General features: G+C 43.6%; 1 protein-coding gene and 1 long non-coding RNA gene across 3 annotated transcripts; one reads left to right on the forward strand and one right to left on the reverse strand.

Moving 5' to 3' along the window:
- Window positions 1-37356: 37356 nt before the first annotated feature.
- On the reverse strand, window positions 37357-53954 carry LOC143843018 (uncharacterized). The gene is made up of 3 exons (XR_013233430.1): window positions 53857-53954; window positions 40042-40250; window positions 37357-38200 (listed from the first exon to the last, which is right to left on the reverse strand). It is a non-coding gene; the product is annotated as an uncharacterized LOC143843018 (long non-coding RNA).
- On the forward strand, window positions 42612-104145 carry BCHE (butyrylcholinesterase). Of its 2 annotated transcripts, none has more exons than XM_077348504.1 (4): window positions 42612-42847; window positions 51295-52819; window positions 86142-86308; window positions 94977-104145. In XM_077348504.1, the coding sequence occupies exons 2-4, from the start codon at window positions 51300-51302 to the stop codon at window positions 95099-95101; spliced, it is 1812 nt and encodes a 603-aa protein (XP_077204619.1). In that variant the 5' UTR covers window positions 42612-42847; window positions 51295-51299; the 3' UTR covers window positions 95102-104145. The 2 variants fall into 2 exon arrangements, with proteins under 2 accessions (XP_077204619.1, XP_077204620.1); XM_077348505.1 differs by lacking the exon at window positions 42612-42847 and adding an exon at window positions 42885-43564.
- The last annotated feature ends 36162 nt before the right edge of the window (window positions 104146-140307 follow it).

Below are 140307 nucleotides of genomic sequence, written 5' to 3' on the forward strand. Positions count from 1 at the left end.
TGAGGATTCTAGCAGCTGCATTCTGTACCAGCTGGAGTTTCCAGGTCAAGGACAAGGGCAGACTGGTATAGCGTGAGTTACAGAAATCTAATCTAGAGGTGGCCGTTGCATGGATCACAGTAGCCAAGCAATCTGGGGGGAGGGGAGGGCACTAGTAGCCTCACCTGGTGCAGATGGAAAAATGCCATGTGGGCTATTCCCATGACATGGGCTTCCACTGATAAAGAGGCATCCGGAATCACACCCGAATTCCTTGCCAAGATGTTAAGCTATCCCCCAGCTAAGGCGGGGAAGCACGCTTCCTGTCCTGTCATCTTCCTGCACAGTCACAGGACCTCTGTCTTGGAGGGGTTGAGCATCACAGCTGTGTTGCAGCATGATGACATCACTTCCTGTGTAACACCAGCAACATGTCCTGGACCTTCCTCTTTCTCCTAGTAAGTCCTTTCATCTTCCACCGGTTGCCAGGAGGGACCTGGAAACTCTAGGCCTTGCTTTGTGGGCTCCCACCATCTTCAGTTAACATGGAATATCCTGGAAAAGGGTGTTCTTAGATGTGGCATCAACATTTTGGTATTCCCTTCCCAGGGAGAGCCTGATTCCTCCTATCATCAGCTGGTGGATGGAGATTATTGGCCTTCCTCGCTGATTTGTATGCGTTTGTGTATGTATATGTTCTAATGAATTCTTTTATATATCGTTATTTCAAATACTGTTTTAATGTTGAAATGTTTTGATGTTCGTTTCCCTTGGGATCCCATTTTGTTGGGGAAATGGTCTAGAAACGCTTTACATAAATCAAATCACCAATAGGAACAATCTTAATGGGTGGGAACATTTGCAATTGAACGGCATCCCTGTCATGCATGTACTGCTGGTGCTGTAATTTCCTTCCCCAGACTTACCCCAGTCCTTCCCACCTCCTCTAAAATGGCAGCATATCGGTTAGAGGAGGACAGCTTAGTTTAGCAGTTAAGACCAGCAAATTTAAATCTGGAGAGCCAGGTTTCATTCCCTGTTCTCTATATGCAGCCAGCTAAATGACCTTGGACCAATTACAGTTATGTTAGAGCTGTTCTCACAGAGCAGTTCTGTCAGAACTCTCTCAGCACCAACCCTATCAGAGTGGGGAGAAGAAGGGAAAACAATTGGGTAGTGAAAAACGGGGTATAAATCACAAAACGCGGCTGACACTTACCTTGGCTGCTTCTTGATGCCCGCGGTGGGCTGGTTGAAGGCAGACACGACTGTCCCAGTGGCCTGCAACAGCATGTGCTGTGTGTGTGCAGCGTGCATGGTGTCGGGGAAAGGGGGGACCTATGACACCTATAAAGGTGCCATCTGTGTGGGTCCCAGATCTCTTTGCCCAGGATGCCACGGAATGCACTTTCCCTCCCACCCACTCTGTGTTATTGTGAAAACAACCTTATTCAGTCTATGAGGTGGATGTTTCATGGTTAATAATTTGTCACAGTTGCAGGTTTGCATGGGATGGAGCCTATTGTCAGGGAGTCCGGTGGCTGTTCGGACTCTCTGGGGTTCGGGGCCTCCCTAAGAGGTGGCACGTACACGAGCACAGCTGACCCTGCTGGACAACCAGCAGCTTGTTTGCCAGGTGGCCCACAGGCAGCCTAATGAGGTGGATGCCCATTGACTCCCCCACAAAGGTTGCTTCCCATCGGGAAGTCAACTTTTCTTCTTCTACAACAACTGCAGGAAGTATATAAACTGCCAGCATAACTCCATCAGTGCTTCCTTGTCAGAAATAATTGTGATAAGATTAGGAGCCTTTATAATATTTCCGGATGTGGCATGGTTTGTAGGGATGCTTGAACACCAACTGGTTCAACTCGCCTTGTTTGCTGATTGCATGCAGAGAGATGATTTTTTTCGACAATTGATTTCATAGTTCACTGATATATTTGTGAGTGCTTGTAGGTGGTTTGACTGCAATCCTTTCTAACCATGCAGTACAGCTCAGTTGGCTTTCCATGCATATGAATTCTCACATGGCTCAATTAAGGTTCTGTTCCCATCCCCCAATCTGATGCTGAGCAGTCAATTATTTCAATAGACAATCAAAATCAAATAATTCATAAATCATGAAAGTACTGTATTTCAGTTAAATGCTACCTTGTGGTGTTCATCTAAGTCAAGGCTCCCCTACCTTTTTGTGTCTGTGGACACTGCTGGAATTTTGACAAAGGGTGGTGGGCACATGACAAAATGGCTACCTCAGGGCCTGGAGCCAATCACAAAATGGCTGCTGTTGCATGAGTAGAACTGGTGCTTGGGAAATGTGATGCAAGCAGATTTGTCATGCATTCATAGTTGTCACACAAACCAAGCAGATCAAGCAATCATCTCACATCTGATTACCACTTTCAAACATGTTCAGTGTGACAGTCTTGTTCACAGAGAAATTCAGAGCCACTGTAATTATTTGACTTGGATCCTCATTGGTAAGTTTTTAACCACACGTCCCTGGTGATTAATAATTGGAGAGAATTGGCAGAGCTGTTTACCCTTTAAGCAACATCATTCTGTTGGATTTTATATGATTTTAGTTTATTATGTAACTTTAAAACTAGCTAGATGGATTCATGCTCAGAAGCAAAGAGTTATATATGTGGCTTTTCTTATAAGTTTAATAGAAGCATCGATACCCTGGAAAAAAATGCAGTGCAAAAAACAAGTAATAAGGAAGATGCTAAAATCAATGTACCATCTAAGAATCAGAAAGCATTCAAAGCTCTTTCTCTCAAACAATCATGAGCAATTTCCTTACGCTTACATAGGTTAGCATAACAACAGTATAAGGTATCAGCAGGCTTCAGTAAGGAAGAAGTACAGTGAAGCGAAGCGATTTTATTTATTTTGTGTATTTAGGTATTTATGGCCCAGACCCGAAGTATCTTACAGAATTATTCTCCCCTCTTTCCTATTTCCCTTACAGCCACCACCTTGGGAAATAGGTTAGCCTTCCTCAGAATAGTGAGGATTCTAACCACTGCACCAGACAGCCTTCTTCAGAGGGAACTTTCATCCTAGCATCACCAGCATAGCGGCCACCTTCTTGTAGCCTCCCTTTAAAAGCTGGCACCATGTAGATGAAGGAAGTAAGAATCAGATTATAATCAGGGAATCCTGGACTGAAAATTCCACTCTGACACAAAGTTCACTCTGGTTGCACAGTCTATAGCAGGGGTAGTCAAACTGCGGCCCTCCAGATGTCCAAGGACTACAATTCCCAGGAGCCCCCTGCCAGCGAATGCTGGCAGGGGGCTCCTGGGAATTGTAGTCCATGGACATCTGGAGGGCCGCAGTTTGACTACCCCTGGTCTATAGGCACATGTCCTTTGGATATGGGTCAGTGAGGCTGGCTCACCCACTCCATCCACGGGAATTCCATGGACTCTGATTGGCTGACAATGACTTGGATTTGCATGAGGTCAAAAGTATAAGGATTGGTTCAGAGCCCTGGAGGAAAAGCAGGATTTTAAAGGATGATTGCTATTGGCATCCACAAAAGTTATAAGGATGCCGGACACAGGAGCAAGTTTAGAAGCAATATGGAGTTACAGAGAGAAAGGAAAAGGCAATAAAGTTTATTGAAGGGGATAATATAAATATATGAGCTAAGAAATTAGCAAACTCAGAACAGTCAAAATAAATGATACCACCCGCCATTGAAAATCTCATTAAAAGAGTCAGTGGCTCCAAGTATCCAAATGCTGTACAAGTTACTTTACTTGAGAGGGGAGGCAAGAGGTAGGGTTAACAGTTCCTCTGGTGGGCGTAGGAGTCCCCTGTTGACAGACCCTACCCACAGCTGCTGATCAGGACTTACCAGGAGAAGCTTAGGCCTTGTTACTAGTATCGTACAGGAAGTACCGACACCAGTAACATCCTGTTGACACTCTGGTATTTAGGTAACAACTCTATGATAGATACCATTGAGTTTTTGCCCAGATACTATACTGTTGTCCACTGGTGTGTCACTGGTGTGATGAAGTCACTTCTTGTGAGACACTAGCAACAAGGCCTAAATCTTTCACTTTGTTAGTTCCCCCAACCCCCTTCAGTTGCTGGTAGGGACCTGGCAACCTAGTGAGAGATAATAAGAAAATTACTTTTATTTGGTGTGGAGCACTGGCTTTGTACTTAGGGGGTCCAATTTTTTAAAACAAAATGAGCAGGTAGTAGGTGATATGTGTGGTGAGTGGAATAGTTCTGGAACTCATGTTACTCTACCTTTAAGGACTATTTCTTGTTATCTTTGGGTGAAGCAAATAAGTTAAATGTGAAAGACTCAGTCAGAGTAGACAGTAATGACTCTGATAAACCAATGGTCTAACTTAATATAAGGCAGTTTCATATTTGTGAGAGTCAGACATATTTGGTCTAGGCAAAGGCCCAAATCCACTGGGGTAGCAAATAATCCAAAGGCAAAGATAAGCTGGATCAGTGACATGAGTCAACAGGCACTCTGCCAATCCCAAAAGAATTAATCCTAGCAGGCAGAAGCTCCTTTTTCTAGTCCCATTTATAAGGTCAGCAGCTGAGAGTTAGATATCATCTGCCTACTCTGGATGGACAATCCCTTGCTGGTCCATCTTCTCTTTCACCCAAGCCAAAGGGAGGGGGACAGGAATGACATTGTTCAATGTATCAGCATCATGTCCACCTGAAAACCAGGATGTGATGGCAGAGCCTCAGCCAACACTCCAGAATATCCCCTAAAATGTCATAGAGTTTGGCGGGAGTGCAGCACATCAGCAGATGACACATCCTGGTTCTTACCTGGACATGATGTCTGTGCATCACATGACATCATCTCTGGCCCTTACCCTACCATGAAAGCTCCTGGCAAACTTAAGCTGAGTTCATTCACATTTTTAAAAATTCCCCCTCATCCCAGGCTGGGAAAGAAGGAAGGGGGTGAGGTTAGGCAATCAGGTTATAAACAGATTAGTTGAAAGGAAGGAATGGATGGGTCAGATATGATAAGAGGGGAGCTACCCAGGTGGCAACAGCATGCATCTGCATCTGACCAGAGTATTTGAGTGCTCAGTGCCAATAAATTAGATAAGTCTGTAGCTTTTGGGGAGAAAATTATGAGGGACAATCTTTTCTTGGCAATGTTAGTGTGGCAGGTTCTTTCTAAATTTCCAGTGCCCACCTTTGTGAAGGTAAGGATGGGATAGAAAGAAGCTTCCATTCTTCAAGGGCCAAACAACTTTCTTTTGAAGCCAGGAAAATGAGTCACAAAGATGGCTATTATTTCAATTAAAATAAATCCATGTTTTAAATAGTAAAATAAAAATGGAGCAAGATCTACCCCTGAGCCTTTGCAGGAGCCGGGCTGCTTGGTTATATATTGCTGAAGGCCTTAGTGCGGGGGTAGTCAAACTGCGGCCCTCCAGATGTGCAAGGACTACAATTCCCATGAATTCACTGACAGGGGCTCATGGGAATCGTAGTCCATGGACATCTGGAGGGCTGCAGTTTGACTACCCCTGCCTTAGTGGAAGCCTTTGTTTTTATTCCTTTTAAGCAGATAGCATCTCTCTTTCTTTCTTTTTTTACTGTGAAAAAGGGGGAAAAAATATCTTTCTGCATCAAGTTTTGCATCACTTTCAGCTCAATGTTGAAGGGTAGGTTAAAAATTGGAAATACAACCATGTTTTCGAAATGTCTTTCCATAAAAGTATTATTTCCCCTCATCCATGACAAAGTTTAATTTGTTTCCCTTTCCCGCATTTGCATTTCTAAAATCTCAGAAGGCATCATTTGTCTTTAGCACGGTGATAGATCTTGCAAGCCAAAAAGGGGATCTCATTGTCTTCAAACCAATAATAATGCTACTCATGGCTGCGGAATTACTGATGCCTGCTGCTGTTCTTTCCAGTTCTTTCCAGTCCTGTAGTTTCATTAACAGAACATGGACAGGATATTGGTTAATGGTTCATCTCAGTAAACTAATTGAGAATCCTTCAGACCTCGTTCTGGAACAGAGAAGTCACGACAAAGTGCAGCTCTAGCGGCCTTGATGCTCCTTTTATCAGGGATGATACTCATCTTGGAAGGGGTGCTGGAATCACTATGATCACATGCTTCAGATCCTTTCTGGGTGAGCAGGGAGGGATATGGCTGAGAGTTCCCCAAGTCAATCCCTGGCAACTCCAGCTAAAATGGTCAGGGAGTTGGTGATATGGAAGACCTCGACCTAAGACCCTGAAATCTGTTGCCATCCCTTGTTTGTTTCCAAGCTCTGCCTAATTTCAGCAATGAACTGGGCAACTGTGCAGTGAGTATCATGGATAGGCTTCATTTATTCATGTCTTGGGCCTGCTTTTATACAATAAAGGAAAACAGTTTTCCAGCATCATGGCTGGAATTGGTCATAATAATGCACAGAACCTTTTTACCCTGCCTTTGCTCTAGAGCACACTTTCTCAACCAGGGTTTTGTGAAACCCGGTTGTTTCTTAATGGCCCTGGAAGGGTTTCCTGAATGGGAGAGAGTTAATTATTTTTTTTAATTAAAAAAATTGTTAAACATTTAGAAGAAGAAGAGTTGGTTCTAATATGTTGCTTTTCTCTACCCAAAACAGTCTCAAACAGTCTCTTACAATCACCTTCCCTTTCCTCTCCCCACAACAGACACCCTGTGAGGTAAGTGAGGCTGAGAGAGCCCTGATCTCACTGCTTGGTCAGAACAGCTTTATCAGGGCTGTTGCAAGCCCAAGGTCACCCAGCTGGCTGCAAGTGAAGGAGCGTAGAATCAAATTCGTCTTGCCAGATTAGAAGTCCATGCTACTAACCACTACACCAAGCTGACTGGGTCATTTGACCATATATGGTCATCTCAACCTGCTCAGTCCCCCTCAAAATGGCCAATGATGGGCCTGAGGAGGGTGGGAAAGGGAATGGCTTCAAGTAGGCATGTAAATACCTTCCCAACCGTATTCTGCATGACGTGCCACTTTTGACTGAATCTCTCCCACTGAAGCAGGTAGGTGGCGGATAAAGAAAAGCAAAGTGGGTAGCATCTATGGCAAGCTTTCTCAAGGGTTTTCTTGAAACCCTGGAGTTTCTTGATGGCCCTGGAAGGGTTTCCTGCATGGGTGGAAGTTTGTTACCTTTTAAAAAATATTTTTAAAAGGTATCAAACATTTATTGAACGATAGGACCATATGTAGTCATACTGATCTCCCCCCACCCACCCAAAAAGGCTAATCATGGGCCTGGAGGGGGTGGGACAGCGAGGGGCCCTGGGTAAGCATATATGCATTGGGAGCTTTGCCTCCCAATCATATCCTGCACAATCACACCACTTCTGGGGTTCCTTGAAGCCTGAAGAATGTTTCCGGGGGTTCTCAATGGTAAAAAGGTTGAGAAAGGCTGATCTATGGCCTTGCTTTGTGCTTTGTTACACCAGCAGCAGCGTATGGATGAGGAGTGGACATGCATAGCCTATAGCAGGGGTAGTCAAACTGCGGCCCTCCAGATGTCCATGGACTACAATTCCCAGGAGCCCCCTGCCAGCGAGTGCTGGCAGGTGGCTCCTGGGAATTGTAGTCCATGGACATCTGGAGGGCCGCAGTTTGACTACCCCTGGCCTATAGGAAAGAACTCTTCCTTCCCTGATGTCTCTTTTGACCTCATAGCATCTGAAAAATGTTTAACCAAAGTGGGGGACTGTAACTAGTAAAGTTAAAGCAAGCTCAACATTGCTTGCCGTTTGCTGAACGGCAATATGTTTAAACATATCTGATAGCCTCCATGCAGCAATTTATGCTACGGCGCAGAAAGCGCTTTGGTATCCAATTTAAAAACATGAATGTTCTTGTATTTACCCTAGAGCTTAGAGACAATTTGCAGAAGTAGGCCAGTGTGAAGTATTGCCACAATAAACTGTTGTTTTACTTCCGTTTGATAGTAAAATAATAATAATGATGAAAAAAATAGGGGTGCCCTGCAAGTCCTGTCAAGCCTTAGAATATGTTTACAATGGAAAATAAATAAAATTCACAGGGTTTATTTAATTTCAGCACTATCCATCATTATGCAAAGGCTCCCTTAAATCTTTCATGGCTTCATATATGTTTTCTTTAAGACAATGAATGTGTACTTTTTGCTATACATTTTAGACTCTTTAAGTGTGCAGAAATGGATGGTCCTCGGAAGGCTACTTTCGGCAGGGGTTGGGGTGGCAACTTTTACATTTTGCTGTAAAACAGAAGTCTTGGTTGCAGAAGTCTTAGTTCATTCTAGAAGCGCTGCTGCTGCCCTCAGCATGCGACCGCCATTGCGGGAGCGGAAAAGCCTGGAGCATGTGGCTTCCGCAGTGGGCAAGCAGCAGGAAAACTTAGTGACTCGCTGGATAAGTGCTCACTATGGGGTGTGGCTAAGGCACCGCAGCAAGAACTTAAAGAGACCAGAGCCTTCCTGTGTCTCTTCCTGCCCGCTGCTGTGGCTGCAGGTCTTCCTACTTGGTGGCATTTTGTTTGGGGGCGGATCCTCTTGGGCGCAACCTTTGCCCATGGGTAGGGCTGTCGCCTGGTATTGGAAGCTTCCTTATGAAACTGCAGGTGAGAGCAGGAACCACTTCTGGCCAGGAGGGGGACTGCCTCACATAGCGGGGTTGCTAGTATGGCTCCAAGAAAGGTTGTTGTCCGTGGGGCCGTTCTGTGCTTACCTTTCTAAGGGTCAGCAAGCCTGATGGTTAGGGAGAGTTTGACCGGTGGGTCCCTCATTCCCGCGGGTGGGCTTGCTGGTGGTTTTCCATCCCTGTGGGGCTGCCGTCTGCTGAGCACAGCGGAGGAGTGGTGTATTTAGATCTTCCCCCTCACCTTCGGTGTGCCTACGCTCATGTTATGTTACAATAAAGGTGTGGCCCTGTTTAGCCAAAAACATATTGGGTATTGTGTTCTTTGTGCGCCAGAAACTGCCTTCCTGCCCTGCAATGAACTGGCCACAAATGGGATCACTCTTGTTGCCACAGTGTCATGAACGCCGGTTCCTGATCTGTGTTTCATAGATACTCTCCCGGTGACTCCCAGGCTGTTGGCCCTCTTGCTCTCTTAGGAGCCATAAACTCATAAACCCCCCTGTTGACTTTCCGCCTCCCTTTGCATTCCAAAGCATTTCTCTGCCAGCTTAGCCTTATCGCTTCCTGATCTTGCCAGGCTCTGTGAAGTCTCAACATCTGCAAATTTTAGATCAAAGTGTGTTCCAGGTTGCTCCCTTGAGAACCTTTGCATTTTCCCACCTAGTGAACCCATCGTCTTCCTTCCCCCTCCCCAGGTATAAAACCCCCAAGGGGGAAATTGATCCTTTGTCTAAGCCAAGGAGTTTGCTCATCAAACTGTTCCTATTGATGCCTATTTGTTCTAGTCTACTGAATAAATATTCCTTTTGGATTTCACTACAGTCGTGGTCATAAAGGCATCAGTCCCTAATTCCCCCCATCCCCCATTCCCTATTTTGTTCTGTGCTGGTCCCTAATGAAATTTCAGCTTTCTACCACCCAGTCCACATCTGATTCTGCTGTTTGTGAAACTTCAGGCTCTCTCTAGTTTCGGTCCCTTGTATTAGTAGGGCAGCTTGTTATTTAGAGTCCTGTACAGTCAACTATAACCCCATGAAATCAATACAGCACATATATCAACAGAAATCACTTACTGAGTGTCCTTACTTTTAGACAGAAACTGTAAATTCCCTTTCAACTGATGTTCACCTTCCTTTCACTACCTTGCATGCTTATCACGTTTCTATAGCCTTTTAGCTCATAAAATTTATTTATTGCTCTTAAAACTTGTAGATTTTAAGGCAGACCTCAAGCATACTTCTTTATCATCAGGTGCTTTGCTTTCAAAATGATTAATCCCCATAGCTAGAATACTTTTGTCATATATCAGTGTTATTAGAGCACTTGTGTATCATTGGCCACAGGTAACCTATTTGATTCTCTGTATAAATATTACCTATCCATCTACCTGTGGCCACCATTTTCCTACTTTCAGTAGCTCATGGAAGACGGTCGGCTATGTGAATGGGTGGGAGTGGGGACGTTCTGCAGATCGAGTTTTTACAGTCGTCTGGACCATTGTATATATTGTTTTTGTGTGGTATTTTTAAAAAAAGATTTTAATGTAAACCACCACAAGCCGGCTAGTATCAGGAGTAGGGGTCAACAAGTAAGCAAACAAACAAACAAACAAACAAACAAACAAACAAACAAATCAATCAATCGATCAATCTGACCTAATGGATGAGAGGCTGTAATGTTCCACAATAAGCCTTTTATACCAACATTCCCCACCCAGTTTTTTTTGCAAGGATGCATTTCCTAGAAAGAAGAAGAAGAAGTGGTTCTTATATGCCGCTTTTCCCTACCCGAAGGAGGCTCAAAGCGGCTTACAGTCGCCTTCCCTTTCCTCTCTGTAGTGACAGAGGTACAGGGTGATTTCCTCTATCTTAATTAATTTTTCATTCAGAAAGAAGGTTTCCCCCCTCATGGACTTATTCAAAGAGCAAAGAAAAACAAAATTTCTTGAAGTGAATTGCAGGGAGGACATTCCATCACTAGTTTCTGGATCCTGTGCTTGGGTAGGCTGACAATGGTGTGCTTCTGTCCACAGATGTATCTGGATTATGACAGAAAGTAGTTTAAACCCATATCATTTTACACACTGAGGGTCCCTGAATTGTGCAAGGGTATGGACTAGATGACCCTGGAGGTCCCTTCCAACTCTATGAATCTATGAATGTAACCAGTGTAGTATAGTCGTTAAGAGCCAAGGGCTCTAATTAGGATTCTAATTGGGAAAACCGGGTTTGATTCTCCACCTGCAGGCAGATGGGTAATCTTGGGCCAGACACAGTTCTCTCAGAACTCTTTCTGCCCTACTTACCTTACAAGGTGACTATGGTAGGGAGAGGAAGTAAAGGTGATTGTAAGCTGCTTTGAGACTCCTTTGGGTAGGGAGAAGCAGAATATAAAAGCCTACTACTCTTCTGCACTGAGGAATATAAAATCCACACAAGGTTACCTTATACTGAGTCAGACCAGGGTCTCAGGTAGAGACCTCTAACATCTACTACGTGATCCTTTTAACTGTAGATGCCTAATACTGAACATGGGACGTCTATCACAAAATGCAGAAGCTCTGTACGTGAGCAGAGCTGTAACATCTAGTAGCCTCATAAAGGAATCCATTCTGTACATTTTAACACTGCTTTCACATATCGTTATTCTTTTTTTTAGTCCATTGCAGCACAACCCAAATTATTTATTGTGATGCTTTTTCTTGTGCCATAAATGTTTGTGGAGTTATACCCCAGTAAGAATGGAAGATGTCCCAATGCTCCATTTTGTCTTTTATCTTCTTTGTGATGGTCCAATAGCAACATGGAAAATCATTTTAAAATCTGCTGTCCATCTAAGAATCAAAATGATCTCACCACACTCCGCTGACTTAAAAAATAAAATAAAACAAGAAACAGAATTAGTATTTTGCTTTAAAGTTGCCAATAAATCAGCTTATCTTTCTGGTCAGCCACGGAGCTAACACTGGACTTACCTGTTTTCTTGCCCTGCTGTACATTTGATTACTTTGTGCCAGGTAAGAACAAAGGCTGCTGACAATGCTGCCTTGGAGTCTGTTCTGTTTACAGAAAAGAAATGGTTTCATGGCCAGCTTAGAAGTTCAGAGAAAGAGGTTGGCACTTGTCCTACTTCTTAATGAACTGCATTTGTAAAACAAGAGTTATGGTAAGTAGTCAGGGCAAGAGAGGCCATTCTGTTTAAAAGAGACAGGGAAAGTGGTCTTGCTCAGGAACTGGTGAGCCAGAACCCTAGTAAGAGACAGGGACTATGGGGAAGACTGCTGTGTAATTCTGCTATCCCAGTTAAATGGTCTTGATTAGCCATACTTAGATTCGCTCTACCTTTAACTATGTTAGTTTGCTGGACAGAAATCACAGAGGGACTTGGATTTTCATGGGGAATCAATCTTTGTATAAAAGAACCAACCGGGTCAGGGAGCCTAATAATCAGAAGGTATGTCATGTACATAGGTAGATGTGCCCTTCTGCATCTCTAATGTGTGCTCCATCATTGAACTTCAACCTTTATTTTTTCCCTCTCACATGTGCCATCATTCTAAACTAAACAGGTAAAGTTGCTTGGCCTCCAGATGGGAAATGGACATCTCTCAGAATGACAGCTGCTCTCCAGAGTTCAGAGATCAGTTTCCCTGGGAGAAGGGCTGTTTTGGAGGATGGACTTCATAACATTATACCCTACTAAGATATCAAAACCTGCCTTCCCCATGCGCCACCCTCCAATCTCCAGGAATTTCCCAGTCCAGATTTGGCAACCATAAGTGGCCAGACAGATTTGGAAATCCAGCTCCTTGAATCCAGAGAGTTATCGTTCATCTTGAAAGATGTTCTGCTTTCATTTCACATTCTCAGGACAATCTCACCTGTGGTTTTCCTTACATTTTCAAACGGATGGAAAATCAACAACATTCATTCTCCCAAATTTACAATGAATCCATTTATTGATTTTTACTTCCTCTTACAACGTGCAGACATATTCAGTGGTCTGGAAAAGCTTTGGTCCCTTCATTAGCACGGTGAGATTATTTTTGTTTAACATGTACATATAATTATGCGCCTCTTAAGAGCCTCTTGTGGCGCAGAGTGGTAAGGCAGCCGCCTGAAAGCTTTGCCCATGAGGTTGGGAGTTCAATCCCAGCAGCCGGCTCAAGGTTGACTCAGCCTTCCATCCTTCCGAGGTCGGTAAAATGAGGACCCAGCTTGCTGGGGGGTAAACGGTAATGACTGGGGAAGGCACTGGCAAACCACCCCGTATTGAGTCTGCCATGAAAACGCTAGAGGGCGTCACCCCAAGGGTCAGGCATGACTCGGTGCTTGCACAGGGGATACCTTTACCCTTTACCTTATAATTATGCGCAGGTTCTGGAATACTGGAACTTCTCTTATTGTGATTCCCAGTGCAAAATAGCTCTTCTTCTGAAATAGCAACCTCAGATTGGCCTCTGGACTATGTAAGCACATCAAATCCAGAAATTGTTTTCTCTCTAGAAAAGAGCTCAGATAAACAAGTATTAAATTATGGATGCCATTCTCCAGATGGGACCTGGCATTATAACTCATCTCCAGACTATAGAGATTACTTCCCTGGAGAAAATGGCTGCTTCAGAGGATGGACTCCATAGCATTAAACTCCACTGAGGTCCCGCCCCAAAATCCTGCGCACTACAGGCTCCTCCTTCAAAGTCTCCAGGTATTTCCAAACCCAGAGCTGGCAACTGAGTATGCTAAAAAAAACATGTTAAAAGTTCAGGCCAAGAGGCATTTGACTATCTGTGACAATGCTGTGTTCCTTTAATGCCTTTCTCCTTTATTGCCCTTGGTCACGGTACAGATAATTCAGTCTCCTAACTTATTTTCTGTCTATCTCTTTGCATCTGAGATCCTCAACTTCGCAGGAACAAAGTCAAGTGAGGAAGCAGGTGGTATTCGTTTTGGAGATAGCTAATTTGTTTTGGAGATGGGAGATAGAAAGAAAGTGGTGTTATCATTAAAGATTTTGGATTGCTTGGGAAGAAAGTCGAGTGATAAAGGATCTCTGTAACATTTGTCTCCGTAACATTTCTGGACTGGTAAAAGGCTATCAGCATGAGGGATGGCTTAAACCAATTGTAATATGAAGAGTGACTAAAACATCTTGTATATGTTGGGATATGCAAGATCTGCAGTGTGCATGATTCAACAGCATATGAAGAATATCCAACGGTGGGGGGGGGGGCGTCAGGTTTATCCTACTAGGGGGCATATTTAGAATAGGACGTTTTTGATACAGTGGCTACACAAGTTTGAGAGTGGGGGAGTGGCCAGAATGGCAGTGGGCAGCATCTGTGGCAGAGCCACAAAAGGAGGCTCCATGAGTTTTGGATGGAAGGATTAGGGGGATTTTCCCTACTTTCTTGAGCCCCTGAAGTGTGGGGAGAGGTGCCTAAGCTGGGGGTCCTCAGGTTCCAGCAGGAGTTTGGCATCCCCAACACAGGACCCTGTCCTACCCAGGCTCCGTCCCCAAATTCCAGGAGTTTCCCAGCCTGGATCTAGCATCTCTATCCTCCCACACCCCATAATTAGCGAGGGGAATCCAAGTTGTGGCTCAATGGAAAAGCCTCAGCGTTGTATGTAGAAGGCTTTGGGTTCAATTTCTACCACTCCAGTTAAAGGTCAGCTTGCTGAGATGAGCCAAGTTCCACATCAAGCCGGAGGTAGTCATCCACGATTAATCAATAGGTGTTACATGCTTTGATATAGCCCCTGGATCCCCCCAGAAGGATAATGTGATGCACAGGCTTGATTTGAAAAGGTCACAACTTTATTAAAATATTCCGGCGTGGCTAAGCTGAACTTCTGGCCTGCTGCTGAAACACGAGGACAGGAGACCGTCTCTACCGGGTTGTTAGAACAAATAGCCCTAACAGTGTTGAGGCCCATGGGGAAAAGTTTGAGCCCAGTAGCATTTGAAAGACCCCCAAAGTTGCAAGAATCAAATAGTACGATGTCTGTGAAAACATCAAACATTAAAGCTGATTTCTTTTTCCTTAACAAAATTTTATTGCATCAAGTTTTCATCAAGTTTTCAGTTTGCGGTTAAGCAGACACAATAGGTTTATGACAGGGGTAGTCAAACTGCGGCCCTCCAGATGTCCATGGACTACAATTCCCAGGAGCCCCTGCCAGCGTTCGCTACCCCTGGCTTATGATAATTAAAGTACAAGACATACACTCAGGATTCAAAAGCCTCTCGTCGTCTTTGGAGCACAGCGTCGAACCATTTGTTATGCATTGTTCTATCAATCTTTTTATTTTTAAAGAATCCAGTTTTTATGGCAAATTGTTTTGTGGAAAATTGAAGCTCTTGATGAGGCTGTTTGTTTTTAAAAGTCCGAAATCATCCAAAAAATAATGGAGAGATTGCGATACAACCTGGGAGCATTATGCTTGCAGCTAGGGTGGTGCGCTTCGGCCACCGAAGTAGCCGTTCCAACCTGAAGCAGCCAGCACCGCGGTGCTGGCTGAATGGATGCTTCGGATGTCAAAGCGCACAACCCTACGCAGCCCGTGACCATACCGTATGGAATATGGTTCACTAATGAAGTGCATACCTCATGGCATGGCAGGGGTTCGTGGGAATTGTGGTCCATGCACATCTGGAGAGCCATGGTTTGGCCAGATCCCTGTACACCAGGGATCAGTTTGATTTGAATGATTTAAATGTCCCGATACTCCTAGAACATTGCTGCAACATAGCGTTCCTTCTTTCTATGTGGCTCTGGAAAAGACCTCATTTGACCCACATTTGTGGGAAAGCATTTTCCTCGGTTAAACAGACCAAGAATAGGAAAGGGGATTCAGTCAGTTCGAAAAAATGAATATTAAACACCATGCAAGTGACTGAAGCGGACAAATTATAATCTGAAATACATGAAGATCCTTCCATTACCTCAGAACTACTTTCTCCCTTGCGTGTGTGCGTATAGATATACTGTGGCAGACCAGGGCCATTACTGATCTTCGGGGCATTTCTCTATTAACCTCTTGCCATGCGGAGAATTTGCCATTTGTTCTCACTGCTCCTTCCTATACACTTTTAATACTTTTTAAATCCATGACTGAAGTTTACCTTTCACCCAGTGGTTCTCAAGCTCCTGCTAATAATCCTTTGTTATGGCTTCTATCATAAGCCTGTTAAAAAAGTCTAAGTAATTCCCTCCAATTCCACTTTATGTCCTGCAGCATTACCTCTTGTCCTGAAGGCCAACTAGTTAGGCACAGCTTTATATTTCTAAAATTGTCCAGGGCTGACAAATCCCTCCTTGCACTCACCATCATCTCAGAAGGCTGATAGGGAGGATGTCGTGATATAGGAGTGAGAGGAGCTCCCCCACACACCCTGTTTTCTCTTGCATCAGGCCAGGCTACTGTACCTTGGAGAGCCTGCTTGGTGTAGTGGTGAAGTGGTTAAGAGCAGTGGCTTCTAATTCCCCGCTCCTTCTCCACATGCAGCCAGCTGGGTGACCTTGGGCTCGCCACAGCACTGATAAAGCTGTTCTGACCGAGCAGTGATATCAGGGCTCTCTCAGCCTCATCTACCTCACAGATCTTTTAGATGCAACCCAATGGTGAAAAAAGTATGAGTTTGAATTGCATAAGTGAGAAGAAAAATCAAAACAGGGTTTTTTAATTGGGGGAGGGAGTTGTAATAGGCAGGGTGAGACATGCAAAATCGCGACTGTTCTGAATGTGCTCCTGCACATATCTTACCTTCCTCCCTTCCGAACATGTATAGCGGTGTGGAGATGAAGAGCGGCAGCTTCTAATCTGATAAACCAGGTTTGATTCCGTGCTCCTCGTCATTCAGTCGGTTGGGTGACCTTGGGCTTGTCATAGTCCATATAGTGCTGTTCTGACCAGGCAGTCCTGTCAGAAGCTCTCTCAGCCTCACACCTACCTCACAGAATGTCTGTTGTGGGGAGAGGAAAGGAAGGCGATTGTAAACCGCTTTGAGACTCCTTCAGCTAGTGAAAAGTGGGTATAAAAACCAACTCTTCCTCTTCTTCGTCTACCAGCTTGCTGGTAATCCCTGGCCTCAAGATGTCTGCCTGGCCTCAACCAGATTCAGGGCCTTTTCAGCCTTGGCTCTGGCCTGATGGAACGAACTGATAGCTGAGATCTGAGCTCTGATGGAAATGTACTCTTCCACCAGGCCTGTGGTTCAGGCCATTGCGGTCTAAATATTAAGTGCCCCCCCTTGTCCTCCCCATGTTTCCCTCCATTTCTTCTTTTCCTTATGGGGACATATATTGGTGAGCCAGAGTGGTGCTGCTGATGGGAATGGAGGGGAATTTTTTTTTTCTGGATTTCATGATGTTTTAATGTGTTTATTGATTTTTTAAAAAAAATATTATGATGTTTTACAGCTTATTATGTAAACTTCCCCGAGCCCCAAACCACTTGCTGGAAGGGGTAGTACAAAAGCCAAATTATTATTATAAATAAATAAAATAGGACCCTATTATCCTTAGTTCTTTTCATGCATATGTCTGAGACCCGTAGTAAAGCTTCCATTTTTTAAAAATGCATTAGACCAAATGGGAATATTAAAACCATCACACTTCCTCAGAGACCTCTCCGGTAAGTCCTTTGTGGTCAGCAAACTAAATAAATAAAGCAGCCCTTATTTAATTTCCATATTGGCCTTCACAGGGATGAGTGAGTGTGAAAACCCACTCAAAACTATTTGTAAGCCTCTTTTGCACTTTTTGTACTCCGTCAAACTCCAATTTAAAATGGAGCATTCACACGAGATAGAATCTGTTTTCACACTTGTAGTAATGCGTGCATGTGAAAACACCCAGAATCTTCCTGGCCAAAGCATTGAGTAGGCAATTTCCTAGGGGGAGAAAAAAAAATGTTTTCCGAGGATGCTGGCAGCAACAACAGCCCTGCCCTGCAAAATTAATTTGCATCCCTCTATGGTTCAGGTTTTATTTTTATTTTATTTCTTTATTTGATTTGATTTCTATACCGCCCTTCCAGATCCCAGTCAAACACTCTCTCAGATGAAGTCTTCGACTGGTGTACCGTAGGTCTGAATTTTGTCACCAATAAACCTTGCCGGCGATTCGCATCAGATCCAGAGAATTACGGTGCAGCGACGAAAGCAAAAACGAACCTGGAAAGTCTGGTTCTGCTTCCTGTTTTTGTGCTCGGATTCGGAAGCGTCTGCCAAGTGGATAATATCTCCATCAGCAGAGCGTAGGAACATTGTTCCGTCACAGTATGTACAGTGCACAAGTGCAACAGCACAACCTGGTGGTATCTGATTATCATGTATCAATCAGGAAAACCCCAGCCGTTCCCTTCTTTCCCGGCCATTTGCAGGAGGAGACAACAGCTTTTAATTAACTCAGTTGCAAGACTTGGGTTTACATCTAGTTTGCCTGAGAGAACAGGTATTCTGCAATTGCTTAGACAGGAAAAGTCTCTCTCTCTCTCTCTCTCTCTCTCTCTCTCTCTCTCTCTCCCTCACTCAGGTAGATTGCTCGGAGAGCAAGGCAGAGTTTGATTGAAAAGAGTGTTTTCCATCTTAAATGTTTCATGGATCCGTAAGCCTGTAGGTGTAGCAGCAGCCAACTGCTTACTGTATTCTGGGAGACTGGATGTGTTTGGAACTCAGCTTTGTTCCAAACATTTTGCCGGAGGCAGCTAGCTAGGATGGAAAAATCTGCAGCAAGTTACAAAATGCACTATAGGGGGGAGAGAGGGGTAAAGGGCGCCACAAGAACAAAAGCGAGCACAAAACTTAACTTTCTCTCACTAGATCGCTTTTTGTTAGAAGGAAGAGCAGCCAAACCGTTGCGGGTTTGACCAGGCCATGTATTCAGATAAGACTGAATGTTTATTGAGTTTTGTCCGCCTCTTCAGGGCATTTGCTGTGTTTTGGACTCTGGTTTGGAAGGGGAAGAAATTGGGTTCGGAAGAGACTTTCTAAAGCAATTCGTTACGATTCCCCCCCCCCCTTCCATGTTTCGCTTGCTGAAGGAGAAGGTTTTTTGTTCCCAGGAATGCACCTGCAAGCCACGTGGTTGTTCACTGAAATATCTGCCAGCTGTTTTAGACTGCAAGTCACCTCCAAGGGCTTCTGGCACTGCTGAGCAGAGGGCTCTGCAAATCCACAAGCTGTGCTGGAAGCTTCCGAAAGGAGGAAGGCAGGCTGCGTTTGAGTTCTCCGGACATTCCCCCTAGCGCTTGCTCCATAGAGGGTATGAGATCACGTCTGAAGTGTGTGATTATTACATGGAGATGCGTTCAGTCAGCAGTCACTGGGTTATCTCATAAGCAATTCTTGGTCTGCAGAGGAAATATGGAATGCACGTCTCCTGAGGAACGGCATTTCTGGCACTCAATAAGGGACTGCAATTTTTATCCTTCAGCTATTTAACGGGAGAACAACCCCCAAAGTCGCTATTAATTTCTCTTCAGTCAAAATAGACACTGCAGCCCTCCCAGCTAGAAACTTCCAGCTGCTGACGTGGTTAGGGACTTGGAAATTCTCCTGGGTCTCCAAACAGCTTTTATTTTACCAAAATCTGCCAAATGAAGCATGAGACAAAATGACCTGGGCTCAGCTGGGTTTGGATAAATGGCTCGTCTTCAGCATCAGACTATTGGTGGCAGCTAAGAGGGTGAGTTGGAACCTAGGCCAGATATTGGTAACCAGCATCTGGGCAACTTCACCTTGGCTCCAGATTTGGCCAGTGTTATAGTCAGCTTTCTTTATTGTAGGTGCATATGAACGGTGCCCAAAAGTGCCAGATCCCATCTCTTTCCCCCAACATGTTGCGTGGATGACTAAGGATTTGATGCAGCTTTGGGCCAAGACTCTGAGGAAATGGGTATTTTATTTTATTTTTTTACAAATGACAAGCCCTCTCTGTCTGCAGCTGTTTAACGCTTTGGCAATAAAGAACAGCACACAGTGTTGTTGTGAGTGCAAAGTGGAGAAAAGTAGAATGATGTCAGCCTTTGGCTGCTCGGGAGAAAGGTGGGGTATAAAAGTTGTCAGTAAACAAAATAAAATGGGGAAAGATGCAATTGGAAAACAACAAATTACAAAGGATGCTGGTGAAGCTCAAATTAGACAGCATATTACCCAACTCAGTAAGTGCAGTTTTAGGAGAGACACTAAACTTCAGGCTTGCCCTGCTTGGTTTCCTCTCCAATCGCAGTCCCCTCAGTCTCCTATATCTAAGGTTGCCAGGCAGGTCCCCTGTGCCAAGTCCCACCTCCTGCCAACGGTCACCTAGCAAGTGTGGGAACTTACCAGGAACAGGAGGGAGGCCTAGACTACGTTGCTATTTCACCATATACTAGAAGTGGTATCACCTAGTTGGTGATGCTTTGGAATTTGGGCAAAACTTCTATGGCAGAAACCCTTTTTTACTATAGAGTTTTTGCCTTAATACCATAGTGTTACAGCAAAAGTGAAGGGGATTGTCCATTAGGGCTGCCAGCTCCGGGTTGGGAAATACTTGGGAGATGATTGAGGTACAACCTGGGAAATAGCATTAGCAGGGTACAATGTCATAGAGTCTACCCTTTGAAGCTGCCATTTTCTCCAGGGGAACTGATTTCTATCACTGGAGAGAAGTTATAATACCAGGAACATCCCAGGCACCATCCCAGCAGTCCACATAGAAAATCCATTCATGCACTATGTCCCATTCCTAATTTTTGAGGGGCAGGAGTTGTGTAAAATGGATCTTCTCATGAAACAGGGTCTTTTTTTAATCCACAGTGGCCCTCAGTGCTTAATCTGCATATAGTTGAAGCCAAGCCAATCCCCCCCCCACACACAAAGCCTATCAATTCTGCACTATGCTCATCCCTCCCCCTTGTCTTCTACCTGTACCAGCCTGTCGTTTTTTCTAGTCCTTTCCATCATCCTGCACAAAGCATCATGGGAAAACATGTCTATGGCTGCTTTTAAGAGAGAACTGGGAGAAATGGCTGGCTTACCTGTCAATAAAACAGCAATCCGCAATTACTGTTTCTGTGGTAGAGTCCCAAGACAAATCAGCAGTACTTCAGTAATATGACTGAAAAGGGGCCTTTTTGAATAAGTGCAGTCTTTTCTCTAAACATTTGTTTTGAGAAGACACTTAGTTTTGCTTTATATTTTAATGGGTTGACAATATTGTCGAAGCCACTGAGGGCGGGGTTGTTTTCCTCCTCTTGACAGGGATGCGTGTCAGCAACAGAATGATCACAGCTATAAAAACTGAAATGTTACCCTCTTTTGCCTGCCAAACACTATCCACATTTTACCCAAACCGCAGTCATATAATTGCAAATGTATTTCATTGTAACACACGGACATCAGAGAAGCCAAAGCTGAACATACGAATGACATTGTGTTCAAAAAGACCAGCTTCTCACAGGGAAATGTTTCAGAATGAAATTTGAATATATAGTACCTTTCAGCTCTTGAATAAAGATGTACAATTTTTGGACATATTTAAATCACATTTAAAAAAAAAACTGGAGCATGTACAATACACTACACTTTAAAATTAAACTGAAACTTACTTTGCGATTTTAAAACATGAAATAAGTTATAAATAAAACTGGTTTGCTATAGTTATATAACTTAGAAGTGCCACAATGCAATCCTAAGCAGAGTTATACCTTGCTAAACCTATTGACATAAATGGATTTAGAAGGGTAAAACAGCTTAGGAGGGTAATGCAAATATTTTTGTCGCAAACAGAGCCAGAACTCAGAGAGTACTGCAAGCAATTTAAGATAACTCAGCGGATCTATCCCCCCCCACCCAACCCAAGTTGGAAAAGGAGAAGAGGGAAATAAACAGAAGTTGGAAACAAGCAAACAAATCCCATTAACATTGTAGTAAATGAAGGGAGGTGCTACTATTTGGAATTGGAAAGCATGGATTGGGACCGCAAATTTATGTCCCACTCATGGAAGCCACTTCCACAAGGGCAAATGAGTATTTCCCATCTCCCTATTCCTGGAAAACTCCTCTGGCCTCTTCCAAATGCTGCTTCTATGAGTCAGAGAACTGAGTGGGAGTGAAGTAAAACAGCAGGGGGAAATCAACAGCAACCACCTTGTCAACTAGCGGACAATTTGGATCCAACCAGTATGTAGAAATCATATGATTATACAGCAATAAAGGGATGTTTGTTAAAGAAAAAAATGTTCCAGGAAAAAGCATCCCTATTAAGGACATGAGAGAGCAAAGGTGGCATGGTATAGCCCAGTCTTTTATTTATTAATAATATTTTTAATTTCAATTATGAAGGGACAGTGAATGGAAAAAGAAAAGGGTAAAAGCATAACACACTGATAAACTTCACCATTCTACAGTTTCAGACATTTTCTTATTGAATACATATCAGAGACCAACTTATTTATATAGTCCCTGTAGAAATGCCAGGGGTCTTGAAATTCTTCAACAGGTCTTCTATTTGCCACATTTTACACAATTCTCCAGTTTTATCCAGCCAGTCATTCATAGTGGGTAAGTTCTGGGCTTTCAAGCATTTAGCATTTAATAAGCCTGCAGCTATTGTAGCATGGGAAAAAATTCCCTTGTTTCACGGGTATTCCTTCTGGGAGCACCCTCAATAACATATAATCAGAATACACTGGAAATTTAGCCCAGTCTTGTGTCTATATCTATATCTATATCTATATCTATATCTATATAGCAATATTTTTCCTATTTTAAATGATAATATAAATACAGAAAGAAATCATTATAAGTAGACCATATATAAAAAGATAAAGGTAAAGGTATCCCCTGTGCAAGCACCGAGTGATGTCTGACCCTTGGGGTGATGCCCTCTAGCGTTTTCATGGCAGACTCAATACGGGGTGGTTTGCCAGTGCCTTCCCCAGTCATTACCCTTTTCCCCCCAGCAAGCTGGGTCCTCATTTTACCGACCTCAGAAGGATGGAAGGCTGAGTCAACCTTGAGCTGGCTGCTGGGATTGAACTCATTTCTGCTGCCTTACCACCCTGCACCACAAGAGGCTCTTAGACCATATATAGTAGACAGTATAAATGTTGATCATATTACTATCAACTTTTCATAGAATCATAGAGTTGGAAGGGGCCATACAGGCCATCTAGTCCAACCCCCTGTTCAATGCAGGATCAGCCCAAAGCATCCTATAATTTTCAAATTATACAGAATATCTCCTCCCAGCGTTTTCTTCATTATAAACTCCACTTCAAATAGCCCTGATAACTAAAAGAGTAGTTTGTTATTATGTAACAGCCTTGGCAATAAAGGATATAAAAGGAAAAATAACTTTACTTATCCATAAATTCTAAGAAAAAATCCCAGCGGTCACTTGTATATTTTTTCTGATGTTCATCTTATTTTACTTTCTTTTGTTTTTATAATGATGTTATGGTCTATGGCTACAAAACCTAATGAACAAACAGTCTGGTTAGATCTCAGAAGTCCAGCAGGATCAGTACTTGCAATGGAAACCCCCATGGAAGATTCTGCAGAGGGAGGTAATACCGAACCAGCCCTTCTCACTTACCCCCTATGGGGATTAGAATCATAGAATCATAGAGTTGGAAGGGGCCATACAGGCCATCTAGTCCAACCCCCTGCTCAACGCAGGATCAGCCCAAAGCATCCTCAAGCATCCAAGATTGCTGTAAATGGGATGCAACATGCAGGCAATTTACACACACACAAATGTAGATTTCTAGAGTTGGAAGGGGCCATACAGGCCATCTAGTCCAACTCCCTGCTCAACGCAGGACCAGCCCTAAGCATCCTCAAGCATCCAAGATTGCTGTAAATGGGATGCAACATTCAGGCAATTTACACACACACAAATATAGATTTCTAGAGTTGGAAGGGGCCATACAGGCCATTTAGTCCAACCCTCTGCTCCAAGATAAATATCTGTCCAGCTGCTGCTTGAAGATTGACAGTGAGGGGGAACTCTCCACCTCCTTAGGCAGCCAATTCCACTGCTGAAGTACTGTGACTGTGAATTTTCTCCCCGCCCCGATATCTACATGTAATTTAAACCCATTACTGTGGATCCTATCCTCTGCTGCCAACAGGAGAGCAATCATGTCCTCTCACAACCTTTTCTTCTCCAGGCTGAACATTCCAAAGTCCTTCAGCTTTTCCTCATAGGGCTTGATCCCCAGGCCCCGGATCATTCTTATCGCTGTCCTCTGCACCCTTTCAATTTTTTCAACATCCTTTTTGAAGTGAGGCCTCCAGAACTGCACACCTTCCCCCAGGTGAGTTCTGACATATTAACGACATGAGCAGATGTTCATTCAGGCTTGAATTGGTGTCACTTTGTTCATCCAAAACTTTGTTCAGATGCTATAATAATGTCATGATAAAAGGTGTTTGGATTTCTCAAAGCCCAGTTTATAAAAGCAGTTCATGGATCATTCTTAAAGACAAAATATTTCATAAGAAACCTTCCCACCATTTCCATGTGTTCCACTTTAGCTCTAAAACAAAACTAACAACAAAATATGCTGACTTCTTTTCTGGATTTCTCATTCCTTCAACCTCCACGCTTTTTTTTCATCTTTGTGACGGATGGATGAATAGAGCGAAAATTGGTTCAGTCTGTAGAATGTCAAATTTGACCAGATCCATGTCTGTTTGTTTTTTGTATCCTGTGTTAACTGTTTTAATTATCCTCTTCCATACCTGTTAGCACCAAAGAGCTTTGCCTTCTGCTTTTAGAATATCAGCAGAGACAATGTTAATTATAAACTTGACAAGGATAACGTCTGTCAGGGTTAAGCCACTGAGTCAACATACACTCTCAGCTGTTAAATTTCCTCCAGAATCTGGAGGAGGATGGACGACGTTATGGCAAACACACTAAATCCTATACCCTGCATCGCCTCCTAATTCTTGACACCATTTGGCATTGTAGCATTGTGCAATATGAATTATGCAGTGACAGTGTGACATACCAACTGCAGGCATCTGTCAAGCTGGGCAGGCACAGATCTCCACGTGGGCGTATCATGCTGGAAAGCAGTAATTGTGTGAAACTGGACACCATGTCAGTGTGCAGAATGCATACAGTTCAGTATATCCCTCAATATTCTCCACCGCATTCTCCTGCATGTGAGAACCGGGCATGGACTACAAATTAGGAAATTCCCTAGGCTGAATTGAAGCTCTGCTTGGAATTTACTGAGGGGCAATGGGCAAGATATCTTGTCTCAGACTCATACCTTCATCTGTGATGTAATTATGTTGTATGGCTTCTCCGTGCCCACTACCATGTTGATTATGGGCTATGTGGGGCATTATTAGTGGTAGTAAGGCAATTGTTATGTTGGGCAGGATGTTTGATGAATGCACTATTCCAGTGTGCAGGGGAGATGGTCTGAGAGTGGGATTTTTCAAAGATGGCCAGGATTTGACAAGATTCTCACTGCCTATCTAACCTTTGGAGTATCCCAAGAAGTGATGATGCAAGGACCACTGCATCTCCCATATCTGCTGCAATAATGCTCAGAAGAAATGAGCAGTGAGTCATCCCCTGCCACCTGTTAGTCTTCAAGGCTCCACTGGACTCTTGCTCTTTTCTACTGTGCAGTCCATATGTGGCTGCACACAATATGTACAAGCTGTTTGGATTAGGAACCTCAGAGTCCCAAACATGCAGCTGTGATGATTATCACTTGAGTCAAATGAAGACTGATTGAGCATCCCTCATATCGAGCAGCCTTCATCCCCTCCTTTTGTGGGACCAGGAGGGACAAGCAGAGAGATGGACTTCTAGTTAAGGGCTTGACCCGCAATACATTGACGTTCTGTTCAACTGACCACCACAATAAATAACCATTCAGCTTTAGACATGAATTCTCAACATGCTGAAATATGTCCTCCAAAAGCATTTCCAAGACAAGCAGCTAAAGCTCTGTTGGGAAGAGGCTCTTGGATAGGTGTTCAGTTTACAACATAAGGCTTACAACATAATCAGGATCCCAGTGCTATGTCGCGCCTGACTCATGCCATGTCTTTCTTGACCAAACTCCCAGAACTCCCTTCAAGGCTCTGACTTGGCCTTCTCCCCCTGCCCCCTTCCTTGTTTCACAGGCTCATGAGCCATCTGGAACCTTATCGTCCTTTGGGTGTTATGACTGTGTCTTCTTGCCTTCAGGTGTCTACATAAACTGTGCTACCTTTGATGATAAGGGGATGTGTTATGTGGGCACAAATGGCACCAAGGTGGGGAGGCAGTTTTACCCTATATCTATCCTGTGTTGAGCAGGGGGTTGGACTAGATGGCCTGTATGGCCCCTTCCAACTCTATGATTCTATGATTCTATCCTAAACTTTTGCCTAGCCCTAGCCTCAGTGACAAAGAGTCTTGTGTACCCATTTGCAGTCTCCTAAATAAACTTCCAAGTCTTTTGCTCTGAACTTTGAGTTTGTCTTTCCTGGGAGATATGCCATGGAATCCGACACCCAGGGCTGTAACAACTCCTTGCAGGCTAATCTAATTCAGAGGACACCAGTGTTTTAGATCTCACCATAAATGTTAGAATTCTACCAGGTGGCCCATTGGTCAAAAAAATGGAATGTAACCTGAGATCAGTTACTGGTTGAGAAGAAAAACAAAAATGGAGTCCAGTAGGAGCTTTAAGACCAACAAAGATTTATTCAAGGTGCGAGCTTTTGAGTGCATGCACTCTCCCTCAGACAAAATGGAACAAGGATCATAAGAGTACAGATATAAGGCAAATGTAAATTAGTGGCAAATTAGTTAGCATGTCATAATATCCAAATTATGCAGTCTGGTGATTCTTTGCTAAAACTGTTAATCAGCCCTTTAAGTTCAGTTGTAGTTCACAAAATCTAGTTTGCCCATTATTTCCTTTCACAACTGGGAAAGTGCCTACCATTAATTTCTAACCTTGACTTTTTAATTTCTCCAGTGTTTATGTTAAGGTGCTTTCATATGGGACACATCTTCAACGTTAGGGATACACAAAGTTAAAAATGGACTCGGCCACTTTTGTATCCAATTAGGACCCTCAAGGCAGTGAATATAAAAAAGAGAGAAAATAAATTTTGCCAATTAGAGCCTGACTCAGTGCCACATATTTTACTCTATTGCCCATCACATTCTATGCTCAGACAATGACTTGTTGTCCCTATCACAATGGACCTTTCTGGCCCTATGGACAGAATAACCAGACATTTGTTAGCTGATAGGTCCCTAGAAATAACTGGTGGCCGAATTCTTGGCTACTGTGATACAAAGGGACAGTCAGCTAGGCAAGAATCAGGTCTAGACCAGGGGCACCTACAATTGGTGGAAATTGCTGATTGCTGGGCATTCTGGAGGAATCTACTGTTGGTTACTGCTTATTTTATTTTATTTTGTTTTTCTAGACTATGTAATTTTTATCAATTAATTATAATTATGAATTAACCTTGTTCTCATGATGTTTTATATGCCATTAAAGGTTTTTTGAATTTGAGAAAATACTAATCATTTTTAAAAACGGTACATATGTAGGAAACTTACAATTAAAATTTTGGATTATAATGTTCATTTGGACAATTAAATCCATTGCATCAAAGCTGTAACTCCTGGTTTTAAAAAACCTGAGCACTGCATTTCTCATTATCAAAAATGAATTTTATTTTCTTGTATTAGTTAATGGATCTATTATGGCCCCTTGGAGCCAGTGCTGAGTGAAAAATAAAATCCCCTTCTTGCTACCTGATGGTTCCGAATGAATCTCTTTGGCATATGCTTGGATTCTTTAGTTGCTTATGAATTTTGGATGGATGTAGATTATGTCCCTCATTGTCAGTGTTGAGAGTGGAGGAACTTTCCTACAGATCTTGAGGCCAAGGTTGTCTACAAAACAATATTTTTATCGCTTTTAAACATATGGTGGCAATTGTATTGAATAGCACACCAAATAAACCCATGGAAGGCATCCCTTCTCTCCTTTTTCCCCCTCTTCTCATTCCACTGCTGGCACATACTACCAACCCTGCAAGCCAGATGGAAGCTGGCTAGGGGAGGGGGGGCTTTGTAGGTTGCTGATAGTTAACTGTTAATTTTAGTAATTTTATGCAGTTTTAATAGTCTTATTGATTGTTGAAGAAGAAGAAGAAGAAGAAGAAGAAGAAGAAGAAGAAGAAGAAGAAGAAGAAGAAGAAGAAGAAGAAGAGATGGTTTCTTATACCCTGCTTTTTACTGCCCGAAGGAATCTCAAAGCGACTTACAATTGCCTTACCTTCCTCTCCCCACAACAGACACCTGGTGAGAGAGGTGAAGCTGAGACAGGACTGCTCTGTGAGAACAGATTTGTCAGTGCTGAGGTGAGCCCAAGGTCATCCAGCTGGCTGCATGTGGAGGAACGGAGAATCCAACCCGGCTCGCCAGATTAGAAGCCGCTGCTCTTAATCACTACACCAAGCTGGCTCTCCTAATGTTGTGAACCATCCTGAGCCTGGTCATGGAGAGGGATGGTATACAAGCAGAAATATCATTTCTCTAGCTCTGGGAGAATAAACATCAGCTTATTGGGCTGAGCGACACCTGTCCAACGTTCTGCGAGGAATGAGATTGGACTTCCCTTTAGCTCGAGAAAGGAAAGAGAAGGGAAAGAAAGCCACTGTCCCTCTAGTCTACTCTTCCTCAACAGAATCGCCACAACCTGCATTCTGTCCATCAGTGCTACAGCTAAGCCCGCTGTCCCCATGCCCTGTTGCTCATTGTTTTTACATAATAACTATTTCCTAGACACCGGTACAAAAGTGACTAATAGGGAGCATGGCTTAATTAGAGGTTACCTAATAGCATGCCTTGTTCCAGCACAGAGTATCACTTCAAAGACCTATTGGATTGCTTGGTCAGCATGGGAATGACAGTATGTCCCGTTATCAGGTGACATGTGAAGATGCCGTTAAAAGGTTTTTCTGTCAAAGGCAGATGTGTTAATAGCTCAATAGCTCACCTCGGCACAGGTCTTCATGACAAACAGCTCCAAAGGCCCGCTTGCTAATGGCTCTGGTGATTACTGACATGATATGCAATGTCAGAAATCCACCCGTGAGCGGCTTCAGTCTGTTCACTGATAAAATGACAGAGGCGCATATAATGTCAAGCGTCTAAGGAAGATGAGCTGAGGTGACTAGAATCCCATTTCATAGATTATTCCAGAAAATCTATATTACCATGACACTATTGGGCTGCCATGCCTGCCCATGTTGTATAATCGGGGTGTGTGGGGGGGGTGATTTTCCTTAAAGTGAAAGCAAAAGCCAGCTTGCCTACATTTATTCCTCAACCACTGAAATTGCTCAGTCGCAGAGGTGTACAAGAAAAGTGGCATACAAATATAAAACGGCGTACACAGCACAGTCCTACTCAAAGTTGTGCCCTTTTTAGCTCCACCAAAATGAGTGAGCTAAGAAGGGCATACTTCGGTCAAAGATCCCCCCATTAGCAGGTTTGTGATTTCATTTTTAGCCACACAATGGCCGTTTATGCACTGGGAACTTCACTGCCCCAGCTCCCATTCAGGAGCAAAAATTGGGGGCAGATGAGGTGGACCAGGCCAAATGCTTCCCTGTGTGGGTGCAGGAAGGGGTGGGGCAACCTGCCACGACCAAAACTCCAGCCTGCAGCTTGGCATGGAACCTCCAGTGCATAAACGGTCAATGTGAGAACACGGAACCAGACTTTGAAAAGTTACGTCTTTATGTCCTCGCTAAATGTATTTGTGCTTGTTTTCCCTATGCAATTTCTAAGTATTTTAAATGTCATATTCTACATCTGTTGCCCCGTCATCACTGTGCAAAAAGAAATGTCTTATGAAGCATAAAGCCGTCTTCTCCAAGAGATTAAACAACATCACAAAAGCAATTTCAGACCAGAGGAATAAAGTACAAGGCACCCAGTGAAACAGGAAATACCTCCCATAATATATACACCATGGCACACAGAGATGGTCTTCCTTAATATGGCCATAAAGTCTATAATTGCTTAACTGCAAAGTACCCAATTAGATTCTAAGGCTCCCCTCCCAACTCAAAAATTGATTGGCTACTTCAGGACTCCCCAGTGTGTTTCATGAAAGCACCACAACACCTGGTGGTACCTTTTCTGCTGCCCATCATGTGTTTTTAAGAAGGGGGTGGGACAAGTAGGACTTTTTCTCAGCAAGGTTTCAGATTGACAATTGGAGATCTGCTTGGTTATGTGGAATTTTTTAAGTGTTGCTTTGGCAGCACAATACAATGATCTACACACTCTGTGACTGAAGTTAAGCTGTGGCAATCAAGATATTTCTGCAGGTCCACAGAACTGCAAAGTTTGAGGGAGTTTGGTCTGTTTAGCCTGGAGAGAAAATGACAAAGAGGTGATTTGATGAGCATCTTCAAGTACTCGAGGGGCTGTCATATAGAGGAAGGAACAGAGTTGTTTTCTGTTGCCCCAGAGGGTCAGACCAGAACTAATAGGCTTAAATCAATTCACAAGAATTCTCAGCTAAAGATCCAAAAGAAGTTCCTGACAGAGTGGTACCTTAGACCAGGGGTAGTCAAACTGTGGCCCTCCAGATGTCCATGGACTACAATTCCCAGGAGCCCTTGCCAGCATTCGCCAGCGAATGCTGGCAAGGGCTCCTGGGAATTGTAGTCCATGGACATCTGGAGGGCCGCAGTTTGACTATCCCTGCCTTAGACGAACAGGCTTCCTCAGGAGTTGGTGGGTCCTCTTTCCTTGAGAGTTTTTAAGCAGAGGCCAGGGCCCATTCTGCACACATTGGATAATGCACTTTCACTTTAGAAATGCTTTCATTCTTGACCCTTTTCCAAAGTATGCTCATTGAATACAGCTCCTAAGTTAATAGAAGTGGAATTGTGATTTCCCTCCCCACTGCCCTGTCATGGTTGCCAACAGTTTCTGCTTTCCTCATCACTGCATTCCACTGCCCACTTTCACCCTTTCCCCTCTACCTCTCTGTACCTTGCCTCGTTTTGTTTTGAATGCTCATATAAACCATGAGAAGTAGCATACCCCTCCCAAACTGTGATGTGTATAGCTGTGTATACATGACTTTCCCAGGTTTTCATGGGGTGTTACGCATGGCAGGATCCCTGCCTTATGCCTTGGCACACTGTCTTCTATAACCAATGGCACTCCACAATAGTCTAGGCTTAAGCTAAAGCCATGACACTGCTAGGGTCAGCCAGGCCAGGCCAGACTCCATCTTAGAAATCTTGCTCTCTGCCTCAGGTTTCGAAATCCAGGTGCCTCCATGCCCTACTCTCGACCCCCCCCCCCATTGTATTTCTAAGTGAGTGGACTGGCTTCCTCCTGTTTGCCTAAGGGCTCCTAGGAAAATCCTTTGTCTTGCAACATTTTTCACACTTGGCCCCTCTGCCAGGGGATATTTCCCCCACATCCTGCCAGCGAGACCTGATGGCTCTCTTCCTCAGAGCCATTAATACCTTTATCCAAATCCATTTACGGCCATCACCCCCCACTTGGCCAGGTATTGTCCTAATCTCTGGGGACCCTGGAAACTTCCAGCACATGCTTACCTGAGCCTTGTCACATAGCCCCCTTCCCAAAATCCTATAAAAACTGTGGCTTCACACAGCCACTCTGAGTGTCTTCCAACCCGGGACCTCCCACGCTGGTTCGTGCTCCTTCCTCTGACCCACCACTCCTCGGACAGGTAACTATCAAGCCTTCCACTCTTCCTCCCCCTTCTCTATATGACTGCTTGTATGTGTGTTAGCTATTTGTGTGTACTTTTGTTATTTTCCTTTCAATAAAAGCTTATATTACTATTTTACCATTTAAATCTGTGTTTGCCTTGAGTTCCTACAGGTGCTCGACCCTCGTATACAAAGGTAACGATCCGATAACGCTAAGTTACCCCCCTCTCGCAGCATTTTGGGCTAATATTCCCCACAAGCTCAAAGATACGTGTTTTTAGGACACGTGTCCACGCAATTTGGGTAACAGGGGGTGGGGTTGCCCCTGAGTCAAGTTTGAATTAAACTGGATCAAGAATTAGAATGCCACAGTCCTCTAAACCAGGTGCCCCTCGCTACTTTCCTAGCCCCCCAACGAAGCAGCCAGTGAGAAAGAATTTGCAGCTCATCTTCAAAGGTGATTGGCTGGGGGTGCTCTGTCCTCTTTCCATTTGATTGGAAAAAGAAATGTCATTGCCTATGAAATAATTGAAATCAAAGGAAAAGTTGAGATATGCTGTTTTCCTGGTAAGTACCCAAACAAAACAGTAATAACAACCACCACCTCAAAAAGGTGGGCTTTGGACCGGGGTTCCATTATACCACTGGATTTGTATCACCGTTCTAGGAAATCACTGCACTGTCCCAATACCAGACCTGAATAGCTCGGGGAAGCCTGAACCTTTCAGATCTTGGAAGCTAAGCAGGGCCAACTAGCATTTGGATAGGAGACCTCCAAGGATTTAGGTGGCAATTTGTCCAAGGAGCACGAGTGGACATGATGCAGAGGCAGGAAATGGCAAACCACCTCCAAACATCCCTTGCCTACCTGCTAGGGAGTCCTCGGAGCTCTTGGCTACATTACACACTCCATACCATAAATAAATAAATATTGCACTGACCTGAGGGATCCATTTTGGGCAAATTTTCAGGTGGCAGTTTTGTTATGCCCACCCTGAGGAAACTCCACCGAACCTGGTGGGACTTTCTCATCAACCCTCATGGGATCCGGCTTCATATCTTTTGAGCAGATGGTCTCATGGTGTGTTACCCAGCATGTAGGAATGGTATCATTTTCCTGGAGATTTGGCACAGATGTTTATAATAAGATCGTCATGATCACATCACACTTGTGGAGTCACAAAATTACACAGCCTTCTGTTCAAAAAAGAACAGTCTGCACTGTGAAGCTGCTCCTATTTTGCAATATTCGTTTTTTAAAAAAAATGTGCAGGCAATACCCAAATAATTCCTATATTTATGGAAGGCTATAAAATAACTGTAAATAAATACACGAGAGGAATAATTATATTCTTAAAATGTGGTTTAACAAGTCTTTCTTTTATAGTCTTTCCCTCGTATTTTTGTAAAGTAGCAACTTATAATTTCACCAATGAAGAAAAAAAATATAACCTATAATTAGAGTAATAATGAGGGAAGTACTTCTATGTATGATTGTATGAATAATTAAAAAAAATAAATCTAGCAGTGGTTATACAATTGGAGATTTTTCCACTTAGCAAATGAAGGTAATTTTAGCTATTGTTTTAACACTGGAAAGCTACTTTAGCTGTGTGTGTGTGTGTGTTTAATCCCTAATGTATGACACGTTATTCTGAGATAATTATTCATTTAGGGAATTTTTATGTTGCTTCTCTAAGAGCCTCTTGTGGTGCAGAGTGGTAAGGCAGTGACATGCTGTCTGAAGCTGTCTGCCCATGAGGTTGGGAGTTCGATCCCAGCAGCCGGTTCAAGGTTGACTCAGCCTTCCATCCTTCCAAGGTCGGTAAAATGAGTACCCAGCTTGCTGGGGGGTAAACGGTCATGACTGGGGAAGGCACTGGCAAACCACCCCGTATTGAGTCTGCCATGAAAATGCTGGAGGGCGTCTCCCCAAGGGTCAGATATGACCCGGTGCTTGCACAGGGGATACCTTTACCTTTACCTTATGTTGCTTCTCCAGAATCCTTCTTACAGTGGCTCCATGAATGTCTGCAACTAAAAAAAAATGTATGTGGGGAAAGCAACCCTGCATGACAATGGGAACCAAAAGAAAAAGAAAGTACAATGTAAGTATGCATGTAGTACAAATGTACAAAAAATATCAGTACATAATTGAGGTCAGCTGATTCTTTTCTAGATTCAAGTGGGTAGCTGTGTTGGTCTGAAATATTACAACAAATATTGAGTCCAATAGCAACTTTAAGACCAACAATCTCATTGAGTGGGTACTTTAATTCCAAGGTTTGTTGTACATGGTACAAGATTTTGGTTTTGACCTCCAAGGCCCTTCGAGGTCTGGGACCCACATACCTGAGGGACTGCCTGTTGCCCTATGTCCCCTGCAAAGCTTTATATCAACTTGCTGGTCATTCATGGTCACAGGGAAGCATGCCTACCCTCAACCTGGTGGAATGAGCTCCTGGTCAAGCTACGGGCCCTGCGGGAACTCTTGGCATTTTGCAGGGCCTCTAAAATGGAGCTCTTCCACCAGGTCTATGGTTGAGGCCAGAGTGTTGAAGAAGATCTGACTGCCCCCCCCTGCCTGGGCAGCGTTGGGCCATGTGTCTTCAATGGCCACCTCTCCCTACTCCCTTATTTAGATATGTGTTTGGGGGGATCAGAGAATTGAATGTTTTTGTTCTGTTTTTGGTTTTATTGTATGACTTTTTATGCTGTAGTCTGCAGTGTCATTTCATGGCTTGTATTCCTGAACTTACATTATATTCATCTGTTTGCAGTAGATTTGTGTGTTAACTAGGTTTGTCAGCTCCAGGTAAGGAAATAGCTGATGATTTTAGGGGTGGAGGTTGGTGTCTGGGGAAGTGAGAGCTGCAATGTGACATAGGGCCATAGTGTCCATTCCAAGGCATCCATTTTCTCCAGGTGAGTCAATCTGAAGATCAGTTGTAAAAGTGGGATATCTCCAGCCACCACGTAGAAGTTGATAACCCTTGTGCTAACTGTTCTCTGAAAACTCCTTCATCCTTGAATTTAAGTCTATGGTATATAGAGTGTGTGTCATAAACACATCAGTGATATGGACTGAACTGTGAGCTGGAAGTTCTCCAGTTGTGTTCAGTGCTCAGCAATAAACTCATTGTTTGGCCTGAGTCTTATGCTGGTGCTTGCCCTTCTCCCATATCTACAAATGATATTTGCTTAATGATGTTGGCTGAATGATTTCCCCTGATTGTGGGAAGGATTACTGATACCAAGATGTGAAGTGCTTTGAGCTCACAGGAGACTTACTGAGTACTATTATGCATTATTGAGCATTCTCTATGACAGGTTTTGAATATAAAATATATAAATATAAAATATAGGTTTGAATATACAATCAGCCCCACTACTGTGACACATATGGGATCTGTTTTTTGCCCAAAGTAGCATATGCATTTTGATGAGGAATCCTACAAACTTTGCGGTGAACACATCTGACAGGCAAACCTCTTATGTCTGAAAGCCACAATCATGCATTTTCAACCCGTGGCCCTCCAGATGTTCATGGACTACAATTCCCATGAGCCCCTGCCAGCAAATGCTGGCAGGGACTCATGGGAATTGTAGTCGATGAACATCTGGAGGACCACAGGTTGACTACCCCTGCATTAGATCACCTAGCTGCACTGCTTGATGCTCCTGCACAGTTTTGTAACTGGGTACCAGCTCAGGTGTTGGTCTCATTTCCTTCCGCCTTACAAACCATTTGCACATCTATGGAACAGGTGAAATTGTTTCCCCTCAGGGTCATGGATGGTTGGTTCAGATAATTAAATAATTGTGTGTGATTAGTACAGTTCCACAATTATTCAGATAATTAAATAATTGTGTGTGAGTAGTACAGTTCCAAAAGAGCCTCTTGTGGCGCAGAGTGGTAAGGCAGCCGTCTGAAAGCTTTGCCCATAAGGCTGGGAGTTCAATCCCAGCAGCCGGCTCAAGGTTGACTCAGCCTTCCATCCTTCCGAGGTTGGTAAAATGAGTACCCAGCATGCTGGGGGGTAAACGGTCATGACTAGGGAAGGCACTGGCAAACCACCCCGTATTGAGTCTGCCATGAAAACGCTAGAGGGCGTCACCCCAAGGGTCAGACATGACTCAGTGCTTGCACAGGGGATACCTTTACCTTTACCTTTTAGTACAGTTCCTCTTAGGATGTTTGAAATCATTGCCATTGTATGCCATCAAGGCACAACGGACTCATGGTAGAGTTGCCCACTGTGGGTTGGGAAATACCTGGAGATGTTGGTAGTGGAGCTGGGAGTGGGTGGGATTTGGGTCAGGGAGAGACCTCAGTTGAGTATAATGCTATGAAGTCAACCCTCCAGAGCATCCATTTTTCTACATGGGAACTGCTCTCTTGAGCTTGGAGATGAGCTATAATTTCAGGGGTTCCCCAGGTCCGACATAGAGACTAGCATCCCTAACTCATGGTGACCTGAGGTTTATGGGATATTCAAGGTAAGAGACAAGCAAAGGTGGTTTGCCATTGCCTTCCTCTGCATAGCAGCCCTGTTAATTTGGCGGTCTCCCATCCACGTACCGACCCTCCTACTTTTCCAAGCTCTGACAAGATCAGACTAGTCAGGGCTCTTTATACATATGTGAAATAACCTCCATGTGCATTTAGTCAACACCCAATGGTATGACTGTAAAAAAGTTATAACCCCCTGCTGACCAATTTTTTTGTTTAGTGTTTATTTTTATGGAGGGCTGCTGAATGGTGAGTAAGTAGCACCAATAGGTGCAATAGGCTTGTGGGGGAGAAGGGAAAATGGGCCTCCGCATGGTGTACGTGAGAAATCCTTTGAATACTGCTGCTGAGTGCAGTGTTCTATGCATGACGGTCTGATTACAGGCAAAGTAACCCAACCAACAGGTTCCAGCTGCTTGTGAACAGTCTACCAGCTTGGGAACATAGAAGCTTCCACTTTGCAAAACCCAAGCAGAACATGAGCAGAAGTGGTGGGGGTTTAAGCAGCTTTAAGTGTAAGAACGATCTGAATATTTTTCTTTGTCATCTCCGTTCAATTCCAGTCTTTAAACTAAAACGACAGAGATGCGAACAAGTCCTTGACTATGTATGTTTTCTTCACAATACGGTTTTTATCCTGCCTTTGTCCACAAAGGGCTCAAAGTGGAAGTAAAAGAAGCCATCAGGAAAGATACTTTGTTGTACTAGGAGCAGCCAGCTTTTGAGCAACAATTCCATTTTAAATATGGGGAATAGATTGAATACAGCTCAGGGAATCTAAAACCAAGCCCTGAAAAAGATACCAGGAAAGCTGGCCACAAGCAGACCACATTTTCCATTTAATAAGTTTCATTCAAACCCATTTTTTAAAGCAATAAATTATAGTATTTTGATTTTTTTAATGTGTATTATGAACCTCAGGAAGCATTCATGGCTGGGAAGCTTCTGCTTTACAGCGGGATGCATCTTAGGAGAGCGTTTCCCTCCTCAGAGAGTGGAGGGAGCTATTACTGTTCCTAATGGACACCTGTCTTGTTCACTTCTTTCTTTTAAATAATAATATTCAATGTAACGTTAAAAAAATGTGTTGAGCTGGTGTAACTTTTTTCTTGAAAGTATTTTGTTATAACAACATGTCGCCCAAACTCTGCAACCCCTCTTGACTCCTGGCATTTCACTGATGCACTTCTTAGTCCTTCTCCAACCTAGGGTTGGGGTGGGATGGGGTGAAAGGACAGTTCTGATCCTGCAAAACCACACATTGGTAGAAGAGTTCGGTTCGTTTCTACTACCCATTCTATGGCCCTGGACTGAATTGGTGTCCCTTATGGTAGTACTCTCCATTTTGAAACTCTGGAAAGATCTGGTCTTCCTGTATCCCAACTGGCTTGACCCTGAATCACTTCCTGTAAACTACACGGGGGTGATTTCTTACTTGTAGTTGCTATACGCTCGAATTTCAACATTCTCAGCATTACCAGGCTCAAAGGAATAAGTAATAATCACAACAATAATTGCAACAGAGTCCCAACTGAGGGTTCCAATCTCCCTTTCCAAGCATTTAAATTTACTACTTTATTCAGGTAAACCGTTATCTGCAGTGTCATTTGCATTCACGGGAGCGTGGAAGTGTTAAACTGCTCATTGGAGAGTTTTTAAACGCACTAAAGATGCATTGAGAGCAGCAAAGAAAAATAGTTAAAGACTCGGCTACAGGCAAAAAAGAAAGCATTTAAACACAAACTTTTCACTAGTTCACAGCAGTGGCATAATTTTGTACAAACTAGGTTCTTCGGGGGGGGAAAAGAAGGGTCTAACAAGAAAACCATTGCTAAAGTAAATTAAGTGTTTGCATAAATCAAATTAAATGATCCCCACCTTTTCTACTTAAGGTTGCAGATGCAGATCGGAATAACTGGTTACATTAGCAAGAGGCAGTTGGGATGGATCTTGTGATTCCCTTCAGCTAAATTGGATCCAGGGAATCTCTTCTGTGAAGTCTTCCTTCAAGGAAGAAAGGCTTTATCCAACGGAGAACAACGATGATGGAGGAAGCTTTCCTTTGATGGATAAAAGTCTTTGTTGAAGGAAATCTCTTTGACTTTTGGAAGGTGACTTGATCCCAGGAAGCCCACTGAAATCATTGTTCATATCTCTGGTATTAGCATAACACCACAACGATCCATATTCTCAATACTCATGTTAGCATCTTCTTGCTCATTGAAATAACAGATGTTTGGGCTGGCATAAGATGCCTCGTAATACCCGCTTCACTGCATCCACATTCAGTGTGGCCTTTCTGTTCATGTAGGGACCAACACTTTTTTTCTATAAATAAATAAATAAATAAAATAGGATCCTCTGGAGAAGCCAAAAGAGGTTCCTCCTTCCTCTGGAACCAGTAATGGACCTAGTACACCCAACTCTCTGATCTAAAAATTCAGTTCTAATCAAAAGTAATTTTCCACCCATGCTAGATTATTCTGGTGATGGAAAGTGTCATCAGGTTGCAACTGACCGTGTAGGATTTTCAGGATCCAAGACCAACAGAGGTGATTTGTCATTCCTTGCCTTTGTGTAGTGACTCTGGACTTTCTTGGTGACCTCCCATCCAAGTATTTTCCAGGGACAATTCTGCTTTATTATAAAATTCAATGAGATCAAGCTAGCCTTGGCCATCCAGGTTAGGCCATATAATAAGAACTTCTTATAAATAGACCAAGTCTTATTTTTAATTTTGTTCCTGCCTTCACAACTGGACCCGGGGGTGGAAGAGCTCCTGCTCCGATTGGGAGCTTGGCAGCCCTCTCTGAACAGCTTAATGCAAATAACAACGCCATGTTCACAAACACGAGCCAAACTGGGGGGGATTCAAGCATCCATAATGAGCACTGTACCATTTGTACCTGCTGAACTGGTGGTAGGCACAGAATGGATCTTCCTTATCACAAGGGACAAATTCTATGACTGTCTTCCTGGAGGCTGGGGAATGTAATGTACAGGTCATATTGTTGTGAGGTTCTGGAAGATTGGCACAATAATGAAGCTGGACTTGGGACCAAGATCGATTTCATGGGCTTATGAAAGTAAACTAGTTCAATATGTTGCCAAGACTGAGGTACAAAAGCTAAAGCAGGCTTATATCAGATTCCCTGCACCAGAATCATAGGGACCTCATGGGTCATCTAGTCCAACCCCTTGCACTATGCAGGACACTCACAACCCTATCGCTCATCCACTGTAACCTGCTACCCTTTTGCCTTCACAGAATCAGCCTCTCCGTCAGATGGCTATCCAGCCTCTGCTTAAAAATTTCCAAAGATGGAGAACCCACCACCTCCCGAGGAAGCCTGCTCCACTGAGTAACCACTCGCACTGTCAGGAACTTCTTCTGGATGTTTAGACGGAATTTCTTTTGAATAAATTTCATCCCACTGGTTCTGGTCCATCCTTCCGGGCAAGAGAAAACAACTCTGCTCCATCTTCTATATGGCAGCCTTTTAAATATTTGAAGATGGCTATCAAATCCCAGTCATCTCCTCTCCAGGCTAAACAGACCAAGTTCCCCTTCATTTCAAACTCAAGCAGGAAACAGGCTTTGTCACATAAAAGACATAACAGTTCACTGTGAATGATAACAGGGGCTTCAGAGGAACATTTTCAAGGACACAGGGCTGTCCACTAGCTAACATTAAGAGAGATGGATGCAAGGCTGGGGTCAAAGGGCAACCAAATGGTGGGGGTCTACCAAAGAGACTGAGGTAATAAACAAAGGAAAAGACAACCATCAAAGCATGCAGCTAAAATAAACATCACACTACAGGCTACATTCCAACATACATGGATTCATGGCAGAAAAGGGGGCATTTCTGACACTTGCAAGGCTGAAAAGCAGCATACTACTTGCTTAAATGCAGGTGGGGCTTAGGAGAGTGAAGGCATCTCTGTGAACTGAATGATGCCTAAAGAAAGATCAAGTGGTACAGACTGCAAGTGAGGGAATTGTGTATTTGACCATCTTCCAAATGGGGAGGGGGACTCCTGCCTGCAGACAGATACGTCAAGGAGAAAGCTAGACTAGAAGCCATTTTCCTGACATGCTAGATGCCCACAGCTTTCTTACAGGGGTTTTATGATGCACGGAAGTATTTAAAGATGCCATCACTTACCTGCATCCTGAAGTGAACAGACCCCGGAGAACCGGTAGCATCTGTCTGCACCTGCTGCTTTATGTGAATTGTGGCATACCCTTGAGCATTTATCAAGGGAGAAAGAGGGATATTGGTTTCCCAGGGCGTGAAACAACAGGTCCTCCCAAAAGTGCACACTGCGCACAAATGTCTTCCACGGGGGTCTCTTAGTAAACATAGTCATGTACCTAGAAATAAACGTCAGCATTTTTATTAATTTGGCTGCCTTATTCTTCAGTCCATAAATGGCAGACTTGCCCCTGAATCTCACACAAATCCATTTTCTCTATAATTTAGGAGACTCCCCACCTTTTATTTTATTTTTTAAAGCATATCTCAACATTTCTTCCTTATTAAAAAAAATTAAAAAAATCAACGCCTCCCCCCCCCCAAAAAAGGAAGCTTTATGATTTTTTCAGAAACCAGCCGGTTATTATTGGCTGCTGGGCCAATAGTCAGAATAGTGGGTCTTCCATAAGTTCGGAGTTTAAGACACAGTATACAACAGCTAGAGTGCATTTTCACAGCTGGCTCATCAATACAATTATGAACAACTGGATGCACTCTAGGTCACCCCACCCCAGTTAAGAAATCAGAGTCCAACCAGAATTTCCACTTCCCCATTGAAGTACTTTGTATCCTCACCACCTGAGCATGTTTTCATGCAAGATAAATAACAGGGTAACACTTTTGTGGGGCAGTTCTAACCAGAAGTACACCCACTGAAGTCCATTGAAGCCAGTGGGTTCAGAAAGATATAACTCTGTTTAGGATTGTACTGTATGTGGAAGCAAGAAATCTGTACCAAAGAAATATACCAAGGACATTTGCTACCCAAGAAGATTAGAGAAAAATGCAAGAAATGTCAGCAACAGGTCCACATTAGAGTTAATTAATAGCCATTAAATAGGTACAAGCAGTGAATGTACTACAACAATGAAGAAACAATGGCAGAGAAGTCAAATCTCTGGTGGGTCCCCATAGCAATGCAGAAGTTTCCTTTTAAAAAAAATTCAGGAATCGGGGGAGGAGGACAGATGTTTGAGTCTCCAAAACCACCTCGGAGGGGGGATTCCTGTCTTACGTTGATTGACAACCCAAGAAGTGGGGGGAAACCTGCAGGTTGTCCATGCTTCTGACATTTCTGCTACCTCATCAGGAAGGGAAAAGCCATGATGAGAAGGCAGGATAATGCAGGAGGAGTCTCCTGTCAGGAAGTGGCCAAGCGGGTGATTTACAATTGCTCTTTTACAAGTAGGAGGTGACGCATGTTGTCTGCATCCATGCAGAAATGGTCTGTATGTCTCACTCCTAAACAGATTTGTCCTCTTCCGAGTCCACTGTTTTCAAGGGAGTAAGAAGGGTCTAATTCTGTTTAGAATAGCACTGTAAGTATATGATCTTAGATTTCTGTAATGTCCTGTTTTGGTATGCAGCCACTACGGTATCAGTGTTCACAGTACAACAGAGAACCTGGGGATCCCCCAGAATTACAGTTCTCCAGAGTACAGATATCAGTTTCACTGGAGAAAATGGATGCTTTGAAGGGTAGTATGTATGGGATTGTATCCCACTGAGGTCCCTTTCCTCCTCAGTCTCTCTCTAAATCTCCAGGAGTTTTTCAGCCTTGGTCTGACAACCCTACCTTTTCATTCATCACCAGTGGACTGGGGGGACTTATCAACCCTAGGCACAACCTACCTGAGTTTCACAACTTTCTTAATTTTTCTTTTTTTGGGGTCAGTGCATTTTTATCTCACCCTTTTTCAAGGAACTCAGGATGACATGGCACATGGCCCTCTCCCTTCTCCATTTTTATCTTCACAACAACCCTATGAGGAAGGTTAGGCTGAGAGTCTGGCCCAAGATCTTGCTGCAAGCTTCATGACGGTGTGAGGACCTGATCCCAAGTCTCCACGATTCTAGGCCCAAACTCTTTTCAGTACCATGTAGGATTAATTTGGACCGTAACCCAGTTTTGGGTGCTAAACTCAACAGCTGAAGATCAACACTACAGCTGAAACATTTCTCTAGCCCTGTCTGTGAATATTCTAGAACAGCTTGATGTAGTGGTAAAGAATGGTGGTTTCTAATCTGGCAAACTGGGTTTGATTCCCTGTTTCTCCACATGCAGCCAGCTGGGTGACCTTAGGCTAGTCACAGCCCTGGTGGTGCTCTTCTCACAGAGCAGTCCTGTCAATGCTCTTTCAACCCACTCACCTCACAGGATGTCTGTTGTGGGGAGAGGAAGGGAAGGTGATTGTAAGCCACTTTGAGACTCCTTCAGGTAGTGAAAAGTGGTGTATAAAAACCAACCCTTCATCTATTATAGAACATCAAGACTTCTGCATTTTCTTTGCAAGAAAGCACCTTTTTCATTTAAAAAGCTGCATGGGTTTTCGTTAATATCTTTGACAGTCCTTCTTCATTAAGTGTGTCCTCCCTGCCTTCCAAATCATTTATCTCCCCTCCCCACCCCCCCAGTAAATCCCTCAAAAGTTGGAATGCTCAGCTCTCCCACTTGCTCCCAAGCCTTTCAACAACTATGGCATTATCCTGAGAGCAGATGTCAGCTATAAAGACTGCCTGCCTTCAGATCAAATTGCTGCTGCCTGCTCTCGCGAGCTTTGTTTCAAACAGTTGATTATAATGTCAGCACGGTCCAATTTGTGAGCTTTAAGGAAGCGGCTGAACACTCACTGCCTTTTGCTGAAGTACTAAAGATCTTGGCTCTTTAAAATAAAAAAAAAAGCACCACTTGGGCATCTCTGTAATACGAATCAGGGTAAGAGATTCTTTATTTACGTTCATCTCTATCAGTGTGAGCTACAGTTCGGCTCGCTTTGTATGGGAATTGTGCTCTTCTGTAGCGTTCTGCTCTGTCCATTTGTTGCTCTGCCGGGAATACAGAGTCTATTCTGCAAATGGAACGGATGGAGCAAATAAGCAGGCATGTGTATCGAACCATCGTATTATTCAACGGATCCTGGGCTAAGTAAATTAAACTGAACTACCCACCCTTCCCCCCACCCCAAAAATCTTTTATTAATTCAACCATCTTCTGTATTTAAACAGAGATTACATAGCCTTCTGTATAGATTTCTTGGTTGGCTAAAGATTTGCAAGGAGAGGAAACAATCACCAAAATGAATTGTCTCGCTTTGCTGAATGAGAATGCCGAAGTTCGTTCTGTTTAACTTTCACGGGCTAAGACTAATGGAATAAACTTTTTTCGGGGGGTGTTTTTTTAAAAAAAGAAAAAAAATATGTAAATGCAGCTAAGAACGTGTCTGCATTTGGCTCAGAACGACAGCCTGCAGCAATCTCCTGACCTCTTTTTACACCGAGTGTCCTCAAGTTAATTTTACTTGGTTCAATCTGTTTTATGTTACCTGAGTTGTTTTGGGTACAAGATTCTTAAAAAAAGAAAAAGAAAAAAAGAATTCTACACAACTGCAGTCAAACTTTTCAGCTGAAGGCTGGCTTTTGGCAACACTGAAAGGTAACTTCAGATTTCTTTGTGAGAGCTTTGATTGGTGACGAAAGAACGCTTAACTTTTGCGTGTACATAGTTTTAACCCTTAACCTTTTTTGGGGGAGGGGGGGCAGGAATCAATGCACAAGCCATTATATGGACAATTCTGATGTGCTTAATATGGTAGATAGTTTCAGCATACCTATTTAAAAGCTGACATTGGCTTTCAGCCAGTGCAAAGTTATGTACGCCTACATCATGCTGAAATTGGTAGAAGTAAATTGTATATAGCAGTGTGGTAGAATGCTTTCTGGGGTGCAGACTTAGGCATTGTTCCTTGGGAACAAACCCAGATTTAATTCTGAATATATAAGATAGTCATGAAGATATCCTGGAAAGGTGAATTGAAATGTCCACCAACCCATTGTTTTTCCTCCATTCTGCATCCTTTAAGGCACATTTGACAGCGCTTCTTGATCTCTTCTCTCAGGGACCACAAATACTTTTACTCTTTTGTAGCATACGTAGTGCATGAAAAGTTCTGCGTTTTTGTGGTGATGGTAAGGGGGGTTGTTATCATTTGTTTGGAAAGGAAAAGTCGGGGCCAAAAGGCAGTGAGTGCATCAACTGATTTCTGCTGCAGAATTCAGCACACACCTAACAGTGCAACCCAAGATAGATTCAGGTGGGTAGCCAAGTTGGTCTAGAACACGAGAACAAAGTTGGAGTCCAGGGGCCCCTTTTAGGCCAAAGCAGAGTTATACCCTTCGAATCTCATGGACTTCAATGGATTTAAAAGGGTGTAGCCCCACTTGGGATGGTACTCTTGGTAACTCTCAATGAACTCAATAGGTTTGAACAGAGATTACTATTGGCAGGATTATACCTATTATTGCTTGTGTTATTATTATTATTATTATTATTTTGTAATATTGGGCAGTATTCTGAAGTGCTATAACAGCTAGTTGTATGATTCCAGAGTCCTTTCCCCTCAGGTAATGAGGGATAATTTATTTTTGTTTTAGCTGCTGATTGAAATGTCTTATTTTCATTTTGCTGTATGTATAATCTAATTGTGCAAATGAATGCAGGTAAAGAAATTTAGAATGCAATGTTCACTGCACATCTAGGCTCTCAGCATTTAGAGGGAACATCTAAGTGTTAGCAGAGTTTGAATATGCAAAGGATGGACTGCTTAAAGAATGTAAAGCTTTACTGAAAATTCAAACAACTTTGCATAGAGAGAGAGAGAGAGAGAGAGAGAGAGCATCCTAGCAGCCTCACTATTAACTGTTGTTCTTTATCTGGAAGCAATCAGGGAGGAAGTGAGGTCAAAGGAGCAGGAGGTCTCCAATTGAGCCAATCAGGGCACAGAAGGAAATTATTTGAAAAATTTCAAATGGCACCTGATCTAAATATGCTAAATGCACATCTCCTCCAATGTCCCCTGTAGGCTATTCTTCATAGCCTTTTGAATCATGCACACTTTGAATAGGGTACATTCCAACAGGAAGTCGTTGCCTTCTCAACATTTCATATAAATATGTTGATTTGTCTCTCCAGCCAACTAATTGGTTTACATATTGGCCCAGTTAGGATATTACTCAAAGCCATGGCTCTATTAAACAAGCAGTAACTAGGGCTACTTAGAGCCTCTTGTGGCGCAGAGTGGTAAGGCAGCAGACATGCTAGCTGAAGCTGTCTGTCCGTGAGGCTGGGAGTTCAATCCTAGCAGCCGGCTCAAGGTTGACTCAGCCTTCCATCCTTCCGAGGTCGGTAAAATGAGTACCCAGCTTGCTGGGGGGGTTAAACGGTAATGACTGGGGAAGGCACTGGCAAACCACCCCTTATTGGTCTGCCATGAAAACACTAGAGGGCGTCACCCCAAGGGTCAGAAATGACTCGGTGCTTGCACAGGGGATATCTTTACCTTTACCTAACTAGGGTTACTTAGGGTAGCTCAACTCAGAATAGGGAACTAGGATTAGATGCCAATCGCAGCATGAGAAGGTATCTGTGATGGTCTGCAGTAAACAGATTCAAGTCCAATAGGACCTTAAAAGACCCTCCAGATCTGGTGAATTTAAGTTTTTGAGAGACAACTCCTCCAGACTGGAGGTACCCTAAATAACCCAAGTTAATTATGAAGGGAACTCAAAATTAGCCATAGTGAGTCTTAACTGTAGATTCAGGTGACATACAAATGCAGAAATGAATCCTGGGTGTGGTGTGCATGGGGCTTTTTAAACACACCCAGTCCAAATAATTCCCTACAGTCTACACTGAATTTGATTTCCATTTTGATTTGGGGCACTTTAAATTTTCCCTCTGCAACATGCATGATTAATCTGGAGTGACCGTACCATTCCCCCCACTATATCCAGAAGTGGATATAACCCTTGATATTTGAAAAATATCAGGAAGTGTGCAGATTCCTGCTTTGCATGAATAAACACCCTTTTACATGCCTCATAGCAAAGCAGACTTCCATGATTGGCCAGGGTTTCAGTTCAAAGACTTTGTGGTTCCTGGTTCCCAGTTGCAAGGCTTTTCTTAAAGTGATTGTGCTCCAGAAGCGCTAACTTCTCTCAGCAGAGACTTGCCTTATTTTCCACTCCTCTGCTATCTCCAATCTCTGCCCCCCCTCCCCCGTTCAAGAAAAGAAACAGACTCCTTCTACATTTGGCTCCCCTCCCCACTGAGCTTCCCCAATCAAGTGCAGAACACTTTCTGTTTCAATTGGGGGAGGGGGTAGATAGAGGAAGACCCAAGTCCAAATCGATCTGAATTCAGCAGGATCCACAACGGAAAAAAAAACAAACGAAGTAAGTGCAGAAACAGCCCTGGTTGGTTTCCTGGAAGTGATTCTTGCGCTCCCCAGACAATGAAGATGTCCAGAAAGAGGGCTTCCACATCAAAACCTCTGTTACTTTCTCCGTCTCTCACTGCCAGTTCCCCCTCAGCTTTCAATTGCTAGTCTGTCAACTAGCACCTGTCAATCTGTTTCCCACAGATTTTAAAAGAATTAGCAATGGAAGGGAATTCCTGGGAACATCTCTGTCAGCTCCGTATCCTCTCCACTGAGCTTGTTTTTTTTCCCTTTCCTGCTTGCAGGCATTTCAATTTGGGTGTGACCAGAGATGTAAAGTTTTTTGACAAAAGCTGCAGGGCGACAGCCAAAGGTCTCTCTGCTCTTGTCTCTTAGCCTAGGGCTCCCACACAGCCTGTAGCCTTGACTGACCCCTGGCCCACTCAACCAGCACCAGGCCAGGATGTATTTTAGATTACTTTCTTCCCACAGTTTGGTCATTTAAATTACATTTTGGAGAGCTACTTTGGGTCTCTGTTGGGGAAAAATAAGATTTGGAAACTTAATTAAATAAGATCCAGAAATAAGGGCACAATCCATACTTGGAAAATGATATATCACCAAGAGAGGCCTTGCTTGTTAAACCAAGTATGCTATTGTAGTGGAGTTATTCATAAAAATGCCCCATTTACACTAGTCTCTTTTTTTTGGGGGGGGGGTTGTGAATCACTTTGCAACTGAGTTTTGGAAAGTGCTCCCTGTATGTGGTTGGCAGGTGGAAGAAAGCCCAGCTATGGACTGTGAGAAGATATGGCAAGATGGAGGGCAGCTTTTATGTCTAGCAGCTGTCGTGAGCGTCTACACCAGCCTTTCAACCTTCTGACTCTAAAACCATTTTTCAGGCTTCAAGGAGCCCTGGAAGTGGAGTCAGCTGGATACACCTCCTTCCCATGCTCCCTGGAAGTGACATGTCACTGGAAGTGACATCACTGCTCACATTAATGGACAGGCTCAAGGAGGACTGAGGGGTGAGAGACAGGAAGTGGTTTAATGCAGGCTCCACCCCCTCCCAGGCACAGAAACCATAAGAGAACTCATTTATGCTTGTGAGTGGAGGAGGAGGAGCCATGAAAGTGGTTGGTTTCCTAACTTGTGGCAGAGACCCTTCACAATGTAGAGCCAACTTTTTGTTATCGCCAAACACCTGGCAGCCAGACGTTCACAGATGTACAAGTCCCAGCAAGATCTCAGATAGGTAAAGTTTATGGCTAGATTAACAAGAGATAATGCTCTGCACTTCTTTATGTATCACCCCACGAGACTTTTCATAACATGTACTATGACTTTAAATCTCTTTCTTCCCTCCATACACAGCCCGTACGCTACGGTTTTTTAAAATTTGCTTTTGCTTTCGACTGAATCTGCGAAATATTGTCTCTGATAATCTCCCCTCTCTCCTTCTGTTCCTTTGATGCGCTCGCATACTTAGGAAGCACTTCAAGCAAAAATGTTCCTATTTTCTCCCCTCAGATTTTAACTCTAAGCAGGCAATAAGCAAAATGGCCTTAAATGAGAGGCACAGCTGTATTTTCCACAGAAATTAACTTTGCTCCTTTTAAGGCTTAGAAGTACTACTCAGAAACCTGAAATGGGCTGTTTCAAGCAGTCGCTGTGAGGATTTGGGATGATTTCTAATCTCTTCTTTGCTGTTGTGACCCACATCACCACTTTGCTCTTGTCTCTCACTTGCGCAGATTGAACCCATGTGTATCAGTGTACCATCTTCTGTTTCTTCACAGTGAACTCCCCCTATCAAGTTTACACATTTCTTAGGGTGTTTGCGCACTGGTACCCAGCTCGCTGGGGGGTAAACGGTAATGACTGGGGAAGGAACTGGCAAACTACCCCGTATTGAGTCTGCCATGAGAACACTAGAGGGCGTCACCCCAAGGGTCAGACATGACTCGGTGCTTGCACAGGGGATACCTTTACCTTTACCTTGCGCACTGGTAAATCAGCATTAAGCATGCATTACACTGGAACAAAGTTTGAGACCAGGAGCGCCGTTAAGACCTTTATTCAAGGCATAAGCTTTTGTTTGCAAGCACACTTCTTCAGATACACACAAAAGCTTATACCTCGCATAAAACCCTGTTGGTCTTAAAGGTGCGGAACTCTCAAGTTGAGCTGGAAAACAATGGTAAAACCATGTTAAAAAGTATTACAATTATTTATTAAAGTGCACCAATGATATATTAAAAGCAAAGTAAAAACAATACATATCTAACTGCACATGAAGAACAGATCAAATGTGTTCTGACCCACAGGGGATTTCCTCACTTTATATACTATACAATGATCTCTTGTCTAAAAACAAGTTCTAAAGTTTTGCTGGGTGGTCAAGAGAAATCCTCAGCTATAGTCTTATTCTGTAGCAAGAGTACATTTCATGTGTGTCAGAAAAGGCTTTTTTTCCCTTCTGACAGCAACCTATGTGGGGGGAGCCACCAGGTACCCATCTGCTTTGGCTGCCCCCCAGGCCGCCTGGCAATGAGCCCTTGGCCTCCCAACAGGGTAAGCCGTGCTCGTTTACATGCCACCTCCAGGGAGTCCGATCACCCACAAGAATCCCTGCCAACAGGCTCCATCCAATGTGAAACCCGCATCTGTGACGAAATATTAACCATTAAACATCCATCTCAATCACAGTCATAAGTCTTCAGTCTGAACCCAGTATTATTCTTCCCACTGTTCTTTGTAGTGCCTCCATGCTAAAAGATCCACCTTGGTTCCCTGTTTCTGAACATAGGTTATAAAGTCCTGAAGGCCTGGAGTACCAAGGCCATCTACTCTTGTACCATCCAGTTTGCTAGTTAAGATCTCTTCTCAAGCCCTGTTGTCTATTTCCATAACTTCAGAAATGAGCTTTCTCAGTGGTGGTCACCTTAGCATTTGGAATGCCCCCCTTGAGGTCATGTGACACCTTCCTTGCATTCTTTTAGGCACCTGACCACAGCATGTCTTTTTAAACAGGCTTAGCATCTTTTTAGTTGTGTGTTTTCAGTGATCTGCTTCTAACTTTTGTTTCCTTTTTATATATTTACATATTAAATATATTTATATATGTTTACATATTCAGTTCTATACTTTTTTGCTGTTGCATGCATAATTTATATTTATACTTTTTTACCCTTCCCATACCACCAAGGCAGGCTCAGGATGGCTTACAACGGATTAAAAACCCCTATTTAAAACACAAATACAATAAAAAACATTAGCACCCCTTCCCACCCAGCAATCATGTGCCATGCCTGACTCACGTCAATTTGTTTGTTTCCTCCTGGGCTTGAGTTGTACTCCTAGGGTTTGCCCCTCCCTAGCTCCTGCATCCAGCTTTTTCCAGCTCTGCGTTTTAGAGGAATCTTTGCTGTGCAAATACCTTATCTCATGTACTGGAATGGTATGCAAAATTATCCCGCTAGTTCTTCAACACCCTCATGTTACCCAGACATACGGTATCCTGTTTTCACATGATAACTGATCAAATGAACAGAATGTGGGAAAGAATATTCACGCCCCAAATCTACTTATTGGGAGGGCGTGGGTTCATAAGTATAACTACCCTGGCCTTGTGTCATATTGTCTTCAACAATAATTGCCTGCTTCCTGTTTCTTCAATAAAGACTAACTTAAATTGTATCCCAATGCCTGGGATTCTTGGAGTACACTACTGTGGTTGTGACAGCAACTTACCCAGTGATTGGCTAAAAGAGGTGAAACATCTGAGATCATTAGTAAGAGGTCAGGGAGCTAGGAGAAGATAAAGGCCTACCCGGGCTTACCTCTATCAAATGCCTGATGGAAAAGGATCGTTTTGCAGGCCCTGTGGAACTGTAGAAGAGAACAGAGGCCCCAAACTTCTATCGGGAGGGCATTTCAGAGGGTTGGGGCCAGGTCTGAAAACACCTTGGCCCTTGTAGATGAGAACCAGGCTTGTTTTGGCTGGAAATCTCCAGCAGGTTAGACTCCTAAGACCTTAATGCTCTGCTCAGGGTTCACTTGTTTGTGTTGTATCTGTTGTATATGCATGATGTATCTTTTGACCAGCAACTTAACATTTTATTTATTTAAAATATTTCTCTCCTCCACATTTCCTTCTGGTAACAGGGACCCCAAAGTACTCCTAGGAACCTGCACAAAAACTCAACAACATTTGTGATGCTTCCTTTGGTTGCTGTGTTTGAACAGAAATGGGGATCTGAGGTAGAAATTCTCTGGCTGTGTCTAGAAGGGCTGTGTCCTTTTAAACCTAATACTTGATGGAGATCTTTGCATCTGCATCTGAAGTAGGAAAATATGGCAGCCACTTCTGCCTACATCCTAGCCCTGCTGACCCTTACCCAGTGTCTGTGGTCTACCTGGAGAAATGATTGCTGAAAAAAAGGAGGGTAGAGAAAGACAACACCCAATGGGAAGGCAGGTAGGAACAACTGGGTTTGGCATGCTTCCCCAATCATGAGATTTAAAGGTCTGCACCTGATTCTTCCTTACCTGGGCAGCCCAGGCTTGTCAGAGGATTTCAGAAACTAAGCCGGATTTAGAAATTGGATGGAAGACTACCAGGTCAGTTGAGGTGACTATGCAGAGGCAGGCAATGGCAAACTAGCTCTGAATGCATCTAAATCCCACCAGGTCACCCTAAGTTGGCTGTGTCATGACAGCACACACACAAAACCTCTGATTCCAGGATACACTTTGTGGTGGTGACAGAGCAACTTGGTTTCATGTTCCTTACTACCATTTCTGATGGGTTTCCCTTGGTTTCCCTTGTACATGCTTCCTGACAATCCCTTCAGAGTATATGCTAAGGGCTCCCCCTCTCAGAATGAGACACTTTTTGTATTACTGCATCAAAATAATTTGGTTGCTGTTGTTGTTTTTACTTCAGGAATCATGGTGTGCACTCATGGAGCATGCAGGCACACAAGAGTTCTCACATGCTTTCTTCTTCTCTACATTCTTGTCAAGAAGGTGGTCCCAGAAGATGACACAGAGATTGCCACTAAGAACGGAAGAGTAAAAGGGGTGAATTTACTCGTCCTTGGGGGGACTGTAACAGCCTTCCTTGGGATTCCTTACGGAGAACCACCCATTGGGACGCTTCGGTTCAAAAAGCCACAGCCTAGGCAAGAATGGACTACAGTTTGGGATGCCACCAAGTATCCAAACTCTTGCTATCAGAACAGAGACAACATGTTTCCTGGATTTGCAGGATCCGAGATGTGGAACCCAAACACAGACCTCAGTGAAGACTGCCTCTACCTCAATCTGTGGGTTCCTTCACCCAAGCCTAAGAATGCAACTGTGATGGTATGGATCTATGGAGGAGGCTTCCAGACTGGGACATCCTCTCTGCCTGTCTATGACGGCAAGTTTCTGGCCCGGGTTGAAAGAGTCATTGTTGTTTCAATGAACTACAGGTTAGGGGCACTGGGATTTTTGGCTTTGCCAGGAAGCGAGGAAGCTCCGGGAAATGCCGGGTTGTTTGATCAACGGTTGGCACTTCAGTGGGTCCAGGATAACATAGTAGCTTTTGGTGGTAATCCAAAGAGTGTGACAATATTTGGTGAGAGTGCTGGATCAGGAGCCGTCAGCTACCACCTCCTTTCTCCTAAAAGCTACCCTCTCTTCACTCGGGCAATCATGCAAAGTGGTTCTGGAAATGCTCCTTGGGGTGCACTTCCGCCTTCCGAGGCAAGGAGAAGAACGCGAGCTCTAGCTCACCTCCTCCAGTGTACAGGTAGCAATGAAACGGAGATCATTCACTGTCTTCAAAGCAAACATCCCCAAGATATACTTGACAATGAAGTTTCTGTCTTAACACACAGGACTCTTTTAGAGTTGTACTTTACTCCGGTTGTCGACGGTGACTTTCTTACTGAGATGCCAGAAACGTTGCTAAAGAATGGGGATTTTAAACAAACCCAGGTCCTGATGGGAGTGAACAAAGATGAAGGCGCCATTCTCCTTGCCTACGGAGCTCCCGGCTTCAGCAAAGACAACAGCAGCCTGATTAACGATGCCGACTTTCGGGCAGGTTTGAAGCTCTGCTTTCCAGAAACGAATGATATCAGCTTGGAATCTATCCACTTTCACTATACAGACTGGGAAGATGAGCAAAACCCTTTCAATTATCGGGACGCCCTGGATGATGTCCTCGGAGATTACAATTTCATATGCCCTGTGGTCAAGTTCATAAAGCATTTCGCGGAGGCGGGAAACTCTGCCTTCTTATACTTCTTTGAGCACAGATCTTCCAAACTTCCTTGGCCGGAGTGGATGGGAGTACCACATGGTTATGAAATAGAGTTTGTATTTGGACTGCCTCTAGAGAGAAGAGTCAATTATACCAGAGCAGAGGAGATACTGAGCAGGTCTATGATGCGATACTGGGCAAGTTTTGCAAAAACCGGGTAAGTTTGTTTTTCCGTCTTTTCTTGTTTGTTTCTCCTGAAGAAAAGGATTCCTGTTCGGTTATTTCCCACCCATCCCCCCTGCCTAGCAAATTGGGGAGCTTATCTTTGCATACTCTTGCTATGGCAACCTGTACATGACTGCAGTCAATATTATCATGGTTACTAACAGTGCCATCCTATCCAGAACGAGCATAAGTCAGTTCAAATCAATAGTCTCGGGAATCATGCTGTATAGCAGGGGTAGTCAACCTGTGGTCCTCCAGATGTCCGTGGACTACAGTTCCCATGAGCCCCTGCCAGCAAACACTGGCAGGGGCTCATGGTAATTGTAGTCCATGGACATTTGGAAGGCCACAGGTTGACTACCCCTGCTGTATAGGATCACACTGTAATGCTACTAATAAAATTACTAGTGCATTACTACAATTACTATTAAAATAAATAAGGTGTCATAATGGTAGTGGTGACATTAGTACATGTGTTGTAGAAGTAGCAGTAGTGTTTTTGTGGCAACCAAAAGCCATGGCAAAGGAGACTGAAAACTGAATCATAGAATCATAGAGTTGGAAGGGGCCATACAGGCAATCTAGTCCAACCCCCTGCTCAACGCAGGATCAGCCCTAAGCATCCTAAAGCATCCAAGAAAAGTGTGTATCCAACCTTTGCTTGAAGAATGCCAGTGAATTCAAAATAATATAGAATCCTAGAGTTGGAAGGGGCCACACAGGCCATCTAAGCCAACCCCTGGCTCAATGAAGGATCAGCCTAAAAAATCCAGGATAAGTATCTGCCCAGCTGCTGCTTGAAGATTGCCAGTGAAGGGGAGCTCACCACCTCCATGCTAGCTTGTGTGATTTTTTTTCCAGGGATGCAATATGATACCTTGTGTAATATTTTGCGAGACGCAAAGAAGTCGTTATTGTCCTCGTAGGCCAAACGTCTCCCATTTCTGTCACTTCTGGAATCTCACAGTATCAGATGGAGTTATAACTAGACCAAGTGCATTTTAGAGTTGTTAGGCAACCGCTACCTACCTTGCAAGGGACCCAAACTTTTGTTCTGTTACGACAGCTGTCACAAGTGGAGGATGCCGTTTCGAGTTGCAAGTATTTAAACCCCCATTGCCACTGCACGGACACAGAAAGAAACTAATCTGAATCATGAATGAGTTGTCTATATTGTACTGTGATTTTTTTTTAAATCTTCAAAGAAAAGGGTGTGTAGGAGTGGTGATGTTCCCTTTTTCTTTACGCAAGCATTCCATATCCAAAGCTTGGATACCTAGTTTCTTGTTGTTGAGCTGTTTGGTCTGTAAACTATAGCAAATCATTGACAGTCCCTAGCCTTGGGTTGTGCCCAGACTAAGTTTTTGGCTCACAAAAGTTACTTTCATCTGTAGGACAGAACATTTCTGCCCCAGCCACCACAGCCCACTGATCCCCCTCCAAGACCATTCCTGGTGACAAGGGGCATTGAGAAATGTGTGAGGCAAATCAGGAATTTGCAGCAAGATGATGGATCTGGTAGAAATTACTCCCACTCATTCCATTAGCAGAAAATTGAGTCTGGATCCAACTAGCATTGCCAGCCTTGAAGTGGGAGACGGACATTTCCTGGAATTATAACCGATCTTTCGTTTACATAAATCACTTATTTCTTTAAAACATCCATTCCAGTTCTCTGGGAGAAAATGACTGTTTTGGAAGATAAAGGGCAGGGTGTTATAACCTACTGAAGATATAAACCTCAGATCTCTAGGTATTTCTGAATCAGGATTTGATCACTCTAGGTCCAACCCAGCAGATGTTATTCCTCGTTTTGACTGTTGTGTAAGGAGGCTATTAAAATGTAGGTTGCCCTCCTAAGAAAAACCTTTGAGTGGATATTGTCAAGAGATGTAGCTGAATCAGAAAAACCTGATTTACCTGGTGTTCCCTGTCATGTCATCCATGAGGTCTTGAAGCATCTTCCAAAAATGTGAATCAAGCAACAGGTGCATTAAAAAGTATATTCAGTCAATCAATCAATCAATCAATCAATCAATCAATCAATCAATCAATCAATCAAGTATGTATGTATGTATGTATGTATGTATGTATGTATGTATGTATGTATGTATGTATGATTTTGGCCATTTTTAGGCCTCCCCTCTCTGACAACAGTCTCCCGGCTGCTATCATTAAAACCATACACAGATTTCACACACCCCCCCCCCCTAAAATTATATAAAACCCAATTACAGATCACTTAAAACTCCTAAAAAAGTGAGACGAGCTTCTCTGTTCCAAAACTCCCCGTGAACCTGGGGTCAGGTGCCTCCAATTAGGACTATAGCCCCCAGGATTTAGATTGCCCAGGGGGTGATGTTGCAAAACAACAACAACCACACTCAAGTACAGCCGCAGAAATATATTTTACTTCCTTTAAATTCCCTCCTAAAGCTCTGCTTTATAACATTTACTAAAAATCACTAAAGGATGTGCTTTTCTGATATCCTCTGGGAGACTGTCCAAAACCATTAGAAATGTGCAATTATTTTTGCTAATCTTACTTATTTAATCTATTGCTAAATCTGCCTTTCTCTCAATCACTTAAGGACTCATGACAGATAACAATATAAAAACAATGTGTTAAAACAGAATTAAACATGTTAATTGAAGTGGATCATGAGACCCATATGACTCCAGTCTTGTTCCATCTACACTAGCTCCCATTTTGCTTACCCAGCCCAATTCAAGGTGTTGACATTGATCTTAAAAACCCTATACAGTTGAGGGCCAGTGTACCTGAGGGCTACCAGCTCTACATTAGGAAATATCTGGACATTCTTTGGGTGGTCCAGATCAGTTATAATAGCAAAAGATCTCCAGCAATGACCTGATGGTTACCAGTCCTATCCTACTCACATATGAACCTACATGTCTAGTCATCATCAGAGGCCATACTTTGGGTGACCCTGCCATCTAAAACTGGGCAGGTGGCAACCTAGTGAAGAGCCTACTCGGTCATGGCGACACCATTTTGGAACTATCTCCCTAGGGAGATTCATCCATCTCCATCTATCATTGTTTGTTTGTTTGTTTGCTTTGCCAGCAGAAGAAGACTTTGTTTTGGCTGTTGTGCCCCCACCAACGGCCATTGGCCATTTTCTCTGTTGTGGCTGTTACGTGTCTTTGTGTGTCCATGTGTTTTATTGAATTAATTTTATTGAATTGAATTTAAAACAGAACTTATTAAATAAAATATTTAAAACCTTGATGTTTGCTGAAGCTCAGGCTGCCCCAGTGCTCTCCATAATATCTCTACCCTGATGCCTTGCTGGAAACCTAGCATGGTAGGAAAAAACCCTAAACATTTTCAGGAAGCTGTTTCACAGACATGGGATGTCCATAGACTTTGTGGCATTCAGCTGAGAATGGAGGATTCGCACACTCCCAGTGGGAGTTCCTTCATTGCTGAGGGTTACCAGGCTCCAGGGGGCACTTGGAGATCCCCCACTGGAGAAGATGGCTGCTTTGGAGAGTGCTGAAGCCTCTTCCCTCTCCAAACCCTGCCCTCCCTAGACTGTACCCCTGAAATCTCCATGAATTCCCCAACCCAGGGCCGGCAACCCTACACATGCCACTCAGCTGGCCAGCAGGTGAAAAAGTAGCAGGTAACTGGCCAGACAACCTCATATGCTAACATCACTCCCCAGGTGCCCAGAAATTAAGTCAAGTGTACTCTGGCATTTAGGCAAACCTCCATAGAGTTTTACTTAGATTTTAGAGCATCCCTGGAGTCTCTAGGCATCTGGATCTATTGGGAGTCACATCGGAACATCTCCAGAGATGTCATTATGTTACCAGCAAGGAGTCCTGTTTCAGGTAAGCCCTCCCACCTGGTTCTTGGCCCAGTCTAATCAAAAAGCCCAAACCCAGACCATCACAAACATGCCTTAGGGCAAAGAGAATACTGACAGTCCTGCTAGGACTCTGTGCATTCCCCAAAATTCCTGGTTTGTTTAACCCAACCAGGGCTTGACAGTTTTTGACTCTAAAGAAAATAAAAATGGAAGAATGTGAAGAATAGCCTCTCCAAATTATTCTATCTCCTTGTCTTCCTCTTAAAAATCCCTTTGCTGTTTCACCTGAGCAAGAACCCCACATTTGCCTCAAAAAGTAATTTTAGGCCAAGCTCAATGGCAGTCGGAATAACAGTGTTTATCTGTCTTCCTGGGATGCAAAAGCAGGATGTCTCTGACATTCACGAGACTCCGCTAGATAATGCTATACTTTCAGCACAGATAACTGCAGCCTACTCAGGGTTGAAACAGAGGAGAAGCTGGAAGATCCATGACTGGATCCTTCCAGCATTTTTTACAAATGTTAATAGAAACAGCACAGAGGCCAGAAAGAGGCTGGAAAGCTGCAGCGGTAGTTAACTCTTTCCTTACCGTTATGCTCTCCATGATTGAACACAAGTGCTCTGATGCTGTTAGGACCCCTCATGATTACCCTCAAGTGGGGGGAATTCAGGCATTATATTTTTTGTTTTGTTGGGCTAAGAAACATGTGGAGGAGACTGTCTTAATGAACACAACTGCACTAGAACAAAGTTTGTGTCCCGAGGCACCTTTAAGACCAGAAAGGTTTTCCTTTGGGGATAAGCACATGGCCACTGGACTTGTTGTGTCTGTGAACATTCTGAAGCCTTGAACTTGGAGCAAAGACTGGAATCCTGGACTCTTGTTAGGGATTCGTCAGTTCCTGGGTTCTAACCAAGCAGTGGACAGGGCTATGGACCTATCACAGGCTTCCATTAAAGACCAACTGCATGTCTTGGTGGGCGTCTCAAATATGTATATAATTTCCCCAGTTTTGCTTGTCTGTGTTCAGCGTTCTGGTAAAGGGTTGGTTGTTTGGAGTTGAAGTCTCCATGACTTCCCTGAAACCATGGATATAATACAATTTGAAATTGTGTATTGCTATTCCCTTCCCATAATTCCACAGGCATACTCTGTCAGCTTGTTTCCAAATCTATGGTGGCATCCTTACCTCATTTGCCCCATCAGGGCCCCACTGGGGGAACCCCTGCTTTGACATCACTCAGAATGTGGGGGAGATGCCCACCTCCAAAAACAGCTGCTTTAATGGACCTCACCCTGGACCTCCCTCCCCACCCCACCCCCCACCGTCAGCAGGACCAAGAAGAACGTCCTGAAGTGTTGATATCATGTAGAAGTGATTTCAACACACCAAGGTAATGGACGGGGGGTGATACTCTAGGTTTGGGGCAAAACTCTATGGTTTGAGGCCAATTGTTTTACCACAGACTTTTCCCAGAACATCTCCAAATGTCCCCAACATCTCCAATGTCCCAACACTACTTCTGGGTAATGTCATCCCATCAGACACACATCTGGGTTTAGCAGCTACCCCAACAACAGTGCAGTGGCACCTGGTAACCCTATCCCCAGGGCTGCTTCTGGTCAGGAAAATGATGCAGACGGAATAAAGGAGCCCCTCTTCCCCCATGGCCCAGTTCCAAATTAGGCCCCTGTTGTACTTCTAAATAGAGTTGCCACAGTGAAATCATAGTTGCCAAGCAACTGTTAGTCCACATGAAGATTCCATGTTAAGAACACTTGGGCCCTTATAGTCCATATATCAATGGCTCAGCGATAAGGAATCTGGTTCACATGCAGAAGGCCATGGGTTCAGTCCCCGGCACTTACAGCTAAAAGAAGCAGGGAGAAGGTTGCATGGAATACTTCCCTCTGAGACCCTGACAAGCAGCTGCTGGTCAAATTCAAATATAAAGCAATGATCATAGAATCATAGAATCATAGAGTTGGAAGGGGCCAGACAGGCCATCTAGTCCAACCCCCTGCTCAACGCAGATCTGTCTCACTATAAGGCAGCTTCATGGCTTCAGGTCTAGGACTTAGAAGAGGAGGAAAAAAATCCATGCAAGACTGTGGCATTGTAATATTTCACCTCCACAGTTTTGCTCTCTGCCAATACATATCCAAGAAGGGAATGATTACAGTAGTGTAATAACCAGTGAGATGTAGATCCCCCCCTTAGAAAAGAACTTCACCTGAAACCATTTCAAGGAGGAGTAGATGGGACTCAACTACATGCAAAACTTGTCCGACTCAGCATAGGGCAAGTTCATTTATTTGGTCCTGGGAATTTTTGTCACAGCATAGGATTTATATCCTTTTGTTTGTCTTTATGCTCATATAGCACTATCATCTAATTTATACCGGTATATACTAGGTCAAGAAAAGAGTTTGTACCAGAATTACACATCATAAGTATTACACATTTTTAAGTATGTAGAAATCTCTCCACAGTAGTCTGGTCATCAAATCCAATTATTACTGGACTATAATTAGATAAGCTGGCAGATAATATTTCATGTGGTTTCCACAGCAAATAACCTTCATCTCGGCAAGTATTGAAAAACATGACTATTTATGGGCAGATAATTCTTCCGTACAATTTCAGTCGAGAACACCGGACTGTCTATCCTTTTTGCAGTTAACCTATTATTTACTTCTTACTACCAAGCAGAACTCTGATCTCTGCTGAGCTAAAATTTAGTTGAAAGGAGAGTTGTTGTTTTCTAGAAACTAGGGAGTTGTTGTTTTTTAGAAATATTTTTTCAGGGTTGCCAGGCAGTGCTTAGCATCCCACAGGAAGGTTGTAGGTAGGGATATGGCAGGTGCAATGCCAGCTGTGGAGTTACATCATTTCTGGTAAGAAAGAAAAGAAAAAGTGTGACACCAGTAACTCTGAAAATCTCTGGAAACTTTATGGTAAAGCCATAACATTTCAGGCCATTCCTAGGGCTATCCTATGCCACTTCTTTTAACATAAAGTTACATAGCGGTGCAGCTGGCATCACATTCCCCCCCCCCCTTCATAGAGGTGGCAACTAACCCACTTTGGCGACAGATTCTAAATATATGAAAATTTGAGAGATGTGTCTTACAAATATATCTTTTTACAAATATGATCTCAAATCAGTACAACGGTACTGCTAATCAGTGCAATGGAAGAATAATTTTCCTTTCCCTTCAATTTGCATCATTGTGTTGGGACATCACTTCCCGTTTGTCTTCAGAAGTGATTTCACAATAGTCTAGGCTCATCTCTATGATTTTTACCTAGAGCATTGTGACATCACTTCGGATGCAAACCAGAAGTGGTGTTGTGCAATCACATGACATCACTTCCTGGCCCCAAGTTTTGCTGTCCCTGTAGTGAAGAGCTCCAGAGGGTCTGGAGCCAAGGCTTAGGAGCATGCTAGTTAAACTTCTGGCTCCATATTTTGGTTTACATAAAAATAACAGGAACAAATTATAACTATGTTACAGCAACTCTATTGACTGTAATGCATTTCTAGATGTGTTTCATGATTGGGGTTTTATGGGGTTTTATTGCTGGATTATTGTTACCTGCCATGTGCTGGTTTCAAGAGCGGTGGCTTATAAATCCCCAACATAAATAAATGAATAAATAAATATTAGTTTTGAACTTGAAACCCCTAAAAAAATGTAAATCAAGACATCAGAGGGTGACTACAGGCATACGTGAATATGTGAAGCTGCCTTGTACTGAGTCAGATCCTGGGTCCATCAAAGCTGGTAATGTCTACTCTGACTGGCAGGGCTCCCCAGGGCCTCCATTGGTGATCTTTCACATTAACTACTACCTGATACTAAAATGGAAATGATGGGGTTTGACCCTGGACCTTCTGCATTTCAAGGAATTGCTCTACCACTAAGCTATAACTCTCTCCACATTTCCAATGTGAATCTCTCCCATATACACAACACAATTTAAGATGTTAAGAGCAGGTTTCCTCTTTTATGGTCTCAGTTAACAGGGTAAGCAAAGGACCGGTAACGGGCAGGAAGCCTGGATTGGAGGAGCAAGGAAACATTTGAACTAGCACCAGAGGTGATGTCACATATTGCAGTGTTCTGCTGATTCTACAATGCATCTTAACTGCACATAACTTTTTTATCTGCTGTTCTGTTTTGAAAGCTGACATTGAAAAGTGATATGCCAGTTTTCTAAAATAAACAAGTGGAAAGGGGTAACGACAAGAGAAAAGGGTACTAACTATAACACTAAGAGGTTACTATAAATGTAACATGGACCACTGTATATTGGGGATCTGGGATATTATTGTTATGAAATAAAGTTACTGATCAGAAAGAACCATTTATCCAGCACACAGCAAAATCAACTACATTAAGAGTAGTAGAAGAAGAAGAGTTGGTTCTTATATGCCGCTTTTCTCTACCCGAAGGAGGCTCAAAGCGGCTTACAGTCGCCTTCCCTTTCCTCTCCCCACAGTAAAAAGGTTAGGAATGTTTAGCTTGGAGAAATGACAATTGAGGGCAACATGACAGAGGTTTAGAAGAAGAAGAGTTAGTTTTTTATGCCTTCTCTGCCAGGAGTCTCAAAGTGGCTTACATTCACCTTCCCTTTCCTCTCTCCACAGCAGACACCCTGTGAGTTAGGTGAGGCTGAGAGAGCCTTGATATTACTGCTCAGTCTGAACAGCTTTATCAGTGCCATGGCGAGCCCAAGGTCACCCAGCTGGCTGCACGTGGGGGAATGCGGAATCAAACTTGGCTTGCCTGATTAGAAGCCACCACTTTTAACCACTACACCAAGCTGGCTCTCAAAATTATGCGTGGGATAGACAAGGTAGAGAAAAAAGCACTTTTCTCCCTTTCTCACTCCTGGGCACTTAGTAAAATTAAGGAACTGCAGTACACTTGGAACAGATAAAAGAAAGTCCTTCTTCACCCAAAGAGTAATTTACACATGGAATTTACTGCTGCAGGAAGTGGTGGCAGCTAGAAGCATAAGCTTCAAGACGGGACTGGAGAAACATGGAGTAGAGTAGAGTGGCTGTTAGGTACAAGGTATAGATGGAATTCTAGGTAGAGCAATGATGCTCTGAATTCTTGCTGCTTCAGTCACAACAGGGGGAAGACTTCTGGAGTTTTGATTCTGCTGATTGGCTTCTGATGGTCTCTGGGTTTTGGCCACTGTGTGGTACAGAGTGTTGGACTGGATGGGTCATTGACCCATCTTGTGTTCTTTCCTTGTGTTCCTAGTTTCTTTGAGATACAACATCGCTTGTTAATTCACTGAAGGTCAGTACATTTCACTGCAGCTTCCATTATAATGCCAATTTGTATATATCTATTAGACAGATGGAATATAGAAATTGATTCTTCCTTTCCTACTTTATTTTTAACTAGCTTTCCTATTGATCACTATAAGTTCTTCGCCTACTTTTGCTGGAAAGCTTATGTGCGATTTTATAGTAATACAGTTTTGTGACCTACATTACTGTGGGATATAAATATCAATATATCTAATTCTCTACATGTCTACATTTGTGGATACTTAAATCTAGAAAATGGGAGCATGGGTGTATAAGTTACATCTTTCTACAAATACGAGAACAGTCCCAATTTTGCTGAAAAAATCTAAAATATTAAAAAATGGGGGTTAATTTCCCATGATAAAAGGCTCAGCTGTAACTTTAATAAACAAATGCCCTAAGTGGCTGTCGCTAGGCAACGGCCACCCTAGGTTAAATTCTGGTTAAGGTGGCACTGCTAATGTGTTATATATCAACAATCTTGACATGTCCCATTATGAGAATGATATGGCTAATTGGGGTGCGTGATAACACTTGCCACTTTGATGGTTTTCAGCTAGTTTGTTCTTCTGTAGAAATTAATATGAATATTAATCAAAGTGCATTTGTTGGAAGGAGGCTATTTTTGTCTATTGTTTCCTCATGTGATGTATTTTAAGTTTAGGCCCACGATGACAGCTTAGTTACTTTACACACTCACACACACACACACACATTTTATCCTCATTTTTCTTCTTGACTTTTGGTGTTCTTCAGAAAGCCTTTGGAAGTAAATGAGTGACACTAACTGGTACTATCAATCACAGTCAACAGTGTGCTCTGCTAAACCCTTGTAAGTGGAAGCTTTATTTATCATAGGGGGAAAAAATGCTTGTCAACCAACATCAGACGTTGCTAGGTTATGCCTTTTCCATTACTTTATTCATTAACTTTATTCAGTGCTGTTTCTCAGATGCGAGTGAAGGGGGAAAAACCCCCACAAACTCACACACAAATGGACAAATCAGATGAAATTAAAGCTGTAAGAAAGAAACGGAAAGAACTCATGAAAGTAGCATTGCTGGGCCTTTTGTGAAATGCCTCGTTTAGAAAGAAGCTGACAGGACATGTCTCTGTATCATTTTATGAAACCGGCTCTTTGTAGGCTTTAATTGGAACCAGAACGTTTGAAATAGGTTTCCTTTTATAATATAGGAAAACTTCACATTTCTTGCTTGCCATGAGAAGAATCTCCCCTGGTTATTAAAGTCTACAGTTCCAAGACCTTCTTTAAGGGTTTGTTTGCACTCCACTGGCAAGACTCGTAATTTATGTCTTTGAACGGCAGCCCCCTCCCCAAAACCGTTTCTGAAACTCTCTCAGGGTTCTCACCTGAACTGGCATGAAGAGAATGAACAGAATCATTACCCACTTTCTACAAGAACATTAGGTCACCCAATTAAATTCTTGAGGGGAAATATATTGGTGCCAGGAAATCTAACCCAACCCTTTCCATCTTCACAGTCACCTGCCTCTAGCGAGCCACTGTGGTGTAGCTGATTGAGTTGCTGAGATCGGCCCCTGAAGAATGGTGTTCAAACTCTTGCTTAGTCATGAATCTACTGAGACCTTGGGCAAGTCAACCATGTATGGGTTTAGCACACCTGTTGTGACGCTCAATAGCAGATGATAAGTGTTAAAATACTCCTTGCCAGAGGGATGAATGATACGGATGACCAACCATACAATCCTCAGTGAAGCTGCATCCTTCTAAACCCATTGATTTAAGAGAAATTAGGTAGCCGAATCTCTGTTTATGATGGCACTGTAAATTGTCCTGATATGAGAGTTCTCTATAGACCCTGGCACAACATAATACATCCCACAGAGTTATGATAACCCCAATGAACACCCCCTGAACTTGTTAGAGAAAAAGCAGGACACCAATGTGATAAACCCATGACAAATAACACAAATCACCAGCATTCATCCAAGTGCTTGAGAAGTTGCCCTATGACCTCAGCAAAAAGAGATCTCTGACAAAACAAATTGCTGACAGCACACAGATTACCAAAGGCTGCATACAAAATCAGGATGGTTGTTCCCATCTAGCCCTGCCTCTGAACTTTTCTGATGAATCCGATTAGCTGCAAAATGTTGAACCAGAAGCAGTGACAGAGCAAAAAACATAAGGAGCCAAGTGTAGGTATGTAGGACCAAGCTTTTTCTCATAAGTAGAATGAAATCTGGTGATGTCATAGACCCTTCTGTATGTAATCTTCTTCCTAATAATAGCTGGTTTGTGTCCCGATGACACTGGTTAAAACTTGCCCTGATGGGCCCTCAGTGGGGGAGTGCCCTCTTCCTATTGGGCCCATATCCCCCACTGAGGGCCAATCATGAGTCTTCTCTGCCTCCCCCCTACCCATTTCTTGACATTTATACAAAAGAACAAAATCCACTGTGTAAAGACAATACGAGTTGGTACAATATGAAGAAAAGCTTTTGACATGCAGGAGAGCACCTTGGGCTCAAGGAAGACATGCACACATTTCTGTTAGCTTAAACATGGCCACAGCTTTATTAACTCTGCAGGAGTGTTGGCATAGCATGGGAGAGGGAGCCTGACTTGCAGTCAGCTGACCACAAGAACCCAAACCCTAGCAGTGTCCTAGAGCCCTCCCAGTTTCCTTCTGGGAACATGGGGCCCCTTGCCGCTGGGATCCCACTCAAGGGAAATATCCAGTGGTGCCCTGGGCCCCACCCAGTTCCCCCACTGGAAATGTAGGTCTCCTTGTTGCTGGATTCCCACCGTACGGAAGTGTCCACTTGGGGTGCCAAGAGTAAGTGTAGACTTCCCTTCGACCCACCCCAGGCCACCCAGAAGTGTAAACCCTGGGTGCCAAGGAGAAATGCACACCTCCCCTTATCCCACTCCAGGCTACCTGATACTGTGAGCCACAAGCCTCCCCAGCTGGGTCAGCCCAGCTCACAGACCTGCTTCCTATCAAGGAGGTCCCTAACCTAAGGAGTCCAATGTACAGACTGAACTCCTGCCAAACAGGCTCCATCCCATGCCAACCTGCCAGCTGTGATGAATTGTAATTCAGAACTTTTGACAGTGGCCATTCAAACTTGCACAGGATTAGCCAACATAACTGGGTGGGTGGGAGGGAAACTGTTCCAGTGGCGGTTTGCCAAAAGAGGCTGGGCCCCTGCACATGGCGCCTTTTAAAGTGCTCCCGGGCTGATGCCTCTCTGCTCACTTTGTGGGCACAGCACACCATTGCATGCTGCCAGGCTCTTCACCCCACACACACACACATCCTCTTCACCCCCTGGCTCCTCCATGGCATCAATGGTGGGTGGAGGTAAGTCTTTGCCGCTTTTTATCAAATGCCTTGAAAGCACAAAATACATAGAAATAATGCAAAGATGTTAACAAGCTGTAGGAACGCCACTGGAAATTCCAAAATCCAAACAAGGAAGCAATAAAGCCTGTCTCTTGCTCGTGAATGCTTCCTCAGTGGACCCTGACAACAACTTGGCTGCACAAGTGCCTAGAGGCCTCTGGATAATAGTCACATCCTAATGAATTTCTCCATAGTTTAATTGCAGAGTGACGATTTGTCTAACTATAAAAGACTGTAAGGAAGGTACAACCGAGGATGGATACTCCCCTAATGAACTCTAGGTTCTACCTTCCTCATAGCAAGGCTTCATGGGTAAATTAATGGCTGCTCAGGAGTCTCTGAGGAGAGGGAAGATGATTTGGTACATTTCCCTACAGAATCCTGTAGAGTCCCTAGCTGCTTATATTGCATTTGAGGCTAGGTGGAGAGTTCCTAAATATCAGGCTTTGACCTTGAAACTAATGCTGTGGCTAGGGTGGCCAGTCCCCAGGTGGGACCTGTGGATCCCTGGTTTTACAGCTCATCTCCAGGTGACAGAGGCCAGTTCCCCTGGAGAAAATGGCTGCTTTGGAGGGTGGACTCCACAACATTATACTCTACTGAGTTTCCTCCCCACCCCAAATGCCACCCACTCCTGGCTCCACCCCCAAAGTGTCCAGGTATATCCCAATCCAAGAGCTGGCAATCCTCGTTGAGGCCTCAAGAACTGCAAGTTGAATTCTCAAGGACACACAGGACGGCTTTGTTCCAAATGTCTGTCCATGTGAAAAGCCCTGCACATGTAAAATGGAGAGTCGAGGCAATAATCTGTCACTAATGGCTCAACGATCATTAAAGTTTTAAACACCATCAACTAGGATGTAAAAAAAAACCCACATTTTAGTGTGGTGGTGACTAGTTTACCACTTCAGAGCCGTGTGATACTGACTCACAGACACCATCTGGTAGAATTCCTAGCCGAGTGTGAAAATGCTTCCATTAGTACTGCAGTTCTGTGAGGCATCCTCACTCCTTCGTGCTCAGGACACTGACAGACTCTAAACATCAAATGTCTTGGGCTCTGGGATCCTGCAGACCTAGAATGTCTAGCTGAGCCAGCCTAGAGTCAGGATCAATCATTTATAAGCACGGGCTTAAAACTGATCTAAAGCTGAAAAGTTCAGGGGTAGTCAACCTGTGGTCCTCCATATGTCCATGGACTACAATTCCCATGAGCCCCTGCCAGCAAACGCTGGCAGGGGCTCATGGGAATTATAGTCCATGGACATATGGAGGACCACAGGTTGACTACCCCTGGATACTATGACCAATATGCAGCACCCCGCTTCAAAAGACCAGTGCCCAACTGGGACCTGGAGTTGTCCTGGAAATACAAATCATCTCCATCCTGCAATAATCAGTTCCCCAGGAGGAAATGGCAATTAAGACTATGAAGTTGCAACCTCCACCGAGCTCCCTCCCCCAAATTTTGCCCCAGGAAATGTTGCAAAGCTTTGCCTCACCAGGTTGTATTATAAAAGTGAGCCTTCCGTAAGGAAACAAAAGTTATGGGAGCACAGATGTTCAATGGTCCATGAAACCTATAGCAAGCATTTGCACTAGGCCTTGAGCAAGCAGAATACAAGGCTAGGACACACTGGAGATAACAGCCCAGGTCTCTCTTAAAACATAACAATAATGTGATCTCATTTACACAAGAGCACTTATGCAAGCAGAAAAGGGCTACACGATACAGGCTTTTGATTTCAAGAAGTGCATCTGCTGGCATTTGTTGTTCAGTTTACTCTCCCTGACGTCATCTCTTTCTGCTTTTGGTTGTTTCCTGTGCTATTGCTTGACTGTCAGCATTCAGACTGAAAGCTCCTTGTTGCTTGTTACTGCACTGAAGGTGAGGTATGTTAGTAAATAATAGAATCATAGAATCATAGAGTTGGAAGGGGCCACACAGGCCATCTAGTCCAACCCCCTGCTCAACGCAGGATCAGCCCAAAGCATCCTAAAGCATACTCAACAGCTGTAACTTGATGAGGCATGAGATGTAGGTAAGGTTCCCAGGTTCTTGCTAGGGGCAGGGATTCCCCTCTACAGTCTTCTGTTTCCCATTGCTGATCCTGAGGCTGGAAGGAGAAAAAGGATGTTTTAAAAAGCCATAGGCACACTAGCAGTCTTCTCTGTGGTTTACTGGGAACTCTGTGGCTTTACCATGGAGTCTCTAGCAATCCCTAGAGAGATGAGATGTCCTTCCAGGTTTCTTCCAGGAATGATGTCACACCATTGTCCGGATGGCCGTAGGTTCGTCAGCTCTGGATTGAGAAATACCTGGAGACTTCAGGAGTGGAGCTGGGAGTGGGCAGGATATGGTGCAGGGAACGATCCCAATGGAGTATAATGCAATGGGGACCACCCTTGGAAGCAGCCATTTTATCCAAGGGAACTGATCTATGTTGTCTGGAGATGTAAAGCCGGGGGATCTCCAGGTCCCACCTAGGGACTAAAACAACAACAACAATCAAGCAGCTTGTTCAGTAAAGATACAGAAATCATGAAGAATCTTGAACAGGGGCTGAATAGAGTACAATAAAAGTGAAGCAATCAACCAATGGAAGAAGATGATTTTTGTCTGTTTCTATTTCTAATGTATTTGTACTCTTCACCAAAGCGCCGCCCCGCAGCAACAATGTTCAAAGTCTTTTCCTCAGTGGCAAAGGCCTCACAAGATTTCTAAGAAACCTTGGAGTATGTTTTAAACATTAAACACCAATTTTCTCATAGAAGACACCTACAAACCATTGGTTGCACTTATGCAAAATTCTGTTCCTAAGGGAACTCGTTTTCCATATGGGGGGGAAAAAAACCCTCAGCAAAAGCATATTGTCCTCCAGAAAAAAGAAAATGTTATTTAAGATTGAAAGTTGTATTCAGTTTTGGAGTCATGTAAATTATTCAGGCCTCTTCTGATTGGCTGTTGTGTTATCTGCCATGTTCGTAGAATCATAGAATCATAGAGTTGGAAGGGGCCATACAGCCAATCTAGTCCAACCCCCTGCTCAACGCAGGATCAGCCCTAAGCATCCTAAAGCATCCAAGAAAAGTGTGTACCAACCTTTGCTTGAAGACTGCCAGCGAGGGGGAGCTCACCACCTCCTTAGGCAGCCTATTCCACTGCTGAACTACTCTGACTGTGAAATTTTTTCCCCTGATATCTAGCCTATATCCTTGTACTTGAAGTTTAAACCCATTACTGTGTGTCCTCTCCTCTGTTCATAGAATCATAGAATCATAGAGTTGGAAGGGGCCATACAGGCCATCTAGTCCAACCCCCTGCTCAACACAGGATCAGCCCAAAGCATCCTAAAGCATCCTAATGTTGCCCTTCATCAGTGGTCCCCAACCTTTATTAGGCTGGGGACCGGCAGGGCATTGGGTCGCGCCCGCAGGGACCGCACCCGCGTGGGCCACGCCCATGCTTCGGGCCGCGCCCGCGAGCCGCGCCCGCGGGCCGCGCCCACAGATCGGGTCGCGCCCGCGGGCCGCACCCGCGAGCCGCACCCGCGAGCCACGCCCGGCCGTGCCCGCGGGCCGCACCCACGGATCAGGCCGCACCCGCGGGCCGCGCCCGCGGATCGGGCCGAGCGGGCGCGGCCTGCACGGGCGCGGCCCGGCCCTGATTCCCTCTCCCCGCCCTCCCGCAGTAAGTAGCTTCCCGGGCCGCAAGCTTGCGGCCCGGGAAGTTTTTTACTGCGCGGGGGGGGCGGGGAGAGGGAGCCGCGGCCCGGCGCCATGGCCTTTGCGGCCCGGCGCCGGGCCGCAGCCCGCAGTTTGGGGACCACTGCCCTTCATTATAAAGGTTTAGAAAGAGCTACCTCCTCAGCTGGGCACTGCATGCCCTCCTAGAATTCACCTCCTCGCATAATATGCAGCCCATCCTCTAGGAAGTGCCATGAGAGAATCCGAGAGCATCTTACAGAATGTAAACAGTGCAGCTTCTCATAAAACTGCCCTCTCCTTTATCTCGGCTAACTATGACTAATGAATTGGCCTGAAATGAATGCAGTCAGAGAGTGACTCATGCCGCACTTTAAAACATTGCCGACTTCACCCCCCCACCACCCTCCTTTTTTAAACAAGGCCAAGCGTAACAGGAGAAATAGGAACAATATGCTCTTTAACTTGTGAGTATAAAGGACAATGGTTTGGAAAGTGGCTGGGAGATGGGAAGCACTTGGATCACTGTAACAGTGAACTGTATGTTGTCACAGTATTGCAGCTGCTTTTCATAAAATGGGCATCGGGGTGAGTCTCTTTGCCCTTCTTCTTAAAGAGAAAGTCTGCATCTAGTGGCATCTTTATGACCAGCCTGGTTTTATTCAAGGCTTAAGCTTTCCTTGGCATGCACACTTGGTCAAGTACACATGCATGCACATAGAAGCTTATCCCTCAAATAAAACCATGATGGCCTTCAAGGTTTCCCTGGACTCAATTATTTTTCTGCTGACCAGCTTGTCCACCCACCTGAATCCACCCTTATTTTTAAGTCGCCCTCGGTAGAGATCCTCTTCACAGAGTTGAGAACTGGGTTGTTTGGCTTCCCTGTGTCGTGGTGATGCCCCTCAGAGATGAAACTGGTCCTCCAAACTCATTTGCAATGGCAAGGGAAGCATAATTCTCCTCCTTCAAAAGGACAGGAGATTGTGATGACCAGGCGCCCACATTGCTGGATGGCTAATCTGGGCTAAGCAGGCTGATGGTCTGACAAAGTGGAGGGACAGCTTCATGTATTCAAGGTAGGAGAAAATGATGTGACGTAGCGATCCCCAACCTGTGGGCTGCGGACCACATTTGGCCGTCGACTAATTGGAGGTGGGCCCCGAAGGACACTTTCTCCCCCCCCCCCGGCCCTTTACTTCATCCCCCCCGGCCTTTTACAACACACATCGGGAGTCATTGTCTCCCATCACTCCCAGATGGGACTATCTCGTTGCACAGAAACAAGCTCAGGGTTCCCATTGATTTGTCATTGTCATGAGTTAAAATTTCCATGAAAATAAAATGTTCCTTATGTTCATTGTTGTGGCATGTCTGTATCTTATTTTGAAGGGATGTTTAAACATTACCATAGCGATCAGAGAGCGTTAGGGCAGTGGTTAAGAGTAGAGGAGTAAACTACCCCCCCCCACCGGGCCTCAGTAAAAGGCGTTGAGTGGTCCCCGGTGAGTGGTCCCCGGCGTTGAGTGGTCCCTGGTGATTAAAATGTTGGGTACCACTGATGTGACGGACTGAGCCTGCAGTTTTTTATTTGACAACTTCGGAACACTAGAACAGAAGCTGATTCCTGCTGGATCAGACCAATGGTCCCTCTAATCTAGCTCCCTGTTTCACACAGATGCTAACTAGATGTGAGCATCCTTAGAGAATTACTATACATAAAGCTGCTGTTGGACAGCTAAACTTAATGGACACATCTATGGGGTTTGAGGCCAGTATCACCTTTAAGACCAGCAAAGATTTATTCAGGGTGTAAGCTTTCGAGTGCAACCACTCTTCGTCAGACTAAGTGCTTGCACTCGAAAGCTCACGCCCTGAATAAATCTTTGTTGGTCTTAAAGGTGCTACTGGACTCTGATTCTATTGTGCTACTTCAGACCAACACGGCGACCCATTTGAATCTAGCCATGGTGTTTGTTTGTGTTGGTTTTTTGGTTGCTTAGTGATGATAGATCAGGGAATACAGAACAATTTCATTTCCTGCTATGAATGGTGTTTGGCACTGAGTACACTGATAGAGTTGGAGCTCAGGTTGTTGTCACCTAGTTGGAATCTAGATGGGGTAGCTTGAATCTTATTAAGCATGTCTAGACATTAGGAAAGCCGGATGCTTCAGTCCTCAGGTTCATAGATGTCAAGTGGGAGCCAGAACAGGATCAAAGAAGGCCTCAGGTTTGTTTTGAGTATCCATATTCAAGGGTGCACATTTTCTTTGCACAATTTAGGGGCAGAGGGGAAAAGAAATCTTGCAATTGCCCATGTTCAGCAACACAGAAGTCAAACAGTGCAATCCTCAACAAAGTCACTCAACTCCATGAGTTTAATAGGGTGTGTGTTTTTTCAGGATGGTGTTGCACATTTTTAATGCTTCCAGTTGCTATTTGGAGACGTTCCAGATGCCATTTGAGGCAGACCGTGTCCTACTTTTAATTATATTTGCAGTGGAAAAGAGCAAGACTCCAATAGTACCTTAAAGACTAACCAAATTTACCCAGTGACTCACAAAAGCTCATTGCCTGGCACAAATTTTGTTAAAGGTGCCATGGGAATCTTGCTCTTTTCTACTTCTATAGACAGACCAACATGGTTACTCATCTTGATTGGTTTCGCAGTTTTCCAGTAAGGTCCTGAGCAGAGTTATGCCCTTTCAAACCTGTTGACTTCGATAGGCTTCAAAGGGTTGGAACTGGTTAACGTTGCACTGTTAATGTATTGCAGTCTGGGAGAGCTGTATTTACTCCTCAGTTCCACATTAATTTGCGCAGAGAACTGAATGCCAATGGTTAAATGAATTAATTCTCTGAGCCAGAGACTCAGTGTGGAGTATGAACATATCAGATTTACTTGAGAACAATAACAGGAAAGAAACAGCACATGGTTCAAGGCTAGGTTTGCTTTGCATTTAAAACACATGCCAAAGAACTCTATTTTCAAGCCCCCAAAGGGTAATACCTTAAACAGATGAAGCAAATTTGCATATATTTGCTTATTGGGGGGCCTAGACATGTAAAAGAAGGGGCAAGGGGTAATTTTGTTCATATGGTAATTAGAGGCATGTGGAACTTCTGAGAAATTATTCTGGTCATGAAAACACATTTGGTTCCCTTCAAAACAGTCAGGGTTTCTCCAGATTTCCAATTTAGCTAGAGAGAGAACTCGGCAACAATGGCGGGGTTAGCAGAACCCATTAACAAATTCTTCTAAGTTTATTTCTACAAATGTTTCAAATGTATCTTGGAATTTGCTTTGTCTCTGAGGCCCAAAATGAATACATACAATCCCAGGTTCTGAATTAAACAAGTTTATTGACTTGCAGGCTTGGGCATTTTGGCTCACAGATGACATGGAGACTTGTATGGCTTTCAAACTGGCCACAGCTTTATTAACATATAACATGGAATGTTGGCCAAACAAGGAGAAGGAGCCATCATTTGTTGTGGTCAGCCGACCATGCTCCCTTACCCATCGCCTCAGGCAATCCGCATTACATCAGGCAGGCCCTGAACTTAGTTGATGGGCGTCTTCCCAAGGGAGATGTCCAACCTGGGGTGCTGATGAAGGCATAAAGCTTCTTTGGCCCGCCCTGAGCCATCCCGCCCTGCGAGCCATGTCACCTTCCCCCACCAGGGTCGGCTTAGCTCGCAGTTTGGCCACCTCAATGAAGGCCCCTCTTTCGTGGAGTCAGGTTCCCGTGACCCACCTCCTTCAACCTAAGCAGGCTCCTCTCCTTGTGCATCTCCACCAGCTGTGACAATAAAACTTCAGTAATCACAATAAACCATCCAAAACAATCATACAAACAGTAATCCATACAGGGAGGGTGGGTGGGTCATGCTTAGCTCACAGAAGCGGGAAAGGGATGGGCTTTGAGCACGAGGCTTCTTAAAAAACCCCACGCTCGCTGTCCCACAATTGCTCCCTGTGCATAGCTTCTGCTAATTAACATGTATCCAGTACTGGGGACTGTCTTTTTATTTTTTGAATTTATACCCCACCTCTCTCAACAAAGTCGCCTCGAGGTGGCTTACAAAATAAAACCATAAAACAGCATAACCCATAAAATCCCATTAAAACATAATACATTCATCATAAAAACAGCCGTCATAAAGATGCCGGTGCTCGTGGGCTAGATCTGCAGTCTTTCTTCCCCTGAGCTCTTCCTCTTCTGCAAGAGGGATTTGTTTTTGCTCTCTCTAATTTCCTCCCTAACCAATTTGTTTATCAGAGTCCAGTGGCACCTTTAAGACCAACAAAGATTTATTCGAGGCGTGAGCTTTGGAGTGATTTTGTTTTGTGCTGCTTCAGACCAACAGGGCTACCCACTTGAATCTATCAATTTGTTTATGTTTTCCATACGTTTTAATGACGTGTGCTTTGGAGGTGGGTTGATTTGAGTGGGTTAAAAACTTGAACTTGTCATGCATTTTTAAAATCCTTAGCAGCCTCGGTGGACCTTGTAAGGAAGGAAAGGTGGAGTACAGATTTTGTACATAAAATAAATAAGCAGATGTTCTACTGCTGAGCCAGGCTCCCATCCCAAATGAAGCAGAGGCATTGCAGAAAGGGACTGAGGGAGAATCAGATGGCAAAACAAAAAGCTGATAATCTAACTCTTTGGCTTTCTCCCCCTTTGTAAATCTCCACCCTCACTGATCCAAATGGCATTATGAATAATATATGAAAGCGCCAAGTGAAATATTTCTGTCACCTTTTATTTTAAGCCTATTGGTATGAAAGCCCTGAATAAAGTCTTTCGGGTGCATTAAGTTCAGGGGGGGAAATGCATTAAGTTCAGGGGGGGAAATGGCATTGCACATGGAATCCTTCAAATCCTTTGATGAGATGATAAATGACTAGCAGAAATGGAGAACCATTCTGAATCTAAAGGAAATCTAAGGAGAGAACTCATTATACCAAATCACACATCAATGGACCCCAAATAATAGTGAGAGTGACTTCACATGTAATCCGATCATTCATAGAAGTGAGCGTGTGGCAGGTTCCCATTTTATTGACTCTGAAGAGACGCCTACTATAATCCTGTTGTTTCAAACGACTTTTCATTGGCTAACTTGGGAGGAAATCAAAGAGGAGACATTCCACAAATGCTTGTCTTTCTAGCCCTCACCTGGGTAGCCTAAGCAAGACCCATCATTTGTGATCTTGGGAGATAAGCAAGATCAGTCCTGGCTACTAGTTGGATGGGAAACCTTCAAGAAACACTAGGGGTCATTGCACAGAGGCAGGCCATGGACAATCACCTCCAAATTACTGGACAATTCTCCGATCTCCTAGTTATACAACACACATGGCATATGTCAGCTAATAAAAAATTAGAAGTAAAGCCACTAATAAAAGCCACACTATTGGTGTAGTTGGTGCCATAGCTTGTTCATCCAGCAACAGCTCATCTTTGATCTCAAGTATAGGGTTGCCAACTCCGGATTAGAAAATACCTGGAGATTTAGGGAATAGAGCCTGAGATGACTGGATTTGAGGAGGGGATGGACTTCACTGGGGTATAATGCCATAAATTCCACCTTCCAAAGTGGCCATTTTCTCCAGGTGAACTGATCTCTGTTTCCTGAAGATCAGTTGTAATCTTAGGAGATCTCCGACCACCACCTGAAAGCTGGCAGCCCTATCTCAGGTAGCTTCTTTTCGGCTTCGTCCTCCGACAAACCTCCCAATGCCTCAGAATCTTCTCTGGGTAACTGATAGGATTGTAAATATTAAGTTCAAAAACTGACATTGCCCTGCTCATGATGTCCATTTTCTCTCCCAATCTGTTCGCATTGATGGTTTGTTTGCTACTTAAAAATAGGCAATATCTTCATGGTTAACACCAAGGTTGGTGGCATTTGTGTGATGCTGTGTAGGGAAATGACTGTCACAATCCGAATTCTGCTTTGTCGCTCTTCTGGGAATCACACCAAGCCTTGGAACACGAAGCGAGGTTACTTGCTTAGCTGTTGTCATGCTGTGACAAACGAATAGAAGGAAGTAGGCATGGATCGTATATCCTGGCCTTTAGAAATTATGGGAGACATCTGGATACATATGCTTCAGGAATGCAGCAAATACTTCCTGGCATGCTCTGAATGATTGACTGCTTTGCACAGCTAGCTGTGGTTTGAAAGGCTAGGATGGAATCATCAGAAACGTGCTCGACTCCAAACCAATTATGAGTGCCCTCTGGACCTGGTAGAAAAGTCTACAAGTCTACAAATAGCACTGTTATACTACCTTCACTTGTTTGAATTAGGACATGCAATGAAACCCAGAGGAGGAAGAAGAAGAAGAATAGGGTCTTTTAAGCCACTTTTCTCTACCCAAAGGAGTCTCAAAGCAGCTTACAATCACCACCTCTTTCCTCTCCCCACAACAGACACCCTGAGAGGTAGATGAGACTGAGAGAACCTTTATATTTTTGCTCAGTCAGAACAGCTTTATCAGTGCTGTGGCGAGCCCAAGGTCACCCAGCCGGCTGCAGGTGGAGGACGAGCAGGGAATCAACCCCAGCTCACCAGATTAGAAGTATGCGTTCCTAACCACTTCATCAAGAGGCTAATCTTGCTCTGAAACATGAGGTTCAGCATGGCAGAGCATTGAGCTGGACCTCTCACTACCCAATTGAACTGAATTTTAAAAAATACCACTGATTTCCAATGTAGTTGCATGATATGTTGGAGCTGTTCTAAATGAATAGAGGCCTCATGGCTCAGCAGACACTGATTTGCATGCAGAAGGTCCTAGGTTCAGTTCTCAACATCTCCCATTCAAAGGATCAGGCAATAGGTGATGTGAAAGACTTTGACCGGAGCTGCCAATCAGAGTAGACAATACTGACCTCGATAGATGATCTGACTCCATATAAGGTCGTTTCATGAGTTCATTCTTATGCTCATCTTCCGTAACTTTAAGATTTGCTGCTAGATAGTACTAACATTATCAAAGAGCCAGATTAGCTTTCACCCTGTATGCACAGCAAAAGACACCTCTGGTTCTCAAACTATAGTCTAAAACTAAATAGGTCATGTCTGTTCCTAATAATGCCATACACTTGAGCCAGTGAATGCTTATAGAGTCGCTGTTGGTAGTAGCATTGTTATGTGGAATGGAATTTTGTTTTCCAAAATTCACTGTTTCTTGATATAATAATGGATATCTGTTATTATTGTTGGCTGCAGAGGAGAGGACACGCAGTAATGGGTTTAAACTTCAAGTACAACGATATAGGCTTGATATCAGGGGAAAAAAATTCACAGTCAGAGTAGTTCAGCAGTGGAATAGGCTGCCTAAGGAGGTGGTGAGCTCCCCCTCACTGGCAGTCTTCAAGCAAAGCTTGAATGCACACTTTTCTTGGATGCTTTAGGATGCTTTGGGTTGATCCTGCGTTGAGCAGGGGGTTGGACTAGATGGCCTGTATGGCCCCTTCCAACTCTATGATTCTATGATTGTTTTTTTCTTTTTCAAAGAAGGATTCCTCTTTGATTGCTCTTTCTGGTTTTCTGTTATATCTCTATGCACTATTTGTAACTTCAGCTCTTGCAGTTCTTTTGATATTAAATGCCACGTGGAGCAAGAGGCTAGGTAGGTCTGAGAAGACATTGTTGGCTTGCAACGATTTTGAACTTTTCATAAAATCATAGAGTTGGAAGGTACCTCCTGGGTCATCGAGTCCAACACTCTGCAGGATGCAGGAAATTCACAGCTACCTGCCCACCCACAGTGACCCCAATTCCAGGTTCAGATGATGCCTCCCCCCAAACCAGAATCCCTGGATGGTCTTGGCCTGGAAGAGAGGGGACATGATAGCCCTCTTTAAGCATTTGAAAGGTTGTAATTTGGAGGAGGGCAGGATGCTGTTCCCGTTGGCTGCAGAGGAGAGGACACGCAGTAATGGGTTAAAACTACAAGTACAACGATATAGGCTAGATATCAGGGGAAAAAAATTCACTGTCAGAGTAGTTCAGCAGTGGAATAGGCTGCCTAAGGAGGTGGTGAGCTCCCCCTCACTGGGAGTCTTCAAGCAAAGGTTGGATACACACTTTTCTTGGATGCTTTAGGATGCTTTGGGCTGATCCTGCATTGAGCAGGGGGTTGGACTAGATGGCCTGTATTGCTCCTTCCAACGCTATGATTCTATGATTCTATGAAATCCACTTCCCAATACAAAAATGGTGTTGGCATTTCCCTGGGTATGCAAGAAAGGTCCAGAGGAGCCAAGCAGCAACACAGTCCCTTCTGCCCACCCACTTACAATCTGCCTACGTTCACAGAATCAGTGTGAGCTTCCTACCCCTTCTCTTTCTTTTAATTTCTCTTTTGATCAAAATGGAATTGATTCAAAATAGACAGGAATGTCAGGGAACTATTGGTAATGCCACCCCAGTAACATGGATGCCACCCCAGCCAGCGCCTACTTTAGTACAACTTTTAAATGAATAAGCAGTCCAGCCATGTTGTCACACTATAATGTTTTTAGTAGGTGTTATAAAATGTACAACGCTCTAAGAATAAAGATGTCAAAGTGATGAACGAAGGTTCAAAACATATTTTTCCAAAGTCATGAAGGAAAGGGGGGGGGGGAAGCCATTTGATTTTTATTACCATTTTATGTGCTTTTCTGAGGAGTTAAGCAACACCCAAAAGTTGCTTTAAAGATGACTTATAAAGAAATGCAGGCTGAAGAGTAATCAGATTCATATGAATAGGTTGTGACTGATTCCACACGAGGAATTGGCCCCTGGACAGCCTCCGATTGTTTGCAGATTTTAGGGCTGCTTCCACACAACGTTGGCAGCAACCTGCAGCTCTGCAGGAGTTGGTGTAAGCTTTTGACCAGTTTGCTCTGCAATGAAGGAAATTGCCAAAAAACAATTTCCCTTTCTGGTCACGCTGCAAATCAGGGTGCAAACAGGGGCAAACTCGTCTGAAGGGGGAAATGTGTGACAGTCTCAGTAGCATTGTGCCCACCCTAGCACCCACCCTCCCCTCTCCATTTCCATATCGGGACCCCACATGCCAGTTGGTGATACCTTGAAGTGCTCTCTCTTGATGTACTCTCTGTCCATGATCCCGGAGGAAGGAGAACAGCCATTGAAGGACAGTTCCTCTGGTTTCGGAACTGGCTAGGTGGTGAGCTAGAAGCTCATGATTGACTGTGTTGAATGCTGCTGAGAGGTCTAATAATCAAGCAGCGCTGACCTGCCCCGGTCATCCATCAGGGCAGCTAGCGCTGACTTTACCCCATGGCCAGGATGGAAACCTGACTGGGATGGATCTAGGATCGAAGCTTCTTTTTATGTTACTGAACAGTTCACTCCAGTTTCCCTAATTATATGTGCTCTTTAAGAATGAGAGTGTTGAAGAAGAAGAAGAGTTGGTTCTTATATGCCGCTTTTCCCTACCCGAAGGAGGCTCAAAGCGGCTTACAATCACCTTCCCTTTCCTCTCCCCACAACAGACACCCTGTGAGGTGGGTGAAGCTGAGAGAGCCCTGATATTACTGCTCGGTCAGAACAGTTTTATCAGTGCCATGGTGAGCCCAAGGTCGCCCAGCTGGTTGCATGTGGGGGAGCGCAGAATCGAACCTGGCATGCCAGATTAGAAGTCTGCACTCCTAACCACTACACCAAACTGGCTCTTTAAAAATATAGACTAAATGCCTTCAGTGAGAATTTTAAAAATAAGTAGAGTTTTGTTGATGCTCATATTTTATGAAGTAATTCTTGCTTGTAATAACCAACCAGTTTTTCTGGTCATATTACTTTTATTTGTGAGAAACCAATAATGGACAATAAGTTCATTTTGACTCTAGAACTGCCGTTCTACAAAAGTTTCCTCTAAATTCATGTTTTGTTTTATTTTTTTAATGAAAAGTGTAAAAGATGAATCCACAGAAGTCTGTGGATAGTGAACACATTCTTATGGCATTCATGGCTAATAGAAAGGAAGAGCCAGTGTTGATAAAAACACGGAATATATTAAGCATTATTATTATAATACTTGCCAAAGAATGCACAATACCAAGAAATAAACATAATGCAAAGATTACAGTGACTGAGGAATGGCAATTCACATTCCAAAGGTTACAAAGATGAACGAATCGACAGCAATCCAGATGTTGTCCTGTTCTGAGAGATTCTTTCTCAGTTTACAAGTACGAAGTAGACAAAACAGTTGTTCTTCTGAACTCTTATGATGATTATATTCAGTAAAATAAGTAAGAAAGGATATTAAAGTTGGATATCATATTTCCTCAATATAATAAAGAAAAACTCTTCCGCAGCGTCAGAGTGAAACTTTTCCTCATCATTTAATCATGTTAAACTTTTTGTTTGGCTCCAAAATTAAACCTTTCTTATTCACACATGGCTCGAGGGGCACAACAAAAATTCACTAAACTGAAGTTTAAAAGAGCCTCACTGGTCTTGTCTAAAAAGTCAACCATAGCCAAGGAAATCCATTGAAACATATGCTAACTCCTGAGGCAGGAAAACCCATAAAGTTCTGTGAACTATAATATACTCTATAAACATTAATTAATTAAAATGTCTACTTACTCAGGAATCCCATATATCTACATAAGCCTCTGCACAGAGATTTCTAGTGGCAGCTGGTGAAATAATTTCTACGAAATAGTGTCTAATAAGCAGTTGCTGCTACACTTGTAACATTTCCTAAAAAGAAAAAAAAAACATTATTTGGATACAGCTCTACTGTCTCTTTGGAGTTTTCAGTGTCCCAAATGTCTTCTATTGATAGAAAACAAGCATAACTCCAGGCTAATTTTCTAACTAATAAAATCTGAGCAAGATCCATGCAGTTGGGTGGGACATGACCCTGCATGAATGCAGCACACATTCAGTACAAATACGTGCCATTTTTAATGTGGCTCCCTATCTAACCCATCTGGAAGGAAAACACAATACTGAGAGATGATTTTACATTCCTGTTTCAAAACTGATTTTTTTATAAAATTCAGGATGAAAACAAGGGTGCAGATAGACAATAAATATCAACTGGATCTCATCCGGAGCCATGGATACTATGGTGGGTTTCAAATTCTGCAATCAAAGTTTAAATCAGGAACCTTGACAGCTTTCATGATATCTTTCAAGTCCAACATTCTTTTATGCTTGTTTCCTATGTGGAATGCTTCTGTGGTCATTCTTTTTGCGCAGTGGTCCAAGAAATTCAATAGAATTATTAATGTTAGAGCATTATGAACCTGTCATTAACCTGTTTTTGCATCAATTGGTACCTAGTACCCCCCCCCCTGGCCAGGGCATTGAAAGTCACCAGTCACAAAATGGCATCTTGGTAGATACAACTAGGTGCAAAACTGTAGGTTGAACAACAACAACAAAATCAGTATTTCTGCACAGATTTGTGGTATTGTGTGGGGAAAGCTTTCCACTCCACAGATTTAAGTGTCCAAAGTTATTCTGATTTCTATTCGAATAAAAGGATTCCATTCCACAGGAGAAAATGGCAGCTTCATAGACTGGACGCTATGGAATCACATTCATATTGATCTCCGTCTCCTGATTCCACCCTTCCTAGTATCCTGCTTCAAGGTGGGGCAGAGTGAAACAGACATGTTTAATATGGCTCATAGTCATTTAAATCTAACAGCTGATGGGCAGATCCACCAAGCTGTTAGGTTTAAATGGCTAGCAGCCATTTCACCAGTGTGTTTGGTTTCTCCCTGCTTTCAAGTGCAGGGGAGAGGAACCAGCCAGTGGAATGGCTCGCAGACATTTCAGTCTAACAGTGATGAGTGCACCTCTCTGTTAGGCTGAAATGGCTGTGAGAGCTTTAATCCTAACAGTTGATGAGTGGACCCTTCAGGCTTGGCTAGGCAGCTATTTCAACAATTTGTTTTCCTTTCCCCCAATTGGAAGTGGGGGGAGGGGGGTAACAGATGGGTGGAATGGCTTGCAGGGGACCCATCCTGCTGAGCTGTTATATTTAAAAGGCCCAAACAGCCAAATTGAACAAAAGTCCTGTAAATGTTTAGGAATTTCTCACTACAAAACTGTCACTAAGCTTCTGAGATCTGATGAGATTGTACTAGCCTGGGCCAGTGGGTATAAATATACAAGTAAATGAGTACTGTATTCCAAAATAAAATACATCCTAATCAGAGACTTACAGTTGAAAAGTCCCAGACATAAATTATGTGGGAAGGATTAGGGGAAAATAATTGGATGTTGCAGAATCTAACCTTGGTTAGGCTGTCTATCTCTGCATGAATCTGGAAAGTTGGTAGGTTTTTTATCTTATTTGTTGAGGCAGATAGATTATAGTCCAGAGGCAACTTCAAGACCATCTAGGTTTTCAGAGTATGGACTTTTAAGAGTCAAAGCTCCATTCATAAGACACAAGAAGCAATGGAGATCCGAATCTTTTTATCCCATTCAGAAAGTGGGAGGGGTGTTACAAAGCAGGCTTGTAAAGGTACTATGCCTATCGCAACCACTTTGGTCAGAGCAGAGGGGAAACATCTGGGGCAAAAAGGTAGGATCTGTAGGGAGATAAGAACCCTCTGTTCCTTCACAGCCTGGGGTGAGGTTCCATTGTTCTGAACTTGTGAATGAAGGCAAGTTCAGCCATCCTTCTTGGGTAATTTCCCCTGGAAGTAACTTTGAGGACCGCAACTCTGAGATCAACAGGGGAATGACGTGGAAAATTAAAATGTTCTCGCTGGGGTTTTTTTTAGTGTCGAGGTTTCTGGTGTCCATTTATTCTTTAATTTTAAAATTTTCTTGTTAAAGCAGTTAGCCTCTAGAAATCCAAAACTATAAGTAGTGCCCAGATCTCTTATGGCGGCATGTTATATCAAACTAACAGCCCCTTCCATCATTTCCTTCAAAGCAGAATCTGCGTCTATAAGCACAATTCCCCTTCCTACCTGGAGATGACAATTTGGGATGTCATGATTTATTTCATAGAACTGCGATGCTTATATGAGTTCTGACAGCGCTATTAGTGTTCTGATCTTGAACCGAAGCACTAGTCAGCTCTGCTTAAGTCACTATTCTCAGGAGACACAGATAAACTTACAATTAAATAGGTGCCATAAGTTAATCAGAGAAGAGTTAATGGGAGGGGGGCTTTGGGGAACATTAGGAATTACTATGCCAGATCAGATTAAGGGATATATAAAAGGAATAGCTTGACTTCAGCAATCCCCCATCCGGTTGGCTCTGAGGCTAAGATAAATACTAGAACTGGAGTAACTTAATGTTGAGTTTTGGAAACCGGATTGGATATTCTGACAAAAACTGAATGGCTGGACTTCAGGAATGTACGTTAAACCTTCTACGAGCTCAAGATATTTACTATTGCCTTCCTAGGAGTTTGCTATTATTGTCTTTATTTACTTCATTTATACTCAAAGGCTCTATTTGACCCAATGCACAGACCTCCCTTCTTCCCAGAAAGAATCCAAATCAGCCTGCAACCTTCTCTTTCTCCATTTTATTCTCACAACAACAACCCTGTGAGGTAGGTCAGGCTGAGGTTGTGTGACTATCCCAAGGGCATCTAGTAAAATTTCCATGGCAGAGGAGATTTTTCAGCTTGGAGTCTCCCAGATCCAAGTGAGACATTCTAGCTATATGCAATGCATGCTCTCTGTCTGTCCAGGAGCAGCTGCAGCAAAAGTTAATAAATGCAAATACACACAGAGTTCTATCTCATACACTTTCTCCCCAATTTTCTAGATAGTGACAGAAACTATGGAGGGAGGAGATTGCTATGCAGATGGGGACAGATCTCTAGGGAGACCTCTGGCTGTCACAGGACAGTGGGAGAAAGGAAGCAAGAATTCCCTTCTAACACCAAACCGGAAGAGGCATCATGATATTGGGGTGACGCACTAGATTTTTCTAAATGTCTATGGTTTAATCATAGAATATTTTGGGGATGCTAGAATGTCACGGTGAATTTTTAGAATGTCTGAGGGACATTACAGCATCATCGGTGCTTCTCATGCACAGGTGCGATCTCCTCGGGATTAAGACTGTGGGATTGGAAGCCTTACCTATAGAGAATCTTAAACTTGGCTTCACTCAGAACCCTAGCATGTCCCAATATAGTCTGGCAGCCAGGTGAGGTTTTCTGTGGGAAAGGGGAAGTGTAACGATACCTAGCAAGACTGAATGTCCATTTCTGACCGTGTCTGGTCTTTGAAGGTGTTTGAGGTCAGTTTGAAATAGACCTGGGGGACAAAATATGCAGATACGTATTCAGAGTTCTCTCTCCAGTTCTTGGAGCCATCATAAAACGCGGCTGCAGCTGAAATGGGGAAAGTTACTTTCCACGGCGACATCTGGGTAGTCACTACACAGAGCTATTCTAGGCATCTAGCCAATGGCCTGTAGCAAGAACAGCTGGCGTTCTTTTTGTTTTAGCATTGGCTGGTTGTTTACGCCTTTAAAACATTTAGCCGCAGCATCTTTGTTGTTGCAGAATCGTGATACGACTATCCAGCCCTTGTACAAATCAAACTATTTGTCTCAAACTGTGTCCTGGCGAGTGAGAATTTTCCTCAGCTTAACGGGAACCTCAGAGCCAGTTTACTTTTATTGAGGCCATTCAGCTGCGAAATGTAGCATTCATTAACAGTCATGCCGCTGAAAAAGGGGCGGGGGCACCCTGAAGTAAGCAGTGGCAGTTCTCTGATCTTTCCTCAAATGGCCAATCTTGACCTCTGCTTCGACTATTGTAAACAGTCTTAAATCCCCTCAAAGTCAAGTTTTTCATGTCTGATTATCCTGGCTGGAAATCCTGGGGAGAACACCAAATGATTCACATTATCTTGACATTTGCAGGACTTTCTCTTTTTCCCCCTCCTTGTTCCTTTAAATACTACTTGGAACATCATATAAACAGTTAGAAGAAAACACGCTTCTCCCAAGCTTTGCTTTTTGAAATCTACCTCATGTTTTAAATTGTGTCACAATGATCCAGAGTCTTGTCCTGAAAAGGAACTGATTTTTTTAAAGAAATTAAATTAATTTAATAAAACTCTAAACTTCCCTCTCATTGTTAGATACCCAATTTAACAGTGGTCCCCAACCCCCGGTTCAGGGACCGGTACTGGTCCGTAGATCAGTCGGTACCGGGCCGGGGCTCCTCCTCATCCTCCTCCCTGGCTGCTGCCTCGGGGTCTGCCCTGCCACTCTGCCGCTGGTTCACCTTTGGTGCTCTCCAGTGGCTGCCGTGGCTGGGGCTCCCCCTCGGCATGGCACTGCACAGCTGCTGATGGCAGCGCCCACCATTGGGCAGCAGGAAGTCAGGGGCACTGGCAGGAAAGCAAGTGGAGCAGGGCCTCAGGCGGTGGCAATGTCCCTTGGCAAAAGACTACCCCCCCCCGGGCCTCAGTAAAATTGTCAAATGTTGACCGGTCCCCGGTGATAAAAAGGTTGGGGACCACTGCAGTTGAAGATGCTAAATTTATGCTGATATACAGCAATTAATTTATACCGTCCAAGGCGGAGTATTTAAGAAGTCCGCACCCCTAACCACTACACACCAAATTGGGCCGGAATCAAAGGCGATGGTGCCTGTCCTTTGTTTTTTCCTACCCAGTTGTTTTCCTCCCTTCCTATCCAGGCAATGGTTAGGTGGGAAGGCTCCTTACAAACTAGCCTTGTGATACCAACCTTTCAAGGATTACTAAATCCTGGTCTACACCTGCAGAACAAGGAGATAGGAGAGTATTGAGGTAGTAATAGAATCAACTGTACTTCAGATGGGAGGAGAGGGATTTCAGTGTTCCAAATGTCCTTCCATTCATACATTTAAACTGACAAACAGCGCGGCTAGATGTTTTCTCCGAACATATATATTTCAGAACATTCAGGTTTTCGGGAGTGGCGGGCTAAAAGTCGAAATATGAATACAATAAACAAATAAAAAAATCCAAATCTGACTTTGTTCATCTGAAATAGTGTACCCCATTCTACCACCATTTCATTCCCCCAGCATGTGTGGCTGCTCCATTGGATTAAGTCTCCTTAGGATAAACAAAACAAGATCAGAGTCCAGTGGCAGCTTTAAGACCAACAAAGATTTATTCAAAGCGTGAGCTTTCAGTGCAAGAAGAGTGTTTTGTTGGGCTGCTTCAGACCAACGTGGCTACCCACTTGAACCTAGGATACAGAAAGGCTTCCATCTTTGCTTAGTGGAGCAGTGGCAAGATCCACACTGAAACCAGATCCCGTGTATCTGAAATAAAATGCTACATGCTAAAATTCTTTCATCCACAGAAGGGGGCCTCATGGCTCTCAGCCAGGATGCTTTTCAGTGGAACCCATCCATGCATTTGGGTCATGAAGCCATGGAAGTGAATCAGGGCAGCTTTAGCCAGCTGCTTTTCTTGACAGCGAGGCAACTGTCCACGACTTCACACTAATTGTTTCCCATCACAAATTGATTTGTGTTTCCTTATTAGGAACCCAGCATACTTAATTGGGACACCCCTTTGATTTGTTTCATAAGTAAGAGTGCGCATCTCTGCGGGGCTCTCTATCTAAAAATTCAATACAATATTCTTACATATTTAAATTGGGTATTAGCATTCTTATGAAGTACTTTGGGCCATCCAAGTGACTGAATGTGCTCCTTGAGATTGCATTTTCTTCAGGAGTTCATCACATGGAATTGTGGAAAGTTGATCTTATTAAGGTTTGTGTGTGTGTGTGTGGTCTTTCCCCCCCTCTTCTTAGAGCTTTTAAAAATCCACTGCATATTGCTGTATTTTTAATTAAACTTTGTGCTACGATCCCATTTAAAGTTTCAGTTGTTGATATTTATCCCTACCTACTTTCAAAACTACTGAGGTAATTCCATGCAAACCTACCCGTCTTTGAAATAAAATAACTTTTCAACAGAATAATTTTACACTACTGATGTTCACCAGTAATTTCCCATGAGGGAACTAATGCTTCTTTTTAATCCTTTAGAACACCCAATGGGACGCAGATTAATGGGACAAGATGGCCAGTCTTCACCCTCACTGAACAAAAATACTTAACATTAAGCACAGAAGCCTCAAAGATTCATAGAAAATTACGTGCCCAGCAGTGCCGATTCTGGGATATATTTTTTCCAGAAGTCCTGGAGATGACAGGTAATTTTTGTGGTAAATGTATGTATGTACAGTAAATTGGTTAATACAAGGTCACTTTGTCGCTGCTAAATTTCAATTTCAGTTTCAGGTTTTTTAAGCATAAGAACTGTTTGTATAAAATTAAATCCAGAGCTCCTTCCAGAAAGACATGTAACTTCACTTAAAAAGAAGGTTACCTATTAATTTATATATGCTATAGTTTTGTACGTGTTTCACATGCTCTCCTCAGCCTCCTTCTGATGATGTTGGCTGTTTCCTCTCGGGTTGTGATCAGGATGGAAAGAATATCTTCTGTGAGAACTTCATGGAAATGGGCTAAACAAATACACAACTGATCTCAATAAAATCAAAGTCCACTATCACCTTTAAGACCAACAAAGATTTATTCAGGGCGTGATCTTTCGAGTGCAAGCGCTCTTCATCAGACAGTCTGACAAAGAGTGCTTGGACTCGAAAGCTCACGCCCTGGATAAATCTTTGTTGGTCTTAAAGGCGATACTGGACTCTGATTTTATTGTGCTACTTCAGACCAACACGACTACCCATTTGAACCACAACTGATCTCATTTCTAGGAGAATCAAAACTGGGAAGTGAGAAGAAGAATTCCTTTGGAATTATGTCCTACTAAAATTCTGTGGGGCTTTCCTCCTGACCAAGAAGTATAAGATTGGAGGAAGGGCAACATGGAACATGCTGGTTCTTTTCCACAATTTTGAATTTGAATTAATGACAGCTTTCCCTTTATAATGATTTCAGACTCACTCCAGTGCAGCTTTAGGGAACCAACAATGAGCTCTCTAAAAGAACTCTGTCGAGAACATCAAAGACACAAAATTACATATAAGAAGCAACATGATTTCATTGTTTTTCTCTATTGACCATTCATATTATTGATATTATAATTTGAGTCTCTTCTACAGGCATTTCTTCTTCTTTCTTGCAGTTTACTTCCTGTAGGTGATTTTTCATTTCCTCCCCACCCCCCCACCACTATTCTGACAAGTATGATATCTAACACTTGATCTTTTAAAATGGGAGATACCAGTAGTTAAACTTGGGACCTTCTTCGTGCAAAGGAGACACTCTACCACTAAGCTGTGATGAAGAACATGGTAAAATCTTACATTAGGTGATCCCTGCATCTCGATAGAAGAATTTTTAAGGCCAGGATGTGTAAGATCTTAAAATAATTTGAGAAAAGCAGAATTAGGATAAGCCCTTTTAAAACAAAACAAAAATAAATGACCACTTTTTAGAATGCTTAGTAGAATGAAATCAAGACGTGGTTGTACTTGTTACTGAGTAACTACCTCATCATTAGCTGTTTGGAAAGGTGGTTATGGACAGTGGAAAATAGTGTACATTCTTGTACACTGATTTTGTTTCTAAAGGTCTTTCCAAATATCCCCCAAAGGCAAAACAGAGTGAACTAGACACTGGTCCTAGTATACAAGAACTGACCATAGAAAGTACAAAAAGTGAAGTGTACAAGTTTGGCAGTTCCTGGTGCAACAGCAGCAAGACCTGAAAGTCTTGCTTGAAGGTCATTGTGTGATACTAGCAATTGTCTCTCTTTCTACCATTCAGAGAGTATGTGAGATACTCAGCAGTAGTAGCTGCTTCTCTTTGATCTGCTCTCTGTTCCCTTTCAAACAGGCAAGAAAGACGCGACAACACAGATCAGAAACGGAAGGTCCCAGGTGGGCTGTCTCCAGTGAGGGATGGTCGTGGGTTTGCCATGACTAATAGCCCTTGATGAATGTGTACATGATTCTGTACCATCTCCTCTTAAAATCCTCTATGCTTGTGACCCTCGCTATATCTACTGGCAGTAAATTCCACAACAATTACTCATTGGGCAAAGAAGTATTTTGTTTGTGTGCAGAAAGCTACCAGCTTCCATATTTTTAATGGCTTGAATAAACACGCGGGAGATAAATCTGTCTGCAGGTATTAACCAGACCATCATCATTAGAGGTAGAGTTGCATAAGCATTTTTGAAGGCACTAGGCTTGGATCAAGGTCACCATTGTCAGCTTAATTTTTTTAATGGTTTTGCTTGAATTTGTTTTACAGATTTGCTTTAAAAAAACTTGTCTCTATCATTTTCTAGATTTTAAAAAAAATATCTTTACAAATAAGCAGGATTTGGTTGGCTGCATCTTCAAGTAAAAGAAGCTGGGTTTTCGTGCCCAGCTTTTTAATACCCAAAGGTTACTCAGAGTGCCTACCCCTCCTCTCCCCAAAACAGACATCCTGTAAGGAAGGTGAGGCTGAGAGAGCTCTGAGAACTGTGACCGGCCCAAAGTCACCAAGTTGGCTACATTTGGAGGAGCAGGGAATCAAACCTGGTTCTCCAGATTGGAGGCTCTTAACTACTACACCAAGTTGGCTCTCACATACATGCATAACTTTTTATAGAACATAACATTCTTCAGCGGACAAATTGTTTCTTATTTGACGTTAGAGAGATGCTATTCCTCTCATCATGACATCTCATCCTGTGTAGGACATGGGGGAGGATTCTTTCAACCACCCCCTCATCTCTGTGAGTAGGTCCTGTGTGACTCTGGATCCCTTTCATGCAAAAAAGTGGGTAAATCATGAATTTGACGAAATGTTCCTTTTTGATCATCAGGAATTGCTCACAGACATAATCACTGCAGGTACCATCTGTTTGGATGCTGCTGCTGAAGTACAAGCGCACTGTGCATTACCGAATGTTCTGTGACATAACTGAGAGATAAGCTTCTTCATTAGTTAATACACTTGTGAGATCCTCTTGCACGTTGGACGAGAGGGAATTGAGGTAACAGATTTAAATCTGCTGGAAGACCGATGGATGTAACACAAGAAAATGTGTGTTTGTGTATGCACCCATCGATAGGCTTCTTCCGAACCAAAGGATTGTGTAGGAAGGGGAGAAACTCCCATATCTCGAGTTTATGTATTTGCTTGTCTGTTTATTTAAAATACATTCATGCCACCTTTCTACCCAGGCACAGTTCACAAGATACTGAACATAAAAAGTTTAAAACACTGAAGCAATTAAAATACAGAATGTATAAAATAATCCAATTAAAAATCTGTAAACCGCCCGTGGCGCCGCGGGCGCCACGGTCTAAATAAAGCAGTAAGGGGTCCTGGGGCGGGATGAGTCCGGGATGAGGAAGGGTCCAGATTGGACCCTTCCTCATGACAGACAATCGGAGGGACCAATCGGCAGGCGCGAAGCGCCTGCCGATTGGTCCCTCCGATTCCCAGCCCCAGGAACTGCGAGCCGCGCGGCTCGCAGTTGCTCCCGGCCTGACGCGGTGAGAGGCGCGAAGCGCCTCTCGCCGTGTCAGGCCGTCGCTCGAGGGAGCCCCCGGCAGCCGCTCTTCCCTGCCTGTCAGCTGCTGGGGGTTCCCTGCCTGCCGCCTTAAAAAGCTCTCCGAGATCCGGGGAAGCCGAGCCGCGCCTTCCCCGGGTCTCGGAGAGCCTTTCAAAACTCTACTGCCGCCTTAAAAAGCTCTCCGAGATCCGGGGAAGCCGAGCCGCGCCTTCCCCGGGTCTCGGAGAGCCTTTCAAAACTCTGCTGCCGCCTTAAAAAGCTCTCCGAGATCCGGGGAAGCCGAGCCGCGCCTTCCCCGGGTCTCGGAGAGCATTTTAAAACTGTGCTGCCGCCTTAAAAAGCTCTCCGAGATCCGGGGAAGCCGAGCCGCGCCTTCCCCGGGTCTCGGAGAGCATTTCAAAACTCTGCTGCCGCCTTAAAAAGCTCTCCGAGACTCCGGGAAGGTGTAGATCGGCTTCCCCGGGGCTCGGAGACCTTCTTTAAACTGTGCTGCCACTTTAAAAACCTCTCCGAGCCCTGGGGAGGGCGTGGATCGGCTTCCCCGGGGCTCGGAGACCTTCTTAAAACGGCTCTCTGCAAGGCGGCGTGACTCCAGGACTCCAGCAACTTCTGATGAGGCATTTGACCAGATTGCCCACCAAGTAGCAGGGAGCTGTTGTCTGTTCCTTATTTGTTCTGCAATCACCTCTTTAGCATTGGCTGCTTTCCCAGCTGCACGCAAACACAGTGGATGCCAGAAAGAACAAGGTAAGAAGAGAATTGGGACAGATGAAGATTTCTACTTATTAGGAGATTTCAATGTTTCACAAACAGGCACAGTTTCATTATGTCATATCCCCCCCCCCCCTTAAGTTAATTTTACAAGGCATATTCTCAGAAATTTTCAAGTCATACTCTTACATATAAAGTAAAATTCAGCCTTCATACGTAACAACCCCATAACAACCAGACTCAAACGTCAGGCCGCCGCCGCCGAAAGCCCAGGACTCCAGCAAGGACTGCAGGTAGTCCCCCCCCCCATACCCACTCTCACTCCTGGGGGCTGCTAGCGCCCATTGCATTTCAGACTGCAATGGGCTATATTTCTAGTACATAAATAATACTAGAAGGAGAGCCAATAACTGTCATGGGGGTATGCTAGAGAAAAATGCCCCAGCACTGACCTGGCCCTAAAGACATCTGCCTGGTGGAGCAAGCTGATAGCTGAGACCAGGGACTATTACAGTTTCTGGCAAGACCACTACAGTTACGCAGGGCCTGGAGGGCAGTACTCTTCGACCAAGTCTATGGTTTAGGCCAGAGCGACCAATCATGGGCTTCCCACTGCCACTCGCAGGCCTCCCCCCCCCTTCCTTCCATGCCACTGACAGAGTTACCTGTCAAAGTCAATGGGCATGGACGATAAATGATAGCTGAAGAGTAGGGGAGGGAGGGAGTTAGATAGCTAAACTAGCTGCTAGTTAGAGAGTGGGTTTAATTTGAGAGCCAGTTTGTTGTAGTGGTTAAGAGTGTGTTCTAATCTGGCATGCTAGGTTTGATTCTGCGCTCCCCCACATGCAGCCAGCTGGGTGACTTTGGGCTGGCCACAACATTGATAAAACTGTTCTGACCGAGCAGGAATATCAAGGGTCTCTCAGCCTCACCCACCCCACAGGGTGTCTGTTGTGGGGAGAGGAAAGGGAAGGCGACTGTAAGCCATTTTGAGCCTCCTTCAGGTAGAGAAAAGCAGCAGATAAGAACATCTTCTTCTTCTTCTTCTAATTTTAAAATCCTACATTTAATAAAGTAGGTGTGACTATGAGGCCTCCCTGTTGGAATGCTGGAGGATCTGTGAAGCTGGAGTCACCTCTTGCATTCCAAGTGAGAAATACAAAATGACCCAATTCTTTGAGTTTCCCAGTTAACTGAAGGCATCGTTCTGTCAGTTCATGAAATGTCCGTTTTCAGTCTGTTGTGGTCGTACTGAAAACAGTTCGCTGCTCCTGTGAGTCAATGAGGCCTACATCTTGATCCCATAGATATGCTATTCAATGCAATTGTCATTCGGCAGATGGAGATACTTTTTGGGCTGTCACCGGAATTCCCTCCTTGCCGTCTCTGAAAGCGTGGTATGAAGGGAAACGTCCTGCCCATATATGGCCTATCCCATTTTTAGACTCGGATTCCTGACTCTTACTGCAAATGTCTCCCAACTGTCAGAGGCTGTTTTTAGCATGTTCAAGGAGGAATTGCCTCAGCACGATGTTCTCTCCCATATGTGCTCATGAGCTGCAGTGATGGCATCCATTGTGAGGTAATCTGTCTCTGTCTGAGTTTCAGGGAAAGCTGCTCCATTTTAAGACTTTTTTGGGTATTATATTATCTTTATACCAAGGATCTGCTTCCCGTTTCTTATCAAAGTACTGGAAAAAGTATATTTCTGCCTGTGAGACCAAATAATATTTTTTATAAATAATTTTCTAATGTATACGCACACCACTTATACACATCATATAAATAGGGTCACCAGTCCCCAGGCTATCTCCTGAACACAGAGATTAGTTCCCTTGGAGAAAATGGCTGATTTGGAGGGTGAACTCCTTGGCTTTATACTCCGGTCTCTCTCCTTCCCGAATAACACCCATCCTTGGTTCCAACTCCAATGTCATCAGGTAGGGAAACCACAAAGAACCTCCTTAGTCAGTTAACTACAGCCACAATTCTATGGGAATGTTTTTCTCAGTGTGGCACAGAAACCAGTCAGGAGTATTTGCAGGTACAGGGTCAATGTGCCATTGGCACGTTTATTTTCCTAGGCAAAGAAAAAGAATTAATAGTGTTGTGTCCTAACCAGAATACAACCCACTTCCAGGTGCAAGTAGCTGTTCCTCTACTCCAGAGAGCCAGTTTGGTGTAGTGGTTAGGAGTGCGGACTTCTAATCTGGCATGCCAGGTTCGATTCTGCGCTCCCCCACATGCAACCAGCTGGGTGACCTTGGGCTCGCCACGGCACTGATAAAACTGTTCTGACCGAGCAGGAATCTCAGGGCTCTCTCAGCCTCACCCACCTCACAGGGTGTCTGTTGTGGGGAGAGGAAAGGGAAGGCGACTGTAAGCCGCTTTGAGCCTCCTTCGGGTAGGGAAAAGCGGCATATAAGAACCATCTCTTCTTCTTCTTCTTCTTCCATCAGGTCATGCTGACATTTGGCATCTTTCGTACATAGTTACATAAAAAGTATGTGAATTAGTAACCAAGAGGTTGAGAAAGAGGGAACCGTAAGGAATAGAATGCTAAAAATAATACAGATGGAAAAAACAACACTATGCATAAATGTTAATGCAATATAAAACAACAAACAAGGATTAAACAAATAGCTTTATATATCACACCTCAATATAGTATCTCCCCTTCTGTTGAAAACAATAATAAACAGGATAATAACAGTACACATAAGGATGTAAAAAAATTGAATCACTTTCCAAGGACTGTAACAAATTCCATAATATCCGACCAAATGTGATTCAACCTATAAAGCCTTCTTAGTGGTCACTGGTAAATTGCTACACACCAATTATCCATTTCAGAATATAATAAGATATAACCACGTATATAACAACATAAGGAAAACACACACAGAAACACACATTTTTGTGTCTGTCGTTAAGATAGGCTGTAAAGATAAGGAACCTGAGTATATATGTAGAAGAAGAGTTGGTTTTATATATCCTGCTTGTCACTTCCTGAAGGAGTCTCAGAGTGTCTTACAATCACCTTCCCTTCTTCTCCCCACAACAGGCACCCTGTGAGGTAGGTGGGGCTGACAAAGGCCTGACAGAACTGCTCTGTGAGAACAGCACTATCAGGGCTGTGATGAGGCCAAGATCACCCAGCTGGCTGCATGTGGAAGAGCAGGGAATCGAACCCGGCTCATCAGATTAGAAGCCACCGCTCTTAACCACTGCAATATGCTGGTTCTATAATATATAGGGTATTATATATATATATTTACAGCACATCTTAACCACATAGACACAAAATCTGCATGTTGGTGAAGCCGTTGGTATGCTTGATTTCAAAAGTTTTAAGTTTGAATCTCTTGATTTAATGCTAATTTATAGATAAACTGGACTGTAAAATGATGCAAGCCTCCCCAAGCTGGCCTGTGGGAAGGAGAGGGGTAGAAATCCCAATGTAAATAGATAAACAAACTTGGGACATAAACAACACGTATATGGCTGCTTCCTCACAGACACATTCTGAAGGAACTCACTGGTTTCCTTGACGTGAGTACTTGGAAGAAGAGACTAATGTATGTTTGTCTCATGTGGTGGTGGCACAGATGTCTCATGTGGCACAGATCTTTAACTGCTCAGTGAGCGGTAACATATTTTGCTAAGGCTGCTGTGGGCGGAGAGTGGGCGGGGCCGGTCCGCTTTGCACCTCCCGATTGGGCCCTCAACCAGACAGGCCATGGCAACCCGGGAGTTGTAGCCAGTCGGGAGGCGCAAAACGCCCCGCCCTGCCCCGCCCACAGGGAGCGTCAGCCACAATCCGGTAAGCGGCAGGCTCTGTGGGGGGAGGGCCTCAGGACAGCCGCAGCCTCAGTGGGGGGAAGTGGGCCGGGGATGTCTTCCCCACGTCCGTGGAGTGCACCCACTGCCTCCCTGGGGCACTGAGTGTGTTTGGCGCTGGGGGGGGGGCTTTCAAAGCCCGTTCTTATGAACGGGCTTTGAAACCTCATTATACATAACATCTCCAGAAGTAATGACTGAGGCAAATGCTGCTTGCTCTTTTTGAAGGCTCGGCATATTCATCCACACAAATAACGCTGATGCATTCTTGCTTCTTGTTTGATATCCAGAGCGATGTTGTGGTCAGAGTGCCAGAGTCACTTTTGCACCACTGTTTAGGCATCCCCCCCCCCCATATTCTGATTCGTTGACCGAACGGTGAAATGTATCGTATTTCCGCTTTTTGTGATGGATATTCGCTGCATTCCCGAGCGGAAGGTCTATATCAGGGTCCCTGTCCGCTAATTGCCCATCCCTCATGATCCGCAAGCTCCTCCGTAAATGTCAAAAAGGGACTAAATGCTGAAAATGCAAGCCTAGTGAACATTAGTTGGGCAGGAGAATGGTTCATTTTAAATGATTTTTTTCCTCAGGACCCCTGAGATAAAACGTTACTCTTTGAATTTCCGATAAATTAGGTGAAAGGGGGGAAGAGGCAAGGGATGGCACTTCGGCATGGGGTGCCTTTAGAGAGAAATGGCAGTGGTAATCAGAATTATTTTTCAATTAATGTACAAAGAGATTTAAATTTAGATTAATGCCACCCATTTTGTGTTTTACAGGAAATATTGACGAAGCAGAACGAGAGTGGGAAGCCGGATTCCTTCGCTGGAACAATTACATGATGGACTGGAAAAATCAATTTAATGATTACACAAGTAGGAAGGAAGGCTGTGCAGGTCTCTAATTAAAAGTTTCAGCCTTTCTGGAATCCCTGTATTGTCAAAGATCAAGGCAAACACACAGATAGCTAATGTAGCACATCCAGCCATGAGGCATGTTATGCGGGCTCAGCGACACGTCGCAAATATACCGGTTTCCCAAGCCCATTTCTATTTATATCAATAAATGTTATGAGAAGCTCATCTAAACTTGGAAGTTTCAGGAAATGCAAAATAGATTATAGACCCCCCTTCCCCCCCGTCAGTTTATTATTGCACATATAGGGGCCATGATCCTGCTCCACCCACACGCAGAAGAGGTGTTGCCACACACGGGTAGGTGGCAGGGAGATGTATGTTTGAGTGCACATCCCAGCCAATAGAATGCAGCATAGATTGACTGCATCTAGAATGCACATCTTATTCATGGCCGTGGTTCTCCACCCCACGAATGAAATACAGAACGAAGTTTTTTATGAGTGCAATTCTCCTTAGTAAGCTTTGAGCTCAAAGAAATGAAACTTTTATAGTACGTTCACAAATAAATGTAAATTAAAGAGGCTCTTTAAAGTTACTAAATCTGGATTTCTCACTTCTTAAAAAATGGGGGGAGGGAGAGAGAAATCTTTGGGATCAAGACACTCTGCATCAAAATATACCAATATTTCTGCTTGGTCCAAAGGTGCGCAGATTATTTTCTTCCAGCTGGTAAAAAAGGAGGATTCCTTTCTGTGGGGAAAGCTTTCACATTTTGTATTTCAGCTCTTTATTGAGCTTGTCTACATATCAAAACCGGGAGTGGTATAGCTTTAGCATTGGCATGAGAAGTTAATTTTTTTTAATCTCTTTTTTAGATATAGCCATGGATGCCTTATTTTCTTTATCTCTTTCAAGAGAACTTCTCTTTATTTTCTCTTTGTATTCTTCTAAGACACTTCTGTGCACCTTTTTGGAACATCAGTATTTCAAGGTTTTTTTTTAATGATGTCCATCTGAACAGGGGGTTAGATTAGAGGGACTGCATGGCTCTTCCTACTCTATGATTCTAAATGATGTGAGGAATCTCTATCTGTGATCCTGGACAGGGGCACGTCTTCTTGATTCTGAGGCTCTGGGCAAAAGTCCAGGATGAGGCCCCAGAATTCCTGCCATCATCCCATGGGTTCACTTCAACAGCCCCCTGGCAAAGTCTAGCAAAGAATGCCCCCCTGGCAAAGTCAAGCAGCAGCCTCAGCTAGAGCAGATTTAAGTGGGCACAGTTGAGGTCAATTTCTGAGTCCCAGACAGGGCAAGCAGAAGTGCACATGGAACTGGGGATAGGTAATTGTGGTTGGAGCGTCTTCTTTTTCTTTTCTTCTGTTGAGAGAAAATACTGTGAGCACGTGGGGCCTCCTGCATGGGGCCTGGGGCAGTTGTCCCTGTTGCCCATTGGCTAACACCACCTGACCTTGGGAAATGGCTGCCGGGGGTAGGGGAAGGTACAGAATACTGACTGATAGACTAATGTTTGTGTCAGAATAAGACAGCTTTATGTGTGTATGCTTTGAACATTTTGCAAACTGTAATGTTTGTGATCTTGAATCGTCTTGGGTACAGGGGTAGTCAAACTGCGGCCCTCCAGATGTCCATGGACTACAATTCCCATGAGCCCCTGCCAGCATTCATGGGAATTGTAGTCCATGGACATCTGGAGGGCCACAGTTTGACTACTCCTGGTCTAGTAGACCATCAATATTTCCACTGTGCCATTGAGAATGCTCATTTTTATAGAGTGGAGCAACTGCTGGATTTTGGAGTAGGTGGGGCTGAAGGTTATTTTTAATGCTTTTCTCCCTACTCTGTGCTGCTATTCCTATTTGTGGCAAGGTTTCATTGCACAGCCTGAGACTTGGTGGGAATCAAAGTAGATCTCTTCAGATGACATCCCCAGTCTGAGTGACATCTAAACACATTTTGTTTGGACATCTGCAAGAAGCTTATGGGACTACGGAACCCTATGTGAGAAGAGCTCTCTTGAAAAGACTAGGGGAAATGGAAAAGAACCAGGAGGAGAAAACAGAGAAAGTTAAACGCATTAGTACTTAAGGCAGGCACTGAGAACCAGTCAAAATGAATGGTATCTGAATGATCTACTGCAGCGTGGCCAAGGCAGCACGGAATCTAGCAGGCCTATTGCGTAGCTTGAGCATTATCACACTTGTATTTTCTGCTCTGGAAATAAAACACTCTCTTAACAGGCAAGTCTTGGTAGCTCCATTGTAGAAGCTGTCTCAGTACTCAGCCCAATGAGCGCAGGAATGGTAAGAACGAAGATAAAGAATGATAAAAAAAGCCAGGAACAGCATAGATATGGGCAAAAAATCTAGTTGCGCAAACCTGTCTGCAAACTCTATTTTCCATTCCTAGTAGAATTTGAGAGGGGTAGTAATAGGAAGAATAAATAAAACTCATTGTCCCCGTGACTGATCCATCTTTAATCTCCTCCTATCTCTGAGCGGACAACAGCAGGTTCAAAAATGATTTTTTTAAATGTACAATGAATGATGCAGTATTTCCAGAGGCATTTTTCTTTGATGTCAGAGTAGGCAGAGCTCCTCAGCATTAATCTCTCCTAGCAGGGTTGTATAGGTATATCTCTTGGTGTTGCCAGATCTTTCCTGGCCACCTGTAGGAGATGGGAGTCGTATGGTTGCCAGCTCCAGGTTGGGAAATTCCTGAAGATTTGGGATGTAGTCTAGAGACAACAGAGACCTCAGTAGGGTACAATGCTGTAGACATCCACTTTCTCCAGGTGAGCTGACCTCTGTAGTCTGGAGAGGAGCTGTAATTCTAGGGGATCCCCAGGCCCTAATGGGAAGCTAGCATCCCTAGTATCCCTTCAAGCTGGCTCCCATGCACAGGATGGGTAAGCGACAAAGCCTGCCCATGCAAACTGAGGCTTGCAGCATGTGGAAATATTGGGCTTATAGCTGTCCTAGTACTTGAATAGAGACTTTCCAAATTGAAGGCCAAGTCTCAATCAGAATGTGCTAGTCCATTCCCATGGCAACACTTTGGCTTGCTCCCCATGGGAAAAAATAGCTTGAGCAGAAAGTGACATCTCAGCTTGAATGTTAGGCCATTCCTTTTAAGGCTTGGGGTCTATTCATCCCGTTGGATCACTCACACTCACAGATTACATAAACCGATTTGGGTGCCAACACTGAACTCCTAGGACCCTTCCCAAGGCTTTTAGCATAGATGTCCTTGTGCTACATAATCCTTTCATGCTAGATGTGTTGTAGAGAGTCATAATGATATAGTGGTTAAGAGAAGCAGCCTCTAATATGGGGAACTCAATTTGATCCCCCACTCCTCCACACACAGCCATCACAGTTCTCTCAATTTTGCCAAGAATTTCTCTTAGGGTTTTCTCAGCCACCTCTACCTCATATAGGGTCCCCTGCTTTAGGTTGAGAAGTACCTGGAGTCTTTGGGGGTGGAGCTAGAAGTGGGCAGGATTTGAGGCACGGAGAGACCTCAATGAAGTATAATGTTGTGGAGTCCACCTTTCAAAGCAGCCATTTTCTTCATTTGTTGTTGTTGTTAGGTGCGAAGTCATGTCCAACCCATCGTGACCCCATGGACAATGATCCTCCAGGCCTTCCTGTCCTCTACCATTCCCCGGAGTCCATTTAAGTTTGCACCTACTGCTTCAGTGACTCCATCCAGCCACCTCATTCTCTGTCATCTCCTTCTTCTTTTGCCCTCAATCGCTCCCAGCATTAGGCTCTTCTCCAGGGAGTCCTTCCTTCTCATGAGGTGGCCAAAGTATTTGAGTTTCATCTTCAGGATCTGGCCTTCTAAAGAGCAGTCAGGGCTGATCTCCTCTAGGACTGACTGGTTTGTTCACTTTGCAGTCCAAGGGACTCGCAAGAGTCTTCTCCAGGACCAGAGTTCAAAAGCCTCAATTCTTTGACGCTCGGCCTTCCTTATGGCCCAACTTTCACAGCCATACATTGCAACTGGGAAGACCATAGCCTTGACTAGACTCACTTTTGTTGGCAGGGTAGCATTTTCTTCATAGCAGCAGTGAAAGAACCTCAATGGACTATAAATGCTATGGAGTCCACCCTCCAAAGCAGCCAATTTCTCCAGCCGTAGCATATTGAGACCATTTGTTTGTCTGTCTTTTAAGACTCGAAACATTCAAACGTGAGCTTTGCCATCGATGTTCTGATAGCCAGGACAGTTAGACAGTGCTTTCTTTTTCTAAACGAGTTACCAAACCACTCAATGAGGACTTTAATCGCCTCAGAACTAAACATGTGAACGGATCTTTGGTGGAAAAAGTTCTGACACTTGGAGCACAGTCTGCAGTAGCCTTGTAAGATGCTGCAGTCATCCAGGGAGATGCTGAAGGTCTTTTTAATAAACAATAGTAACTTTATTCAGGAGAAAGGAATGCAGGAACCCAAGACCTGTCAGACTCCTTAGCAGCATTTTTCCTAGCAGCTCATCTGGAGATATAGATAAAATCATAGTATCATAGAATAATAGAGTTGGAAGGGACCTCATGGGTCATCTTGTCCAACTCACTGCACTATGCAGGACACTCACATCCCAACCGCTCATCTACTGTAACCTGCCACCCCCTTGAGCCTTCACAGAATCAGCCTCTCCATCTAGCCTCTGTTTAAAAATCTCCAAAGATGGAGAACCCACCACCTCCTGAGGAAGCCTGTTCAACTGAGAAACCGTTCTGTCAAGAACTTCTTCCAGATGTTTAGATGGAACAAATATAAAACCTGAAGCAAACTACTGAACATTACAAATCTCTCTGATCACATTTGCATATTGGGGAGACATATGGATGCCAACTCTGTATTGGGACAATCCTGGAGATTTGGGGATGGAGTCTAGAGAGGACTTGGCTTGGTAGGGTAGGGACCTTTGCACGGTATAATGGTATTGATTCTACCCTTGGAAGATGCTGTTTCCCCCAGGGAGATGAAGTTCTGTAGTCTGGAGATCACTTGGGATTCCAGACTTCAGGTGTCTCCTTGAAGTTGGCAACCCTAGAAGACAAACGTGGCAGTGTGGATTAACCCCGTGAAATTGATCTTTGCCCCCCAGGGCCTCTTTTGCCTTTGCATGGTGCTTCCTGCTCCCAGTGCATAGACACATGTGGAACAGGCTATTTTTACCAACATGCTTCTGTCCGCGGTGCCAGTGAAAAGTAGCCCCAGAGCCAATTAAATTGTCAGCTTCTGGCTGGCTTGGAGTCAGAAAAGCAAGCACCTGTGGAACAGCCATGGATATCTTTAGCAAGGCTGAGCCATTGTTAGGAAAGGCCACATGCCAATGGATTTGCTATGGGTGAACTGGGGAACTTGACTCCGCTGGAGAAAGTCCCAGGCATAATTAACAAGCATATCCCTCTCCTGTTCTGTTTTTATCTCAGTCCTGTCATCTATATGCGTGGGTCATTGGAGGAGGGGACAGTATGCGTAATGGTTCCTGGATGTTAACCCTTGGCAGCTTCAGTTGGTGGACCATACCAACCCCTAAAAGGCACCATAAATTGATTGAGGATTATTTATTCTACTGCTTAAGGATCCAGCATCATTACCCACATGACCCAGAAAAGATATAATCAGATCCAGGATATCCAGAGCGATACTCTGGTATTTGGGCAAAAACTCTATTGTAGAAACCAAATTTACCATATTTTGCCAAGCCCCAGAGTGTCACCCTAACATCCCAGAAGTGATGACATCACTTCCAAGTTATGTGAGGAGTGAGCAAAATACCCCACAGTATGATGGCATAGCCTCCCTTTTGCTCCTGGTAAGTCCCCTGCACCAGTTGCCAGGAGGGACATGGCAATGGTAGTCTTTTTGCTCAGACAGTTAGATTGTCATTTACTCAGTTCTGGTGGGAACCCCCTGCCTGGAGCAATGAACAGGCATTGAATTGTGTAGGCAATTTTTTTTTAAGTTCCCCCAGTTAAAACACAAAGCATGCCTCTCTAAAGTCCACCCCCCCCAAAATCAGGAATTAGATTATTTTTTTTAAGATTCAAAGCTTGTGATTCCATTAAGGGTGACATTCTAAAAAGCACTATGCATCTATGATTAGATGCATAGATGTTTCAATGGATAAATTTTACTTAAAAATAATTAACTACCATTGTCGCCCCTTTAACACATGGAGAAAGGTGACTGGCTGCCTGGCTTGACTGACAGGCAGAGGAGAGTTGTGTGTAAAGCGCATTGCTCTCTTCTACCATTTCAAGCAGGGATGCGGAGTGCTAAGAAGTGCAAGAAGGCGGCTGATGAAAGCAAGAGAGCCAGTAGGTGAGGAATGCCTGGAGGTGCGTTATTTTTTAGCATTTGCCATTTTGCTGGCGTAACGCTATTTTTTTCAATGTGCGGAACTGCCCTGAGTCTGCAACAGGAAAGGGGAACCAGCAACAATCTGACAATGAAGGCTGACAACGGAATATGCTCCTTCAGTGTGATGGAGGCGCCTTCATTGGAAGTACTGAGGAGGAGATTAGATGAGCATCTATCATTAGTGTGTGTTTCCTAAGTCCCCTTGGTGGTCTCTTTCAGCTCAGTGTGATCAATTCTGCCTCTTCTTTCCCACAAAGGGAAAGGAGCGATAGGATCAAGATCTTTATTTGCCAAAGCTGTGTAATTTATAATCAGTCTGCTACTTCTTCCAGGTTCACAGTTCTGTGCTTAAGCTGCAAAGGTAATTTATGACCCTGGTCTCAGTCCTTCTCTCTTCATTTATATGCTGCCTCTAGCTTTCCAATGAAACTTTCTTTCCTTGGCTTCTTTGTTTGCTTCCATGTCAAAAGCTTTCTACCTCTGGTTTTTATCCAAGTAGCACGTTTGGGATGTTTCCATTCTGTCGGGTTTTCTCCCTCCACTTATTTCAGCAACACGAAATTCCCTTTGAGTTGCTTTTAAATTAAGGTCTGTTTACCTCACAGCTATCTGTTTCCTCTGTTTTCTTCATTCTATCACATATTCCCCCTTCCCTTTTTGTACGCTGCATTTTCCTTTTCTATTCATTTGCGGTAATGCCTTTAAAAAATGGAATGTTGAGTGGCCAGCACCGTCTTTTCCTTTTTCCTCAGGGTTTCTTTCAGCTTCCATTCATGAGCTTGCAGATTTTGTCCACAATTTAAACTTCAACCTCAGAGACATGAAAAGTGTCTTCCCATGCTAACTTCCACTCTTACATAGTGAGTTGGACCACAACATGTGAAGATATACATGGCATGATGTGGAAAATCCCCACAGGGGAAAGAAATGTTGGCATCCTGAGGTGACGAGAGAGGAATGCACCACTTCACAGTGGGAGAGGCTGTTTTTGATTTGATCCCTCAGAAATTGCACATCTGACTTTGTTGTCTAAAATCCATACTGGATCCAGCATTAATTCGATGGCCAAAACCCCCAAAACTTTATATCAGCTTTACTTCACCCAGAAGATGGCTCCCATCTGATCAGATTAAACTGGTCATGTGGATCCATGCTACGGCAATCTCGAGGCTAGACTACTGCAATGCACTGAACATAGGTCTGTAAAGAAACAAACAATGTGTGGAAGTCATGGCTTTCTCAGGTAGACCCCCACATGTGTCAAAAGTTTGTGCTGCAAGTTTGCATCATGATATATCCACATTTTCCACATCATTTGTGCCTTATCAGGGTTGGCATCCGAGGAGGTATAAAGTTAGCATAATTAGCTCAGGCACATCCTGATATTTTGGCTCAATTTGGAGACTTCCTGCTCCTTTGAGAACACGTCATCCCTGCTTGCCTCCAGAACAAACAGAGTGAACAGCAAAACAGAGTTAGACAATTCAGACTAATAATCTCTCTCTCTCTCCTCTTTCTATACAAAGATGTTCCTCTTCATAATAAAACAATTTTATTCTTTTAAGCAACCTGTTGCTTTACACATCTGTGCAAACTTAAATTTTGCCAACAATCAGGAACACAGGGGCCAGTTGGATATTATTGTTGTTGTTGTTGTTATTGTTATTATTGTTGTTGTTGTTATTAATTTGATTTATATGCCACCCATCCCAAGATATCATCTTTCCCCCCTCTGTAGGTCTGTTTAATAGGGCTGCCAACTCCAGGTTGGGAAATTTGGGGGGTGAAGCCTGAAGAGCCCAAGATTTGGAGATGAGAGGGATATCAATGGGCAATACTGCCATAGAATCTACCCTCTAAAGTGGCTATTTTCTCTAGGTGAATGGATCTTTCTCACTCAGAGGTCAGTTCTAATGCCAGGAGATCTCCAGTCACCCCTAGAGGTTGACAACCCTGCTGTTTAACTTCCCTATCAGCCCCACTAGATGATTCTTTAGCCAGAGGAGGTATGGCCACCCCCACCCCCCATCCTTTCCTGCAAGAACTTTTGGGATCTCAAATGCTACTCATCCTTTCAATGGCCCTTCCCAATTAGCATACAGCAGTGCAGGCACGAGAGACAAGCGTTTGTCTCTTCTCTCATTTATCCCGGCGTTTCATCAGCTAATGCGCCCGGCGCTATTAATAGAAGAAATGCTCAAATGGTGTAGGTGGTTCTTTCGGTTCAGGAGCGCTGCGGTTAATTTCTTCCATTTATAAAGTATTTAAAGGCTCCGTCATAGAGAGCAACGGTATAAAGCGTGTAGGCAGGCAAGTAGTTACAGCCACACTTCTCAATCTTCCAAATTAAATCTCTCCTTGCTGCATGCCTAATCACTTTCAGGGCACCTCATCATCCATTGCTTTATTACCAGCTGTACTCCCTCTCCCCCACCCCACCCCACCCTGCCCCTTTTTTGTTGCATGAAAATAGATATGTCTGTTTCAGCAGAGCCCCGGATTGATCCGCTGTGATTCTCTCGGCTCTCGGGAGCACGAGACATTAACCTGGGACGGAGACCAAAGGATGGGACCCCTCATCAATTAGGGAGTCATTTGCATGGATTTTTTCTCTCTCGGATGGTGACAAACCAGTTGAAATGAGATGTCTACGGTGATATTACTGAAATATTAAACCTGTGTCTTCTCACTGATTTTTTTGTTTTGTTTTTAAGCTAGAGTTTGGAGATCGAGTTGACATCACTGAGAGATGTGGAGAGAAACACACAGTTAATATTGCATTTGTTCCAAATCAGGAAAAATGAGGCCGAGCTTAGCAATTAAATATCGGGTTGTTAGTGTTCTAGTGAAGGGGACTGATATTCCTTTGGGGTTTTGTTTTGTCATATCGAAGACACCCACCGAGAGAGAGAAATGAAGGGGTCTTGGTCCTTACAGACAAAAGAAGAAAAGACCCCCACCTCGTGGAAGTCAAGTCCTCCAAAAGTAGTCAAGTCCCAGAGTTCTAATTAAAATATAATTAAAATGATTGGCAGCTATTGACACTTTTGCTATCTCTGCTAATCATCCTGCGCCATGTCCCCAGGTTGAGAAGAAAGGGTATTTAGACTTGTTAAATAAATGAAACGTTTGCCATTTGGCTTCAGCGGGAAGGGGGGGAGAGCTCTTGATGTTTGTAAAAGCTTGTAATTAACCCTCCTCACTGAGGTATCAAGTTGAACTGAGAGGCCATTTATCTTCACATGTGAAGGGGGGGGGGAACCGTAACCTCCTGTCAGCCCTCAACCATTTCACTTTTCTATGAGGCACAAGTTACTTAGGTGGAGGCAGCAGCAAAGGTAAAGGTGAGCTTGTGGGGGAAGAAATGACATTTGCAAGGAGAAAAGATATTGTTTAATTGAGTGGACGTCTTAAGCCATTCTTTGGTAAAGAGATCCAGAGCAATCAAGAGGAGACCAAAAACCTCCCTCATTTATTCTATTGTCTGGTTCAAGGGTCCAGCTGGGAATCACCGACCGGTAGGCCGAAAATAACACAGGATTCACAACCTGATGTGGAGTAAGTGGCAGTAGCCATTATATGAACCAATGAGTTGGATGCAGCCAGATTTTGAAGAGAGTCTTGCCCCATTTCCCTCTTTTGATACACACCCTCCCAGCCAAGTTTAGTTTCAAATTTTCTCTGATCCATTTGCATGAATTCTTGAACTTACCTTGTAAAAAAATTCTTTAGCTTATTTGAAATACAGAGGCCACTAGGCATGTGTAACACACACAAAAATAGGACAGTTTCACAACCAAAGCACCCTAAGTGGCCAAATCTGAAAAAAATGTTTTTTTTATGTTGTTGTTGTGTTGTTGTTGTGTACATGCTCTGCTTCCCAGGCAGTGGAGAGCATCTCTGCTGCCTGAGAAGGGGGAAAGAGAGTGTCCACCAAACAGCCAACCTATTATTATCAGCTGATAATTCAGTTTGTTTAAATGCAGGGATGGGTGGTGCAGCTTGGATATGTCCAAGCATTGACTTGGGTGCTTTTCAGTTTATCTAATCGGAATTACCCATGCCTAGAGGGCACCACACCAGAAAACAAATAATTGTCTAGTGGTAACTTGGCTGCTTGATTGAATTCACATGCTGTGATTTCATCACTGATGATCATGAGTTTTGGATCATATGATTGACTTATGCATTAACATGCAGCCCCTCTATTGCTGACCTATTGGTTCTCATTTGCCATGAGAAAGGCTAGGTTTCCCCACATACATGACAAATTCAAGATCTAATATATAAAAACAAATCTTGCTACTATAAAGATTACATCTAATTGCCTAAGGTTGCATAGTCATGGATAAGTATCTCCTCCTTAGCAGTCTAACTTACTACCTTTTTATTTTCAGCTCTTGGCTTTTTGCCCTTTGATCTTCTAATAGTCTTGGCAACTTTGATCTTCATTTGCAATGTCTTGAAATGCCAAATGATCCATTAATTATAGATCCACATTGTTCTGTTTTCAGTTACAATTATCTATATTGCTGTGATCCAAAGCTTTTTTTGTTCTCCTCACTTCTGCAAGGGATATAGCAGGGGTAGTCAAACTGCGGCCCTCCAGATGTCCATGGACTACAATTCCCAGAAGCCCCTGCCAGCATTCGGGATATAGTATGCTAGGACATGGAGATTCCTTATCACATATATGAAGTATTCCCCTACTTGCAAAAGAAAACAGGAAAGCTCTCACACTTACTATTATCCAGATTTCTGTATAAAAGATGTACGGCAGATATTTACTTGAAACTAAAAACAGCAGAGCCCTGCTGGGTCAAACTGTGGTCTATCTCATCCACCATCCTGCCTCACAAAATGGCCATGCAATTTTCTTTGTCAACTTGTCTCTACCTCATTTATAATTTTATAAACCTCTATTATACAACCCATTAGACATTTCTTTTCTAAATGGAAAATCCCAGACTCTTTAATTTTTCCTCATAAGGAAGGTGTTTTAACCCCTCGTCATCTTGGTTGGCCTCATCTGGACTTTTTCCAGCTCTGCAATGTCCTTTTTGAGATATGGTGACTGGAATTGCACCAATGAGGCCATGCCATTGATCTATACAGCTGTTTTATTTCCAGTCTCCTTCCCTAAGATAGAGTTTGCCTTTTTCACCACAACAACCCACTGGGTTGATACTTTCATTGAGCTCTCTGCGATGACCCCCAAGATCTTTTTCCCTCTCAGTGACAGCAACTTCTGGCCCCATTTCCCTAATATGTGGTGCCTTTCACCCAACACAGTCAGGATCCAAGCAGGTAACAACTATAAACCTAACACAAAAAGAATAATCTATTAAATCATTAGAATATAATTAAAGCAGATAAGACAGAACCCAAAAATATGCCCCACAAGCTCTGTGAAGTAACTGTTTTACAGACCCCTTCTAGGAGTAGGGTTACCAGATCCCTCCAGGCAACTGGCAGGGAATGGGGGAACTTATCAGGAGTGGAGGAAGGCCCAGCCTCCTGTCAGTTTGCAGGTATCAACTGAGAATCCTAGCAAGGCAGTAAAAGGGCCAAATCATAACAAATCATGTTCTCAAGAGCAAGAGAATTGCAGAAACTCAGTGAATGCCACAAAGGGGATGGACATAAAAACAGCACATGCCGTCTAGGCAGATGACAATTTTAATAGGTTATGACCGGACCACCAGGAGCCTGGAGTATACATAACCCCAGCAAACTGTGTACCACTAGCAGTCATCCAACCAGCTGCCACGTCCCATGCTGCCACTGAACCAATGCATAAGTCCTCAGCATGCTGTGGATTTCACAAGATAAGCAGATGACTTCACAAGATAAGCAGATGATTGGTGATTTCACAAGATAAGCAGATGACTTCACAAGATAAGCAGATGATTGGTGATTTCACAAGGTAAGCAGAGGATTGTGACAAACTGACAAAAGGAGCACGGAAAACAAGATAGATAGGAGTGGCAATTGCACTTGGACGCCAGTCTGCAGCATCTTGGATATTTAGCAGTACAGATCCCTTCATGAAGAAAGACGTGTCAGGAGCAGCTTTGTGGCATTTCCAATTCCATGTCTCTGTTGAATGTAGGCAACCGGAACAGCTTCGTTCAGACCAGGAGTTAAAATCCTCACTTTCAGGGCATGTGCCAGCGATGGGCACAGATTTTGGTGGCCTAGAATGAAAACTTTCCTGGGAGTAAGCCTCACTGAATAAAATGGGGTTTACTTCTGAGTAGATCTGCTTAGGATTGTTCCCCTAGATAAATAGATATATGTCCAAGTGGTGCATGAGTTCAAAATGCACCTAATTTATTCATAATTTGGAGCAGACTAATAATTTATATTAGTTATCTCTCTATATATACCTGCCACTGGTGACCAGGGAGGGCATGCTAACCCTAGGGAAGCCAACTGGCCTGTTCAGAGGCATATTCAGTTCTGTAAGTTAAAAAGTTCCAAGGCAGATTTTCATTGGCCCAAAGTTTTACACACATCCTGTAGCTCACACAAAGTCTTGAGTGTCCTTTTGGACAGGCCTGCTCAGATAAACTATATCAGGAATATAGAGCAGAGCAGAGGAATGATGGGAAGACTTGTGAAATTTGTCAAAAAGATTCCACACATCGCTAATATTGCTGCCCGAAATACTCAAGTGCATTCAGACAGTAACTATTGCTGGCAAGGCAGGGCAAAATCAGGCACTGGAGTCCAGAGAGCCAGGAGGTCTGAGCAGTGGGAATTTCTATTAAGGCAACAGAACTCATGAAAATCAACAATAAGAGAGCCAGTGTGGTGTAGTGGTAAAGAGTGGTGGCTTCTAAATTGGTGAGCCAGGTTTGATTCCCCTCTCCTCTACATGCAGCCAGCTGAGTGACTTTGGGCTCATCACAGCCCTGATAATGCTGTTCCCACAGAGCAGTCCTTTCAGAGCTCTCTCAGCCTCACCTACCTCACAGGGTTTCTGTTGGGGGGAAAGGAAGACAAGCCGACTGTAAGCCATTTTGAGACTCCCCCTGGAAGTGAAAAGCAGAGTATAAAATCAAATTCTTCTTCTTCTTCTTCTTCTTCTTCTTCTTCTTCTTCTTCTTCTTCTTCTTCTTCTTCTTCTTCTTCTTCTTCTTCTTGGGCACTGAAGATTTGATTAGCTATGCTTTGGCAGCGCAAAGATCTACTGAAGAACCATATTTGCTTCCCCACTTTTCCACCTGAAGCCTGCTGGGTGACCTTGGGCCAGTCACAGTTCTCTCAGAGTTCTCTCAGCCTCCCCTTTCTCTCAGAGGAGGAAGGGTAGGTGACTGTGAGCTGCTTTGAGACTCCTTCAGAGAATAAAAAGTGGGGTGCAAAAAAACCCCAGCTTCTGTGGTAAAAACCTAGATTTCAGATTGTGTTTTCAGTCTTTTATGATTTTTTAAAAATTTATTTTATGTAATACTGATAACTGCCTAGGGGGAAACAGCAATTAAACAAAAATATTTGTTTTAAAAAATGTACAGAGAAGTATAAACAGCTCATGCTCAAAGTAGATACCACAGAAGAAGAAGAAGAAGAGTTGGTTCTTATATGCCGCTTTTCCCTACCCGAAGGAGGCTCAAAGCGGCTTACAGTCGCCTTCCCTTTCCTCTCCCCACAACAGACACCCTGTGGGGTGGGTGAGGCTGAGAGAGCCCTGATATCACTGCTCTGTCAGAACAGTTTTATCAGTGCCGTGGCGAGCCCAAGGTCACCCAGCTTGCTGCATGTGGGGGAGCGCAGAATCGAACCTGGCATGCCAGATTAGAAGTCCGCACTCCTAACCACTACACCAAACTGGCTCTCAGAGAGGGTGCCACCCCCACTCCATTTCCAGACACCACTTGATGCAGTGGCAAGATTGGGATTTGTAATGGCCATTGGGCTGGCAATGTGATGTGACGTCTGGGAAAAACCTGGAAGTGATTCCGTATCTCTCTAGGAATCTCATAGACTTTGACGTTAAACCTGGGGGCAATTCATTTCATCTGTGTGGATTCAGACAATTTTGGTGTCTTTGTGGAATGCAGCAGTCCTACTTACACTTGTCCAGACTGGATAGAAAATCATGACAATATAGAAAGGAAGAGAAGAGATTTTAATACTCTGCTTTTACTACCGAAAGGAGTCTCAAAGCAGCTTACAATCGCCTTCCCTTCCTCTCCCCACAACCGACACCCTGCGAGGGAGGTGGGGCTGTGAGAGAACTGCTGTATGAGAACAGCTCTCACAGGACTTTGATTGGCCCAAGTTCACCCAACTGGCTGCATGTGGAGGAGTGGAGAATCCAACCCGGTTCTCCAGATTAGAGTTTGCCATTCTTTACCACCACGACACACTGCCTCTCACGGTATGGACATAAGAAGGGGGGAGGGGACTTTTACTGAAATCAGTGGGAAATATAACAAAACAGAATTATGAAAATTGAGCAATAATAATGAAAGAAGCAATAACAAAACCACTTGAAACAACCTAATAGTCAAATAGTTCCTTTGGGGATTAATAATAAATAATAAAAATGAAAGAAATGAAACAAGCTCCCATAAACAAGTCTACTGGGCAGTATGGGAAGAGATGGTCTTTACAGCACTAGATCTCCTCCTCGACTTTTCCTTTCCCCATTTATTCCTGAAATCAATTTAATGTAATCCATAAAGTTTCATGTAATCCATAAAACCAATTATAAATAAAATAAATAAATAAGGTAGTGTGGTTAATTCAGTCATTCTCTCCACAAGCCACTGCTGTCCCAGGTACTCAGAGGAGATAGAGATACATACCCCCAACATCTCCATTGAGTAAAAACAGAAACCAGGGAGGGGCTGTGGCTGAGTGGAAGAGGCTCTGTTTTGCATGGAGAAGGTCCTGAGGTCAATCCTTAGCTTCTCCAGTTGCAGGGGGTAGGTGATATGAAAGACCTCAGCCTGAGACCTTGGAGAGCAGCTGCCAGTCTGAGTAGATAATACCAACCTTCATTGGCCAATGGTTTGATTTATTATACGGCAGCTTCATGTACATATGTTCAACCCTTGGTTAGAGCAATACAGCAATACACTACAAAAAAAAATAAGCCTCTCACCAGCTTCTCTTTCTCTCCAGTCACATGCATTCCTGTTTCAAATTTGTTGGTCACGCCTAGGAAACTATTGTACTCTCCAAGCTGATGGTGTATAAATTGTTCCTCAAGTCTCATGTGTTGGTGTTCAGAAGTACAAAAGGACTTGTAGGGATGGCCCTTTTTTCTTGAGAATGGCTGTCTCTCATGTGTATAGGTATGGGAGATGGTTCTTGTCAGAAGCCATTGTGTTACCAGCAGCTCGAAGTCCTGGAATCCAGGAACAGGTTCTGTCCCCCACCCTTATAATTATTGGCACCACACATATCCCAGGCTGTCTTTTAGTAATTAAAACCCGGCAAGCAGTCAGAGTTGGCTCTCTTAATTGGAACATATTTCCAATCTCCTTTTTGCCTCTCCCCAAGTGACTGCAGAGGATCTGCGAGAACATCTCCACATCGGTTAAATTGTAGCCTCTTTCCAGCCAAAATCTTTCCATGTTTTTTTTTTTTAATTTCCTCCCGAAGTCAAAACAGGACGCCGAAGAGCTGACACAAGCTTCTATCCTTGTTCCTCTTCTCAGAAGACTCAAATTGTTTTCTTATGTTTCACAGGGCAGCTCTCCTAATCTGGTGCATTATGACTGTTATTGTTATAGCAAAGAACAAACTAACCAACCGGCATTTATTTGGGGATCATCTTTATAAATGGGTTGGCTGCAGCCAGGTTTCCCACCGGTGAAAATGAGAAAAGGAAGTCTCCTCATTGACCATCTGAAAGACTTTTGTGAGGGACCAAGGGGCTCACATGGACCGTTTATGCACTGGAGGTTTCATGCTGGGCTGCAGGCTGGAATTTTAGTCATGGCAGGTTGCCCCACCTCTTCCTGTACCCACAGGGGGGAGTATTTGGCCTAGTGCACCTCAGCCGCCCTCGATTTGTGCTCCTGCATGGGAGCTGGGGCAGTGAAGTTCACAGTGCATAAACGGTCATGGACAAAAAACCACCTGGGATGGGGCTGTTGTAAGGAGACGGATTTGGTGAGACTGAGGGAGGAAGAAAGACTGGCCAGTGGTCCCATCAACAATAAAACACAAGAGGCTTACTTTCCCATTTCCTCTTTACCCTCTAACTGTGTTGGTTTTGTTTTCTTTCCCTCTTCGTTACACTGAGGATCATTAAGTACGCTACTTTAAGATACTGATGCCATTTACCGCAATCCCTGCTCTCCATTTAGACTTATTTATTTTAAAAATTAAAACTCTCTGAGGCAATTTTTCCATCGCAGTTGCCAGTGGGCATGTTTCTACTGAGAGGATTTCAGCTGCATTCAATCTCGTTTTCAAAGGTTTCCTCCCCCCCTCCCCCTCCCTCGGCATCAATCCCTGTTGTTTAAAGCTGTAGACGAAGCAGAGCTTCTGGATAGTTCTTTCTTTGCCAAGGTCTTCTCTATGACATCATTGTTGCCACCAGCAATTCCCGTAACAGGATTTGCACTTGTATTGGAAACATATGTGGGTCTCTCCTCAAGTTTCTCTTACCTCCCCATAGTAACATCCTTCCCTCTCTTCCCCAAATAGCCTCAGTTCCAATGGTGTATATGAGAAACATCTTGAAGTTTACTTCAGACCTGGCCTCTTGCCAAATAAACCTCTTTTGACCAAAGATCATGCATATGGGACTCCATTTTTACTGAGAAGCAACAATTATGGGATGTATTTACCACAAGGAGAAACATGCAAGACATTGGATTCTGCAGGACTTCTCTTGCAAGCCTAAAGAAAGCTCTGCATGCTGACTTACTCTTCACCCATACTTGTAGAAGTCTTCTTAACGTGTTGGTATTTGCTTCTATATAAATCATAGCAGATGTCAAATGTACCTTTCTTCCACTCTCCTGTGGTGCAGGGTGGTAAGGCAGCGACATGCTGTCTGAAGCTCTGACCATGAGTCTGGGAGTTCGATCCCAGCAGCCGGCTCAAGGTTGACTCAACCTTCCATCCTTCCGAGGTCGGTAAAATGAGTACCCAGCTTGCTGCTGGGGGGTAAAACGGTAATGACTGGGGAAGGCCCTGGCAAACCACCCTGTATTGAGTCTGCCTAGAAAATGCTAGAGGGTGTCACCTCAAGGGTCAGACATGACTCAGTGCTTGCACAGGGGATACCTTTACCTTTATATCATATACCCTTTCCATGTGTAAAATGTCTTACACAGGACATTTGAAACCTTATTAGGAAGAATCTGCTTAATTTGAAAAATAAACTTTTCTCTAACAGAATAAAGAGAAGATAAAGCTGAAGGTGGACTTTCCGGGCTTGTTCTTGTAGTTTATTTGACCTCCAGCCCAAACAGCTAAAAGGAATTCAGTGGCCAATTCAAGTCCGCAATGGTATCCTTAACATTGGAAGGCCCAATTTAATGTCAGGAATGCCAGAAAATGATAACCTCTTTGCAAAATAATATGCTACCCACTGTCCACTATTGTGGTGAACACTCCTAATGTAGGAAACAAAGTTCCAGCATCAGGAAGGGAATTTCTTATTCCCTTTGTTGCTGTTCTATACCTCATTGCTTATTGGCCAAACTGTGGGTCCCCAGATGTTCATGGACTACAATTACCTTGAGTAACTGTACCATGGGAATTGTAGTCCATGGATATATGGAGCATGACCATTTGTCTACCCTGACCTACGTGAACTATTGTGGAAGATTCGTGGTAATCAGGCTCGGTACATGTTTTTGACAACTATGACCACTCAGATTTCCTTCTTGCCTGCTGATTCAGCCAGCCATCTCCTTGGTGGAAGTACAGTAACTGGGTCTCCCATAAGGCTGATGACATGGACTTAAGTGAACACTGCCCTGACCTGGATTGCCTAGTCTAGTCTGATCTCATTAGATGTCAGAAGCTAAGTAGGATCGACCCTGGCTAGGATTTAGATGGGAGACCACCAAGGAAGTCTCAAGTTGGTAAGCAGAGGCAAGCAACAGCAAACCACCTCTGAACATCTCTTGCCTTCTACGGCAGCACAGCAAAAGTTCCACAAAGCCAGGAGCTGCCTGAACAACAAAACGAAGTACCCATAGACTCAGCCTTCCACTTGCTTTCCAATGCTACAGTTGGACCCTGGACAGAAGATTCTGCTGCTCTTCCGAATTATTGATTAGTCAATAATTTCATTGACCATGACAATCCTTCCTTAATTTAATATGCCACATTGCCTTTCTACAGTTTTGCATTGGGCAGCCATGGGTTTTGTCCAAGAAAAGGAAGAATGGGAGGAAAACCATCTAGCTTGAGAGCAGAGAGACACTTGGTAGAAATCCCAAAAGACAAGCAGGCAAGAAGACTAAGATTGATCAAGGAGGGCGTTTACAGATGATAAGCCTTAGACTGGTATTATGTTGAGTAAGGCTTTTGGTTTAGTTTAATTTTCCCATTAAGGAGGCAAGCAGCAGGGAGCTGAGCTTGATAGACCCACCACCCCTGCTTAGTGGGTTCAACGCACCCATTCAATGCACCCATTCCCTGATGGCATGGCAGCTTAGGAGAGCAGATGCATATCTCATAGAATTTTTCTGCCCCCATCAGGATTTGTGCGCTTGCAGCAAGTGTCTCCCATGCCTTGCCCTTGTTATAGCTCTGGTCTGAGCACATGCCCTTTTAGACTATCTGGGCTGTTTTCCAGAGCTCTTTCCCACATAAAACTTTATGGAAGCATTTGCCTCGTCTAACCTGGGGAATTTCACATTCGCCATGAGTTTCCGTAAGGACAGGGTTCATATTTCTAAGACGTTGCCCTTGTTCAACAGCAAGCACTCTTTTTTACTGCTAATTGGTTTCATTTATTTTCAGACAGATTCTTATAATCAGAGATGATGGATTCCCCCATTAGGACTGTATCATTAATGCATTCTCGAAGAGAAGATGAATGGTTACACGAAGGTGTCACAAACAAAACACCAACAAAACACTTCTCAGCAGCATCAGCTTTCGACAGGAAGGTTGCGATAAAGCTAGCGAACTGTGAAGCGGTGGGTTCTAGAGATCAGGCCGCCGGATTATATTAAAACTTCTCTGTCTCTTTTGGTAAGAGGCCCCTTTCAAACCCAGTTTTATAGCCCTGTGAAAAAGCTCAAATAGGACTGTGTTTTGTAACCATTATAATCTTTTTCGTGAACACTTTAAACCTTCCACATTTTATACGCTGTTTTTATTGAGCTATGAGGAGGCCCTATTATTTCCAAAAGGTGTGCTAAAGTTGTGCTGAATTCCTATAACATTTGACTTCCGGGTATGGGTTCTAGTAGCTGCGGCTGAGGTCTTGGATCTTTAAATATTACAAAAATAGCTAAAGGCACCTTGATATCCATCACTGGGCTTCTGAAGTGGGACCTTCAAAATCTCTTAAGTGGATCTACATTTGATCTAGACCATTGGAACAACAACAAGACAAAGAGCTTTTTGCACCCCGTTTTTTTACTATCCGGAGGAATCTAAAAGCAGCTTACAATTGCATACCCTTTCTCTCCCCACATCAGACACCCTGACCATTTCCGCACGGAGGCATAAAACTCACACTGCGTCCTGCTTGCAAATGTGTGATAATAAACCGTGTGTTTGCACACTTCCTGATGGGAGACCCCTCCTGCGTTATCCCACCAACTCATCATGGCTTTTTGCCTGCTGACAAGGTGGTGGAGAAGCCAGAAGCATGGACAATGCACAGGTTTTCCCCTGCTCCTTGGTTCGTCCATCAACGCAAGCCACCAGTCCCTTCTCAGTGGTTGTTTTGGGGAATCATACTTCTATCCCCACGAATCCTGAAATTATTATTATTTTTTAAATATACAGTTCCGTGTTGCTATGGAGACACACACCAACAGTAAAGCAGATTTTTAAAAAAAATTACACTCCCAAGTTGATACGGAATCATGTCACAACAATAAAACATTTCTTTAGATCTCTTTTCAGAGTCCTTTGTATGGTCTCTCTTTATGTTTGACTAAATTTCTGAGTCTGGCCATGGTAATTGGACCCCGATGATTATGTGTTCACAATAAAGATTCGAAATATAGAGCACAAACGCTAAGCTAATAGGGAGAGGGCTGCTTCATCACATGCCCCCCCAAACAGGAATTTGTTTTAGACTGGGTGCTGCCCAATCCCAATAATACTGTGTGCACTGAAAAGAGGGCTTTCAGGAAACCTACATGGCATCTTTCCCCCTTTCCATCTGTCCCTAGAATGTTATAGTAATGATGACAATGATTAATGGATATTAATACATTATTTATTTACCACTTCCACATTTGATTTCTCAAGTATAGTGACTGTAAGTAAAATAAAGACAGGCAGCAATATTTAAATTATCTACTAGATGTCCCTGTCATCCTTTCTGCACCATCAGATAGTCCGGGAGCCATCAGCTGATAGGATTTCAATGTGACCCAAGGACGTGCAACAGTAGGGTACACAGTGAGTCAACACACCTAGAATCATAGAATCAAAGAATCATAGAATTGGAAGGGGCCATACAGGCCATCTAGTCCAACCCCCTGCTCAGCGCAGGATCAGCCCTAAGGATCAGACCTATTTATGTCCTCCAACATCATATGTATTTGATATAACATTTGCAGGAGTCTACATACCTATAAAATGTATCACTGTAGAATGGGCCTTTTTGAGAAACATTACGTTTCTGTACAAAACAGCCATGTACGGTGGGGCCTAGCAAAGAGGAACTGGATAAGATTATATAAACAAAAGTAGTGACACCAAGGCTCTCACAGGTACATGGGACATATTCCTGCTCTGGAGCTCTTTAAACCATGCTCCTCCCCCTCCTCCTCCCTCTGTCATATACACACACACACACACATACACACAAATATATACATGCAAACCTCTTCCCTCCCCACTTCCCCCACCCCTTTCTCTCTCTCTCTCTCCTTCCCTCTTCCTTCCCCAACCTAATCCCCAGTCCCTCCCACCCCAGACATACACACACAAACATGCGCCCAAAGAATCCCCCTCCATCCTTGCCTCTTCACTCAGGAGAGCCCAGGCCTCCTCTGGCCTGGAGGGCAGCGACTGAGACTGTGCTGGCATTGCGGCCTGCTCACCAGCCATTGGAGTCCTGGAGGGCAGCTGCTCCACCCCCGGGAGCCACACAACCTCTGCCCTTGCTCCCTTATGCTTCCCCTCCACCCAGACTCCCTGCTCCCTTCCCCCTCCCCTCTCTCCTCACCTTTGTGCCACCTTGCAAGGTCCCTTGGCCTGGTGCAGGGTGGGGTGGCCCATGCTATGGTCCCTTTCCATGGGGATTGTGTGGCTATGAACCACAAACTGATTCAGTTTGTCAACGAACCTCCTAGTTCAGTTTGTGGTTCAACCCCAAATTGTATTTTTCTGGTTTGTACTCATCCCTAGTGTCAGCCATTGTTAGTACTTAGATGGGAGAATAAAAGGAAGACCTGGTTTGTTAGGAAGGCAATGGCAATTTACCCAAATTAGTGTCAGGAATATAATGTCCAAAGATGTCCCCTTGCTAGCATTGAACAAGCATGTTTTTGGGGTACTTCACTACTTAGGGAATTAGCTAGTGTATACAAAGGTTCAGATCAACATTCAAAAATATGAGGGGGGAAATCTCTTAATTGGTTTATTTTATGAATGAACAGAAGAGAAGCCAGATTAATTTAGGCAATACAGTAGAGCAAAATGAACATTACGGAATGGAAAAATGCAAAAGGAAAGATAAAGTACAAAAAGCTTTCCCTAGAGAAGTTTCTCGCCAACAAGGGGGAATGAACCTTTGAAAAAGAATACATACAGGCCTGTGTTATTCTTGTTCCACCCTTTGTAATGCTCAAGGCTGAAACCTGAGGCACATGAAAGAAGAATTAAATGTAGCAATCCGTGGCTGTTTCTCCCAATGCTGTTTCTCCAGTTTCTCCAGTTTCTCCCAATGCTCTCTCACCTAGTGCCCTGGTTCCTCCTCTTGTGGGCAGCAACTTTGCAATCATAGAATCATAGAGTTGGAACGGGCCACACAGGCTCAACGCAGGATCAGCCCAAAGCATCCTAAAGCATCCAAGAAAAGTGTGTATCCAACCTTTGCTTGAAGACTGCCAGTGAGGGGGAGCTCACCACCTCCTTAGGCAGCCTATGATGTGCCTCTGACAGTACAACCCTATGCAGTTCTTCCAATCCTCTCTCTGTTTATCAGACTTCAAACAGTAATGCTCCTTTTTTCCTTACACTACCTGGTGAAACCCTGTGTACACTGATTGCACTGGATTAGCATGAGTCATATAGAAATAATGGTCTTTCCACTTCTGGAATTGTGACCAAAATGGAGTTGACTTTGAACGGGCTGCAGAGGTCACGGTTGAAAACACATCCCGTTTCCTTTCCTCCTCTTTGTGAACATGGTCCTAGTTCAGCATTTTGCGAGGTGTTCCACCTTCCTTGGCTTTAATCATACCAATGCTTTCCCTTGTCCCCAACTGTACTTATCCCATTTCTTCCTGAGAACCCTCTGAAAGAAGCAAAACCCTGGCATGTTCTCCATCGCCTCTAATGCGCAGAACTGAGTTTGGCCCGTTGTTCTCTTGCGCTGAACTCTGATTGCCACCTCTGTTGATGCTGATTGACATCGCACACATTGTTCATAAGAGGTTGCCTATAGCAGCAGGGAAGGAGTAACACGTTTGGAAAGAAGTGTCACTTTGGATTCATGCACCCTAATTTTACAAAGGCACCCAAAGCAGATGCATGCAAATGTTTGCTGGCTCCTTTTCATCTCTGGTTAGTTTTATATGTCTCTTGGCCTGACCATATCCATTAAGGATCCGTTTTTGTGCTAGCTAGGGAGATGGCCAGCCGAGGAGAAAGGGACTGGAGGATTGGTATAAGGTTGACCCCCAAGGTAGACCATCACTTAGGCCTGAAGCATTAGGGAAGCTCCAACCAGGACACAGGGGCCTGAAATCTCCATCTCCTATGACTGGAAGACAATCATGGCTTTGAAGGAAACAATGGGGAATTGTTTTCCTTCTCAACTTTCTCAGGTGCTGGTGAAGATTTTGCCTTTCTGGCCTACCTAATTTTACTTGTAGGTCTAAAATGTTAGGAGGTTGCTAGAATGCCATGGTGACATGTAATGCCGGACAGCATGGCAGTAGCAGAACATAATCTTCCCTTTTTAATTTTTCTTGCAGCTGAACTGTGCAGAAAAAGATAGCCGAGGTTTATTGCTTTAGGATGCTTAGGGCTGATCCTGCGTTGAGCAGGGGGTTGGACTAGATGGCCTGTATGGCCCCTTCCAACTCTATGATTCTATGATTCTATGATGTGGGTGGTGTAGGAGCTTTCCTGCTATGGTGGGATACAAAGTCCCCCTAAGCTGTATTAATGCTTTGTGTTATTGGCAAAAAGGTATGTTCACCAGTCAATCACAATGTCAGATTTCCATCCACTCATAATCAGCAGTGTTATTCTATTCCCTTCTAAACTTCTAGAACTTAATTCTGTTTAGAATTACATTGATTAGTTCTCTTATTAGATAAAAAGAGAGAGAAATCAGGATGGGAGTTCACCAATGGTTAAAACTGATGTTTTGGGAAACTTTAGAAAGTCAGATAATTGTAGATAATTATGTAGATAATTGTATTTTTCTGCATTAAATCTTTGGGGTGAATTATCAGGGCTCTCTCAGCCTCACCCACCTCACAGGGTGTCTGGTGTGTGGAGAGGAAAGGGAAGGTGACTGTAAGCTGCTTTGAGCCTCCTTCGGGTAAAGAAAAGCGGCATCTTCTTCTTCTATCCTATCTGTATATTGCTAAAACAGTAGAAATAGCAGAGGGGAAAATGATTCGAAAACTTTCCTCTTTGAACCTATACATTGCAACCTATATATGTAACATGTACAGTTATTAACAGTGACCCTAAAATACTAGTAAAATACACTAACATTTTTTCCCCTGCAAACAAAAAGAGCACCCAGCATAGAAAAACAATAACAGAAATCTGCTGTTGGGCATTGAGGTTATTTTTTTCACCCAGCCCATGCACTGGGGAAGAGGCAATAGCACACTAATGTTATTCATACAAAATACTCTTGGACAGCTTTTTATGGTGTTCTGGAGAGATACAAACAGGACTTTTTTTGTGTGTTAGCAGTATTAGCACCTTTGGGAAGGGGCATCTCTCCCAAGTCCATGAGGAAGGGGGATTAGTGGAAATGAGAGAAACATCATATATTAGTATCAACACTTTAAAAAAAGAAAAATGCACTGGATATTTACGATAACCCAATGACCCTTCCTGATAAACATCTACCATACATCAGATATATGTTCCTGGGGTAGAAATATGCCTGAAGGTACACAAATATTATAAATTATTAATTTTAGATGCTTTCTTCTGAAAATCATGAATATTTCTCTTAGTTATGTTATACAGTTCTTGTTTTTTTCTTTCTTTTAATCATTGGACTTTGACTAGGGATGGAAGTATATCCCAAAGAAAAAAATGTGTAGTTTCTCTTTTTCTATTTTGTGAGAAGGTTAGAAAATATAATGTGCTTTTCTGATTTGTCTCTATACTACTTCTTGAATGCCGGCTTGTAGTCGTCATTCTCTGTCTTGCGGCATGATTCTTTTGGATCGCCTACCAGATTGTCTCCCGATTACTGACCATTTGTCTTTTTATTTATTTCGGAAGGCTGGAAAGCTATAAAATATGTTCTGGGTACTATATAAGCAAGAGATAGAATGTCTATGGAGATGGTAGGTTCAGGTGGGTAGTCATGTTGGCAAGAAGCAGCTGAACAAAATAGCACCTTCAAGAGCCAGCTGGGTGTAGCAGTTAAGAGCATCCAATCTGGTGAGCTGGGTTGTTCCCTTCCCCTCCTCCACCTGCAGCTGGCTGGATGACCTTGGACCAGTCATAGTTCTCCCAGAGATTTCTCAGCCCCACCTATCTCAAAGGGTATCTGGTATGGGAAGAGGAAGGGAAGGCAATTGTAAGCCATTTTGAAGATCCTTTGAGTAGTAAAAAGCAGGGTACAGAACCCAGCTCTTTTTTCTTTTTTTCTTAAGATCTCAAAGGCTAGAACTATGTCTATCACTTTCGTTTGTCAATCACTGATCAGGGCAATTAAAGTGTTCAGTCCCAGTCCCTAATTTGAAATGTAAATTATTTGTGCCTGGGGGGAAATTAATGAATAAAAGAATGGAAATTTCTCATTAGGACTAGGTCATCTTTGTGAAATAGAAGGGACTGATGAAGGAGAGGACCCTCTGAGTGTGAGTGAAAGAGCCCCTGTATTCATCAGAGTTGTCTAGATTATGGTCTCCTAATACAAAATAATTCTCACACTGGGAGAAATGATTGAGTAACTAAAGGCCCCAACCAACCATAATTCAGCCTCATTGATTTCAGTTGGAGAAAGGACACTGAAACAACATTTAAATCTGGCATGGCTCATGCCCTAACTCAAGAAATGACAGTATGCTGAGAATGGAGAACCAAAGAGAACAAAATCTGGCTCAAAGTTCAGCTTTAGGGTGTTTCATATCGCTCAAGGGTAAAATGCGGGAGCAAAATCATGATTTTTGTTGTGGCCATCAGCAAGCCGATGACTATGTGCCAGACCTCTGAAGGGCATATAATAATGTGCTGCTCATGCAGTGGAGTGTGACATAACAAATGACCTGCAGGGCTAGAAGACATGTCCACAGCTGGGATGGAGGGGAAAAAATCTTGCATTTTGCTAACAAATCTCATTTTTAAGATGTGACCTGCACAATATAAAGAAACAGGTGTGGAGGGAAAAGACAGATGACTGACAACGGAGCTTAGGCCAAACTATTGCACATGGGTATCAAATGCATTTGAAGATATTTAAGGAAGGAAAACGTGCCTCAGCGAGCAGGGGATCAGCCTTGGCTCCAGCCTTGTGGAATGCTCTTCCCAATGAGACCAGGGCCTCTGAGATGTTAAGCAATCCTAGAAGGGCCTGCAAGAGGTGCCCAGGCTGAGGCCAGGGAATTCACACCAGCAGAATGCTGGCCTCCCTGTCTGAAATAGGATTTAGGAAATCTGCACCACACTGACTCAGCCCCCCTCGGAGACTAAATTCACTTTAAAAACCTAGATTTATTTAATTGATTTTATTTGCCATAATTTTGGGATGCACTGTCGAATGTTGATGTTACCCTCCCTGAGCCTATAGGCTGGGACAGAACATAAAATTAAAGCTGTTTTTGATGTTGTTGTTGCTTTTGTTTTTGTTGTTGTTATTATAGAACCATGGAGTTGAAAGGGACCTCCAGGATCATCTGGTTCAACCCCATGCACAAGACAGGAAACTCACAACTACCTGCCCACACACAGTGACCCTAATTTCATGCGCAGACGATTCCCCTCCCCCCCCCCAGAAAACCAGAATCCTGAGCAGTTTGGCCTGGATGAAATTTGCCTCCCAACCCCAAACCAGCAATCAGCAATTGCATGGGTATGAAAGAAATGGCCAAAAGGGCCAAGCACTGGCACAACCCTTCCTGCCCATCTGCTCACAATCTGCCTAAATTTTTAAAATTATTTTTACTAGTAGTATCACGTTTGTTTGTTTGTTTGTTACATTTATATACTGCCTTCCCCTGAGGCTCCATTCGGTTCACATTATTATTATTAATATGAGATGAGAATCAGGGAGGTACAATATGTATAGTAGATTAGAGGGCATATCATCTAGGCATGGAATTGGGGTCACTGTGGTTGGGCAGGTAGTTGTGAATTTCCTACATTATGCAAGGGGTGGACTAGATGACCCTGGAGGAATCTTTAAATTCTATGATTGTATGATTCTATGATCTGGGAGACTCAGATTCTACTCTCTAACCTTCCACAAAAGTTGGTCTTGGGCCTTTCACTATTTCTCATCCTAATCCATCTCATAGAGTTGGTATTTTAAGAACAAGAGGGACAGCAGGAATGACGTTGACCACTTTTGGTTCTACTACGGAGAAAAACAGTGTGTATACAGGGTTATGTGTGTGTGTGTATTTAGACATCAAGAGTTCCAGGACTCCAGATTTGAGTGACTGCTCCAAGGTTACTCGGTGAATTACATCCTGACTAGAGATCAGAGCCTGCCCAGAGCAAAGGGCTCTAGACATCATACATTGTGTTAAGGAATTTCTAACAAGGAGTTTTAATTAGCTGATGGATATGATCAGAGGTAATGTGACTGTCTAAATCTCCTCGTTCTTGGCAGAGTTTTCTGCTGTGAAATAGAATAATATGTCATCCCATGACATTCTGAAAAGTGCTAGATGGTAAGCAGTCCCCGAGCTTTGCCAGGTTTTATTTTATGCAGGGCGATTTCTGATTCTGCTGACTATATATTAAGGAGTGTTGACAGATAAATACTGATGTTTTACTTTCTTGGAGATTACAGAGTGGTGCGCTGTACGGTCTCTCATGCCTGGTGTGGCAGATTAGGTAAACCACTGTTACATTTTTAGTGGATTTTGATGTGGAATTTCCAGAATCATCATCTTACTTGTGCTAGCCTTCCATTTATGTCAGTTCCACTTAAAAAATATAGCAGTCTGAAAGACTGCTGAGGTTTAGAATATATTGAGTCCTCCCCATCATGGGCTGCAATTTCAGTTTAACTTAATATGGAAGCGGACAAAACTGTGGCCATATAGAGGCCATTTCAAATGGTTCACTGGCTGTCTCTTTGACTAGATTAGACAGGGCTCATCCTAAGGGTTTGTACACAATTGTCCCTTGAGCTGAGCTACTGGAGGCTACAATTTTTACTTCAGTACTAACTGGTGCTTCTGATTTCTGTTGTCAAAGCCTCATTCTGAAGTCCACCATAAAGAACTCTTCACATCCAGGGTTGTTTGTAAAGTGAGACCTGGGTTCTTTCTGCACTCACTATTTTCTTAGGATTATAAGAGTAGGGGATCCTAAATTTATCCCAAACCAGCCCCTGTCTCAGATCTGCAAGTACCATTAATCTTGATTCTGAAGGTTTGCTTAATGAAACACTGGCTTCTGTGCCAAAGGCAGGCATTGCACAGAAACTTAATGTCAATGAACACTCATTGGTTGGATGAGTGTGTTCTGGTTTGAGTAGGTTTTTTTTAAAAAAATGATCCCAATTGTACTGTGTCCCCTTTTAAAAATATTTGCAAGATGGGAGGGAAAGGTGAGGGGGGAAGTGATGAGGGCAGCCCCAAGGAGTGTTTCTCAGTACTCCCCCACTATGTGATACACATGTTCTTAGTATGACTGGGGGTGGAGTGGAGGTACGCCAGAAAGGCTCATCTTTACTTAGGCCAATTCCGCACAGGTGGAAAAAGACAGGAGGACACTCAAAGGGAAGCAGGGCTAATCCCCAGTTCCAAATGAGGTCGCCACCAGGCCAGCCCCCTCCTGGGCCTGGCATGTGTTAGGCTGTCATTGATCCACTTTAAGGGAATACGGGTATTTTCTGCAATCCCTTAAGTGCTCCAGGGGCCAACGAGGCCTGTATGGACAGGGAGAGGCCTGGTGGGGATGTCTCACTTGGCTTCGCAGTGCTCAATGACAATGACAAGTTTGGAAACGCAGCCATGGTAGGGAGGGGAGGAAATCCAATAGAGATACTGCATCTGTTCACAGAAGACTATGCAGTGGGTGCACATTTCTCAGCATAAGCTGAAAGAATCCATTCTTGGATATGCCAGGGGATGAATGGAGTGACTCCGTGGTGAATCCTGAATGTCAGACAACAGTTGCAGATGAGGGGGAAAGGCAAACGACATCAGAGTTGAAAGTGGCATCAGATGACAGTTGATTTTTTTTTTAATGGAGCACTTTTAAATAATCGACCCTGGTATAATTTTGGGACTAGTCTTATTTCCCCTCCCCCCCTCACACACTCAAAGGGACCATGAAGAGAGTCCCAACATGCTGATGTTGGCATGCTAGGGTTACTGGGGGATGTGATGCTCTGGGCTTTGGGCAGACCTCTATGGTACAAGGCCAATTTTTTACCATTGAGTTTTCCCAAAAGCCAGAGCATCACCCCTGATGTCTCTAACATGCCAGACACGCTTCTGGATTTGGATAACTGTGCAGGGAAGCTACCAGAGCATGCCCCTCCACCACTGACAGCAAGGTGGCACCTGGCAACCCTACACCATGGACAAGATTAATCATTGCGACCTTACTTCTTCTTCTTCCTTCAGTGTTGCTTAGTGGCAGCAACTGGAATTCTCTCAACAACCCCATAATGTGAATGACCACTGACCCACTTGCCAGGCCACATGCCAGGAGTTGATATATGAAGGAGAGTCAAGATTCCCCCCCCCCCCATGTTGTCTCCAATTGCCATCCATCTAGTACCTTCTTTCATTATTAGGATCATGTCCAATTTAGGCCCAAGACCTCACACATTGACTGCCTAGTTTCTGAGCAATCAAAATTCCAAACCTCAAATGTGGATACAATCATAGAATCACAGAGTTGGAAGGGGCCATACAGGCCATCTAGTCCAACCCCCTGCTCAACGCAGGATCAGCCCTAAGCATCCTAAAGCATCCAAGAAAAGTGTGCATCCAACCTTTGCTTGAAGACTGCCAGTGAGGGGGAGCTCACCACCTCCTTAGGCAGCCTATTCCACTGCTGAACTATTCTGACTGTGAAAATTTTTTTCCTGATATCTAGCCTATATCGTTGTACTTGATGTTTAAACCCATTACTGCGTGTCCTCTCCTCTGCAGCCAACAGAAACAGCATCCTGCCCTCCTCCAAGTGACAACCTTTCAAATACTTAAAGAGGGCTATCATGTCCCCTCTCAACCTCCTTTTCTCCAGGCTGAACATTCCCAAGTCCCTCAACCTATCTTCATAGGGCTTGGTCCCTTGGCCCCAGAACATCTTCGTCGCTCTCCTCTGTACCCTTTCAATTTTATCGACGTCCTTCTTGAAGTGTGGCCTCCAGAACTGCACACAGTACTCCAGGTGTGGTCTGACCAGTGCCGTATACAAGGGGACTATGACATTTTGTGATTTTGATGTAATGCCCCTGTTGGATCATGTTGGAAAGAAGATGGATGGTATCTGACTTCAGGTAGGTCTGGAACATCCAGTTCAGTGTGACTCCCTCCCAACAGAAGATGTGAGCCGGCTATTTTTATGACATTGCCGAAAGGACTTATTAGTGTTTCGTTACCGCGCAGGAGACACAGGGATATTATCATGTCAATCCATTTGAATGTGAACGCTTCCACTTCACGTTGACTAGGGCTGAAACAAATATCTTCAGCAATGGAGCATGCTGATAAAAATAGCTTGTAACCAGGAATGGAGTCCAAAGTTTGCACAAGAATTTGACAAGCGAATGGAGACGGCGAGTGACTAAACAAACCGAATACACAAAATGTACCGAATTACCAATTCTGTTTGGTTAATGATATTACCTCACAAACACTCTCAACAGAATTTGCCCAGCAACATAAACAACATGCATGGCCAGGCACTGATGTAAGACAGCGTTTGCTGTTGATTGAATACTTATGAGTCATTGTGGACTGTGTTTATTGAAGAAGAAAACCAGAGTTCAGTGAACTGACACTGCTTTGGGTACAATTTGAAGGTTAAACTAGATGTGATTTGGGAGGTCCCCAACTGGATCTCCCTCAGATATCTCCTCTAAGATTAAGATTAATGACGGGAGTGAGAGAGTCACACTGATAGCATGGTGGTGATTATTTTAACCTTTTCCTTTGGACATTTCCCCAGTGTATACCACATAGTCCAGAAATGTTTGGTGTAGGGTTCCAATATGCCTGTTGGGGGCAGGAGATACCCAGCACAAATTGCCTGCCAGTGCTCTGGCAGCAGGCAGGAGGAAGTTGAGGAAAATGTTATCAGCAGTGGTGTGATGTCACTTCCAGGAACAACCTAGGCATCTCTTTCGGATATCAAGAGGGTTGATATCACTGAAACTCAGAAGTGATGCCAGTCCTTTCTAGGAATCACTAAAAGCTCTATGGTTTTTACCACAGAGCTTCTGCCAATTTCTAGAGAGGCATGATACAACTTCCTGGTTCTCCAGGACATTATGTCATACGGTCGCTGATGACTGCCTCCTTGTCCCTCCTTTGCCTTGCCATGGCTGGCAACCATAGCTGTGTGCCTCCAGGGGAAAACGTACACAGCTATCTATGTCTTTGTAAGACAATGACAATTTGGGAAGGCTTGAAGTGCAATATAGAATGCAGCTCCCAGCTAATCAGTCTGGAATGCAGACTTTGCCAGACCTTGTTTTTCGTACGTGGTTTGCTGTTATAAAATGCATTTAAGCTGCTTAGCCAATCAATGCAAGGTCTGGGAGAGGTCTTATGCACAAGCTTTCTCTCTCTGTAGCATGCTTTTGCTGTGAGTTGAATGCCTCTAGGAATAAACTAGGATTAACTGGTCACTAGTTGGTTCTGAATAGGCATTTTTGTGCATCTCCATCAAATGGGCTTTATCATTATCCAGGAGATGAATTTTGATTATCATGACCTGGTTAAGAAACAGCTACTTTAGGCAGAAATAGTACTAGTTACTATCCAGCTAACTGGCAAGCACCCTGAGCTATCTAAAGGTTGGTATCCTTTCCTAAGATAACCCATCAATTTCCACATGTAGTCACTTCTACTGCTGATTTTCTATGGTATTTTGGGCTACTGTCTATATGTGATCGAAAAAGATGAGTTGTATTTTATACCCCGCTTTTCAGGGGTATAAAGGAGTCTCAAAGTAACTTACAATCACCTTCCATTCCTCTCCCCACAACAGACACCCCGTGAGGTAGGTGGGGCTGAGAGAGCTCTGTGAGAACAGCTCTAATAGGTCTGTCACTAGCCCAAGATCACCCAGCTGTCTGCATGAGGAGGAGTTGGAAAACAAACCAGATTAGAATCTGCTGCTCTTAACCACTACACCAAACTGATTCTGCGGGTGCAGGTTCTTGGACCTGTGGAAATGTAATTCTGGATCTAAGCCTGACTGTTGGGAAAATACAAGTTTAGGTTCCTCATGGGGATTTCTGCTTATGGAACATTACTTTCCTTCCTTCCCCCTTCCATAGCAGCCTAAAATGCTTCTGAATATTGTCTTTCAGAGACAGGGGAACCCCTGCCCCAAGAAAACCACCCCATATTGAGTCTGCCATGAAAATGCTGGAGGGCATCACCCCAAGTGTCAGACATGACTCGGTGCTTGCACAGGAGATACCTTTACCTTTTTAAGCTTCTGACACATGCACAGAACTGGAAGCCATTTCAAAACAAAGTCAGTTTAAAACAAAAATTGTATATCAGTGTTGTCTTCCACCATTTTGGATTTCAAAATTCAAAACATGACCAGTCTGCAACTGGAAAGAGGCAGAGATTATATCTTCACCAAATGTATTTCCCCTTTAGCAAGAAGATCTACCAAATATTCCCCAATAACTACAATATTGGCATTTTCTGATATTCCTGAATCCCAATACTGGTACAGTATTCAGATTTGGGGGTTTTCTGAAATTGAAATTCTGTCATCTTCATGATATCCTAATAGTCCCCTTAGGGTATAATGGAGAATCAATCCAGGATTATCTGGGGCTCAGCAGGGGGGGAGGTGTTTTTGGAGGTAGAAGCACCAAATTTACAGCAAAAAAACTGTACGTTTCAAAAAGATTGGCCGCAGAGGACCAATTCTAAAGGCCCCATCCTCCTTTTTTTGTCAGTGGAAAGGGGAAAAAAGATGTTTAAAGGATTGACAGTCCTTTTTAATGCCTTATTCAAGCTGCAAGGGAACTCTGAAAGCATTTAAAAGGCTCACAGTCCCTTTAAACACCTTTAAGTGATGAGTTCACTCAGAAGGTTTCAAAGAGATTACAGTCCCTTTAAATGTCCTTTAACTTTGACTGTTCAGTGGTCTTGAATATTTTCAGGATTTGATGGGCTTGGTCAACAATAAAACCAAATCTCTGTCCAGCTATAAAAAAGCTGATTTTTTTCTCTTTTTTCTTTTTTTTGCTCAGATATAACCAAATGCACACACCTATCTGGTATTTGAACCTGTAATATTAATGGCCCAGTTTTGTTACAAGAATTTAACTCTGCAGTGCAGTACTGAATGTATTTAATCATTGCCCTGTAGTTAATTCCTTCTTCATGAAAAATATAATCCCATTGCTTTATTTGCATGGACTAAGAAATTAGGACAATTTTGTTTTAAAAAATCAAGTGCTATTCTAGGATTGGGTCAAGCACACACAAAAGTCTTATCTGGTAAATATTAAACCTTGCAGGCCTTTTATCTCTTTCTGATTCATATTCCCCAGCTCTGTATTGTGTGAGGAAATTTACGCTGAGGTACATATGATCCTCGAAGTTGGAAATGCAACAGTGTTTTGAATTCTAATAATCCACAGCAGTGGACAACACAATAGGACTTCTAGTCAAACACTTTACTAATTATCACTGTGTGACACTCCAGGTGAATTTTGACATACTCTCTCTAATAATGTAATTAAAAATGTATAAAGGGATTAAAATGAATTAAAGAAAGGATCAGCCCCAAACTCGGAAATCGGGAATAAATTATATATCTTGATTGAAGCTCCAGCCCTTGACGTTAGCAGATTAACAACCGTGGTTTCAGAGTGACTAACAATTCCTTTACAAAATGCCTACTGAAGGAACAATAAAGGTAAAGGTAAAGGTATCCCCTGTGCAAGCACCGGGTCATTTCTGACCCTTGGGGTGATGCCCTCTAGTGTTTTCTTGGTAGACTCAATACAGGGTGGTTTGCCATTCCCTTCCCCAGCCATTCCCTTCCCCAGCAAGTGGGGTACTCATTTTACCGACCTTGGAAAGGTGGAAGGCTGAGTCAACCTTGAGCCGGCTGCTGAGATTGAACTCCCATTCTCATGGACAGACAGCTTCAGACAGCATTTCTGCCACTTACCACTCTGCGCCACAAGAGGCTCTGAAGGAACAATAAATCTTCCCAAATACTGAAAAGCCGTGATGGGCAAACTCCCTCCAGTCAATGTTTAAGAGCTTTCTTGGTAAGTGCTTGGGGCTAAATGGAAACTATTTTTTCCCCCAAGAGCAGTTTCCTGGATTGTAAGGATGATGATGCCGTGTGCAAATTAGCATTACATTCAAACTTATGGCAGCTTTCCTGCCATTCATAACCAAGCCAATTATTTTAATTTTATTGATTTGACATCTGGCCAAGGTGATAGGTTGGAGTGATTGCAGTGTTTTAAATGGAAATCTTAAGATGTTAAAGTTTTATTGTAAAGTTTTACTATGTTGTAAGCTGCCCAGAGGCCTTGAAATCTAAATAAATAAACAAACAAACAAACAAATAGCCGGAGCAGGAGGAGGAGGAGAAGGAGGAAGAGGAGGAGGAGGAGGAGGAGGAGGAGGAGGAGGAGGAGGAGGAGGAGGAGAAGAAGAAGAAGAAGAAGAAGAAGAAGAAGAAGAAGAAGAAGAAGAATTTTATTTACCTTTTCATACAAAGCCACTTGCATCTTGTTAGGAAAGTGTTGTCCATTCACCCGTTGGCCTCGTCTTTGTGCTTCTGAATCTCTGCAGGGCTTCCAATAGCACAATGCTTTCCCCCCACCCTTTTGTATTAAATGATTGTCCTCAAACTTTTTGAAAATGATCTAAATTGAGTGCTATAGAGCTAGAGCAACATAGTACTTTATGCTACAGCAGCACCATTGAGGTGCCTTGAGATACATTGAGATTGCCGCTGTTGTTACACAGATACAGGAGGAGAGAAGGAGCTCACTGGGGAGCAAGTTTTCAGGCACTGGAGCCTGGCCTTGAAGAAATTGATAACCAAAGGCATCTGTAGCAAATATATTCACCCATCCATGCAGCCCATCAATACCCAGATTCAATTCAGAAGAAGAAGAAGAGTTGGTTCTTATATGCCGCTTTTCCTTACCCGAAGGAGGCTCAAAGCGGCTTACAGTTGCCTTCCCATTCCTCACTGACAAATGATTTCTTGCCAAGAGAATCCCATGCTTTATTGACAGAGAGCAAGCTGCAGCCACATATCTGTGTGAAATGTTCCACTCCCAAAGTGGGGCTTTGCCACCTAAGAACCAGAGGCCAGGCTAGCTAGCTTCTCTCTTGTCAAAATTGATGACAAGAATGACTGGTATCAACCCTGACAGGACAGCTCTACTATGAATATGAAACTTTGAAGGGAGAGAGGGCCTTTGAGGCCACCTGCTATGGGTAAACAAAGATCTACTTGCCAAAATACAGAAGTATGAAAACTTACAAGATAAAAGTATCTTCAGTAAATGACCAAGGTAAACCAGGCTTCAAATGACTGAACACGAAGGGGGACATGTGTATAATTTCTAATATTACTTAACACGCAGAACACTAATCTATGACATTTTACTTCCTTTGGGTGTCTTTTGTGCTACTGCGGTTTCTTTTTCTTATTGAATCAATGGCAATTTACTTCTTCTTTTCAGCTTTAAATGATTAGACAAAATGTCTTTGATGAAAGACTTATTGTAAAGCACATTCTGATCTTTTGTAGCCGAGATGGATTGGGTCTATTTTTAAAATGATAACCTCCAACGACTGACCAATATTTACGAGAGACGGCGTATGAGAGAATGGAAGGAAGATATGCGGAGGACATTCACAGAGGAAATGTACATTAAAATGACATTGCATGATCTATCGCTTACTGGCATGTGTGTGTTCCTCATGAGTAAAAGAAGTATCACTTTCACTAGAAAGGAATGCTCAAGAAATTGATTTCAATGCTCAGGAAAAAAGTTTGGATCCAGGAATGTGCGAGTGGAAATAGAAACAGATTTAGTGCAGTTCCTCTTGAGATCAGCTTCGTGTAGTAATTAAGAGTGGCAACCTCTAAGCTGGAGAATCAGGTTTGATTTGGTGCTTTCCACATGCTGCCAGCTAGGTGACCTTGTGCCAGTTACAGTTCTTTAATAGCTCTCACACCCCCACCTACCTCACAGGGTGTCTGTTGTAGGGAAAGGAAGGACAGGTGATTGTAAGCTGCTTTGGGACTCCTCCAAATAGAAAAAAGGTGGGGCATAAAAATTAGCTCTTCTCTTGCATGAGATCATGTACAATACCCAGCACTTTCATCCCTGTTTATTGTAGTGTCCAGAAGCTGACTATACACGAAAGGTGCACCAGACTCAAACTTCATGCTCACATTCTCTACAGATTTGTATGCTAATTTAGTGCCATTTACTTGTATGCTAATTTACTGTCATTCACAGAGCTGTATGCTAATTTACTGTATGCTAATTCACAGAACTGTATGCTAATATCATGCCAGGCATAGATCTTGCCTGGTTCTGCACTTACTTGTTTTCCCATTGTCTATCCTGCTGAATTCAGATCGATCTGAACTTGAGTCTTCCACCTTTTTTTGTGTGTGAATTGAAACAGTATGTTGCCTTCTAGACTTAATTGTCTGGCTGCTCTCTCCTTCCCACGATTGAGGAAGCTAAAAGGGGGTAGGGGGAGTGGTGATCACAAAGCTCCAGCTGGCATTGAAGGAGCACAAGGCTGGAGAGGAGCTTATTTCCTGCTGTTGGTCTCCTGACTCTACAGCCAAAGCAAGCCGGGGGGGGGGGGGGGGCTTTCAGAGTGGTTTTCTCAAAGGTAGCAAGTTATATCTGCTCTGGATATTCTAGGAGAAAGGTAGTGTCACCATAGATGAATCATAGACATTGCAGTGGGAACATTTAAAGCAATAAATATCAAAATAGAAACCGAATAAGGTGTAGATGAGTTTTTTTCTAATTTGGGGTCACCGGGGATAAAAAGCCTAGTGCAGAAGATGTCCTTAACTGCCTTCATCCAATCTCAGCTATAATCACCCAGTTTCTGGTGAGAGAGCCAGTTTGGTGTAGTGGTTAGGAGTGCGGACGTCTAATCTGGCATGCCAGGTTCGATTCTGCGCTCCCCCACATGCAACCAGCTGGGTGACCTTGGGCTCGCCATGGCACTGATAAAGCTGTTCTGACCGGGCAGTGATATCAGGGTTCTCTCAGCCTCACCCACCCCACAGGGTGTCTGTTGTGGGGAGAGGAATGGGAAGGCGACTGTAAGCCGCTTTGAGCCTCCTTCGAGTAGGGAAAAGCGGCATATAAGAACCAACTCTTCTTCTTCTTCTTCTTCTTCTTCTTCTTCTTCTTCTTCTTCTTCTTCTTCTTCATCTCAGAAGCCCTTTCTGGCAATGGTCGCACTCTTGGTAGACATGGCAGCAAGTTGTAAGTTATATTAAAAGGACACTAAAACTAGGAGTAAGGGGGAGAGGATGTTAAGAATAATGCAACCTACCTGGAATCATATTCGAACCCATACTTTCCTTCTTGCAGTGCTCATGTTTTCCAAATTGTTGTATTTACTTTTGAGAAGGTTGAGATTAGGGATGATTCTGAATTTGTCGTCCCTGATGATTTAACCTGAAAATGGCTGTCTTGCTTTTGATGTTATCCAACCTGTGAATCTTCAACGTGATATCGCTTTTGGTTTCTTCATCCCAAATACCACTTATAAACAGTAGACATGTTCTTCTGTTATTGGTACATATTATAAAAATGCCATTTCAATTGCATATAAAGATCACACAGCAGGCATACATTGCACTAACCGGCTACAAAAATGAACCGGGAAAAGCAGAGCTCCAAAATAAAAGAGCAGCAAACACAACACAACAGAGTTCGTTCATTGTTCCCTACTTGCTGTATTGTTTACATGATGCAACCAGAATCATGTATTCTGTTTTTAACAACAGTGGCAGCCAGCTTGGTGGGATAATATCATTGGGCTGTCCACAGTTCATTTTATCCAGGCTGTAATTAGAGCATCTTGTACATGCTTGTCTCAGAAGTAGCCACAGGAGAAAAATGAGCTTGCTGGTCACTATTCGTGTATTATTGATCAACACTCGTCCTCAAAAAAAAAAAAAAACAAGCACAATTCAATAAAACCAACTATCTATCTATGCCTAGGAAAGATAAATGAGTTATCAGTGGGGGGACTAAATTACATCAACATTTAAGTAATAAGACCCAGCAGGATGTGTCGTTGTTATGGGAGACACCCTGAGGTGTCTTAATGGGATTATAATGTGGCTTTCTTAAACTAAACAATTCAAGCCATCCTAGGTGATCCATAGCCTTGATGTTAATACACAGGGTTAACTGTAAATCTGGACAATTACACTGTTGTTATACATTGTTGATCATCTAAATTTAATGTGTTAGAGATTCGGGGGTGGGCGGATGCCTCTTCTTGGAGTTATATGATGGCTCTTTGTTTTGCCTTGTCTCACCTTTGATGAAATGCCCACCCAACAGAATTAGCACAATCTTATTCATTTATTCATAACTTGTTTAGCACTTAATCACTGCAGATTCTTTTACAATTATCTTTTCTCCTTAATTCTCACAAACTGAGCTGAAATGGCTTTTTCTTTGTTGCAAATGGGTACGGTGATTTTGAAAGGTCCTTACTGGGCTAACCGTTTGCCAACATGATTCCCAATGGGGAAAAATACAAAAATACAAAAAACACAATACAATCAAAACAGAAATATGAAATTAGGACATTGAAGTGTAAAACAGCATGTATAATCATGGAATTTTCCCATCAGCACACGCTTCAGTAAACCAGTGGTATGTTGAAGAAGAAGAGTTGGTTTTCATGCCTCATTTTCCCTCCCCTCAGATGTCTCAAAGTGACTTACAATCACATTTCCTTCCTTTTCTCAAATCTTGTGAAGTAGGTGATACTAGAGAGTTTTGAGAGAACTGTGACTGGTCCAAGGTCACTAAGCAGGCTTCATGTGGAGCAGTGGGGAATCAAACCCAGTTCTCCAGATTAAAGTCCACTACTCTTGACCACTACATAATGCTGGCTGAACTTTGTAAGATGCTACAAGTAAGGTCTATGGAGAGGTGGCATTGAAGCCACCCAAATAAATAAACAGAACATCAGGGACCAAAGCTATTTGGCCAAAGCTATTTGGCCTGCAAAAGGCCCAGCTTCAGTGCCCACAAACTCAAATTTTAAAACAATCAGATGGTGTAAAGAAGAAGAGTTGGGTTTTGTACCCCATTTTTCGTTGCCCAAAGGTATGTCAAAGCTCCTTATAATGGCCTACTTTTCCTCTCCCCACAACAGGCGCCCTGTGAAGTAGTGGAGGCTGAGAGACGTCTGAGAGAAACTGCTCTGTGAGAACAGCTTCTAACAGGACTGTGACTAATGCAATGTCACCCAGCTGGCTGCATGTGGAGGAACAGGGAATGAAACCCAGCTCACCGGAGTAGAAGATGCCGCTCTTAAGCATTACAGCAAGCAGACTCTTCTATCTCTGCCTAAGATTTGGGAGATCTGCTGTCTGTCAGAGTCGACAGTACTGTTTTTGATAGAGCCAGTGGGTCTAGTTTGGAAGCAGATAGTTTCCTCTGTGTTCACAGTACACTGCTGACATTTTCCTTGATCATAATCAGTCTGCAGTGTGGGTGTCATCTTCAGCCTTTCAACCGTGTTGGATGTCTTGTTGTAAGTGTAGGGTTCATGGTGAAGAAGACTCCAAGCTGTTTAAGGCCCAGGAAAAGAATTACCTTGTGCCTACAGTGGAATGAGGTTCGTGCTTAGGTGAAACTTCTGAGACATTTTTTTAAAAGAAGAAACCAAATCAATACAACCAAGCCAAATAATAATAATAATAATAATTCAGGGCTAGGGATAAGATCCAACTATCATTATGAGCACCCTTCAAGTGTGGCTTTGATGGTTAATGGCAATGAAATAAGTCAAAAGACAGCGATTAGCATAACACAACACAACACACCTTTCAAGTTCAAGAGAAACCCACTGGAGTTTGGATCAAAAGGTGTCCTTCCAGTTACTGAATGGGCCATCCAGTGAATGGAGGGTCCTCTCTGTTGACTATTCATGCATATTTCAATATGTATTTTATCTATATCTCATACATGCTCCCCACTTCTTCAGGTGGAGAGAAGGTTTGAAAGCAGCACTTACTTGGATTAGTCCTCTTGGAAGGAAGGGCCACTGGAGACTTTTGGCATTTTGTAGCATTTGGCTTTATTTCAAAGCAGACAAACCAGTGAAGTAGAGTTGAAGAGGCAATCTGAAGCAAAGGGGGTGGAAAGGAAATACATGCAGGTGTCTAGTGAGGACTTGGTCCCATGTAACATTTTTGGTCTAAGAAAAAAATGCTATTTATTGTGTTAGTGCTTGTCCTTAAAAGTAGACTGGCTTCTGTGAAAATGAAAAGAAGAAAAGTGACATTATACAGGGGGGAAAGCTGAGTTGTTAGTGCATTAACTGACACATGTCACCAAAACAATACAAATGGTACAGATAGTGAAGGGAAGAAATATCTTAATTGCATTCCTTCTCTATCACACAGTGAGTTTAATATGCTTTCAGTCTTTTAAAACCACCGGTACTGGTTAAGCTTTTTTAAGAAGGCCACTGAGATTACCAGAGAATGAAGCTCATGCTAGCCCTTGATTAATAGTTTTATATGTGATAAGGTGCCCAAATGGAGACCCTACATTCTCCAGTTTGGGGAGCACACCTATCACTTCCACCAAACTCAATGGGGAAGTTCTTATATGAGTAGAACCACCTCTGCCTACAAGGCTTCACTGGAACAGATCAAAACTGAACGACAGGACATCAAGCAGCCTCTATGTTTGTGTCCAAGGCAGCTGCACTATTAAATAAATTAGAGGAAGGCTAAGCATAATTCACCTTATTCCAAAATTAAAATCATCTCTGCTCCACGACCAATGGCACACTTAAAGAAGAATTGTGCATGAGCATTTCACAACATATGTTGCCAGCTTGGCGTAGAGGTTAAGAGGCTTCTAATCCAGCAAGCAAGTTTGAATCCTCGCTCCTCCACATGCAGCCAGTTGGGTGACCAGTCCTGTTAGAGCTGTCCTGACAGAGCAGTCTCTCTCAGAGCTCTTTCACTCCCGCCTACCTCACAGGGTTTCTGTTGTAAGGAGAGGAAGGGAAGGTCATTGTAAACCACTTTGAGACTCTTTTGGGTAGTGAAAAGTGGGGTATAAAAACCAACTCTTCTTTTTGTCGTGGGAGCTCCAGTTTCAAATCTCCATGCTGCCATGGAAGTTGTATGACCTTGGGCCAGTCCCTGTCTCCCAGCCTCACCAGCATGATTGTTGGAAGGAAATGGAGGAGGAGAGGCTGGATGCTGCTGTAACCCTGTGAGTTCCCTTTAGGAGGAAAAATGGAATATGAATATCTACATAAATAAACATGCACATATAAATGTTTTGAAATAAAAAGTAGGACAATATTAGTGCTTGATGAAAAGTCAACATGTTTTGATTGTTTGAAGTTGCTGGAGAAATTGTGATTTAAACAGGTGGATGATTGCCCATAACTGATTTTCTTGGGATTCGTTACCCTTCCCCTGGACGTTGATGAAGCAATACCTTTGCATATTCCCAGAACTTAACATTGAGTACATTCTCTCCCCCTCCCCTTTGCCCAAGGTTCTCGACGCAGAAAGTACAAAATAATAATCGGGAAAAAACAAAAATCTGTTTGGAGTGCTACCACACACACACACACACACACACACACACACACACACACAGAGGGTTAATCAAAACCTATTTTTATTTGTAAAAGAAATATACCATTTTATTTGTCTCTCCTGAATCCTTGAAATGAGATGCTTAAGGGCAATCAATAATTTAAGCCATAGAAATGATTTCTGCTGCTTACTTTCTTTGGAGTGAGGATATTAATTATGTTAGGGAGTTAGATTCCCCCCCCCCCATCTGAACTCTCTTAAAAGTGATGGGCTTGTTACGTTCCATAACAATTAAAAATATAGCTCAGGGATGTGTTCCGCTGACAGTTGTGTGTGCAGAAGAAAGGAATCGGGTTTCAGATTTCCTTGGATCAAAGGAGGTGAGGAGCGAAGGCAGTGATGCCCTGTGTAAATTGGATTGTTACGGCTTGTTTTCTTTATGCAAATATCGGGAAAGAAACGGAAACTGCCAGAATGAAACTCCTAAGCTGCAAAACAGTCTCCCCAGAAGCAAAGGATGGAAGATATAATAGGGCAGGGCTAATCAACCTGTGGTCCTCCAGATGTTCATGGACTACAAATGCTGGCAGGGGCTCATGGGAATTGTAGTCCATGAACATCTGGAGGACCACTGGTTAACTACCCCTGCAATAGGGTATGTTGGTATCATCCACGAGGATGGCTAACTGCATTAAATAAAAAGAACCAAACCCATTAAATTAACAAGCCTCATAACAGAGATATCAGCTCTAGAAAGGTACGTTTTTTTCTCCCTTCTGTGACGATTTAGCATGAAAACCAATGGGAAAAAACTGCAGGTTTGTAAATATCCCAGCAGGATCTTCCGACATGAGTCAAAAGCCCTCAGTCATGAAATCAGAGGCAGTTTTAGGAAAGCCTTTGTCTCTTAGCCCTAGCTCCCCATCACAAATATACGGAACCTATTGATCTGCCTGTCAGGGTTGTTGTAATGTTTTAGTTACCAACTGCCTCCAGAAGGTTTTTGATGAGGCAGCATTAAACAGATATCTAACTACCTAACTAGCTGGCTGACAAAATGATTCCTTGATGGGGGCAGAAAATATATACCGGCCTGATCAAATGGTGCCAAAGCATATTCTCAGAGTTATCCATCTATCTATCTATCTATCTATCTATCTATCTATCTATCTATCTATCTATCTATCTATCTATCTGTCTGTCTGTCTGTCTGTCTGTCTGTCTGTCTGTCTGTCTGTCTGTCTGTCTGTCTGTCTGTCTGTCATGGAACTTTCACACTTGCTGAATAAGGCAGTCTCCATCCACTTTAGTGACCTTTACAAGTGGATTTTGCCATTTCACAAAGTAAACTCTAGTTCCAAAGTACACTGAAAGAAGGTTGAAAGTGCATTGCTTAGGCTGATTCCGCACAGGCGGAAAAGACCGGGAGGGATGTCATATGGCAGCGGGGCTAATCCCTGCTTCCACATGACGTCCCCTCTAGGGCAGGCCTCTCCTGGACCTGGCACAAGTTAGGCTGCTGTTGCCCTATTTTAAAGGAACGTGGAAGTTTTCCGGGTTCCCACAGATGCTCCAGGGACCAACAGAGCCTAGCCCAGCAGAAGCCCATGTGGATGCTGAAGAGCTGGGTTCTTCCAGGCCCAGCACCTCCCTGTCCTATGGATGCCTGGAAGGGACAGAAAATGCCCTCTCCGCGACACTTTGCACCGCCACAGGGTCAAATGGGCCTTTTTTGTTTTGCAGGAAGGTGGGATTGCATTCTCACATAATCCCAATTTCCAGCAAACACCTCCCCCCACTGCCTACCCATGCATCCAAATCATTCCACCCCAGCTTCATCCGTCAGGACACACAAATCACGAGGACAGAGAAAGTGGGGGAGCACGCAGTTCCACTGTAACGCACTGGCGATAGTCCAGAGTGATGCTGCTGGTGCAGAATCACCCTTAGTATGTGAGAAAGTGTCTTAATTTGCTCCAGTTTGTGATTTGTTCACACACTATATTCCTGTGCTGAAAATGCATAGACAGAGGGTCTTCGGAATTACTGCCAGCCGTATTACTGCACCTGTCTTCTGTTCAGAAAGAAGGATCCTACTTAAGCTCAGCTCTACTAGTTGCTGGCACAACAGTTTTCAAATGACACCGTCAGTGATTGGCCAGTCTTGTTGCTGGGCAGCTAGCTGGTCAATCAGACCCAGGACAGGAGACTCTATAAATAGCCTTCTCATCGGCTCACTGCTGCATAAAACTTGTCCATCTTCCCTCCTTAAGTAAAACAGTGTGGGGTTAGCTGGTCACTTCAATGCTAGCTATAATTTCAGGGAAGTAATGTACCTTTTTTGGCCTGCATATGTAGGAGAGGTTGTTAAGTATGCCTGGTTTACACTGATTGTCTAAGAGGTAAAGGTATCCCCTGTGCAAGCACCGAGTCATGTCTGACCCTTGGGGTGATGCCTTCTAGCATTTTCTTGGCAGATTCAATACAGGGTGGTTTGCCATTCCCTTCCCCAGTCATTACCATTTTACCGTGCCTGATATTCAGTGCCAAATATTACCATCTGAACCTGGCAGTTCCGATGTGTAGCTTCTTACCCTGTACTAATGAACATGACATGAATGACATTCCCCAGTAAGTAATGAATAAACAATTTGCTTAATCCATATATCTCTGTATGGTGTCTTCCTTTGTGGTGCGTGCTAGCAAAAAGAGAGCTGACTTTCATTTTGTATGTTCACAAGAGCTCTTTTGAGAAAGGGCAGGATAAAATGAGATAGATAGGAAGGTAGATAGATGAATGAATGATAGGCAGAGAGAGACAGGAAGATGGACAGTTAGGTTGATGGATGGATAATGGACTGAGAGAGAGAAACAGAAAGACTAGCAGACAGACAGGTGGGTGGGTGGATGGATGGACAGACAGACGGGTAGATAGTGTTGGCAGAGTTTAAATATGCAAGGAATTGAGGCACCAAGCTATTGAAAGGTTCAAATTAGTTTTATTAAGGGGAGAAACACTTTGCATAGTAAGAAGAGAGAGAGGTCTTACTATCTAACTGTTGCTCTGCATTCAATTCAGTCTATCC

Source organism: Paroedura picta, chromosome 8, assembly GCF_049243985.1.
Source record: "Paroedura picta isolate Pp20150507F chromosome 8, Ppicta_v3.0, whole genome shotgun sequence".
NCBI lineage: Eukaryota > Metazoa > Chordata > Lepidosauria > Squamata > Gekkonidae > Paroedura > Paroedura picta.

Bases quoted from the DNA above. Each gene is read 5' to 3' on its own strand.
- BCHE (XM_077348504.1), top strand. From the start codon at position 51,300: ATGGTGTGCACTCATGGAGCATGCAGGCACACAAGAGTTCTCACATGC. The intron at 52,820-86,141 runs GTAAGTTTGTTT...TTAATCCTTTAG, and splicing joins GCAAGTTTTGCAAAAACCGG to AACACCCAATGGGACGCAGA. The intron at 86,309-94,976 runs GTAATTTTTGTG...TGTGTTTTACAG, and splicing joins AGAAGTCCTGGAGATGACAG to GAAATATTGACGAAGCAGAA.